We start from the raw sequence: 144179 nt of genomic DNA on the forward strand, positions 1-144179 counted from the left end.
ATCAATTTATGCATACTATGAGAGGTTGCTAAAAGTATTGTGAACATTATAGTGGAACAGAAACAATTGAACTGAAAGACAGGATTCACTTTGTGTTCAGGTTTGTTGTAGGACTCAGAGCAGAAATTAGTCAGATGATTAAGAGCCATTTGATTTGTTGGCAAGCCAAACAGATTGATGAGGTGCTGCAGTATGCAAAATACTGTAGTGATGAGATTGAATTGAAACAGAAAAAGCTGAAAGAGAAAGCGATGGTGATACAGATCAAGGCTGCACAGACAGGGATTCAGGGAAGTTTTCAGCCTCAGCAGCAGCAGGGAAATGGCATGTTTCAGAATCAAGGTATGTTTCAGAATGGAGGCAGAGGAAGAGGTTGTGGTGGAATGGGAAGTGTAAATTGTGGTTTGGATTTGAATACAGTAATAATACAAGGAGAGCAGCAAGGAAAGAGAATGTTACCTTGTCACATGTGTAGGGGAATCAGGCATTGGAAGAGGCAGTGTCCAATGATAAATCAGGGAGGTACGGTTCAGCAAGTGAATGATGTCAATTCATTTCAAAATGTGAGAGAACCGAAAATGAGAGGTCAAAATCAAAATTTCCAGAATAATGTGAATCCAATGCAAGGTTTCCAACCTATGCAGCCCATGCAAAATGTACAGCCATTACAAATGCGAATGCCACAGTTACAGCAGATGCAGCCACAGGTGCAGATGGTGCCTGCACAACAAATTCAAATGCCTAGACAACAAATTATGATACCTCAAGCTCCTATTGATCAGCAGCAGGTGATGCTTTCTCAGGTGGTCACAGGTCAGAGACTAAGGCCCTCATTACAACCCTGGCAGTCAGTGATAAAGCAGCAGTAATACGGCCAACAGGCCGGTGGTAACAAAAATGGAATTATGACCACAGCGGAAACCGCTCAGACAGACAGCCACTTTAACACACCGACCGCCATGGCGGTAGCAACAAGCACCACACTGGTAAGCCGCAACAGCCAGGAGGAAGACAATGTACTGCCCACTGTATTAATACAGGCCTATCCGCCACCTTTTCAGGGGCGGTACCAACGACATCAAAATTATGGCGGAAACAGAACACAGAAGTCAAAGGGCTCACCTCTGGAGACTCAGGAAACAACCATGACGCCATGGAGCCCGAGTTGCACAGCTTCCCCAAGCTTGTATACCTTTTCCTGCATTACGAACATCAATGCCGGCAAAGGCGACCATGGTGAGTACCGCTGCCTAGCACATAAGGGAGGGAGGGGAAGAGAGTGACACACACACGCAACACTCAACACCTCCACCCCAACACCATACACACAACCAGATGCAATAACATTACATATACACCTGTACCCCTCAGGAATAATGCAAGGACACAATGATTTGAAGAAAGTGAGTGTAATAAGACAAAATAGTATAAATATGTGCTTCAAATTCAAAAAGTATACACACATTTACAAATGGAGGGACACTGCCCAGTCCTCAATGTCCGTGGGCCACAGGGCCAGAACACATTGGCCAAGGCCCCACCTCACTTCTGCAACAACATGGAGAGAACACTGCAGGGGCATCAGGTCAAAAATACACAGGCACCTCAGGAGGGCACCTCAGCCGGAAGATGGTACAACGCCACTGGTCCTGGAGGGGGCTACATGCCCATCACTCTGTCCTGGGGAGTGCAAGGCCACAGTCTCTCTAGTGGGTGGTTTGCCCACTGCTTGGTCCTGGAGGGTGCAAAGCCACAGTCTCTCAAGTGGGTGGTTTGCCCACTGCTTGGTTCTGGGGAGTGCAAGGCCACAGTATCTCTATTGGGTGGTTTGCCCACTGCTGGTCCTGGGGAGTGCAAGGCCACAGTCTCTCTAGTGGGTGGTTTGCCCACTGCTTGATCCTGGGGAGTGCAAGGCCACAGTCTCTCTAATGGATGGCTTCTCCACTGGTTCTTGAGGGGGCATTGTGCCCAGTGTGCTTCATCCTGGCAAGGATGGGGTGAGTGGATGGCTTCTTCCACTGGTTCTGGAGGGGGCCTTGTGCCCAGTGTGCTGTGGGTGGCTTCTCCACTGGTTTTGGAGGGGGCCTTTTGCCCAGTGTGCTTCATCCTGGAAAGGATGGGGTGAGTGGATGGCTTCTTCCACTGGTTCTGAAGGGGGCCTTGTGCCCAGTGTGCTTCATCCTGGCAAGGATGGGGTGAGTGGATGGCTTCTTCAACTGGTTCTGGAAGGGGCATTGTGCCCTGTTATGCAGATCTTGGGGAGTGCAAGGTCACAGTCTCTCACCTAGGTGTCACACCTACAGGATTTGCAGGGTCCAGGACGCAATACAGCCCATGGAGGCAGGACTACATACTGCCCACCGGCGGTGATGGCTGCTCACTGGTGGCAGTGGCGGGGCTGGTTTTGGGGCTGGCAGTGGTGGGGGAAGGCTCCAGCCCTTCCCCTGCAGCCTCGGACGGATGCCTAGTGGGGCTGCTGCTGCTGGCAGTGGTGCTGGTGGCAGTGCTGCTGGCGGTGCTGGCAGTGGTGGGGGGAGGCTCCAGCCCTTCCCCTGCTGCCTCAGACGGCTGCCCACTGGGGCTGCTGGCACTGCTGGCAGTGGTGGGGGAGGCTCCAGCCCATCCCTTGCAGCCTCGGAAGGCTGCCCACTGAGGCTGCTGATGCTAGCAGTGGTGCTGGTGGTGGTGCTGGCAGTGGTGGGGGGAGGCTGCAGCCCATCCCCTGTAGCCTTGGACGGTTAAACCGCCATGTTGGTGGTGGGGGCTCCAAATGAGTCCCAGCACCAGACCTCCTTCCCTTCCTGCCTGCTGGTGCAAACCCCTTGCCCTTCCCTTTGGCAGCTGGTGGTGCCTCCTTGCCATCCGGTTTGGCAGCTAGTGGTGCCTCCTTGCTCTTCCCTTTGGCAGCTGGTGGTGCCTCCTTGCTCTTCCCTGTGGCAGCTGGTGGTGCCTCCTTGCCCTTCCCTTTGGCAGCTGGTGGTGCCTCCTTGCCCTTCCTTGACGCACCTGGAGCAGGCACACTTTCAGTGCAGCTGCCTGGTTCCATGGAGCCTCTCCCACCTGCAGTAGCTGTCGACACTACCATGGCTGTGGACTGGGTGGCTGAGGTGCTCGACTGGGTTCTGACCACCCTGGCCTGACATGAAGGACAGGGGAGAGGGGTAGGGAAGATGTCAACAGTAGAGAGGAAAAGCTTCTGAGGGACATTGGGGCTGGAAGAGGGTGAAGGTTTGGGAGTGGAGGAAGAGGAAGTGGTTGTGGACGGTGTCTGTCTGCTGTATTTGGGTGCAGGTGCATGGGCTGGATGCTGTTGTGAGGTGGATGGCTGTTTGGTGTCTGAGTGCTTGCATTTGTGTACTTTGGGAAGAGGGGGCACAGACACAGTGGGACAGGACACAGGGGACGTGTGCACGGATGTGGGGGTGGTGACTGCCAGTGAGGGGTGTGTAGTGATAGGCGTGATGATGATGGAGGTAGTGGATGAGGATGTAGCGCATGCAAGTGTGATTGTAGATGCTACTGGGAGGGAGGTGGAAGACGAGGAGGAGGGGGCCACGGTGGAGGCAGTGGATGTTGGTATGTCTGCATCTGGATCGTGTTTGTGTGAGTGCCTGTGGGATGGTGTGTGGTGCTTGTGTTTGCCTGAGCCACTCCTGTGTGTTGTCTTGTGTGAATGCTGGTCTGCCTTTGTGCTTGGGATAGGTTGGGGTTGAGGGGAATGGGACTGGGTAGAGGAAGTTGGAGAGGGGAGGCTAGAAACAGGGACAATGGCTGCCATCAGAGAGGTGGTCAGTGCCTGGATTGATCTCTGCTGGGCCACCATGCCAGAGTGAATGCCCTCCAGGAATGCATTTGTTTGTTGCAAATGGGCTGCCAGCCCCTGGATGGCATTCACAATGGTTGACTGGCCAAAAAAAAGATGGATCGCAGGAGGTCAATAGCCTCCTCACTCAGGGCAGTAGGGCTAACTGGGGCAGGGCCTGAGGTGCCTGAGGCAAAGGAGATGCCCACCCTCCTGGATGAGCGGGCACGGGAAACATGCTGAGGGGCTGCTGAGAGGGTGGTGCTGGTACGGGTGTGGCGGCTGTACCTGTAGTTGGGGTGGCACAGAGGTGTCCTCCACCACCAGGGAGCTTCCATCGGAGGAGGTATCACTGTCCGAACTGTCCGCTCCTGTCTCCACCGTGGAGCTCCCCTCCGTCCCACTGGTGCCCTCACCATCAGTGGATTTGGCCTCATGGGCCTTGTGGGATGCAGCTCCCTCCGTCGCCGGTGCCTCTGCTCCTCTGCCAGATGATGCTAATGCACAGAAGGACAGGGTGACAAAACAAAAAGGGGGGGAAGAGACAAAGGATACACTTGGTCAATGGCTGCTCCAACACCACCGTTGGCGTTCACGACACACACACACACACACACACAGGGAACATCCCTACGCACTAGGCAATGCACTACCAGTCACAATGCTAGTCACCAGGCCATGGACAGAAACACCTAACGCCAATAGCAGCATACCCGAGACCCTTGCCCAGTAGTGGATGCCTACTAGCTTGGTAGCAGGTGGTGTACATCATACCCTGCCCAACATGGGACCTACCCTGCAATATCCGGCCTGGCCTAGGGGCACCAACAGGCCAACATCCCCCCCCCCAGAGACCACCCCTCCGTGCACAAGTAGTATATTGGGAAACTGTACTCACCCCCTTGTGGCTTCTGTGATGCCCTCAAGCGCCCATCCAGCTCCGGATAGGCCACCGCCAGTATGCAGGCCATCAGGGGGGACACGGTTCGATGGGCACCCCTTCCTCGTTGGGAGGCCATCCCCAGCTGGGCCTCCGCCGTCTTCCTTGCCCATCGTCTCAGGTCCTCCCACCGTTTGCGACAGTGGGTGTTCTGCCTGCCGTAGACCCTCAGGGTCCGCACGTCCTTGGTCATGGCACGCCATATACCCTTTTTCTGATCGGTGCTGACCTGCAGAAAAATGTACATAGAAAAAGGTATCAGTCAGACCGTCCGGCCTGTTACACTAATGTCCCACCATAGCCCTCAAATCCCCTTGCGCACAGACATTGCCCACCATACAAGCAACACGCTGCCCAGGACCCTTTCACCAACCCCCACCCCTACACGAGGCTCTCATACACAGCACTCCATGCATTCATGCCCCATGCAGCGTGCTCACAGTGTACTCACCTGTTGGTCTGGAGGTCCATACACCATTCGTTACTGGGGCAGGACCCCATCCACCAGTCTCTCCAACTCCACAACGGTGAAGGAAGGGGCCCTTTCCCCAGTGACACGAGCCATGGTCGGTTCCGGACATAGGTCACATCAGCACTTTCAGTGTAGGTCCTCTCCTGTTGAAGGTCAGGTAGCAAGTGAGTGAACAGATATAAAATGGCGGTCACGTCTGCGGCGGTGCGTACCGTCACCGCCGGCGTACATCACCATTGGCCACTGTAACCCATAGGGCCCAATGACAACCAATGAGGAGTTGCATGGGGGTACTCGACTTCCTTCCGTAACGGCGCACAGCGTCAGTGGAATTACTTCATTTCCACATGTCCATCCATACAGGACAGGTGGATGCCATTTCAGGGGGGGCAGGCCATGGCACCTAACTGCGTCACAGTACATATAGGCACCATTTGGGCCTACACAACTATATACTGTTACAGTCACAACATGCAAGGAAGTGTAGTGTTTGGAAATGTGTAATACTGACCACCTGCTCCCCGTTTTTCCCCCTAGATTACAAACGCTGTGGATGAATAGGAGATGGAGACATCCCCCTGTGTACAGACCCCTGGTGGACTTGGCAACTATGGAGGACAGGCACATTATCCTCACCTATAGACTGGACAGGGCCACAATCATAGAGCTGTGTGCCCAATTAGAGCCTGACCTGATATCTGCTATCCATCAGCCCACCGGGATCCCCCTTCTTGTGCAAGTCCTACCTGTGCTCCATTTCTTGGCAACTGGCTCCTTCCAAGTGACAGTGGGCTTGGCAGCAGGAATGTCACAGCCAATGTTCTCAATAGTGCTGACCAGAGTGTTGTCTGCCCTGATTAAACACATGCACAGCTACATCGTTTTCCCCCAGGTGGAGGATTTGGCCACAGTGAAAGCTGACTTCCATGCAATGGGACATATCCCCAACATAATTGGGGCTATTGATGGTACACATATTGCATTTGTCTCCCCCCCAGAGAAATGAACACGTGTTCAGAAATCAAAAGAGCTTTCACTCCATGAATGTGCAGATAGTGTGCCTGGGGGACCAGTGCATCCCCTATGTCAATGCAAATTATCCTGGGTCTGTGCATAATGCCTTTATCCTGCGGAATAGCAGCATCCGAAATGTGATGGCTCAACTCCAGAGGCACTGGGTGTGGCTAATAGGTGAGCCCTGGTTCCCACCCAGTGGATGTTGGTGTGTGGGTATGGTTTTGGCCATAAGGGTTAGATATTTGCTGGTGACTCTGGTTACCCCAACCTCTCATGGCTACTGACCCCAGTGAGGAATGCTAGGACAAGGGCAGGCGAACGTTACAATGAGGCACATGGGCGGACAAGAAGGATTATCCAGAGGACCTTTGGCCTCCTGAAGGCCAGGTTTCATTGCCTCCATCTAACTGGTGGATCCCTGTACTACTCACCCAAGAAGGTCTGCCAGATAATCATGGCATGCTGCATGTTGCATAACCTTGCCTTGAGACGCCAGGTGCCTTTTCTGCAGGAGGATGAGGCTGGAGATGGGTGTGTGGCAGCATTGAACCCTGTGGACAGTGAAGATGAGGAGGCAGAAGATGAGGAGATGAGGATGAGGACAACAGAACAGTAATAATACGACAGTACTTCCAGTGACACACAGGTAAGACATTGACAGTTTTTTGTTGTACATTGTACATGGCAGGCAGATTCTCCCAATTCTATGGCCGCTTACTGTACTCTTTGGCATCTCTATTTTTAGATGGTGGTATGCTCCCAGGATATTGGTGAGTGCTTCCTGGAGAGTCCGTTCCCTGGGCCTGTCCTCCCCCTGTCGCACAGCAGTCCTCCCAGCTTCCCTCTTGTCCTGTGCCTCTGTCCCCTGAACCGTGTGCCCACTGCCACTGATCTCAGGTCCCTGATTGTCCTGTGTTTGTGGGGTGTCCTGGGGTCCCTGTAGTGGTGGACACACTGCTGATTGACGTGTCCTGGGTACATAGGTATGGGCCCGCTGGGAAGGTGCTGTCGTTGTGTTTCCTGAGGGGGCAGGCTCTGTGGTGGTATGGGACTGTGCCTGGGTAACCAACTGTCCGGAGATCCCTGATGGGGCAGGTTGGTCATCCAGACAGCTGCTGTCATCACTGTGGGCCTCTTCTGTGTGGGGACTGGATGTTGCTGGCACCTCCTCTCCGGTGACGTTGGCTGGGGGAACTGTGGGGATGTAAATGCAGTGTTATTGTTTCTGTGTGTGACATCTTGTGCATGAGTGTGTTGCCCTCTATGGTTGTGATTGCCCTGTCAGCTTTGCCTTGTGTGAGTAGTGATTTTGTGGTCTAGGTGATTCTCTATAATGTGCATGCTTTAGTGGTGGGTATCCATGCAGGTCTGTGATGGGGGTCCGTGCATTGGTGTTACGTGCAGGGCTTGGTATTGGGATGAGTGGGTTGTGATGGTGGGGTGTATGTGAGGTGGTGGAGTGATAGGGGTGAAGGTAGGGGGTGGGGGTCTGTGATGGCATGCAGGTAGGGGGTGGTGAAAGTAGTAAAGAGTTGACTTACCAGAGTCCAGTCCTCCTGCTACTCCTGCCAGGCCCTCAGGATGCATGATTGCCAAGACTTGCTCCTCCCATGTCATTAGTTGTGGGGGGGGAGGTGGGGGTCCACGGCCAGTCCTCTGTACTGCTATCTGGTGTCTTGCTACCACAAAACGCACCTTCCCCGTAGGTCGTTCCACCTCTTCCTGATGTCATCCCTTGTTCTTGGGTGCTGTCCCACGGCGTTGACCCTGTCCACAATTCTCTGCCATATCTCCATCTTCCTAGCAATGGACGTCTGCTGCACCTGTGATCCGAATAGCTGTGGCTCTACCCGGATGATTTCCTCCACCATGACCCTTAGCTCCTCTTGTGAGAACCTGGTGTGTCTTTTTGGTGCCATGGGTGTAGTGTGAGTGGTGTGGGTGAGGGTATGTGGGGTGATGTGTTGGGGTGTGTGCTGTAAGGTGCGTGGATGGTGTTTGGGTGATGGTGTTATGTGGCTCTGGTTCTGTGGGTGCTCTTGGTGTCTCTCTCAGTTGTCAATTTCTTTAGTCGTAAAGTGTTGTGGGTAGTGTGTGTGTTTTATAGCGGTGTGGGTGTGATGTGTGTATGTGTGTCAGGTGTGTGTAGTTTGAATTGTCCAATGTAGTGTTGTTTTGTTTGAGTATGCGTATTTTGAGCACGGCAGTATGTACCGCCAATGGTTTACCGCCATTGAATGTCCGCCGTGGTGATTCGTGGGTCATAATGCTGTGGGCGTAGTTCTGTTGGCGTAACAGTGTGGGTTTTGCTACTGCCAGTTTATCACTGACCTTTGGGCTGGCAGACTTGTGTGTGTGGCTGTATAGTGACGGATTGCTATGTGTGGGTCTTAATATGGGTAGCGGTAATCCGCTGCACCGGCGATATGTTGGCGGCAGTCAGCATGACGGTAAGCGGGACTTACCGCCCATTTCATAATGAGGGCCTAAGTCAGAGTAACAATACAGTACATCAATTTCCACTACACAGTGAGGACTTAATAAACGATGAACGGATGTCTGAGAGTTCGGATGAAGAAGAATGTGTGATGGCAGCGTCTTTAGAAGCGGATCAGAAAGATCCTTATGTTAAAGGAAAGGTGAATGTTCACAAAGTCTCATTTGTGGTTGATACAGGAGCTACACGCTCAACAGCAAGATCTGCAGAAGTTCCAGACCTGCCCTTAACAGGGAAAACAGTTCAGATTGTGAGAGTTGCAAACCAATTTTTATTGAACCCAATTACAGAACCAGTTCATGTTGAAATTGGTAATTTTAAGGGTTTGCACAAGTTTGTGGTTTGTGATTGAAGTCCTGTACCTTTACTGGGCAGGGATTTATTGTGCAAAACAAGATGCTCAATTATTGTTCAGATGAGGGTATTGAAATTCAAAGAGACTGTGATGATGAAGAAGACTCAGTACTTACTATTAACAATGAGTCAGTGTCTGAAGAATTTCTTTTGATCAGTTTTGATGGGCCAGTGAATGAAGAAGCTCCTTTGATTAGTTTCTTTCCAGTTTTTGAAGTGAAAGATCTTCCTTCTGACTTACAGAAAAATGTTAAGACTGAAGTTTGGGATCTTTCAGGAAAGGACATTGGGGTGATAAAAGGAGCAGAACCAGTAAGAGTCGCAGTTAAGCCCAATGTAGTTTTTCCACAATACCCGATGGCAAAGGATGTAGTCACGGGAGTGAAACCATTGATAGCAGAGTTTGTTGAGAAAGGTATTTTAAAAGAAGTGTTGAGCAGCCTGTGCAATTCACTAATAATGGGTTTGCGTAAACCTTGTGGGAAAATTAGACTTGTGCAAGACTTGAGGAAAATAAATGACATAGTGGTTAAGTGTTGCACAGTTGTGCCAAATCCAGCTGTGATTATGTTTCTGATCCCATGCGATGCTGAATGGTTTACTGTGGTGGACCTAGGTCAAGCATTCTTTTCTGTGCCTCTTCATGAGGACAGCACATATCTCTTTTGTTTTAAGTTCTTAATCAGGGTCTACTGTTGGTGTAGAATTCCACCAGGATTTTCAGAGTCACTATCCATTTTCAACCATATCTTGAAAAAGAATTTGGAATCATGAGTTATGCCTTATCAGTCAACATTTGTGAAATTCATTGACGATCTGTTAATTGCGTCTAAAACAAAAGAAGAGTGTAAATACAATACAATTGAATTGACAGACAGAGAGATGTCACACACAAAAAAACTAGGAGAGGGAGGAGATGTACGGGTCAACACTACAAAAGAGGTGGAAGGGGTCAAAACGAGATCTCGAGACAGGAAAGTGTAAATTCTGAGGATCAATCATTAATTAATATAGTTAATCTATCAAGTCTGGTTCTGACAGAAGGGATCAGAAGTCTTTTATCTAAAGGTCTTAGTTACTGTCCTAGGAACTTTGGTGACCCATGTGGATCCAAAATTGATCTATACAAGTTTATACGTAAACTTAAACTTAAACAGTATTTTCATAGTAATTCAGGCAGGATGATGGGTCCTGAGGCTATTGACTCCTCCCCTAGCACTTTATCTATTGAGGATGTTCAGGATACAGCAGTCCTATTATCTTTAGCCGAACGAGATGAAGACCCTGATATTACTGTGAGAATTCTAAACGATCTAGATGTTGTCTCAAACAGAAGTGTGTCAAGTGGTTTAAAAATTAAATCCAGGTGGACTCCAAGATCTTTAGGTTTTAATTCCTTAGAAAAGTTTTTTGATGTGGTATGTCAAGATTTTGATAACTATCTAGCTAAGAATAAATCTCGACAATTACCTATGAATCTCAACACAGAGGAACTAGCTGCTTTACAACAATTGAAACTTAATAAAGACATTGGGGGTCATTCTGACCCAGGCGGGCGGCGGGAGCCGCCCGCCTGGAGGGAACCGCCAGAATACCGCTGCGCGGTCAAAAGACCGCCGCGGGTATTCTGGGTTTCCCACTGGGCTGGCGGGCGACCGCCAAAAGGCCGCCCGCCATCCCAGTGGGAAACACCCCTCCATGAGGATGCCGGCTCCGAATGGAGCCGGCGGAGTGGAGGATGTGCGACGGGTGCAGTGGCACCCGTCGCGTATTTCAGTGTCTGCAAAGCAGACACTGAAATACAAAGTGGGGCCCTCTTACGGGGGCCCCTGCAGTGCCCATGCCAATGGCATGGGCACTGCAGGGGCCCCCAGGGGCGCCACGACACCCCTCACCGCCATCCTGTTCCTGGCGGGCGGAACCGCCAGGAACAGGATGGCGGTGAGGGTGTCGGAATCCCCATGGCGGAGCAGCAAGCTGCGCCGCCATGGCGGATTCCCATGGGCAGAGGAAAGTCGGCGGTACACCGCCGGCTTTCCGCTTCTGGCCGCGGCGGTCAGAATGCCCGGCGGAGCACCGCCAGCCTGTTGCCGGTGCTACCGCCGACCCCGGACCGCCGGGGTCAGAATGACCCCCATTGTTATTAGACAAGCAGATAAAGGTGGAAACGTGGTTATTATGAATAAGGTGGATTATGATAAGGAGATTATGTCACAACTCAATGATTTATATTGTTATGAGAAGATTGTATACAATCCCATCCCACACCTTACACTCATGATTAACAAGAAGTTAATGGTATGGCAACAGCAGGGGTTATTAAACAAAGATGAATATCTATACCTGAAGGTGCACCATCCTCGGTATCCGTGTATATATACTTTACCTAAAATACATAAGGGGTTACCTTTCCCACCGGGAAGACCTATTGTATCGGGTATACTTGGTCCCACGGAAAAGCTGTCAGAATTTGTGGACTGTTTCCTGCAACCATTTGTGCACAATCTTCCTTCTTTTATTCGAGATACCACACATATTCTTAGTATTTTAAATGATGTTGAGTGGGGTAGTAACATGCTCTTGGTAACTTTAGATGTTGTATCACTTTATACTTGTATCAAACATGATCTTGGCTTAGAAGCCTTGAAATATTTCCTAAATAAGAGATCAGCTAGTTTGTGGGATCATACTAAAATGATATTGGATATGATCAACATGATTACTAAGAACAATTTCTTTCTGTTCAAAAATGAGTGGTTCCGACAGAAACAAGGTGTAGCTATGGGCTCCAAGTTCTCTCCATCCTACGCGAACTTATTCATGGGGTGGTTTGAACACATATGGATTTGGGGCCTTAGTGCTGTTGCTTGGCAAACATTTATTCTATTCTGGGGCCGCTACATAGACGATTGCTTAATGATTTGGACTGGTGGTAAAGAAAAACTTGTTGAATTTTGTAATTTTTTTAATTCCAACCACATGAATGTCAGATTTACATATCAATTTAGTGCTGTCAAGATTGAATTTTTAGATGTTGAACTCTTTATTATTGATGATAAAATTCATAGCAGACTATTTCGGAAAACAACTGCTTGTAATTCTATTTTACATGCCAAAAGTGCTCATCCCAGACATCAAGTGGCATCAATTCCTTTTGGTGAATTCCTGAGGGCACGACGTAACTGTAGCATAGATGATGAATTAGTTGCCCAAATGAATGACATGGAAAGGAGATTTGCAACCCGTGGCTATTCAAACAAGACTTTAAAGAAAGCTCGATACAAAGCTAGATATTTAGATAGAAATGAAACTTTGAAACTGAAAGCACGGATTGAGACTAAGGTGGCATCTAACGTGGTAAGGTTCAGAACTGATCATAATGATGCATCCCTGATTTTGAAAACATTTATCACCAAACACTGGAATTTACTTGTACAAGATACATCACTCAAGGAAGTGGTATCTGATACAGTAGTCACATCATTTCGTAGAGGTAAAACCCTTAGAACTTTATTAAGTCCTAGCTCTACTACCATCTCCCCCAAGAGAACATGGTTATCCCAAAGAGGTGTTTTTTTTTTAAAATGTGGTTCTTGTGGAGTGTGTCGCTGGGCTTGTCATAAGATAAAAGAATACTCCCATGAGGGCAAATCATATGCAATCTGTTCTACTATGGATTGCAATTCTAATTTTGTGGTATATATAATACGCTGCAAATGTTCTGGTATTTATGTTGGAAGTACTATACGACCACTCAAAATGAGAATAGGAGAACATATGAGGGCACTCAAGAATATGGATGTAAGACACCCCTTGGTAGCACACATGGTTTCTTGTGATGCACAACCAACTCACAAAAGTTTTGAATTCTTTGGACTTGAACATATCACCTGTGACCCTAGGGGTGGGAACAGGGAATTACGCTTACGCAGACAAGAAGCACTATGGATAATGAGATTAAGAGCAGTCGAATCAGGTTTAAATTCTGATAGAGAATTGGATTTTTTTCTGGGTGACTAATTTTAGACTTCATATATGTTAATATGTTTGCATTACTCACACTGATTGTGTCAATTCTATTTTTGTGCTTTAACATGTTTTGTTTGGGTGCATTGCTGTACAATTATTGGCAAAATTTCAAAAAAATTTATTTGTTTTGACGAGTGCAGTGTCAAGATTCTCAAACGTCAATAATGCAATGTACTGGGGAATGTCCCCCTTTTTGTTCAAATCTATTTACCTTTCATTATCTACAATTTCCTCTTCTTGTTCTGTACAGTCTGACAGCTTGGAGATAATTTGAGTGTGTCCAACGTAATTATAGCTATGGATGTTCCAGTAATTGACATTAGCGATTTTATTTACAACCAGTCTGACAATTTTAGCTGTTATGGCGCTCTCCTCGATCTATTATGTTTTTGATAACAGGCATGCCATTCAAGCATTTTATTTGTTCCATTATCTTCCAATCCTCTGGGTACAGCGGAGCACTTGTGATTTATACGATACTTTTGCCCACGATTGACACATTTCTATTTTTCTGTGCTGGGTGCGATGCGGGGCAATTATTGAACTAGCGGATTTCTATAGCATAGGTGTATTTACTTTTCGGGCTGATCGGCAGTCCGTCATTTAGTTTTATTGTCCCGAGACTCAAATGAACGAACCCGGAAGTGTATTTAACTTCCGAGTTCATGTACGCATGGCTAGCGTACTCGCTGGACGTCCTGTTACTTAGACGCCGAAATTAGGATTATGGAGTTAAGAGTTAGGTACATTATGGTGAGTGTGATTACTGATTCGATAAGGTGTGAATAATGATTTTGATTCAATAATTTAAACAATCGTTATTTTGTGGTATATGTAACCACAATGGCGAATTCTAGAATTTATTAAAGTCTTTGTTACGAGATTACCAGGCACTAATCTTGGATGACTTATTACTGATTTCCTGATGACATTTATTATCACTTGCTACTCTATGTTAGGGTAAACATGTGTTAACTTTATCTCTCTGAGACGGTTCTGTTTTTCTTTTGACAGTGTATTTAACTTTTATTCTGAGAATTGTTACATGGCAACATATCGTTTTTGGATTAACTGACACTTATGTCTAGTGCTTTAGTGATATTGGATTTTGAAGGTATTGTTTTATGGTAGTTTTACATTGTGGTGGTTGCTTAGCACCAGGGGTTGCATGGTTTTGGTTTTAATTAAGATTTGTCACATATATATAATATTTCTACTGATATAGTGGTTGTGGGTAGTTGTTTTCTTGATCTACGAGGGTGTTTGAATTTGCAATAAATTATCTTTTTACACTGTGTGGGTGCTTGACTATTTTTCACTATTCACCTCCCTTTGGGTTCTGATATATATTTGGAACTAAATTGACGGTTGAGCATAGTGGTCTTAACTCGTGTGTGCTTGTGATTTCTAGCCCTGAAGAAGTCGCAAGGGATATTAATTATTCCCAAAGACGAAACACGTGTTGGCTGGAAAGCTGGAAGTACAAATTTCTATGGATTGCTGAATATGAGATCAGATCTTCAATAAATTCTGGACTGATTAATTTACTCTAAGAGTCGACTTCAATGAACTATAAGATGCATCATGGACTGTTGTGTGTAACTATATATATGTGAACTATATATTTCATGATTTTTGTATAATTTAGGGGCACCTCATTGTGTTAAAAATACAATTGCATTGTTACATTTCCTGGGACACAGTGGACATAGGTTGTCCCCTGTTAAATTGCAGTACTGTCTGAAAGAAGTAAAATATTTGGGTCATTTGATTGTGAAAGGAACTAGGAGAATTTCCAGAGAGAGTTGCAACTATTTTGCAAATACCAGCACAAAAACACAGAAAGATGTTTTTAAGAATGGTGGGTTACTGCTGCCATTGGATCCCGAACTTTTCAGTTCTTTCAAAGCCTTTACAGAAACTGACTCATAAAGATGTTTCTGATCCTATAGTACTAGATGAAGCATGTATGAAAGGATTTACTGATTTGAAAGAGAGTTTGTGTCAAGCTCCAGCTTTAGGTATGTCTCACTACACTAACTCTTTTCTGTTGTTTTGTCATGAACGTGATGCATGTTCCTTGTCTATTTTGACTCAAACACGTGGTGGTGTGAATCGCCTGGTGGCATATGTTTCAGCTCCTCGCAGCATCTTTACCTGGTTGTTTGCGGTCCGTTTCAGCAGTTGAGCAGAGTCTCGCTCAGAACGAGAATATAGCAATGGGTTATCCCCTTATTATAATGGTACCTCATTCAATTGAGATTGTGCTTACCTGGTCTGAGACTCAGTATCTTGCCAGCTCAAGGCTGACCAGATATGAATCAGTAATCTTGTGGTCTCCAAATGTTACAATTACGAGATGTACAGTGCTTAACCCAGCAACTTTACTTCCAAATGAGGAAACAACATTGATAAATTGGATGATACTGAACATGATTGTCTGGAAATTACAAAGTTATGCACAAAACCCAAAACAGATATTAGAGATACTTGCTTGGAAGAAAATGCCTAAATTATCTTTGTTGATGGTTTCTGCTTAAGAGAAAATTTGGGAACATTAAGAGCAGGATATGCAGTATGTTCCATCACTGGCATACTGGATGCTTCATGGCTTCAAGGAGTGTTTTCTGCACAAGTGGCGGAACTAGTGGCTCTTACTAGAGCATGCCACATTTCAACTCAACTAAAAGTGTCTATTTACACAGATAGTCAATATGGATTTGGCATTGTGCGTGACTTTGGCCAATTGTGGTCACAGAGAGGTTTCCTGACCTCTTCTGGTTCACCAATAAGTAATGGCAAAAGAATATATGAGTTGTTAAAAGTGATTCAGATGCCTGAAAAGATTGCTGTGATGAAATGCAGTGCACATCAGAGATCACAAGATTACGTGTAATTGGGAAATGCATATGCAGATCAATTCACAAAGTTTTGTGCCTTGAACAGCATATCTGTTAAAGGAAAACGGGAATTGTTACCTGAAAATGATGAGATCTTTGCAAATTATATGATGCATGTTACTGATATTTCGGAGGAGTTAAAAACTCTTGAAGACAAGGTTCCAAGGGAAGACCACAGAGAATGGATTATGTTAAAATGTGTTCAAAGAGACGATGATATGTGGGTCACGGAAGAAGGGAAGGTAGTACTGCCCAACAGTTTACTGACTCAGATGGCTAGATACTATCATTGGCAAGCTCATGAGGGGAGAGATGCCATGGTCAGGTTACTTAAACAATTTTGGTTCAATCCAAAGTTTAGACAGGTTGCGGAAGCAGTTTGCCACAGATGCGTCATCTGCCAGCAGATGAACGTGGGCAAAGGAACAGTTATCAACATGGGACATATAGGCATGGCTGGAGGACCATTCAGAAGAATGCAAATGGATTTCATTGAGAATCCTGCGTGTGCTGGTTTGAAATATGTGTTGGTGATTGTGTGCATATTCAGTCATTGGATTGAGCCTTATCCTTCAAGGAGAAATGGCAATCTCACTGTACCAAAGTTACTGCTTAGGGAGTTAATTCCACGTTTTGGTTTTCTGGTCTCTTTAGAATCAGATAGAGGAAGCCACTTCAATAATGAGGTGATTAAGTTGCTATGTTCAGCTTTAAACATCGAGCAGAAACTTCATCGTAGCTACCATTTAGATGCCTCAGGACTTGTAGAACAGATGAATCTCTGAAGTCGAGATTGTCAAAAATGTGTGCATCAACGAATCTGAAATGGCCAGATGCTTTGCTGTTGGTTCTAATGTCAATGAGAAGTACTCCTGATCAGAAAACGGGACTGTCGCCACATGAGATCCTCATGGGAAGGGCCATGAGATTGCCAGCTGTACCTTCAAATGCTCTTGTGAACATTACAGATGATATGGTATTGGACTACTGCAAATACTTAGCTGATGTGGTTCACTACCACACTGCAACTGTCCCAAGAGCAAGGACACAACCTGAAGGCAGGTGACTGAGTTGTGATCTGAAAACATGTGAGAAAATTGTGCTTGGAGCCTCGGTGGAAGGGTCCTTTCCAGATGGTATTGATAACTACCACAACTGTGAAGTGTGCAGGACTTCGAACTGGATTCACGCAAGTCACACTCGGAAAGTGAATAATCCAACAGAACAAGAAGAAGAGTTGTTGAGATTACCTCCACCTAGATGCATTCCAGCTCATGATAGAAGAAAAAGTGAGCTGTAGTCAGAGCCTGCACATACTCCAGTTGATTTGCACACTCCTATAACAGACGAAGGGGATAGAATCCTGGAAGAGGAGGATGAAACATCCTCAACGTCCTCAAATGAAACAGTAACAGAACCGGTAGGGAAAGAACAAGAAAGAGAACCAGTCCAGAGAAAACCTGCTCACAGGAGGGTGTCCTCAGAAGCAGATGGTCTGACAAACCAGACTGAACAATTAACTGCCCCCAGCGGGAAAGGAGTTGAGACAGATCTGAGCCAAAAGGATTTGACTCCTCCTGAACCAGTTGTGGAAATGCCAGAGGAAAAGAATTTGTATCCAATACTGAAAAGAGCATTTACAAGAACATCTCTGAAAGGTGATAATTGGCCAGAAACAAGTTTAAAGACAAAGAAGACAAATGTGGTGCTATTAATTCAGGAAGAAGTTGATACTTCTGGAAATGAAGATCTAAGTAACGGTGAATACGGTGAAGATCAAAGATTAGAAAGGAAGAGAATTGCCAATCTAAGATACTCAGGTCCTGATTGGGCATATGTAGCTACCCAAGAATGGCAAGAAGAATTGTTGAATTTATGTTTTGATAGAGACATTTCAGGTGTATATTTTGGCACATGAAGAAAATCGATGAAAATTGAAAATATGAAAATTAAATGAAAGACTTTGTTGAAAAGAAAATATTTTTGAGAGACTTTGATCAACTGAATTTTGACAAGCTGCTAAACTGATTTTGAAATTTTTAGTGAGTTTTGACAAAAGGGTACTGTGTGAATGAAGCTGTGAATATCATTGCAAAAAATAAGGAGGGATTGAAATTGAAGACTGAAGATAGAAGATTTGAAAATGTTTTTTGTTTTTTTAGTTCTGATTTTTTTGTTGCATAGCTATATTTTTCATTTATTATTTTTCTTTTTGATTCTTTACAGACCATGGGTAGCCAAAATCAACAGAACTCTAAAAATAGATGCTATAACTACATGGGTATTGGTTTGGTGGTTGTTTGTGTGATTGTATGTTTGGTATTGATTGTGTGTGTGATTGTTTTTATAAGAATGGGACTAGCCATACCATAGCTGTAGAAACTACATCTTCAAAGTTAGAGCCTACTCTTTCAAATATACATAGATTTAAAATAGATCAGAAATATTTGCATACACAGGGAGAACTTTCTTCTAATGTCTTCTATCGCTTATTGCATGAGTATGTTGATATAATGGATGCACAAGATTGCTATGTTTGCACACACATTCCAGCATCTGTTGAGGAGGGAATTGCCTATCATAGTTTTCCTTTAACATATGGCATAAGTTGTAGTCTTTTACTAACACGATTCTATAACCAAGAGTATATACAATATTTCTACTCTAATGTTGATGTAGTGTTTTCTTTTGTACCTTTCATCTTATCTCAATAAGATAGCTAAGGAAAATAACATAGAAATTATGGAGGGTTTCTTTGAACCTACACTAACATTGGGAACTGTTTTTGCTCACTGAAAAAACCTAACCTGTATACTCACCCTTAGAAAAGACTTTTTTAGATTACACAGAGAATAGGAAAAGGACGATAAAGGCTAAGGTAGATAAGGGATTAGTTTCACATAGTCCTGAGATTGACTATGCATACACTGACATTAATAATCAAGGGAGACTAAATAACATCTGTGGGAAAAATTCATATTACCGTCTTACTAGAGGATGGTATGTCACATGTTATTTGGGAATAGTCTTCCCAAAAATGTTCCAACTTGATGACTTGAGTAAATTTCCTAAAATGACTAAATTACAGTCAAGGAGACAAAAGCGAGAATCAGTTTCTAGCATTGTTGGAGACATTTTTGGAGCAATAATTCCTTTAGTGGGAGTTATTCTGAATTTCATTAAAATTCAACATTTGTGGATAACATGCTGGCAAGATATTCAGGAGCCATTATCCTTTTGGGTACAGAGATGGCTGCGGTAAGAGGTATGACTCTTCAGAACCGCCTTGCGTTAGACATTCTTTTAGCAAAGGAGGACAGAGTTTGTAAATTGCTAGGTCTGCGTTATTGTTGTTCCTTTACACCGGACAAGAGTAAAGCAGTTAGAGGCTTGATTAACAATTTAACAAGACAGGGCTAAATTAAGATAACTAAAAGAGCCCAGTGTTTGGGAAAATGTTGAGAAAGGAATGACTGCTGTGGGAAGCTAGATTGGCAACCTGGGAAAAGGAATGTTAATGAAAGTAATACAAGAGGTTTCAATTGTTGTGATTTGTCTAATTGGAATTTGGGGAATATGCAAATTGTACAAAGTGATCAAAAGGAGAAGATTTGAAAAGAATCAGAAGAGGGTAGAATTAAAATTGGAAAGATTATGTGGGAAAAATTCAAAGAGAAAAAGATTCAATAAAAATGTGAGGAAACAAGATTTTAGAAAATCTGTGCAATTAAATAAATACATTTATTTGAGATGTAAGTTTGACAACATAAATAGTTATCAGAGGAGGGATTGAGAGAGCTGAAATTTAGCATTAATCTTTTACGTAATTATGTTTATGTACTAATGTGTGAAATGTTTTAAATGAATAATCAATGTTAACATGAAAATTGTGCTTTATTTCGTGGTCACCATCGAATACACGGCCTGCACATGTTTTATATTAGAACATTGGAATATTGGCAGCTCCATTGAAAACAATGGAGTGCTCCGGCTTTTACTGGCCGGTAAAAGCCCGCAGCGCCAACATTCCAATCTTATTTGTTCACAGCAGCAGCTGTGAACAAAGCCTCACGGAGCCTGAGGGGATTGTAATCTCCTCCGGTTCTGTGAAGCCTTTGTTTCATTTAGGACAACATTCTGCCCTCTAATGGCAGAATGTTCTAATAGCCTTAGAAACCGCCGTAGCGGGCTCTACCGGCTATTAATGTCCTCTCCCTTGTTAAAGGCACTCGCCTTCCGCTCGGGCCTTTAACGCGGGAGCGGGCCTTAAATAGCTGGTAGAGCCTGCTACAGCGGGTTCTAAGGCTATAATATTGAACTAACGTTGTAATGAGAACATATTTCTGTCTCTTTAAGAGCATACTCTCTGCTAAAATAAATGCTGAAATAATATGAGTATTTCTTGTTTTCTGCTGTGCCTCAAGCAGACAAGGCCACAGTGAAAGTTTTCTAACTCCCGGTGTTCTTTCTGTTGGCACATGTTTATGTGCTCATGTCCGATATACAACAAACTTCTTTTGTTTTAGTCACCAATTTGTTATGTGCATATACTAATGGAATGTATTTCTCTCAAGGAAACTTATGCAACAAGAATGTTTCCACATCTTTGTAATCACTGTCTAGTAGAAATAAATCCGGAAGATACCAAACAAAGGGCCTTCAGGTGCAGCCGGAGAAGGAAGTGTGCAAGATACATTTAGTATAAGTCTGAATTACGCAGCAGGAGCAGAAGCAAATGAGTGCTCTGAAAGCTAACATTTTATGTAATTGTGATATCTGTTGGCTTTGTAATTGGATGTTCTTTCTTCGCCTGATATTTTGTCCAATGGGAAATGTTTAGTAAGTTTAATTTAATTTTTGAGAGCCATTCGTCAGGGGTTCTTTCTTTTCTGGTTTCCAGAGACCTCACTTCATATTCTTAATGTGATCTGTCACTTTGACACTTCATGCTTTGCCAGTCAGTCTACTGATATTCCGGGGCTTTATTATTTTCTGAGTTGCTATGCCTGTTCAATACTGAACTAATGCTCTGATGATTTAGTAATCTTATAGTCCAAATTCTAAACCGTCCCCCTACCCTGTCCCTGTTCTGATGCTGACGCTGATGTCCCCCTGATGAAGTAGAAGTTGTTGCTGATTATCTTAGGATAGGTAACTATGAGTGATCTGTGCATTGTTATCTGTCTTTTGTTTTTCACGTACCAGCTGCTACTGTTTTAGTACTGCTGCTACTTTTGCTAGCGCCATAGCTGGATGTTTTCTAAATGAATGTTACTAAAACTTTTGCATTAAATTCTGAAACTAATGAGGTGTTTTTCTCTATACCTGTGACATGACACTGTTTTTATTTCTGAATCAAATACATCTTATCTCTCTTGCTCAATTATTGATGTTATAGATTAGTGTCCTAACTATTGAGTTTATCCTTTTATTTGCTTTGTTTAAACTACGATTCTTCAGGCCAATTCGACAGCCTGTGATGCTTCTTTACTTGTACCATTTGGTGTTGAGACTAATTTTCGTGACCTTACCATTATTAATATAGGTAAATAAACATTTTAATTGATACTAAAAGGTATGGTTATTCGTGGCCAAAAGGGTCCTGGTGCATTGTTATTTAATACTGTAGTGTTACATGACATCTAGTTATATAATTTACATGAGTCAAAAGATTCATCGACCTTAAAGCAGCGTCCGACCACTTACTATGATGAAATAGATAAGCCAAGGGCGTTTCTCTACCCAAGCACAATCTTCATCTTTACATTATTTTTGTGCCAGCTTCCATCATTTGTGTGGAGAGAAACTTTTACTGCTAATGCCTTTTTGTGTACCTGTTCTGTGTGTGCATAACGAAAGCTTGTGCTGCTGTTGCCTGTGTTGTGTGTACTTGTTCTGCAGGGACATGTGTGCGCTTTTTTGTGTGTAAGCTGCCAGAAAAATGAAGATTTCGTTTTAGAAGAATCACTACTTGGAGTAGTAGTACAACATTTATTCTTTAGTTTAACATTATATGATCAATAGTACAGTAAATTCTATTTATGGCATTAATTACTTTATAGTTTGAGAGCAGTTTTTTTTACACATTTTCCAATACAACAGTGATTAATATACAATCATTTAGGCTGACAAACACAAGTTAACTGAACCATTGCTTAATAAATGTTAGCTATATTCATCTCGAAAAATACCTCCAAATTAGCTCAAACTCAAACTACAGTACATTCATATATATTATTTTGTATGTCCTCCCATATACTGTTTGATGGGCTACCATTAGCCTACCTTGAGACAAGGTATGAAAGCCTCACACAATTTTAAATGGATTAGCTTCTTTATAAAATTTAACAACACACACTACTTAAACCTAGGTTTCCATCTGGGTAACACTGATTGATTCCCCTGCTGCACGGGTGAGTGAATGTCCTTTTTCAGATAAGATTAAGAGGGTCATTCAGACCCTGGCGGGCGGCGGGAGCTGCCCCCCTGGCGGGAACCGCCAAATGGCCGCTCCACGGTCAGTAGACCGCGGATGCCATTCTGGCTTTCCCGCTGGGCCGGCGGGCGACCGCCAAAAGAGCGCCCGCCGGCCCAGCAGGAAAGGCCCTGCAACAAGGAAGCCGGCTCCGAATGGAGCCGGTGGAGTTGCAGGGGTGCGACGGGTGCAGTTGCACCCGTCGCGATTTTCACTGTCTGCTAAGCAGACAGTGAAAATCCTTATGGGGCCCTGTTAGGGGGCCCCTGCACTGCCCATGCCAGTGGCATGGGCAGTGCAGGGGCCCCCAGGGGCCCCACGACACCCGTTCCACCCATCCTGTTTCTGGCGGTGAAAACCGCCAGAAACAGGCTGGCAGGAAGGGGGTCGGAATCCCCATGGCGGCGCTGCAAGCAGCGCCGCCATGGAGGATTCCCCCAGCCGGAGGAAATCCGGCGGAAAAACGCCGGACCCGGCTGGGCGACCGCGGCTGTGTACAAAATGAAGCACCGCCAGCCTGTTGGCGGTGCTTCAGCCGGCCTCCACCCTGGTGGTCATTGACCGCCAGGGTCAGAATGAGGCTCTAAGTAATTGAGTAATGTAATGTCATCATATGCACGTGCTTTCCACAGTGAATTTAGGCCAACAAATGCATGCTGATCACTGCGGTTTTTTAAACTGAATACATTTCACTGAAAAGGAAATGAGACACTCGTTCTGTGTATATAACTATGATTTGGTGCATGCATGTAGTACAATGTACAATTTGCAATGTCGTTTATGCGCATGATATTTCTTTGTTTTTAAAATATGTATTTGTATATATTATGTGTCTTGCAGCCCTGAAGAAGTCCTTTTGGATGAAATGGGTTGGCTACAGCAAAATGAAAGAAAAAACTGTTTTAAATGGAAAAATCATGACTAAAGAATCTGTTTTATCAAGAAAGAGGTTCTGGGAGTTTGTGCAAATTATAGCATAAATTAGAATGTGTATTATCTTTACTACTAAAGACATCAATTCTGTGTGGGTGCTGAGTCATAGTTCTTTTAGCTCTAAGTAATTTCTTCCTGGTTATGAAGACTAAGGCGGTCATTCTGACCGCGGCAGGCGGCGGTCGCCGCCCGCCATGCGGTTACCGCCGAATGACCGCACCGCGGTCAAAAGACCGCGGCGGTCATTCCAACTTTTCCGCTGGGCCGGCGGGCGACCGCCAAAAGGCCGTCCGCCGGCCCAGCGGGAAAGCCCCTGCAACGAGGAAGCCGGCTCCGAATGGAGCCGGCGGAGTTGCAGGGGTGCGACGGGTGCAGTGGCACCCGTCGCGATTTTCACTGTCTGCAAAGCAGACAGTGAAAATCTTTGTGGGGCCCTGTTAGGGGGCCCCTGCACTGCCCATGCCAGTGGCATGGGCAGTGCAGGGGCCCCCAGGGGCCCAACGGCACCCGTTCCCGCCATCCTGGTTCTGGCGGTGGACACCGCCAGAAACAGGCTGGCGGGAAGGGGGTCGGAATCCCCATGGCGGATTCCCTGGGCCAGGGGAAAACCGGCGGGAAACCGCTGGTTCCCCTTTTCTGACCGCGGCGGTAATAGCCCAGGAAGCACCGCCAGCCGGTTGGCGGTGCTTCCGCCGCCCTCCGCCATGGCGGTCATGGACCGCCAGGGTCAGAATGACCCCCTAAGTTGACAAAGACTTTTGAGTAATAATTTACCCACTACTGTGTTGAAGTGCAATATCCGCTTGCCTCAGCCTTCTTTTTATGAACATCACTTATTTACAGATGCAATGACATGAACATTTCACAGACACAAATAGCAATGCATATGAAGTGTCACAACCTGGAAGAAAGTGCAATCGTTAGTTCAAACGTCATGAAATTTGGCATCAACTAGCAAACTTTACTTTGGCATTAAATAGAGATTGTGAGAAATAGCAATGCCTTTGTATAGCACAAGTTTTCGACAAACACAACAATCACAACAAAATGCAGTTGCATTCATTTACGGGCACCACAATGACAAAGGCATATCAATTTTCATCACTTTTCAAAAACAGAAAAAACTGACAAAGAAAAAATGTCGTAGCCCGCTCCTAGTGCATGCTATCCGTGACCAGCGGAGGCTCTGTGTGGTACATGGGACTAAGCGAGCCTGATAGTCTATCAATATCAGCTCTGGAACAAAGATAATAACAATTTATGTGGAGAAAAAGGAATAACTCGACAACCACAGGCCCTTCGTGGCCAACCACAAGCTACACCTAATCTCCCAGATCCAAAATGTTTTTCCATAATGTCCGAATCACATCCTATATCACACTCAGGGAACATCTGTGTCATGCCCACCGATCCGAGCTAACAAGACTTCTCACTTCTTTCACATACCAACAGTGTTAAAAAACCAGTAGACTGAGAAAACCCTTTTAGACTACAAAATAAGATTGAGGTGGTGCCCAGTGGTCCAAGCGGTAAAGTCCGAACCCTGTATCACACCCAGGGGACAAGCGTACCACCTGCGTCACGACCAGTGGTCCAAGTGACTAACCTCAACCCTGTGTCACACTCAGGGGACAAGCATACCATCTGTGTCACACCCAGGGGTCCAATCGACGGAGCCTCAACCCTGTATCACACCCAGGGGACAAGTGTACCATCTGTGTCATGCCCAGCAGTCCAAACCGACAAAAATAAACAACATTCACCTTTCCTAGCATGCTGACTATTAAAAAAAGGTGACTTCTGTGGGAATGCCTCCAAAGCCACCTTGCGTCTACTCAGTTTGGATGCATAAAATAAGTAACACGCCATATTTCAGTGTCAGGACGCTCAAGTTAAATGTTTACGCTTCCTTCCTAGTTTGCAATATGCCAAATGCTGAGACTAAGGCTGTGATCTAGTCTTTTACCCTCTGATTGCAGCTTCAGGATGGACCTCTTCCCTCAGAGTCAGCAAAACGTCCAATCAATTACGGCCTCTGCTAATCTTCCCTTGTTGATCAAATGTGAATCTATCCAGAGGGGGTCCCTTTCCAATGTCTACACTACACAGAAAAAAATGTGTTGTTACCTTAGGGCAGATCTAAGAACAAAAAAATGTTCTATTATAAAACAACATGCTGCCCCCACCAACTTAGAGGGGACATTCCAGCCAGCCTGCCATCTCATGCTGAACATTGTTGCAGTTTCTGCTAAAACTCTGCACTTCCTCTTCTTTTATGTGGGAGGACTCTCAGCAGACTAAGAGATCTTTGCCTCGGACCACAGGTATGGGGTTGGGATTCCTTCCTGGGACTAGATGGGCAGATTAGGGATACAACTGCTGTTTGTTCTCATTTAGAAACTTAGTAGTGTAGGTAGGGGTATTAGATACACTATTGTGACAATATGGCGGGACTCTTCCTGTGTTTCACTTTCCTGGTCACTGCTGTGATAGTGTTGTGTTTCAGTATCCTAATAATAGCAACTCATGATTTTTACATCGAACACAGTTGCTTCAACAAGAACCAAATCCTACTTCTGTTGTCTTTGCACGTATGAGACTTGAATAACTGAGAGATAGGGCTAAGATCTGTTCCACTACGATGTCCCTAAGAAGTCTTAGAGTGTCATGCAATAGGCTGCCACTTATCACTTTTACCTCCGGTACTGGTAAGGTGCTGCTAGCTAGCCGAAAGGGTTAGGCCGACAGCTGTCACATGGTGTGGGATCCGACTCAGTCCCCCATGCTCGGTGCTGCTGCCACCTGAAATCCAGATGTCTTGCTATTACAACGAGAGCCCTATTACATGGTTCCACCGACGTTGGTTACACAATGACTAACCGGATCTCCCAAGTATCTGTCTCATTGTGTGTGAAGGACACCCTAATTACCTTATACGGAGACATCCGTGGTAATAGGAAATATCCCACTCAGCTAGATAAGTAACACCTATTTGACACTGTAGGTTGTTCAAGCTTGAAGCTGGAAAAGGAACTCCCCAATTGGTGTTTCACTTCCATTTCGATTCCATTTTAAAAAATTGCAGACCAAAACAGGGTTGTAATTGCAGCAAAATTGATACTGACAACACATTTAAGAAATAATAGCCTCACAGAAGAGGGGGGAGAGGTTACATTTGTTATTGAGACTCATGATGCATAGAGAACAGACTATGGGGTGATTCTAACCCTGGCGGTCGGTGATAAAGCGGCGGCCAACCCGCCAACAGGCCGGCGGTCCAAAAAATGGAATTCTGACCCTGGCGGCAACCGCCAACACAGCCCGCCACATTAACACTCCGACCGCCACGGCGGTACAGACAAACAGCGCGGCGGTCACCGCCAACAGGCAGGCGGCAGACAATGTACCGCCCACAGTATTACAACTCACCAATCCGCCACCTTTTCCGGGGCGGGAGCCCCGCCGATAAAAACACGGCGGAAACAGACTACGGACGGGAAAACGCTCACCAAAACACACTACACGAGTACGGAGGACAGCATGGAACCCGAATTAAACATCCTACCTGCTCTCGTCTACCTTCTCATCTACCACGAGTACGAACGCCGGCGCAGACGACAACGGTGAGTACTGCACCTACGACACACGGGAGGGGGGAGGAGGAAAGGTTACGGGCACACACATATGCGACCCCCACCCCCCCAAACTATGTACACACCAATGCAGAGCAACAATGCACAGTGACACCACCCAAACCCCCCTGAAAAATGCAAAGACATAATTAAATGGTGATGAAAAATTTATATAAAAAATAGACTCTGATATGTATCGGTCAACTATGCAAAATATCCATAACAAAATAATACTATACACACTGCCATGGAGAACCGAGGCAATTAGTCCTCTACATCAAAGTTAAATCGAACAGTCCGTGGGCTACAGTGTAGCGACACAAGGGCAAAGCCCACACAGGAGACCTGAGTCCTTTGGAGAGAACACTGCAGGGGCATCTGATGAAAAAACTACAGGCACCTAGGGGGAAGGGAAGGGGGGGGCACCACAGCCACATGAGTCCACGACGCCAGATCCACGAAGGGGCCACCATGCCCACTGTGCCATCCTGGGGAGTGCAAAGCCACAGTCTCTCAAGTCTCTACAGTGGGTGGGTTGCCCACTCTGCCATCCTGGGGAGTGCAAAGCCACAGTCTCTCAAGTCTCTACAGTGGGTGGGTTGCCCACTGTGCCATCCTGGGGAGTGCAAAGCCACAGTCTCTCAAGTCTCTACAGTGGGTGGGTTGCCCACTGTGCCATCCTGGGGAGTGCAAAGCCACAGTCTCTCAAGTCTCTACAGTGGGTGGGTTGCCCACTGTGCCATCCTGGGGAGTGCAAAGCCACAGTCTCTCAAGTCTCTACAGTGGGTGGGTTGCCCACTCTGCCATCCTGGGGAGTGCAAAGCCACAGTCCATCAGGTGGATGACAGTCTCCACTGGTCAAGGAGGTGGCATGGTGGGCACAGTGAACCATAAACGGTGCTTGACAGGAAGGGCCCAGCGGAGCTGTGCTTGACAGGAAGGGCCCAGCGGAGCGGTGCTTGAGATGGCGGGGCCCAGCGGAGCGGTGCTTGACAGGAAGGGCCCAGCGGAGCGGTGCTTGAGACGGCGGGGCCCAGCGGAGCGGTGCTTGAGATGAAGGGCCCAGCGGAGTGGTGCTTGAGATGAAGGGCCCAGCGGAGCGGTGCTTGACAGGAAGGGCCCAGAGGAGCGGTGCTTGAGATGAAGGGCCCAGCGGAGCGGTGCTTGACAGGAAGGGCCCAGCGGAGCGGTGCTTGAGACGGCGGGGCCCAGCGGAGCGGTGCTTGAGACGGCGAGGCCCAGCGGAGCGGTGCTTGACAGGAAGGGCCCAGCGGAGCGGTGCTTGACAGGAAGGGCCCAGCGGAGCGGTGCTTGAGACGGCGGGGCCCAGCGGAGCGGTGCTTGAGATGAAGGGCCCAGCGGAGCGGTGCTTGAGACGGCGGGGCCCAGCGGAGCGGTGCTTGAGATGAAGGGCCCAGCGGAGCGGTGCTTGAGACGGCGGGGCCCAGCGGAGCGGTGCTTGACAGGAAGTGCCCAGCGGAGCGGTGCTTGAGACGGCGGGGCCCAGCGGAGCGGTGCTTGACAGGAAGGGCCCAGCGGAGCGGTGCTTGAGACGGCGGGGCCCAGCAGAGCGGTGCTTGAGATGAAGGGCCCAGCGGAGCGGTGCTTGACAGGAAGGGCCCAGCGGAGCGGTGCTTGAGATGAAGGGCCCAGCGGAGCGGTGCTTGAGACGGCGGGGCCCAGCGGAGCGGTGCTTGAGATGAAGGGCCCAGCGGAGCGGTGCTTGACAGGAAGGGCCCAGCGGAGCGGTGCTTGAGATGAAGGGCCCAGCGGAGCGGTGCTTGACAGGAAGGGCCCAGCGGAGCGGTGCTTGAGATGAAGGGCCCAGTGGAGCGGAGCTTGAGATGAAGGGCCCAGCGGAGCGGTGCTTGAGACGGCGGGGCCCAGCGGAGCGGTGCTTGAGACGGCGGGGCCCAGCGGAGCGGTGCTCTTCTGCACGGCGGGCCCTGTTCAGCGGTGCTCTTCTGCACGGCGGGCCCTGTTCAGCGGTGCTCTTCTGCACGGCGGGGCCCTGTTCAGCGGTGCTCTTCTGCACGGCGGGCCCTGTTCAGCGGTGCTCTTCTGCACGGCGGGGCCCTGTTCAGCGGTGCCTATCTTCCCGGCGGGACCCTGTTCAGCGGTGCTCTTCTGCACGGCGGGGCCCTGTTCAGCGGTGCTCTTCTGCACGGCGGGGCCCTGTTCAGCGGTGCCTATCTTCCCGGCGGGGCCCTGTTCAGCGGTGCTCTTCTGCACGCCGGGGCCCTGTTCAGCGGTGCTCTTCTGCACGGCGGGGCCCTGTTCAGCGGTGCCTATCTTCACGGCGGGGCCCTGTTCAGCGGTGCCTATCTTCACGGCGGGCCCTGTTCAGCGGTGCTCTTCTGCACGGCGGGCCCTGTTCAGCGGTGCTCTTCTGCACGGCGGGGCCCTGTTCAGCGGTGCCTATCTTCACGGCGGGGCCCTGTTCAGCGGTGCCTATCTTCACGGCGGGCCCTGTTCAGCGGTGCTCTTCTGCACGGCGGGCCCTGTTCAGCGGTGCTCTTCTGCACGGCGGGCCCTGTTCAGCGGTGCACATCCAGTAGGTTCAAGGGAGCCAGACCTGGGTTGGACTCCCTGCTCAGTCGCCCTCCGACCGTGATGTTTCTGGACCCTTCGGTGACGGAGTCCTGGGCCCTTTGGTGTCCTCCTTTACAGCTGGGATGTGGCATGTGGGGCCCACCTGCTCCGCGCTCCTGCTGGCTGACTTCTCCGCCCTGCTGCCCTTACGCTCCTTAGATGGGGCTCTCGGGCCCTTGCCTCCCCTAGATGTTGTGGCTGGTGAAGTGGGCGAACTCTGCTCCTTGGGGGCAGCCGTGTCAGTCCTCGCACGGCGGCCCTTGTGTTTCCTGGTCCTCTTGCCGGGGGGGGGGCTGGATGTGTCCTTGCTGCTGATGGAGGTGTCACTGCTGGCAAAGTGTGGACTCCAGAACCCATGCACAACAGTGACACCCGAAGCTGGGCTGGTGGTGGCTGTGGTGCTCTTGGGACTCTTTGCAGATGGAGGGGGTAGGTCATCGGAGGGAAAGAGGTCAAGATTAGCCAGGAAAAGTTTTTTAGGGCCAAGGTAAAGGGTAGGAGAAGTGGTGATGGGAGTGGAGGAAGAGGATGTGGTTGTAGGAGAGTCAGGTGTGCTGTCATTGGGTGAAGGTGCTGGTGCTGTAGGCTGTCGTGAGGTGGATGTCTGTTGGGTGGGTGGCTGCCTGCGTTTGTGTGTCTTGGAAGAGGGGGTGACAGACACAGTGGGAGAGGACACAGGGGACGTGTAAATGGCAGTGGGGGTGGTGACTGCACGCGTGCGGACTGTACAGGAGGGTGTGGTGGTGATGGAAGCACTGGCTGATGTTGGTGTGCATGCAGGTGTGAGTGTAGACGTCACAGGGAGGGAGGAGGGAGATGAGGAGGAGGGGGACACAGGGGTGGTAGTGACTGTTGGAATGTCTGCATCTGGGTGTTGCTTGGGTGAGTGTTTGTGGGATCTGTGGTGCTTGTGTCTGGATGAGCTGCCCTTGGGTGTTGAGGTGTGTGCAGGCTGGTCAGATGGTGTGGATGGGATAGGCTGAGGAACAGGAGACAGAGACAGGGTGGAGGCAGTCAGAAGAGGGAGGCTGGAAACAGGGACAATGGCTGCCGTCAGTGCTGAGGCCAGAGCAGTGAACGATCGTTGATGGGCAGCCTGACCCGAATGAATGCCCTCCAGGTAGGCATTGCTCCGATGCACCTCCCTTTCTACCCCCTGGATGGCATTCAAAAGGGTAGTCTGCCCAATGAGCGTCCTCACAAGGTCAATGAGCTCCGCACTGAGGGCAGCAGGGGTGACAGGGGCAGGGGCTGAGGTGCCTGGGGCGAAGGAGACGCCCGCCTTCCTGGGCGAGCGGGCACGGAGCGTAGGCTGAGGGGCTGCAGGGAGGGCGGGGCTGGTGCGCTGGGTGGCGGCTGTACCTGTAGAGGCTGGGGGCACGGATGTTGCCGCCACCGCTAGGGAGCTCCCATCCGAGGACGTGTCGCTATCGCTGGTGTCACCACCGGTCCCCGTTGTGGTGCTCCCCTCGCCCTCCGGCTCACTGGTGCCCTCGGTGTCTGTTCCTGGGCCCACCGGGGCCTTGTGGCTTGCAGCTCCCTCGTGCTCCGATGCCAAATCTCCTCCGCCTGATGATGCTAATGCACACATGCACAAGAAGATGAAGAAGAAGGGTGGGGGGAGAAAAAGAAGACCTGGTTGAGTGCATGCAATGTCAACACCGTTGGCGGAGAGGACAGACACAGGAGCCGCATGCACTAAGCCGCGCATTCGGGGTACACTACTCAGTACTTCTGACTAGGACAACAGGTCAAGAGACGACAGACGCGCACATGTGTGAGGCTGGACCATCAATAGCTGTACTTGTCACCCTACAGAGGTGGGGGCCGGGAGCACAGGGCAATGCCTAAGGGAGAGGACTACACTACAGAAAGCGCCCTGGCCTAATGTCACCCACAACCCTCCTCCCCCACCCAGACGCCTCCACTGCGCAGAAAGATAGCAGAATGTGCTGATTCTCACCCCTTGTGTCTGCTGTGATGCTCTCAAGCGCCCATCCAAATCAGGGTAGGCCACCGCCGGGATCCGGGACATCAGGGGGGTCAGGGTACGACTGGCACCCCTCCTAGGTTGGGAGGCCATCCCCAGCAGTGACTCGGCGGTCTTCCTGGTTCCGCGGCGGATGTCCTCCCACCTCTTGTGGCAGTGGGTGCCCCGTCTGACGTGGACCCCCAGGGCCCGGACTTCCTTGGCGATGGCACGCCAAATCTTGACTTTCTGATGGGCGCTGACCTATGTGACATGTACAGGGTGGGAAGGAAACATTAATCAACTTACTGCATGTTAGATGTGATTGGCCCCCCCTCCCCAACCTTGCAATATAGCACATGCTCTCATCTGTCGTGCGTTGCACCCCTCATTCGCCCCCCACCCCACCAACTTACATCCACCCCACTCCACACAGGCATCGCCCATTCCATGTGCACCCGGTGTACTCACCTGTTGGTCTGGAGGACCGTAGAGTAACGCATACTGGGGGAGGACCCCATCCACGAGCTTCTCCAACTCTTCAGACGTGAAGGCAGGGGCCCTTTCCCCAGTCGCAGCAGCCATTGTCTCTTCCAGACCGAGTTCACAGCAGCACTTGCAGTATAGGTCCTCTCCTGTGGATGATCAGGTCTCGAGTGATTAAGCAGATATAAAATGGCGGTCACGCCCGCGGCGGTGCGTATCGCGACCGCCGGCGCACATCGTCATTGGCTCCTGAAACCCATAGGCTTCAATGTTATCCAATGCGGCTCCGTATAGCGGTCTTCGACCGCCTACCGCCACGGTGTGCTCCGCCAGCGCAGTGACCTCACATCCCATTGTCCCACTTCACAGGTCAGGCAGCCGCCATTTCAAGGGCACACATGGCATCATTTCTACTGCGACACACAGGCCTAGGCCTTGCATTGCCACACATACACGCCTTTCAATACATAGATAACCGTGTGCTATGCAAGCTGTGGTGAACGTACCAGTGATTAGCTTGACTCTGTGCTCCATGTTGTCATTCCTAGGCACCGTCCGCTGGGACTTGCGAGGAGAAGGATGAATCCTCGCGTGTACCGACCGCTGGTGGACCTGTCGACAATGGAAGAACGCCACATCATACTACGATACCGACTTGACCGTGCCACTATACATGAACTGTGTGCCCAGCTGGAGCCAGCCCTGATGTCCCCCATCCGCCAACCCACAGGAATTCCCCCTCTGGTGCAGGTGTTGTCAGTCCTCCATTTTCTTGCAAGTGGCTCATTTCAGACAACAGTGGCCATGTCATCTGGAATGTCTCAGCCAATGTTTTCAAAAGTTCTGTCTAGAGTGTTGTCTGCCCTGACGAAACACATGCGGAGTTACATTATATTCCATGAGGAGGTTGATTTGCCCACTGTGAAGGGTGATTTTTATGCCCTTGGACATATTCCCAACATAATTGGTGCCATTGATGGGACCCATGTGGCTTTAGTACCCCCAAAAGACGATGAGCAGGTGTACAGAAATAGGAAAAGTTACCATTCTATGAACGTCCAGGTGGTCTGTTTGGCTGACCAGTACATCTCCCATGTGAATGCCATGTTCCCTGGTTCAGTGCATGACGCGTATGTGATGCGTAATAGCAGCATCCCTTATGTGATGGAACAGCTACAGAGACAACGTGTGTGGCTAATAGGTGACTCTGGTTACCCCAACCTGCCTTGGCTATTGACCCCAGTGAGGAATCCCCGGACCAGGGCTGAGGAACGGTACAATGAGGCCCATGGGCGAACTAGGAGGATCATAGAAAGGACATTTGGCCTCCTGAAGGCCAGGTTTAGGTGCCTGCATATGACAGGGGGATCCCTGATGTACTCACCAAAGAAGGTGTGCCAGATCATCGTGGCCTGCTGTATGCTTCACAATCTGGCATTGCGACGTCAGGTGCCTTTCCTGCAGGAGGATGGTCCAGATGGTGGTGTTGAAGCAGCTGTGGAGCCTGTGGAGAGTGAAGAGGAGGAAGACTCAGAGGACGACACAGACAACAGGGACAGAGTTATCCAACAGTATTTTCAGTAGCACACAGGTAAGAATCACACACGCCATTTTAATTTTCCTGAAAGCCTCCAGCTTCTCAACTTTGTCTATGACCCCCCAGTTCTTTAAAACTGATGTTTGATTTTCCCTTCCCTTTTCAGTGCTGTATGACCCACTGCGTGACTTCTGCTTGGTTAGCCCATGGACTAATGCTTATTGATCTCGGTATGTGTTCAGCACAAAGTTAACAGAACATAATTGATCGGTAATGTGTTATACATTTGTAAATAATACAGCCTGACTCCTGATTGATTTCAGTGCATTGAGTGATTTATTTTTGGTGCTAGATAATGGTACATGATATTAACACGGTGATGGGTGGGGGTGGAGTAATGTCCATGGCAGAGTCCAGTTCTCAGTCTCACAGGTGCATTGTCCATATGCCTGTGGAAGGATGGAGCAGGGGCAGTTCAAGGTTGGATAGGGTGGCAATGTGGGACAGTGGGATGACTTCAGGGGGTATCTCATGCTGGCGGGGGTCTTGACATCCTACTCTGTCTTTTTTTTGGATCTCAGGCTCCTCTTGCGGGGTGGTTGTTCTTCAGCAGGAGGTGGGGTTCTGGTGGCCTGTCGTTGTGGTGGGGCCTCCTGTCCACTAGCGCCGGCGGAGGTGGTAGGCTGTTCCTGGTCCGGGCTAGTGACAGGGGCCCTGTGTGGTGCCATATGGTCCCGCAACGTGTCTTCTATCCGGTTGAGGGCCTGGACTATGCTCCCCATAGCGGTAGAGATGTTGGTGAGATGATTGGTGAACCCCATGTAGCGTTCCTCCTGCTGTGCCTGGATCTCCTGGAACCTGGCCAGTACCGTCGCCATCGTCTCTTGGGAGTGGTGGTAGGCTGCCATGATGGTGGTGAGGGCCTCTTGGAGAGTCGGTTCCCTGGGCCTCTCCTCCCCCCCCTGTCGCACAGCAGCCCTCCGAGTTGCCCTGTTTCCCCCGGCCTCTGTCCCCTGGACGGTGTGCCCACTACCACTGCCCCCAGGTCCCTGTTGTTGTTGGGGTGGTGGGTTAGCCTGGGTGCCCTGTAGTGGCAGACACACCGCTGATTGACCTGTCCTAGAGACAGAGGCATGGGCCCGCTGGGTGGGAGCTGTGCTGTTGTTCCCAGAGGGGGTTGGGTCTGCTGTGGCCTGTGTGTGGGGAACCGACTGTCCAGAGGTCCCCGATGGTCCGGGCTGGTCATCAGGTTCCAGGTAGACAGAGCTGATGTCATCACTGGGGGCCTCTTCCGGGGGGGGGATGGACATTTCTGGACGGTGTGTTGGCGTTCGGGTCCTGCATGGGGTAAGAGAGTATGGTTATTGTTTCTGTGTGTGTTATTGTGTGCGATTTATGGGTGCCCTTGTCCCCCAGTGCTGTCATTCCCTTGGGGGAGGTGTTGTGGGGGTGTTTGGGGGGGGGTATGTGCAGTGGTCATGCTTAGGAGATGGGTGTCCATAGTTTGTGGTGGCATGCAGGGGTTGGTGTTGGGTGGGTTGTGCTGGAGAGACATTCTCAGGGAGGATGTGTGATGGGGGGTTGGGGGTGAGGGTGGTGGTGGGGGTTAGGGGGGGTGAAGTAGTTGAGATTGTACTTACCAGAGTCCATTCCTCCGTGTACTCCAGCGAGGCCATCAGGATGCAGGATGTTTAGTACCTCTTGCTCCCATGCTGTGAATTCGGGTGGAGTGGGTGGGGGTCCCCCGCCAGTCTTCTGCACTGCGATGTTGTGTCGCGAGACCATCGAGCACACCTTTCCCCGTAAGTCGTTCCAGCATTTGCGGATGTCGTCTCGATTTCTGGGATGCTGTCCCACCGCGTTTACCCTGTCCACGATCCGCTGCCATAGCTCCGCCTTCCTGGCTATAGTGGTGTGCTGCACCTGTGAGCTGAAGAGCTGGGGTTCGACTCTTATGATTTCCTCCACCATGACCCGGCGTTCTTCGGCCGAAAAGTGTGGGCGCCTTTGGGGTGCCATGGGGTGGTGTGGATGAGGTGTGGGGTGGTGTATATGGTGAAGAGTGTGTTGATGTGTGCTGCTTTGTGCTTCTATGTGGTGTGTGTGATGGTGTAGTGTGCCTCTGTGTGATGTAGCTCTCTATTCTGTGATGTGTCTCTCTCTCCTTCGTCTCTGATCTTCGGTCGTAGGGGTTTGTGGGTGATGTGGGTGTGTGTTTTATAGTTGATTGGATGTGTGGGAGTGTTGTTTGTATGTGTGTCAGGTGTGTGTATTTCAAATTGTCCAATGTGGCTGTGTTTTGGAGCTGTGTGTGTATTTTGAGCGCGGCGGTGTGTACCGCCAATGGAATACCGCGGTTGAAAGACCGCCGCGTGGATTCGTGGGTCAGAATGGCATGGGCGTGTTTGTGTTGGCGTGGCGGTTTGGTCATCTCCAGTTTTCCGCGGCCCGCTGATGAGACGGCCTTCCTTGGATGTCGGGTTTTTGGCGGATTCACAGTTGGTGGTCAGAATGACCGTGGCGGTTTACCGCGGCCGCGGCGGTAGTATGGCGGAGTTCTGACCGGCAGTAAGGGCCTTTTACCGCCGAGGTCAGAATGACCCCCTATGTTTACTCTTGGGTCACCTTTCCAGCAGCAGATGGGAACGCACATACATTTCATCATTACACTGCAGCAAATACAGCTGCACAATGTAGACCTTATGCGTATTTAGAAATAGCACTATCTTATCAAGAACACCAAAATTGGCTTGATGGCTCCCTACCACACGTTCCATTGAACGTTAGACTAGGTCCCTTATGTAATGACAGACCTACATAGCCTGAACTGTCTAACTATACACCGCACCCTAATATGGGTATAATGGGGGTAGTATATTACGTTGCCTATACACTAATTTAGCAGAAATATATAGACGATTAATATAATTTGTAATGTTGACTTTGAACACCACTCCAGCAACGGCTGCTCCAGCACAACCACATGTGGCCACAGCGGGCATTAATTCTGCTACTGTGCATTTAATTATGGGTAAAGTACCCATCAAACGTGAAGAGATTCCACTTTGGTCAGCATAAAAAATAAGCACATTGGAAGCAATGTTTCCCCATATGGAACCCCAAAATAAGCATAGAATTCTCACAATGTGCTTGCTATTCAGGATGGTTCCCTCAATGGACACTACGTCACTTGAGGTGCAGTGTTTGCTGCACTCTACACTACCGCACATGGTACACCAACACTTGCAAATCTTCCAGGAATGTTAAAACAAATGCAGAATGAATATGGGGCTGCCCCGGTCCTAGATCTGAGGATGCAATTATTGGGCAACTTTGCCAGAGTATCCTTGATAATATTGAGTAACCTTAAAGGGAAAGCAGTAGCACTGGCAGTACACCAGCAGCTTTCAGATGCTCCTGTGCAGGGTCAAGAACGTGAGCTGCCAAAGGCTATCTCAGAGACCTATTCTAGTACAGGTTATGATAGTCTGGGAGCCAGACCAGGTAAACCACAATTACAAGGTAAATCAAATAATGATTCTACGAAGCAAGCAGCCGAGGGTTCTGAAAAACACTAGGATAAGCCAAAACAAAAACAAAATAAAGATATTATAAAACAAAGAGGAGAATCTCCGCACTTGGAGACCTTTGAGAAACGCTATGATTTGAGAAATAGGGATAGTTCAAAAGTTCCAATAGATGCCAATATATTTTTACATGGCAATCTTCTTCCTTTTAGGGCTACATGGATAAACGCAGTGAGAGAGGTGGATGTTTTGAAGAACAAAACAAGTACATAAAAACCAAGAAAAGATTCACAACGCTCATCTGAACCTTCCATAAAAAGGGAAGAGAAAACGCCTCAAAAGAAACCACAATTTAAAAAGAAACAAGTGGCAGCAATTTCATATAGAAATGGCACACATAATGAGAACTTTACTGAAGAACAGGATGTGGGCACTGACTCTGCTAGACAGCACATCAGAAGCACACAATAGTTCACTGGAATTTTCACAAGCTTCTAGATGTGGCAGCAACTGACAACTTTTCAGAAGTCGAAACTGCAACATGTACATCTACCCCCCAGTAGGGTTTATAAAGTGAAAATACAAATTGAGGGAGACATAAAGTGCACAAATAAAGTCCTAATCTTAGAAAAATTTATATTGTGTTATGACATCCAATTGGCTGAACAATTTGTCTGTAATCTCCCACCAGGGAAAAATGTCATTGGGGGTCATTACAACATTGGCGGTAAAAGCCGCTTACCGCCGTGCAGAAGACCGCCAATACACCGCAGCGGCCGCGGGATTCCGCCACAGCTATTATGACCCACAGCTCGGAATCCGCCAAAATTCAGACACACACACAAGTCCGCCACACCAAAGGTCAGTGATAAACTGGCGAAAACAAAACCTCCACCGTCACGCCAACAGAAACACGCCCATGCTATCACGACCCACGAATCCACGCGGCGGTCTTTCAACCGCGGTATTCCATTTGCAGTACGCACCGCAGCGCTCAAAATACACACACATCTCCAAAACACCGCCACATTGGACAATTCAATATACACACACCTGAGACACATACACACACCACTCCCACACAATCAATACTATATAAAACACACACCCACATCACCCACAAACCCCTACGACCCAAAAATTTAGACGAAGGCCAGAGAGACAGCACAGCATAGACAACCCCACCACACAGAGGCACACAACACCATCACCCACACTACATCCACGCGCAAAACACCACACACCACTATATACCACCACACTCATCACCACGTACACCACCCCACACATCACCTACACCACCCCATGGCACGGCGAAGACACCCCAGGTTCTCGGAGGAGGAGCTCAGGGTCATGGTGGAGGAAATCGTACGGGCAGAGCCACAGCTATTTGGATCACAGGTGCAGCACACCTCCATAGCTAGGAAGATGGAGCTATGGCGAAGAATAGTCGACAGGGTCAACGCAGTGGGACAGCATCCAAGAAATCGGGAGGACATCAGGAAGAGGTGGAACGACCTACGGGGGAAGGTGCGTTCCGTGGTCTCCAGGCACAACATCGCGGTACAGCGGACTGGCGGCGGACCCCCATCTCCTCCCCCACAACTAACAACATGGGAGGAGCAGGTCTTGGCCATTATGCATCCTGAGGGCCTCGGAGGAGTCGGTGGAGGAATGGACTCTGGTAAGTCAATTCTTAACTCTTAATTCATATCCCCCACCCTACCTGCATGCTATCACAGACCCCCACTCTCACCCCCTCCCCTATCACTCCAACTCCTCACATATGTACTACTAACACAAACCACCCATCCCAACACCAAGCCCTGCATGACACAACAAAGCATGGACACCCCTCACCAAAGCATGCCCACTGCACATACCCATAACACCCCACCAACCATCATCACACAAGCCCCCACACAGGAAAGCTAGCACTGGGGTACATGCTCACCCACCCATTGCACACCATGACACACACAGATGCAATAATCATGCTTTTACACCCCTGCAGGACCACTACCCAACATCACCAGACAGGAGGGTCCAGACATCTCTACCCCACCCACAGAAGAGGCCCACAGTGATGACAGCAGCTCTGTCCAACTGGATCCAGATGACCAGCCCGGACCATTGTGGGCCTCGGGACAGTCGGTTCCCCACACCCAGTCACAGGCCACCACAGACCTTCCACCCTCTGGTAACACCAGCAGAGCACCCACCCAGCGGGCCCATATCTCCGTACCCAGGACACGTCAATCAGCTGTGTGTCCACCACTACAGGGAACCCAGGATAACCAACTACCCCAACAACAACAGGGACCTGGGGGCAGTGGTAGTGGGCACACGGTCCAGGGGACGGAGGAACAGGAACACAGGGGAACAGGGAGGGCTGCTGTGCGACAGGGGGCGGACAGGCCTAGGGAACCCACTCTCCACGAGGCCCTCTCCTCCATCATGGGAGCCTACCACCACTCCCAGGAGACGATGGCAACGGTACTGGCTAAGTTTCAGGAGACCCAGCGCCTGGAGGAGGAACAATATTTGGGCTTCAGGGAGGAACTCAGAACCATCAGCACCGCCCTGGGCACCATCGTAGGGGTGCTGAAGGAGATACTTAACACCAGGAGGGACACCGTGGCACTCCAAGGGGCCCCTGACACTAGCATGGACGATGAACTGCCCACCATCTCCGCTGGCGCTAGTGGACAGGTGGCACCGCCACAGGACCACCACACCAGCACGCCACCCCCTGCAGACGGAGAACCACCCCGCAAGCGGTCCCTGAGATCCAGGAACAGGACAGAGCACGATGCCAAGACCCCCGCCAAGAAATGAAACCACTGTGATTGTCATCCCACTGTCCCACTTTGTAACCCTGTCCATATTGGAACTGCCCCAGCTCCACTTCCTATGCCCATATGGGCAATGCACCTGTGAGACTAATAGACTGGACTCTGCCATGGACATTCCTCCACAATCACCCCTCACCATTTTACCACCCCCTCCAATATTTAGCACTTCAATAAACACCCTTGAAGCACAAAACAATCTGGAGTCAGTCTGTGATTTTGAAAATGTGTATTAGAAATGACAGTGACAAAATCCGTTCTCAAATGTAATGTCAACATACCTATGTCACACATCTCAAGTCCATGAGGAATGTAAGCAGATGACACACGTTGGTAACCACACCTGTGAAACCGTAATGGAAATGTACAACTCAGTTACCATATACTGGTTGAAATCGACAGACAGGATAGAGGTAGAAGTGTGAAAGTACTTGTAGTAGGCAGGAATGTGTTCTCACCTGTGTGTCTGAAATATTGCTGGATAACTGAGTCCCTGTTGTCCATGTCTTCTTCCTCTGCTTCCTCCTCATCACTGTCCACAGGCTCCACAGCTGCCACAACACCGTCATCTGGACCATCCTCCTGCAGAAAAGGCACCTGTCATCGCAAAGCCAGATTGTGAAGCACAGAGCAGGCCACGATGATCTGGCACACATTCCTTGGTAAGTAGGATAGGGAACCACCTGTCAGATGGAGGCACCTGAACCTGGCCTTCAGGAGGCCAAAGGTGCGTTCGATCACCCTCCTAGTCCGCCCATGGGTCTCACTGTAGCGTTCCTCTGCCCTGGTCCTGGGATTCCTCACTGGGGTCAGTAGCCATGACAGGTTGGTGTAACCAGAGTCCCCTAATAGCCACACCCGGTGCCTCTGGAGTTGACCCATCACATAAGGGATGCTGCTATTCCGCAGGATGTAGGCGTCATGCACCGAGCCAGGGAACATAGCATTTACCTGGGAGATGTACTGGTCTGCCAAACATACCATCTGTACATTCATCGAATGATAACTCTTCCGGTTCCTGTACACCTGTTCACTCCTGTGGGGGGGGAGCAAAGCTACATGGGTCCCATCAATGGCACCTATGATGTTAGGGATATGTCCAAGGGCATAGAAGTCATCTTTAACTGTAGCCAAATCCTCCACCTGAGGGAAAACGATGTAGCTCCGCATGTGTTTCAGAAGGGCAGACAACACTCTGGACAACACGTTGGAAAACATAGGCTGGGACATCCCTGATGCCATGGCCACTGTTGTTTAAAAGGACCCACTTGCAAGGAAATGGAGCACTGATAGCACCTGCACTTGAGGGGGGATCCCTGTGGGATGGCGGATTGCTGACATCAGGTCAGGCTCCAACTGGGTACACAGTTCCTGGATTGTGGCACGGTCAAACCTGTAGGTGATGAGTAAATGTCGCTCCTCCATTGTCAACAGGTCCACCAGCGGTCGGTACACCAGAGGATTCCGCCATCTCCTCACATGTCCCAGCAGACAGTGATTATGAAGGACAACAGCAAGCACAGAGTCAAACAACTCAGAGGTACGTACCCACAGTTTACACAGAACACCATTCATACACAAAAGGTGGTCTGTATGTGTGTTGAGTCTAGGCCTAGGCATGTGTGACGCAGTTGAAAATGAAGCCACGTGGGCCCCTGAAATGGCGGCTGCCTGACCTCTAAAGTGGGACAATGGGATGTGAGGTAACTGCGCTTGCATTGTAAACTGTCGCGGTAGGCGGTCGAAGACCGCGGCGCAATGCTGCATTGGTTAACATTGGACCCTATGGGTCCCAAGAGCCAATGACGAAGTGTGCCGGCGGTGATGATACGCACCGCCGCGGACGTCACCGCCACGGACGTGACCGCCATTTTCTATCTGTTCAATCACTCGATACCTGATCTTCGACAGGAGAGGACCTACACTGCTAGTGCTGCTGTGACCTTGGTCTGGAAGAGACAATGGCTCGTGCGTCTGGGGAAAGGACCCCTGCCTTCACTGCACAGGAGTTGGAGAAGCTCGTGGACGGGGTCCTCCCCCAGTACACGCTACTCTACGGTCCTCCAGACCAACAGGTAAGTACACAGGGAGCACGTTGTATGGGCTATGCCTGTGTGGAGAGGGCTGTTTGTAAGAAGGAAGGGGCCACAGTTCTGCGTGCATGAAGGACTGTGAATGCATGTGCCACATGGCAAGGATAGGGATGTGGGCCACTCACTTTGACGGTGCAGTTGGTAATGACTTCTCTTCTTCCCCTGTACATGTCATGTAGGTCAGCGCCCACCAGAAGAAGGATATTTGGCGTGCCATTGCCAAGGACGTCCGGACCCTGGGGGTCCACCACAGACGGAGCACCCACTGCCGTAAAAGATGGGAGGACATTCGCCGCTGGAGCAAGAAGACGGCGGAGGCTCAGCTGGGGATGGCCTCCCAACGGGGAGGGGTGCCCGTCGCACCATGACCCCCCTGATGTTCCGGATCCTGGTGGTGGCCTACCCTGAGTTGGATGGGCGCTTAAGGGTATCACAGCAGACACAAGGGGGTGAGTACACTATCATTCAGCTGACTTTGCGCGCAGTGAAGGTGTCTGGGTGGGGGAGGAGGGCTGTGGGTTCCCCTAGGCCAGGGCGAGTTCCGTAGGCTGGGCCCCTCCATATTGCAGGCCATGTGGCACTCCACCCCACCTCTGTAGAGTGCCAAGTACAGGTATACATGCCCCTGTGTCATCTATGTGTGCAGATGTCCACCATAGCCATGTAGGCCATATCCCAGGAACTGCATCTGTAGAGCCCAACAGCCCGGCGTAGTGCAGGGGGCTGCTGTGTCTGTATTGTCCGCCAACAGTAGCGGTAAGCCATGCACTCAACCTGTCTTTTTTCTGTGATCCCCCCCCTTTTTGTGGTCTCCTTGTTCTTGTGTGCATCAGCATCATTAGGCAGAGATACAGTGGCACCGGAGCACAAGGGAGCTGCATCCCACATGGCCATGGAGGGCCACACCACGGACTCTGAATACACCAGTGGGACGGAGGGCGAGGGGAGCTTCACGGCGGTCGCAGTATCAGCAACCAGCGACACGGACTCATCCTCCGATGGGAGCTCCCTTGTGGTGGCGGCAAAATCTGTGCCCCCCACTTCTACAGGTACAGCCGCCACCCCCCCTACCAGCACCGCCCTCCCAGCAGCCCCTCAGCCTTCGCCCCGTGCCCACTCACCCAGGAGGGTGGGCATCACCTTTGCCCCAGGCACCTCAGCCCCTGCCCCTGTCACCTCTGCTGCCCTCAGTGAGGAGGCCATTGACCTCCTCAGGCCACTCACTATTGGGCTGTCTACCATTTTGAATGCCATCCAGGGTGTAGAAAGGGAATTGCAACACACAAATGCATTCCTGGAGGGTATTCATTCTGGTCAGGCTGCCCTTCATCGAACCCTGCAAACTCTGGCCTCAGCACTGATGGCAGCCATTGTCCCTGTGTCTAGCTTCCCCCCTCCAACTTCCTCCACCCAGACCCAATCCCCTGTACCCCAGCCTATCCCAAGCACACCATCAGACCAGCCTGCACACACCTCAACACACATGGGAAGCTCAGGCACACATAAGCACCACACATCCCACAGGCACTCACGCAAGCATCACACACATACAGAAACACCAACATCCACTGCCTCCACTGTGTCCCCCTCCTCGTCGTCTCCCTCCTCCCTCCCAGTCTCGTCTACACTCTTACCTGCATGCACTACCACTACAGCCACTAGGTCCCGCACCAGCACACCAACCACCACACACCGCTCACCTGCACTCACCACCCCCACTACCATTTACACGTCCCCTGTGTCCTCTCCCAGTGTGTCTGTGACGCCCCCTCCCAAAGTACACAAACGCAGGCACACACCCACCCAACATACATCCACCTCACGACAGCCTCCAGCGCATGCACCTGCACCCAAAGCCACAAAAGTTACACCTCCTACAACCACCTTACCTTCCTCCATTCCCAGACCCCCTCCAGCTACCCGTCCCAGTGTTCCTAAGAAACTTTTCCTGACCAAGCTTGACCTCTTTCCCACCCCCCCCCCTCCAATTCATAGGTCCCGTACTAGCACCTCAGCCAAAAAATCTCCGGTACCAGTGGTGCCTGTTAGAGGTATGTGGAGTGCACTGGGCACCAGGGCAGCCAGTGTGACACGGAGCCACAGCACAGCCAGTCCCCCCCCTGTGAAGCACCAGAAGTTGGACAGTGCCCGGGGGGAGTGGGGGAAGACTCCAGCCAGCAAAGCCGCTCACAAGGGTCCCGGGGGGAGTGTCCACTCAGCTGTGACTCCTCCCAAGGTGGGGAAGGGGCAGAAGAAATTGCCAAAGTCTGGGAAGAGCAGCACGGCGGAGAAGACCGCCATCATCCCCGCTGCCCAGGAGGCCAGCCCCATCGTCACTGGCCAGAAGGCCACCGCCAGAGTCAGTGCCCAGGAGGGCAGCCCCATCATCACTGGCCAGGAGGCCACCGCCAGAGTCAGTGCCCAGGAGGGCAGCCCCATCGTCACTGGCCACTGGCCAGGAGGCCACTGCCAGAGTCAGTGCCCAGGAGGGGAGTCAGTGCCCAGGAGGGCAGCCCCATCGTCACTGGCCACTGGTCAGGAAGCCACCGCCAGAGTCAGTGCCCAGGAGGGCAGCCCCATCGTCACTGGCCAGGAGGCCACCACTAGAGTCAGTGGCCAGGAGGCCACCGCCAGCCACAGCCCAGCTGCCCAGGAGGGCCCCGGCATCCACAGCCCAGCTGCCCAATTGAGGACCGCCAGCCCCAGCCCAGCTGGCCAATGAAGGACCGCCATGGCAAGCACCGCTGAACAGGGCAAGCACCGCTGAACAGGGCAAAGACCGCCATGGCAAGCACCGCTGAACAGGGCAAGCACCGCTTAACAGGGTAAAGACTGCTGAACAGGGCAAGGACCACCAACTCAAGCACCGCTAGCCCATGAGTGGCAGGGGCAGTGACGGAACTGGGACCGTCATGGGGAGAGTGATGCACTCTGGGCACCAGTCCCCCTCCAGAACCAGTGGAGACATGCATCCACTCCGTCTGTCCTTAACAGGATGAAGCACTCTGTGCACCAGTCCCCCTCCAGAACCAGTGGAGACATGCATCCACTCCGTCTGTCCTTAACAGGATGAAGCACTCTGGGCACCAGTCCCCATCCAGAACCAGCGGAGACTGTTATCCACTTGAGAGACTGTGGCTTTGCACTCCCCAGGATGGTACAGTGGGCAACCCACCCACTGTAGAGACTTGAGAGACTGTGGCTTTGCACTCCCTAAGATGGTACAGTGGGAAACCCACCCACTGTAGAGACTTGAGAGACTGTGGCTTTGCACTCCCCAGGATGGTACAGCGGCAACCCACCCACTGTAGAGACTTGAGAGACTGTGGCTTTGCACTCAACCCACCCACTGTAGAGACTTGAGAGACTGTGGCTTTGCACTCCCCAGGATACATCAATGGGCATGGAGCCCCTTGTGGATCTGGTGTGGTGCACTCATCCGGCTGAGGTGCCCCCCCTTCCATTCCCCTGAGGTGCCTGTTGTATTTCTATCTGATGCCCCGGCAGTGTTCTCTCCGTTTTGATCAGGTATCTGATGTGGGCCTCGCCCCTGCATTTCGGGCCCAGTGGTCCACGGACAATGAATGGTGCATTACCTGCACTACTAATCGTGATGTATATTTTGTTTATTGTGTATATATATATGTATATATTTGGTTACTGTATTTTGATATATTACAATGGTTGAACTCATTTCCTTGTGTCTTTGCATTCTTCCGGGAGGCTTGGGGGTTGTTACTGTAATGTTTGGTTATGCATTGGTGTGTGTGTTGTAGTGGGTGAGGGTCGGGGTGGGGGTATTGCGTGTGTGTGTCCCTGTCTTTTGCCTCCCCCTCCCCTGGAGACCACAAAAAGGGGGGGGACGACAGTAGAAAGACAGGTTGAGTGCATGGCTTACCGCTACCGTTGGCGGACAATACAGACACAGAAGCCCCCTGCACTACGCCGCGCTGTTGGGCTCTACAGATGCAATTCCTGAGATATTTCCTACATGGCTATAGTCGACATCTGCACACATAGATGACACAGGGGCATGTATACCTGTACTTGGCACTCTACAGAGGTGGGGTGCCACATGGCCTGCATTACGGAGGGGCCTAGCCTACGTAACTCGCCCTGGCCTAGGGAAACCCACAGCCCTCTTCCCCCACCCAGACACCTTCACTGCGCGCAAAGTCCGCTGAGTGTTGTTGTACTCACCCCCTGTGTCTGCTGTGATGCCCTCAAGCACCCATCCAACTCCGGATAGGCCACCGCCAGGATCCGGAACATCAGGGGGGTCATGGTTCGACGGGCCCCCCTCCCACGTTGGGAGGCCATCCCCAGCTGAGCCTCCGCCGTCTTTTTGCTCCAGCGGCGAATGTCCTCCCATCTTTTCCGGCAGTGGGTGCTCCGTCTGTGGTGGACCCCCAGGGTCCGGACGTCCTTGGTGATGGCACGCCAAATATCCTTCTTCTGGTGGGCGCTGACCTACATGAAATGTACAGGAAAAGAAGAGAAGTCATTACCAACTGCACTGTCGAAGTGAGTGGCCCACATCCCTACCCTTGCCATGTGGCACATGCATTCACAGTCCTTCATGCACGCAGAACTGTGCCCCCTTCCTTCTTACAACCAGCCCTCTCCACACAGGCATAGCCCATACAACGTGCTCCCTGTGTACTTACCTGTTGGTCTGGAGGATCGTAGAGTAGCGTGTACTGGGGCAGGACCCCATCCACGAGTTTCTCCAACTCCTCTGCAGTGAAGGCAGGGGCCCTTTCCCCAGATGCACAAGCCATTGTCTCTTCCAGACCGAGGTCACAGCAGCACTTGCAGTGTAGGTCCTCTCCTGTTGAAGATCAGGTATCGAGTGATTGAACAGTTATAAAATGGCGGTCACGTCTGCGGCGGTGCGTACCATCACCGCCGGCGTACATCGTCATTGGCTCCTGGGACCCATAGGGTCCAACTTTAACCAATGTAGCATTGTGCCGCGGTCTCCGACCGCCTACCGCGACGGTGTACAACGCCAGCACTGTTACCTCACATCCCATTGTCCTACTTTAGACGTCAGGAAGCCGCCATTTCAGGGGCCCACATGGCCTGATTCACAACTGCATCACACAGACCTAGGCCTTGTCGCACAACACAAATACAGGCCAGATTCTGTGTATGAATGGTGTTCTATGTAGACTGTGGGTACATACCTCTGAGTTGTTTGACTCTGTGGTCGCTGTTGTCCTTCCTAGGCACCGTCCGCTGGGACATGTGAGGAGATGGCGGAATCCTCCGGTGTACCGACCGCTGGTGGACCTGTTGACAATGGAGGAGCGACATTTGATCATCACCTACAGGTTTGACCGTGCCACAATCCAGGAACTGTGTACCCAGTTGGAGCCAAACCTGATGTCAGCAATCCACCATCCCACAGGGATCCCCCCTCAAGTGCAGGTGCTATCAGTGCTCCATGTCCTTGCAAGTGGGTCATTTTAAACAACAGTGTCCATGGCATCAGGGATGTCCCAGCCCATGTTTTCCAACGTGTTGTCCAGAGTGTTGTCTGCCCTTCTGAAACACATGCGGAACTACATCGTTTTCCCTCAGGTAGAGGATTTGGCTACAGGTAAAGGTGACTTCTATGTCCTTGGACATATCCCCAACATCATAGGTGCCATTGATGGGACCCATGTAGCTCTGGTCCCCCCCACAGGAGTGAACAGGTGTACAGGAAACAGAAGAGTTATCATTCCATGAATGTCCAGATGGTATGTTTGGCAGACCAGTACATCTCCCAGGTAAATGCAATGTTCCCTGGCTCTGTGCATGACGCCTACATCCTGCGGAATAGCAGCATCCCTTATGTGATGGGTCAACTCCAGAGGCACCGGGTGTGGCTATTAGGGGACTCTGGTTACCCCAACCTGTCATGGCTACTGACCCCAGTGAGGAATCCAAGGACCAGGGCAGAGGAACGCTACAATGAGGCCCATGGGCGGACTAGGAGGGTGATAGAACGCACCTTCGGCCTCCTGAAGGCCAGGTTCAGGTGCCTCCATATGACAGGTGGTTCCCTATTCTATTCACCAAGGAAGGTGTGCCAGATCATCGTGGCCTGCTGTATGCTTCACAATCTGGCTTTGCGACGACAGGTGCCTTTTCTGCAGGAGGATGGTCCAGATGATGGTGTTGTGGCAGCTGTGGAGCCTGTGGACAGTGATGAGGAGGAAGCCTAGGAAGAAGACGTTGACAACAGGGACTCAGTTATCCAGCAATATTTCCAGTGACACACAGGTGAGAACACATTCCTGCCTACTACAAGTACTTTCACACTTCTACCTCTATCCTGTCTGTCGATTTCAACCAGTATATGGTAACTGAGTTGTACATTTCCATTACGGTTTCACAGGTGTGGTTACCAACGTGTGTCATCTGCTTACATTCCTCATGCACTTGAGATGTGTGACATAGGTATGTTGACATTCCATTTGAAACAGCATCTTGTCACTGTCACTGCTAATACAAATTTTCTAAATCACAGACTGACTCCAGATTGTTTTGTGCTTCAAGGGTGTTTATTGAAGTGCTAAATATTGGAGGGGAGTGCTAAAATGGTGAGGGGTGATGGTGGAGGAATGTCCATGGCAGAGTCCAGTCTATTAGTCTCACAGGTGCACTACCCATATGGGCATAGGAAGTGGAGCTGGGGCAGTTCCAATATGGACAGGGTTACAAAGTGGGACAGTGGGATGACAATCAGGGTGGTCTCATTTCTTGGCGGGGGTCTTGGCATTGTGCTCTGTCCTGTTCCTGGATCTCAGGGACCGCTTGCGGGGTGGTTCTCCGTCTGCAGGGGGTCGGGTGCTGGTGTGGTGGTCCTGTGGCGGTTCCTCCTGTCCACTAGCGCCGGCAGAGGTGGTGGGCAGTTCTTCGTCCATGCTAGTGTCAGGGGCTACCTTGGAGTGCCACAGTGTCCCTCCTGGTGTGAAGTATCTCCTTCAGCACCCCTACGATGGTGCCCAGGGCAGTGCTGATGGTTCTGAGTTCCTCCCTGAACCCCAAATACTGTTCCTCCTGCAGCCGCTGGGTCTCCTGAAACTTGGCCAGGACCGTTGCCTTCGTCTCCTGGGAGTGGTGGTATGCTCCCGTGATGGAGGAGAGGGGGTTCCCTAGGCCTGTCTGCCCCCTGTCGCACAGCAGCCCTCCCAGTTGCCCTGTGTTCCTGGGCCTCCGTCCCCTGGACCGTGTGCCCACTGCCACTGCCCCCAGGTCCCTGTTGTTGTTGGGGTGGTGGGTTATCCTGGGTTCTCTGTAGTGGTGGACACACAGCTGATTGACGTGTCCTGGGTACGGCGGTATGGGCCCACTGGGTGGGTGCTGTGCTGGTGTTACCAGAGGGTGGAAGGTCTGTGGTGGCCTGTGACTGGGTGTGGGGAACCGACTGTCCCGAGGCCCACAATGGTCCGGTCTGGTCATCTGGATCCAGTTGGACAGAGCTGCTGTCATCACTGTGGGCCTCTTCTGTGGGTGGGGTGGAGATGTCTGGACCCTCCTGTCTGGTGACGTTGGGTAGTGGTCCTGCAGGGGTGTAAAAGCATGATTATTGCATCTGTGTGTGTCATGGTGTACAATGGGTGGGTGACCGTGTACCCTAGTGCTAGCATTCCTGTGTGGGGGCTTGTGTGATGATGGGTCAAGGGGGTGTTATGGGTATGTGCAGTGGGCATGCTTTAGTGATGGGTGTCCATGCTTTGTTGTGTCATGCAGGGCTTGGTGTTGGGATGGGTGGTTTGTGTTAGTAGTACATATGTGAGGAGTTGGAGTGATAGGGGAGGGGGTGAGGGTGGGGGTCTGTGATAGCATGCAGGTAGGGTGGGGGAGATGATAGTTAAGATTTGACTTACCAGAGTCCATTCCTCCACTGACTCCTGCGAGGCCCTCAGGATGCATAATGGTCAAGACCTGCTCCTCCCATGTTGTTAGTTGTGGGGGAGGAGGTGGGGGTCAGCCGCCAGTCCGCTGTACCGCGATGTTGTGTCTGGAGACGACGGAACACACCTTCCCCCGTAGGTTGTTCCACCTCTTCCTGATGTCCTCCCAATTTCTTGGGTGCTGTCCCACTGCGTTGACCCTGTCGACTGTTCTTTGCCATAGCTCCATCTTCCTAGCTATGCAGGTGTGCTGCACCTGTGATCCAAATAGCTGTGGCTCTACCCGTACGATTTCCTCCACCATGACCCTGAGCTCCTCCTCCGAGAACCTGCGGTGTCTTTGCCGTGCCACGGGGTGGTGTAGGTGATGTGTGGGGTGGTGTATGTGGTGATAAGTGTGATGATATGTAGTGGTGTGTGGTGTTTTGTGCGTGGAAGTAGTGTGGGTGATGGTGTTGTGTGCCTCTGTATGGTGGGGTTGTCTATGCTGTGCTGTCTCTCTGGCCTTCGTCTAAATTTTTGGTCGTAGGGGTTTGTGGGTGATGTGGGTGTGTGTTTTATATAGTATTGATTGTGTGGGAGTGGTGTGTGTATGTGTATCAGGTGTGTGTATTTAGAATTGTCCAATGTGGCGGTGTTTTGGAGATGTGTGTGTATTTTGAGCGCGGCGGTGTGTACCGCCAATGGAATACCGCGGTTGAAAGACCGCCGCGTGGATTCGTGGGTCGTGATAGCATGGGCGTATTTCTGTTGGCGTGACGGTGGAGGTTTTTTTTTTGTCAGTTTATCACTGACCTTTGGTGTGGCGGACTTGTGTGGGTGTCATAATAGCTGTGGCGGAATTTACGCGGCCTCAGCGGTGTGTTGGCGGTCTTCTGCACGGCGGTAAGCGGCTTTTACCGCCAATGTTGTAATGACCCCCTATGTGTGTAAAAAAATACAAAACAACATTCAATATTTCCATTGCTTTTTTCGGCCAAATTATAGTGCCTGAAAGCAGGGACCTGAATGCCTTCAGCGCGCTAGGCTTGCAAAGAAAATATTGCCAACTCCCACAAGGTTATAAGAACAGTCCTAGAGTGTTCTCAGTGCATGTAACATCTATACTACATGACATTGGCCCTGAGGTGTTTTCTATGTAGATGATATCTACCTAACAGATGACAACCTCGTCACACGGGTGGGCCGCATTGTGGTGGGTTTTGTCAAAATACGCTACAAAGAAAACAAAAATTGCCTCTCTCATTGCCCTGTTTTTGGGATATGAGTTATCAGATGGAGGAAAGAGGCTGGCATCCCGCTTTCTAGAAAAGTGCACACAATTACAACCATGGAGTACTATCAAAAAGTTACAGTCATTGTTGGGCTTTTTTAATTTTGGCAGAACGTACATCCCAGATTATGCACAATTTATAAAACCACTTTATGACTTGATACGTCCAGGCTTTTCAAGTAAATATTAGACAGAGTAATTGCTGGTGCCACTAGATTCACCTATGTCACATTCAAGGAAGGTGATACAGTTCCAATAGCATAGAAATCACATTTATATTCCATGGCTGAACAATACTTTGCTCCCACTGAGAAAAGTCTGAGTGCTGTTTAAATAGCTGTCATAAAAGAGAAACCTCAGGCCCGGGGGAAACGCACTGTTGTCATGACCCCAATACCACTCTTAGAGGCTGTTACAAAAGCCAGTGTTCCAAACACAAAAGCATTACATTGACGTTGGATCCAATGGGCAACGTCTCTGATGGCCACTGATGTTGATTATGTTTTTGATCCAAAACTTCAGACCCAAGAATTCCTTCAATATGAACTTGAGTACCCAACACCTACAAACATTTTGCCTCTTGATCAATACTAAATTATCATGTACACTGTTGGTTCAGCACTCCCAGCAGTAGGCCCCAAACAACAATACTCTGCTGCTTGCGCAGCTGTGAGCAAATGCATGAGGGATGGCAAGTTCTACCCTCAAAACACATAAACACAGACCCTAGGGGACTGCACTTCACAACTGGCAGAGCTTAAGGCTCTAATATTGGCACTGGAACATACAGATCCTGAACTTCCAACACTCATTGTGTGCGATCAGTATTATTGTGTTGAGTCCTTCAATTAATATCTGCATTACTGCCACCAGAATGGGTTCAGAGATTCAAAAGGGAACACCATCAAACACAGACCTCTGTGGGGGAAGGTAGCTGATCTAAAGGAGATGTTACCACATACCCATGTGGTACATACAATTGGCCATCAACATGTACAATACGCATTGCAGGAAACACCTTGGCTGATGAAGCAGCCAAAATCAGCAGTAGCCACAGCTGCTGTTGCTGGCATTACTCATACCAGGATGAGGTTGGATGATGGAACACTAGCTTCTTTGAAAGCTTCGGCTGACAGCAAGCCCTTGCCAAAGGCGTATCCCGCCAAATATTCCTACCATCTAAGTGCCCAAAATGTTGCATTCATAACAATATCAGGGGTGGGTGATCGTGTGATACCCAACCAAGACCGATGATTAGATCTCATAAAAGAGGCACATGAAGGGGTTGCTTTTGCCTACTCAGGTGTGGCGGCTACAATTTAATTATTTCAAAAAGGCTACTACTGGTGGCCAGGTCTATACAAATAAACCAGATAGTATGGCCTTTGTTGTGACATCTGCCAACAAATCAGAGAGTCCACTGTTAAAAACACCCACCGTTGACACCCTTCCTAATTTCCAATAAACCACTACAATGTGTGAAATTGGACCACTGTGGTCCCCTAACACCTGATGATGTATACAAAAACATCTTAGTTCCTGTTAATTCTTGCACCAGATTTCTATGGTTATAGCCACAACGATCAGCTGACGCGCAAACTGTTATTAAGAATTTGCAATTCTTCATCAGGACATATGCAGTTGCGACATTCCATTCGGACCAGCGCCCTGCCTTTGCCTCCAGGGAATTAAGGGATACCATGGCGATAATGGGATCCAACTCCATTTCTCGTCTCCCTATCATCCAGAGGGAAATACAGGGGTGGAGCAGAAACTTAAAGCAATCCTTAACAGCAAGGGTAATAGGTTCAGATCATAGTTGGCTTTATCACCTATATGGAGTCCAGAGTGCACTAAATAATCTGCCCAGAAGGTCCTTGAGAGGGTGCACCCTGTGTGAGGTTCTGTTTGGCATACGTATGTATTTCCCAGTTCTTGACGGCCTTGGTGCAGTGGCGGCAGACATAACTTTTGACATAAATGAACGTGTCACTGTCTTGCAGGAATCACAACAGTTCCATGATGAAAACTCATCTGCATGTGCTGCCACCTTGGGAACAAGGGATTCACCAACAACATCCATCAGCTGGGTTCCAAAAGTTGGGAATCTAGTGCATGAAAAGATTGCTGTAAAAGAGGAATTTGGCCCTGCATATCGAGCACCGGTTCCAGTCCTGGGAATATACTGTACCAGAACTGTCATTCTACCACCACTGCCTGGTTCCAAAGAAAACCTCTTTCTATCAATTGACAAAGTCAAGTTATACCATGTGGCCAGTCCTACACAGTAGACCACAAGGACTCCTGGGCTTCCTGAGCCCCTTTCACTGCCAGACAGAATGTGCCTCTTCTAAATTTAACATACAGTGATCAGACTTCCCCAAACTTGGGGAGGGTGGAAAATGAACCTTCATTAGTACTGTCTCTACATCCTCGACAGGAGATGTCCAGAGTTTTTAAATATTATTTTTCTCTAATTCTAAACAAGCAAATGGAATTATTTATTATAAATGACCAAGGGATACATCTGCCAGTACTCCCTCTCTGACACCAGCTCCAGTGTTTGCACAGACTGCTTCTGGATATTTTGCTGACATCAACAATTATTTTTCAAATTCTTCAGCATCTTCAACTGCACCTGTATCAAGAGCACGTAAGCTATTCAATTGGCTTAAAGTAACTATCTGATTCATCCATGGAACTATGTATGGGTCCTGTTAACTGTGCTTGCCTTCCTTTTTTGGATTGGGTTTGTCATCATTTTCTTTCTGCTGATACAGGGGCACTATGGGATTGTTTGGGATAAAGTATCATTCAATATATTCAGGATGATAGAAATTAATCAAATTGCATATGTATTTAAAGTTTTAGTGAATTATACACCTGATGTGGTTTCTGATGATTGGGATGTGAAAACAGTTGATTCTATGTTTTCTGAGCTTGAATACTATACAATGTTTGAAAGTGAAGATGTTTACCAAACAACTGCAAATTATGGGGATATATTCTGTTACCATCATTTTGGGCATCATTTTATACCTAAAAGCAGCACCCCGAGAACTGTTTACAATTACACCCAATGGGAACATTGCCCAACTCCACCAGTGGGGAGTTCTAAAACACATGTAGGAAAGTTTGCATATTTTACTGGGCGTGATGTTAACAATTATGAGTCTTAATTATTTTTAAAACTGCCTTCTGTGAAATTGAAAAATGTCCTGTTAACAGACACCAAATTGATTTAATCTGATTCTTTTGTTTCCTAGTTGAATATTAAAAGCAATGGATTTTGGTTGAAGTCGATTGACTTATAGAGTGAGTGGGAAACTAGAAATTGTCAAATATAAGGATAGGAAGCTTTGTTTAGAGCATGTCTTACTCTTTGCAAATTATATTTGTAAATGAAACTGTAACAAAAACAAGTTGTTTAGATTTAGCAAAGATTAAGGAACTAAGGCCCTCATCATGACATTGGCGGTAAGTGATAAAGTGGCGGAAATACCGCCAACAGGCCGGTGGTAATAACCACCAAATTATGACCATGGCGGTGAGAACTCCCATAGACAGCCAATGTACCACACCATCCGCCAGGGCGTTAACACCACACACGCCGGCGGTCGCCGTCAACAGCCAGAGGGAAGACAAAGGGGGTCATTCCGACCCTGGCGGTCCATGACCGCCATAGCGGAGGGCGGCGGAAGCACCGCCAACAGGCTGGCGGTGCTTCCTGGGCTATTCTGACCGCGGCGGTAAAGCTGCGGTCAGAAAAGGGGAACCGGTGGTTTCCCGCCGGTTTTCCCCTTGCCCAGGGAATCCTCCATGGCGGCGCTGCTTGCAGCACCGCCATGGGGATTCCGACCCCCTTCCCGCCAGCCTGTTTCTGGCGGTGTCCACCGCCAGAACCAGGATGGCGGGAACGGGTGTCGTGGGGCCCCTGGGGGCCCCTGCACTGCCCATGCCACTGGCATGGGCAGTGCAGGGGCCCCCTAACAGGGCCCCACAAAGATTTTCCTGCACCCGTCGCACACCTGCAACTCCGCCGGCTCCATTCGGAGCCGGCTTCCTCGTTGCAGGGGCTTTCCCGCTGGGCCGGCGGACGGCCTTTTGGCGGTCGCCCGGCGGCCCAGCGGGAAAGTTGGAATGACCGCCACGGTCTTTTGACCGCGGTGCGGTCATTCGGCGGTAACCGCATGGCGGGCGGCGACCGCCGCCCGCCGCGGTCAGAATGACCGCCAAAGTACCAACCACCATATTATAACACAGCAAACCACCAGGATTTCTGGGGCCGTACCAATGCCACCAAAAGCCTGGCAGAAACAGAACAGAACACAGAAAACTAAAGACTCACCAACAAATACACAGAGGACTCCGCCGCCGCCATGGAACCGGAACTTCAAGTCTTCCCAATGCTCTTCTATGCCATGCTCTACCTGGAACACCAACGCCGATGAAGACGACGTTGGTGAGTACAGCCGCCTAGCACACAAGGGAGGGAGTGAGGAAAAGGAGAGTTACACACACGCACACCATTCACACACACACCATACACACAACCAGCTGCAGACGTAAACCAACGGCACACGACACACAGCACAATAAAACAAGAACCAGATTTCGGAAGTACTGAAAATGTATTAACAAGGGAAAAGCCACCACATGAACCAGATATGTACAATTGGCCACAAAGAGCCAATGCCCAGTCCAAAGTACAAAGGGCCCACATGGCCACAGGGCACAGTCCAAGGCCCAACTTGTCTCCTGACATCAACTGCACAGAACTTTGCAGAGGCATCATTTTGCAAGTGGGAAGGCATATCAGGGGGATGGGGGTGGGAAGAACTTCAGCTGAAGTCGGGAACTTTTCCAATGGTTCTGGAGGGGGCTCCATGCCTATTTCTCTGTGCTGGGGAGTGCAAGGTCACAGTCTCTCAGGTGGGTGACTTTCCCATTTGTTCTGGAGGGGGCTACTTGCCCATTTCTCTGTGCTGGGGAGTGCAAGGCCACAGTTTCTCAGGTGGGTGACTTGCCCACTGCTTTTGGAGCAGGTTCCTTGTACAGCAGTCCCAGGAGGGTAGCCTACATGCCCTCTGCTGGAGGTGAGAGCTGCACTCTCTCACCTGGGGGTGAAGGCTGCATTGTGTCAGCAGGTGAGGGTGCACCCGCTGCAGGAGGAGTGGGCTGCACTGCTTCAGCTGGAGGTGAAGGCTCCGTGACCCCCTCGGTGGTGGTGTCACCCTGCCAGCCTCTGCTGGAGGTGAGGGCTGCACTGTGTCAGCAGGTGAAGGTGCCTCCTGGTCAGCCTCTGCTGGAGGTGAGGGCTGCATTGTGTCAGCAGGTGAAGGTGAGGCCTCTGCAGGAGGAGTGGGCTGCACTGCCTCAGCTGGAGGTGAGGGCTCTGTGACCACTGGTGGTTGTGTCACCATGCCAGCCTCTGCTGGAGTTGAGTGACTGCACTGTTTCAGCAGGTGAAGGTGCCTCCTGGGCAGCCTGTGCTGGAGGTGAGTGCTGCACTGTCTCAGCAGGTGAAGGTGCAGCCTCTGCAGGAGGAGTGGGCTGCACTGCCTAAGCTGGAGGTGAGGGCTCCGTGACCATTGGTGGTGGTGTCATCCTGCCGCCTCTGCTGGAGTTGAGGGCTTCTCCCCCTTTACGGCAGGAGTCGAGGGCTTCTTCACCTTGATGGCAGTGGCTGTGGGAACCTTACCCCTCCTGGCTGGTGGAGTGGGATCCATCACTGTCTTGCCTCCACTACTAGGAGGTACCTCCATTGTCCACGTGGACTGTTTGGCTGAGTTTCTGGGCTGGGTCATTGGGACCCTGCTCTTACGGGCAGGACGTGAGGGGAGAGAGCGGGAACAGGTCAAGTTGGGCAAGGAAAAGCTTTTTAGGGATGGTGGGGTGGGAAGAGGGAGGAGTGGAGTGAAGGTTGAGGGAGTGGTGTTGGAGGAGTACATCTGCTGGACTTTGGTGCAGGTGCATGGGGAGTGTGCTGATATGAGGTGGATGGCTGTTGGGTGTCTGAGTGCTTGAGTTTGTGACGTTTAGGAGGGGTGACGGACAGGGTTGGACAGGACACAGTGCAGGGATGTTTTGGAGGTGTCTGCTAGTGAGGTGTGTGTGCTGCTTGATGTGGTGATGCTGGTGGTGGATGTTGAAGCAGTGCATACAGGTGTGGGTGTGGACATGACTGTGTGGGAGGTGGAGGAGGAGGAGGGGGAGAGAGTGGAGGCAGTGGATGTGGTTGTGGCTGCAACTGTCTGGTGTTTGCATGAGTGCTTGTGTGTTGAAGTGTGGTGCCTTGTACGACTGTTCCACTCTTGTGTCTTGTCTTGTGTGCATGCTCATTTGTATGGGGTTGGGGCTGAGGAGACTGGGACTGGGAGGTGGTAGTTGGAGGGGGGACGGTAGGGACAGGGACAATGGCTGCCATCAGAGAGGAGGACAGAGTCTGAATCGATCTCTGTTGGTGTGCCAGTCCACCGTGGATGACCTCCAGGAATACTTTGCTTTGCTGCATCTGGGATGCCAGCCACTGGATGGCATTCACAATGGTTGACTGCCCTACAGAGATGGATCCCAGTAGGGCAATAGACTCCTCACTCAGGGCAGCAGGGCTCACTAGGGCAGGGCCTGAGGTGCCTGGGGCAAAGGAGATGCCCACCCTCCTGGGTGAGCGGGCACGGTCAACTCGTTGAGGGGCAACTGGGAAGGCAGTGCTGGTAGGGGCTGTACCTGCAGCTTGGGTGGTCACAGAGGTGCCCGCCACCACCAGGGAGCTTCCATCGGAGGAGGTATCTGAGTCTGTGTTTTCACCTCCTGTCTCTGCCGTGGTGCTGCCCTCGCCCTCTGTCCTACTGGTTCCCTCGGCATCGGTGGACTCTGCCTCCTGGGTCCTGTGGTATGCAGCTCCCTCTGTCGCCGGTGCCCCTGCTCTCCACCAGAAACCCTGCCTGACATGGAATGCAACCTTGCTGGGTTACCTTGTTTTCCCTTTCAGCCATTACCCTGGAGCTGGATCACGCTGCAATGTCTGGTCTGGCATTAAGTGGCACCCACTAACTGACACACACCACCCGGATCCCATGCCACCTACAAATTATTGTTGTAATGGCCACTCTACTCACCCCCTTGTGGCTGCTGTGATGCCCTCAAGTGCCCATCCAGCTTTGGGTAGGCCACCGCCAGTATGCAGGCCATCAGGGAGGTCAGGTTCTGACGGACACCCCTTCCTCGTTGAGAGGCCATCCCCAGCTGGGCTCCACGGTCTTCCGTGCCCAGCGTCTCAGGTCCTCCCACCGTTTCCGACAGTGGGTGCTCCGTCTGCCATAGACCCCCCAGAGTCCGCACGTCCTTGGTGATTGCACACCATAATCCCTTCTTTTGATGGGTGCTGACCTGCGGAGGTGGTACGGACGGGAGGACACCGTTACACATATAATCCAGCCTGTCACACATATGGCCCACCAATCTTGTTTCCTTCACCATTGGCACACACATCGCCCGGCACACACCATGTACACCACCACATGACATCACCCCTGATGGCATGATGCTTGCACACACATCTCCATGCATCCTTCCCACATGCATCATGCCCAAGGTGTACTCACCTGTTAGTCTGGAGGTCCATACAGCAGTCCGTACTGGGGTAGGACCCCATCCACCAATCGCTCCAACTCCTCCGAAGTGAATGCAGGGGCCCTTTCCCCGGTCACACGGGCCATGGTAGGTTCCAGACACAGCTCACAGCAGCACAGGCATTGGCCACTGTCCTCCATAGTGCCCCATATTATCCAATGAGGAATTGCACGGCGGTGCAAGACCACCACGATGCCCAACATCGGCGGAGTTACCTCACTTCCACCTGTCCCTACATACACGACAGGCAGTCGCCATGTCATGGTGATAGACAAGCATCAGATTAACCCTTTACTGCATCACTGCCTAGATTTGAACATACCTTGCCATTCCCACTGTCCCATCACATAAATGCAACATGTACACTGAAGTTGTGGTTCCATTGTTCAAATTGTGACAGCCTACTCACTCTTGTGACCCTTAGATACCTGCCGCTGTGGATGAATGGGAGGAAAAGATGAACCTCCATGTACAGACCCCTTGTTGACTTGGCTACACTGGAGGACAGGCACAATATACTGACTTATAGACTGGACAGGGCCACAATCACAGAGCTGTGTGCCCAATTGGAGCCTGACCTGATATCAGCTATCCATCATCCCACTGGGATCCCCCCTCTTGTGCAAGTGCTATCAGTACTCCATTTCCTGGCAACTGGTTCTTTCCAAGTGACAGTGAGCTTGGCAGTTGGAATGTCACAGCCAATGTTTTCTGTTGTGCTGGCAAGCGTCTTGTCTGCGCTGGTGAAAAACATGTGCAGCTACATTGCTTTTCCCCAGGTGGAAGATTTGGCCACTGTGAAGGCAGGATTCTATGCAATGGGCCATATCCCCATTATAATTGGGGCGACTGACAGTACACAAATTGCGTTAGTCCCCCCCGCCAGAATGAACAGGTGCTCAGGAATCATGACTTTCCACTCACTGAATGTGCAAATGGTGTGCCTGGCAGACCAGTACATCTCCCATGTCACTGCCAAGTATTCTGGGTCAGTGTATGACACCTTCATCCTGAGGAATAGCAGCATTCCAAATGTGATGGCCCAACTACAGAGGCACTGGGTGTGGCTACTAGGTGAGCCAGATCCCCCACCCACTGTATGTCAGTGTATGCCTTCAGGTGTTCTCCCCATAGGATTGTGTAAGGCTAAATGTTGTCCCTCAATACTTGCAGGTGACTCTGGCTACCCAAACCTACCGTGGCTGCTGACCCCTGTGAAGAATGCCAGGACAAGGGCTGAGGACCGATATAATGAGGCACATGGGCAAACCAGAAGAATAATCGAGCTGACTCTCGGCCTCTTGAAGGCCAGGTCCAGGTGCCTCCATCTGACAGGTGGATCCCTGTGCTACTCACCCAGAAAGGTCTGCCAGATAGTAGTGGCTTGCTGCATGTTGCACAACCTGGCCCTCAAATGACATGTGCCTTTTCTGCAGGAGGAAGGGACGGGAGATGACCCTGTGGCAGCAGTGGACCCTGAGGACAGTGAGTATGAGGAGGCAGAGGATGTGGACAACAGAACATCAGTTATATGACACTACTTCCAATGACACACAGGTGACACAGTGGTGAGACAGTGGAACTGATCATTAGTCTGACTATTGATTCATCTGTGTGCCTGTAGCATGATGGCATTCACTTCCTTTGCATCTCAACTTACTGTCACCTATGGCTTCTCATTTTCCAGATGTTGGTGATATGACAACATTGTCCTGATGTGATCACTACAGACAGTTACAGGTCATTATTTGTTAACTATCACAGTGTTCAGATAATTTACACTCTATGTGACTGTTCCCACAAATGCAAATTTAAGACACGTAAAACAGTGTTCCTCAAATTGTGTTCAAGAATGTTTATTATAGTGCTATAAAATTGAGGTTAAAGTGCAATGGAATCGGGTGATGGTGGAGGAAAGTCCAGAGTATTGTTCCCGTCTGTTTGTAGCACAAGTCCGATGTCCAAGGGGCCATAGGAAGGGGCGCAAAGGCAGTTCAAAGTGGACAAGGTGACAGGGTGGGACACAAGGGGACAATCAGGAGAGTCTCATTTCCTGGTGGGGGTTTTGGTCTTGGCAAGTGTCTCTGGGTTTTGTCTGGTTCTCAGGGAACGTTTGCGGGGTGGTTCGCCTCCTGCAGGGGGAAGGGTGCTGGTGGCCTGTGGGTCCTGTGGCGGGCCCTCCTGTCCACTAGCTGCAGTGGATGTGGTGGGCTGGTCAATAGACTGGCTAGTGGTAGGGGCCCGCTGCTGTGCAGTCCATTCCCTCATGATGTTGGCCATGTCTGCCAGCACCCATGCTATGGAGATCATGGTGGTGTTGAGGGCCTGCAAGTCCTTCCCGATCTCATGATGGTGTTCCTCCTGCACCCGCTTGTTCTCCTGCATGTTGTTCTGCGTCTGGCCCATCGTGCCCTGGGATTGTTGGTAGGCACCCAGGACATTACTGAGTGCCACCTGGAGAGTTGGTTCCCTAGGCCTGTCCTCCCCCTGGTGCACGGGGATCTTCCCAGTGTCCCTGTTTCCCTATTCCCCTGTCCCCTGAACAGTGTGCCCACTGACACTGACCCTAGGTCCCTGATTGTCTTGGGTATGAGGTGTGGACTGGGGTCCCTTTACAGGTAGGCACACTGCTGATTGATGTGTCCTGGGGACAGAGGTGTGGGAATGCTGGGTGGGGGCTGTGGTTTTGGTAACTGATGGGGGAGGCTCTGTGGTGGACTGGGAGTGGTCTGGGATGTCCGACTGACCAGTGGTCCCTGATGGGCCAGGTTGTTGATCCAGATCCTGGAGTCCAGAGTTACTGTCATCACTGGGGGCATCTTCTGTTGGGGGACTGGATTGTCGTGACACCTCCTCTCCACTGAGATTGGTTAGGGCACCTGTGGGGATGTAAGTGATGTATTATGCTTCATCCCTGTGACATGTTGCATATCCCTATCTTCCCCTCTATCATTGCTGTTGCCCTGCCACCTTTGTTTGTGTATGGTGGTGTATTGTGTGCTTGTTAGTTCTCCATGCTATGTATGTTTTGGTGATGGGTATCCATGCAGGGCTGGGAGGGCTGTACATGCATTGGTATGGCATGCAGGGCTTGGCATTGGGGTTAGTCATATGTGTAGGTGCAGTGTGTGGGATGGAGTGGAATGATGGGAGTAAGTGTGAGGGTGTGAGATGGCATGCAGGTATGGAGGTGATAAGTGGTAAATGTTGACTTAACAGTGTCCAGTTCTCCAGCTACTCCAGCGAGTCCCTCAAGATGCAGTAATACGAATACTTGCTCCTCCCATGCTGTGAGCTGTGGGGGAGTAGGTGGGGATCCACAACCAGTCCTCTGTATGGCGATCTAGTGCCTTGCTGCCATGGAATGTACCTTCCCCCGTAGGTCATTCCACCTCTTCCTGATGTCGTCCCTTGTTCTTGGATGCTGTCCCATGGCGTTCACCCTGTCCACGATTCTCTGCCATAGCTCCATCTTCCTTGCAATGGATATCTGCTGTACCTGTGCTCCAAACAGCTGTGGCTCTACCCTGACTATTTCCTCCATAATGACCCACAACTCCTCATCTGTGAAACGGGGGTGCCTTTGTGGGCCATGGGTGTTGTGTGGTGTGTGTAAGTGTGTGGGTGTTGGGTAGTATGATTGGGTGTGCATAGTGGAGTGCGTGAGGGATGGATGGGTGTGTGTGTAGTTGTCGCAGTGGTCTTGATGTCTGTCTGGTTGCAATGATTTGTATTTGTAAAGGGTTGTGGGTAATGTGGGTGTGTATTTTATAGTGGTGTGAGTGGGTGTGTGTGGTGTGGTATGGGTGTCAGGTGTGTGTTTTTGTAATTGGTCAATGTTGTGTAGTTTAGTATTTGGGTGTCCATTCTGAGCGCGGCGGTGTGTACTGCCAACGGTTTACCGCCGTTGAATATCCGCCATGGTCATTCGTGGGTCATGATATGGTAGGAGTTATTCTGTTGGCATAACGGTATGGGTGTTGGTACCAACAGTTTACCACTGACCTTTGGGCTGGTGGATTTGTGTATGTGGCTGTATTCTGCCGGTTTGGTGTGTGTCATAATATGCCGAATGGATATTCACCGCGTGGCAGTATGTTGGCAGCCGTCAGCGTGGCGGTAAGCGGGTTTTACCACCAATGTCATAATAAGGGCCAGTATTCTGTCACCAGCTAAATTTGACAAATGGCAAAAGATTTTAAATGTCACTGAAGAACAACTTGTCGGGTGGGTCCAAAATGGAACATATAACTCAACCCAACGGTTGGTTATGGTGGCCAGTTGACACAAATGGTTGTCTTTCATGTTTTGCAAACTCCACAGGGAGTTTTAGAGCGAGTAGACCTGTACCCTCATTAAATATCGTCACTACACTCTGATATCGTCACCACATATAGCATGGGCAAATTATGTCAACAATGGTTGAAATTTTCCGCACACTATCAGCTGTTAAAGAACACCTTAGTCTCCTGTCGGACAACACAGATTTACAAGTCCTAAAAAACCACACACAAAGCACTTCTTGTATGCAATATATAACAAAATTTGGAAACTTTTAGAAAAAGGAGCTGACGACTGGTTGAAGCCAATAGATCAGGAAAACCTCCAGCAAGCTCTAGCTATTGTGGATAATGGGATGAACACTTTGTCCAACTGCATTTACACCCTAAAAATTTTGTTTTGTCCTCAATTGACATCATGCAAAATGATACGTTATTTTTACACCATGGACAGAGTTAACTTAGGTCCATTATGCAGTTAGGTTGGACATTGCAAGTTCTGAAAACGTGGTTCTATACCCTAGCAACATGGCAGCTCCAGGGACCTGTTTTCTTTGTTTAATTTGATGTGGAAGCAACAAATAGTGGCTAAGTAAGAAGCAACTTATGTTAAACATAGAAAAGTTCAAAAAGTGGCTGTTCACTGTGGTGGAAATACCATCTGCAGTTTGTTTAATACAAAGGGTTATTCATTTGCCCATTTCAACACTTCAGTTCACCTCATATTTAATGCACATTCCTGTAGGTAGGTTTGGAAAACTAGGAGATAGTTACATCCATAAGGTGTGGGAGAGTCTCTTAACATACAAATGTTTCTGTGGCATGAAAGAGGTCTTTCTCAGTGGAAGTGAATGGGAGACTTTGTACGACATTCAATGATTCATAAGCAGCTGTCCTTGCACAGAGCTTGTAATGTTTCAGCTGCAACTTTGGCTTGTTATCTGAGGGGTGTTCCTGTCCCTTTTATTTGTCCATTGTTCCAAGTGCTCTCGAATGGGAGATATTTGATGCTGAATGGAGACAGCTGTTGTGGAATCCAAGCTTGACTTGCCTATGCAGTTTCGGTCTCCCAAAGTGTAACTTGTTAGGGAAGTGTACTTTTCCTCCCCAGGACAGAGAAAAAAGTAGCAGAAGTATGGCCTCCTATAGCTACTTCAAATGTAAATGTTGACAAGCTGAGCAGACTGAAAGCTCTTTTGTTTCAAAAACACGAGGGAAACTTACATTTGCCCGCGAGACCTATGCTCCTCAAGTGGCGAGTTCATCTGTAGAGATACAGTCTCTTTTAAACACTAAGGCCCATATTTCTGAAAAGATTGCGCCATCTTTGGGTAATTTTTTTTACGCAAAAGCAGTGCAAGCCTACCGTCATGTTAATATTTTGATGCTGTCTCGTGTCAAAATATCAAAGTTAGCACCATTTTTTGGGAGCGCCAATCCACCTTGCGTTGTACTGCGACAATGATATGCAAGGTAGGCATTCCTTTCCAAAAAATGGCGCGAGCCCTCCAGCGCCATATTTACCCCGACGCTAAAATGACACACAGAAAGGAACCGGTCCTAAAAAATGGTGCCAAGAACGACTTGCGTCAAATGGTAACGCCTGGTCAGACCAGACATTAAAATGAGGCCCACACACCACCACCTAAGGAAAACACACAGAAGGAGCATGGGCAACCTCCTGGACAACACTGAACTGTTATTGCTCCAGCCTGGCACACACTGTATACGTCGGCGACGACAACAGGCCCCTCCACCACCACCACAGCAGCAACCCCAAACACCACCATAGCAGCCACAAAGGCAGCGCAGAAGGTGGGAGAGGATCTTTCAACAGCGTACAACCATCCTTGGGCTCAGCGAACAAGAAGTCATCAGGAATTACTGTCTGAACATGGCGTCAATTGTACGCCTGCAGCACCACATTGTGCCAGACATCACTGCAAGGGTGGAAACTCCAACAAATATACCACCTATGACCAAACTCCTCGCTGTCCTTCATATGCTGGCGTCAGGATCTTTTCAGATGACAGGTGCACAAGTGGCTGGTATCTCCCAGCCATCCTTCTCGGTCTTCCTTCCAAAGGTTCTGGACGCAATCATACACCTCACACCCCACCACATCTGCTGCCCCAACACCCAGCAACTGCAGCAGGAGACCAAGCAAGGTTTCTATCTAATTGATGGGTTCCCGCAGGTGCTGGGTCAATGGACTGCACCCATGTCCAACTGGTGGCACCTGCAGCAACGGAGCACCTATAGAGGAACCTCAAGCACACCCATTACATAAATGTGCAGGCCACTGTGAACCACCATGGGCTCTTCTCAAACATCCTTGCCAAATGTCCCAGCAGCGTACATGATGCCTATATATTCTGGCTTTCCATCATCAACAAGCGGTTCCAGGATGGGCAATATGGCAATGGCCTACTCGTATGTAAGCCACCATACCAATCAGTATACAGACAACACACCAGCTTTGTAGGACAAACAATCCATGCACCACACTAAACACACATGAGCAGAGGAACACAGATGTACAGATAACAGCAACATATGCCACATTCCACACTATATTGCAATCATTGCACATCACACACACATACCCACATGTACATAAAACAGTCACAACTTGACTGGCACACCACATGAGGACATGGGGAGCTATGCCCTCTTTGCATACAGAAGCCGGGCCCAAACCACTACTAGTGTCCACTGGCTGACACTTAAATACAGATCCCACACACATCACACCAAATAGTGTACAGCTCAGCACTGTGAGTGGCATAGGCCATGTCAATGTAAAGAAAGTCACACATGGGCACAACCAGACATTAATCATGGGGTTCAAACCTCTGGCAGCACCAATATCAAATGCCACCCAAGTGCTGCCATTACAAACGACATATCACCTATACATACCTGACGTACCTGTAGTGTGCACATTCACCTGTCTGCTGCATTGTGTCACTCATATAGGACTACAACATTACCTGCCATGAAAGACCATAAGGATAGAATGAAGAGAAGTTGTGCAACACCTAGTCCAGTGCTACTTCACATGCGCCCCTTAGCACCCCCCTAGTGCTACCATGTGTGTGCCGTATACAAGAAATGGCCAACCATGGCGCAGAGTTTGTGCATTACTGTAAAGATCATGGATGCCATAGTGTGACTCTATCAGAGTATAGAGGACATACCTGACCTTTCATGCACCGTACATAGGGACCTATGTAGAAGAATGGTGTGCCCCCTCCCAACGCCTGCACTGTACATGTGTTGAAAGTGTCTGTGATAAATCATGTATAGGAACGTAGGAGATTCCACTGCACCCACATTTGCTCATCCACAATGGTGGAAGAGTGTGCATATTATGAAGGGCACAAAAGGACACGAATTCTGTGATACCGTGCTTTACCGCAGTGTCCCATTTGCAAACCGCAGTCGGGCTGCCACTCTGAGTATTGGAGCACCAGCAATACCACGGCCCACATTTTTGTATTTATTTTTTGGCAGCGCGTTCCAGAAAGCACATTTTGTGCTTACGGTCGCACCACCATTCTAGCCTGTTTCCCTGAAATTTTTCTTTCCTTACCTGGTGGGGGGGACTCCTCTTCTTTTCTTTTCTTCTCTTTTATTTTTTTTTCTCTTTTCACTTCGCCTTTTCTTTCTTCTGGTCTCCATATTGTCTTCTTGGTGTTCTTTTTTCTAGCATGCCCTTTTCTTTTATACTACTACTTTTTTCCTATTCTTTTCTATTAGACCTTCCCCAATCCAAGATGGTGTCGCTCTTTTTTCCTGTTTTGTCACTTCCTGTCTCCTGGTATATGAGTCCTTCAGTCCTGATCTTCTTTGCTTTGCAAACACTTCTGCTTGGTGGTGATCCTTGCTCCTGTTTCTTTGTGTTTTTCTCCAGTTCCAGTTGCTCTTAATTAAGATATTCCATTTGTTTCCCTTTTTCATCAATTGTTTTTTCCTTTTTTTTAGTTCCTGAGTAGAGGTTTTCCCCACATTTTTGTTTTTTTTTCTCTGGGACTCCTTCTGGGAGGTACAGTCTGTTTAGGCGTTTTCCTGTCAAGCAGCACCGTGGCTACTAGAAAGGGTTGCCCTTATCTTGGTCAGTCAAGAACCAGCAGAAGACCGGCTGCTCTTTGAAGTTCTCCAGCCAAAGGTGAGAAGCGACGTGCAGACCGTGATAGATTGCTACGCCAAAAGAATCTGCATTGTCCTATAACCATGGAAGGACCCCAGGAAGATGTAATAGAAAATGCACAAGCCATGCTTCTGACAGTTCTACAACAAGCTCAAGAATTACAGCAATTGCAGGCTGAAAATACCGCACTACGACAAGTCTTGTCTTCCCGATCAATGGATGTACCACCTGTGTCCACTCGAAACCTCTAAATTCTGGGGATCCGCATAAGATAAAATAATATCTGGACGCTTTAACAGTTTTTTTTTGCCTTTTGTCTGATAGAATTTTCATCTGATAAGGCCAAGGTGGGTTATCTAATCACTGCCTTATCTGGCCCTGCACTAGCTTGGGCAACTCCCTTGGTCTCTGCGGAAGATCCTGTCCTGAATAATTATCCTGCTTTTTTAAATCTCTTCAAGCACTTGACACTTAAATACAGATCCCACACACATTACACCAAATAATGTATAGCTCAGCACTGTGAGTGGCATAGGCCATGTTGCGCCGCGTGGTGCGGCGCGAGCCGAGCATTCGGCTCGCGCCGCGCAGCGCGTTCTCAGGACGCGGCGCGCCCGAGTCTTCTTTGTACAGCGCGAGGCCCCAGATATTATTTTGGGCCTCGCTCTGCCTTCTGTGGTGTCCCTGTTCTCCCCTGACCCCTCCTTACCTGTTTCTTTTTCTTTCTTCTTCTACTTTTTCTTCTTTACCTTTTCGAGGCATTTTTTGTCCTTTCTTTATGTCTTTCCCCCTTCCCATGTTACCTTTTTCTTCCCAGCATTCCTTGGTCCCTATTTTCTATGGTTCCTGTTCTATTCTATCCTATGTACTTTTTCCCTATCTAAAATGGTGTCTTTTACTTCCTGTTGGTCACTTCCTGTTTCTTGGTATATAAGGGCTCTGTTTTCTCCCTTTCCTTGCGCTGCATCACTTTCTGCTCAGATTGTGTCTTCGCTCCTGATTCTTAGCCTTCGGTTCTGAATCTTTTAAATTTTGCATTTACCTGCATTTTGTTCCTGTTTGATTCCTGGTTTTGTTTTCGTTTCAGGAATCCATTTTTTGGAGGTTTTTTCCCCTTTATTGGGGTTTTTTCCCTCTGGCACTAATTCTAAAGGGCACGGTCTGTTCTTGGCGTTTCCACTGCCTGCAGCACCGTGGCTACTAGAAAGAGTCGCCCCTTTCTGGGCCAAAGCCGAACCCTCAAGACCTACGCCACTAGATCTGCGGTTTCCAGGCGCCAGCAGCACGTGAGTCGTGACAGAATGCAGCGCCAAACCATTCCGACATCTTCTGATACTATGGATGACACAGTGGCGGCGGCTGCAGATCCTGATTCATATTTTTTGACTAATATTCAACAACAAGCTCAGGAATTGCAACAATTGCGCAACGAGAATGCGGTCTTACGACAGGCTTTGGCCCTCCGCAGTGGCGATGTTCCGACTATCTCCGCCTCAACGCCTCGCTTCTCTGGTGAACCAACTAAACTGCATGAATTCCTGGATGCATTAACGGTTTACTTCGCCTTCAGACCTAGCCAATTCTCTCATGACAGGACAAAGGTGGGATATCTTATTAGTGCATTATCCGGTCCTGCCTTGGCCTGGGCAACCCCGATGGTGTCATCCAACGATCCAGTATTGTCGGACTATTCTGCCTTCGTGACCCGCTTCAAACAAATGTTTAGTCGCCCAGGATTGGAAGCCTCGGCAGAGGAAGCATTATGTGATATCCAGCAAGGTTCCCAGGATGTCCTCCGATATATTACACGTTTCCGTCAATTAGCGGCAGAGACCACTTGGGTGGAGCGTACCCTGGTAACTTTGTTTCGCAGAGGACTTAAGGAAGAAATTAAGGATGAATTAGTACATTCCACCAGAGTTGAAGATCTTCGTGGCCTCATGGATCAAGCACTTTCCATCGAGTATCGTCTTCAAGAACGACGAATGGAGAAGAGAAGGAGTAGAGGAGCGTCTCAGCCAAGCTCTTCACGGATGTATCCACCTCATCATGAGGAATCTCGTCCTCCTGCTAAAGATATAGAAGGGGAACCCATGCAAGTGGATACTGCTCGAGGGCCACTCTCTGCTAGTGAGAAGGAAGACAGACGGAAGAAGGGATTGTGCCTCTACTGTGGTTCTGCTGGTCACCTGCTTCGTACATGTCCTGTACGTCCACCTAGACCCTTGGGAAACGCCACCTCCCGTCCTCTGTAAGAAGGGAGGGGACGGGATCATCGGCTATACCTTCTATCAGCTCATTCAACGACAATACAACTTACTTGTTCGTGTTACCAGTCATATTACAACTACCTGATGGCCGCCAAGAAAGAACTATGGCATTATTGGATTGTGGTGCTAGTGGTATATACATGGATAAGACATGGGCCACTCATCTGCAAATTCCCACTCAACCCAAAGACATTCCTGAACAAGTACACACTGTGGATGGATCTTTAATATCCTCAGGTCCAGTCGATACTACGACCTTGATGTTAAATTTACAGTTTGGTAATCATCAAGAACACCTCTCTTTTGATATCATTTCATCTCCCAACCATACCATTATTCTCGGAATTCCATGGTTTACTAGACATAACCCATATGTGAACTGGGTAACCCGGACAATTTCTTTATCCTCACAGTTTTGTCAAGAAAATTGCTTTGCTTCCGATAAATATTGGTCACCAAACAGATTAACACCTATGAAGAGTACTACGGAGTATTCCATCAACACTGTCCAAGGGGTTCCTGAACATTATTTAGAGTTCCAAGACGTGTTTCAAAAACCATCCAGACCTGTATTACCTCCACATCGAGAGTACGATTGTGCTATTCCTTTGGAACCTGGAACAGTCGTTCCCTTTGGGAGGATGTATTCTCTCACGGAACCTGAAAAGGAAGTTCTTAAGGAGTATCTGGAGGAAAATGTACAGGGTGGTCTCATTGTTCCATCATCTTCTCCAGCAGGGGCTCCTCTCTTTTTTGTACCTAAGAAGACCAAAGATCTTCGTCCTTGCATAGACTTTCGAGGCCTAAACAAGATAACTATAAAGGATCGTTATCCTTTGCCCCTCATTAAGGATATTTTAGAGGCAGTCAGAGGGGCTCAACGTTTTACCAAGTTGGATCTTCGGGGAGCTTACCACCTTTTACGTATAAAAGAAGGAGACGAGTGGAAAACAGCATTCAGGACACCGTTCGGTCATTTTGAATATAAAGTCATGCCCTTTGGTCTTACGAACGCTCCTGCTATATTTCAAAGGTTTATGGACTCAATATTTTCCGATCTCTTGAACCAGACACTCGTAATCTACTTGGACGACATCCTTATTTTTTCCAGACACCCCGAACTCCATTCTTCTCATGTGAAACAAGTCCTTCACAGACTCCGAGCACATCAACTATTCTGTAAACCCGAAAAGTGTGAGTTCGATAAGACGGAAGTCAAATATCTGGGTTATCATTTAAGTTCCACCGGCATAGCTATGGACCTAGAAAAGGTACAAGCAATTCTAGAGTGGCCTTCTCCCTCTTCTATCAAAGAAACACAATGTTTCCTAGGATTAGCAAATTTTTACCGACAGTTCATTCAAGACTTTGCTAAACAGACCAGCCATATAACCCATACCTTAAAGAAGGAAAATCTAAAACAGGGGTTTGTCTGGACCAAGGCGGCTGAAACAGCTTTTCAAGAATTAAAGAAGGCATTCACTCAAGCTCCCATCTTGAGACATCCAGATACCAATAAACAGTTTATCGTAGTTACCGATGCTTCCGAAAAAGCTATTGGAGCAGTCTTGCTTCAACTTCAAGAAGATGATGGTCTTGAACATCCTGGTTTCTATTTGTCCCATATTCTCTCTTCAGCTGAACAACACTACTCTGTACTAGAAAGAGAGTTGTTAGCTCTGAAGACAGCCTGCATCGAATGGAGACAGTTTCTGATGGGATCCAAGGAGCCTTTCGAGGCGAGAACAGATCACCGTAATCTGCAATGTCTACGTAATTTTGTATGCCAAAATAGTCGCCAGGCGCGTTGGGCCTTTTTCTTTAGTCAGTATGACTTTTACATCACCTATATTCCTGGATCTCAAAACATTCTGGCTGATGCTCTGTCTCGACGCTATCCAGATTGTACTCCTTCCCCATCTCAGTTTCTACTGGAGCCTAGTAAGATCATTGGAGTTGCTCAATCTTTTCTGGATGAGGTACAACTGGAGTATTCCAGCCTGTCTAATAGCGAAATAGAGAAATTAAGAACCTTTTTATGCAAGAAAGAAGGATTCTTTTTTCATCAGAAGCTGTTATTCCTCCCTACTAACAGAGTGCGAGACAAAGCATTACAGATGTGCCATGATTCACCGGTTGCTGGACATAGTGGTATTAAGGCCACACAAGAACTTCTTTCGCGATCTTTCTGGTGGCCTACCTGGAAATCAGATGTCGAAAGATATGTTCAGGCTTGTCCCATATGTGCCCAAGTCAAGATTCCCCGTAGCAGACCTGCAGGATTACTACAGCCTTTGCCAGTTCCACCAACGCCATGGCATACTATTTCCACTGACTTTATGTGTTCACTTCCGCCATCAGCTGGAAACCAGGTTATCATGGTCACTGTTGATTCTTTCACTAAGATGGCCCACTTTACTGCTCTAAAGAAATTACCAACATCCCAAGAATTGAGCCAGATATTTATCGACCATATTTTCCGTCTCCATGGACTTCCACATACCATTGTGTCTGACAGGGGTCCCCAGTATATTTCCCGGTTTTGGAAACATTTTTGCAAGACACTGAATATCAATATAGCACTATCATCCGGTTTCCATCCTCAGACCAATGGACAAACTGAGCGTTTGAATCAAGGACTAGAACAATACCTTCGTTGTTTTTGTAATTCCACCCAAAGCAACTGGAACACTTATCTTCCTATTGCTGAATATTCCTACAACAATTCTGTCCATAGTGCCTCCAAGGTCACTCCCTTTTTCTGTTCCTATGGCTATCATCCGACCTCTTTTCCTACTGCTCCTCAATCTACCTCTCCTCTGCCTGCCATTACATCTTTTTCCAAACGTCTCCTGCAACTCCATAAGCTCATTAGATCTAATTTATTGCACACTAAGAGGTATATGAAGAAGATCGCTGATAAGAAACGTGGACCCACTCCCGATTATCACCCTCAGGATAAAGTCTGGCTTTCTTCCAAATTCTTGCCCTCTCGTCTTTCTCTGAATAAGTTCACGCCTCGCTATTATGGGCCTTTTCGTATTCTTCAGTTGCTCAATCCTGTCACTGTTCGTCTTCGCTTGCCTCATACTTGGAAAATTCATCCGGTCTTTCATGTATCCCAACTCAAACCTTATGTCCCTGATCCTTTCTCTCGTCAGTTTCCTTGTCCTCCTCCTGTGTTGGTGAATGATGTCCCTGAATATGAGGTTCAAGAAATTTGTGACTCTCGCCTTTTTCACCGGCGTCTTCAGTATTTGATTCACTGGAAGGGTTATCCTCTTAGTGAATGCTCTTGGGAAGATGCTTCTTCTGTTCACGCCCCTCTTTTGATTTCTTGTTTTCATCGTTTGTTTCCCTTCAAACCTGGACCTTCGGGGGGGGGACCTACTGTTGCGCTGCGTGGTGCGGCGCGAGCCGAGCATTCGGCTCGCGCCGCGCAGCGCGTTCTCAGGACGCGGCGCGCCCCGAGTCTTCTTTGTACAGCGCGAGGCCCCAGATATTATTTTGGGCCTCGCTCTGCCTTCTGTGGTGTCCCTGTTCTCCCCTGACCCCTCCTTACCTGTTTCTTTTTCTTTCTTCTTCTACTTTTTCTTCTTTACCTTTTCGAGGCATTTTTTGTCCTTTCTTTATGTCTTTCCCCCTTCCCATGTTACCTTTTTCTTCCCAGCATTCCTTGGTCCCTATTTTCTATGGTTCCTGTTCTATTCTATCCTATGTACTTTTTCCCTATCTAAAATGGTGTCTTTTTACTTCCTGTTGGTCACTTCCTGTTTCTTGGTATATAAGGGCTCTGTTTTCTCCCTTTCCTTGCGCTGCATCACTTTCTGCTCAGATTGTGTCTTTGCTCCTGATTCTTAGCCTTCGGTTCTGAATCTTTTCAATTTTGCATTTACCTGCATTTTGTTCCTGTTTGATTCCTGGTTTTGTTTTCGTTTCAGGAATCCATTTTTTGGAGGTTTTTTCCCCTTTATTGGGGTTTTTTCCCTCTGGCACTAATTCTAAAGGGCACAGTCTGTTCTTGGCGTTTCCACTGCCTGCAGCACCGTGGCTACTAGAAAGAGTCGCCCCTTTCTGGGCCAAAGCCGAACCCTCAAGACCTACGCCACTAGATCTGCGGTTTCCAGGCGCCAGCAGCACGTGAGTCGTGACAGAATGCAGCGCCAAACCATTCCGACATCTTCTGATACTATGGATGACACAGTGGCGGCGGCTGCAGATCCTGATTCATATTTTTTGACTAATATTCAACAACAAGCTCAGGAATTGCAACAATTGCGCAACGAGAATGCGGTCTTACGACAGGCTTTGGCCCTCCGCAGTGGCGATGTTCCGACTATCTCCGCCTCAACGCCTCGCTTCTCTGGTGAACCAACTAAACTGCATGAATTCCTGGATGCATTAACGGTTTACTTCGCCTTCAGACCTAGCCAATTCTCTCATGACAGGACAAAGGTGGGATATCTTATTAGTGCATTATCCGGTCCTGCCTTGGCCTGGGCAACCCCGATGGTGTCATCCAACGATCCAGTATTGTCGGACTATTCTGCCTTCGTGACCCGCTTCAAACAAATGTTTAGTCGCCCAGGATTGGAAGCCTCGGCAGAGGAAGCATTATGTGATATCCAGCAAGGTTCCCAGGATGTCCTCCGATATATTACACGTTTCCGTCAATTAGCGGCAGAGACCACTTGGGTGGAGCGTACCCTGGTAACTTTGTTTCGCAGAGGACTTAAGGAAGAAATTAAGGATGAATTAGTACATTCCACCAGAGTTGAAGATCTTCGTGGCCTCATGGATCAAGCACTTTCCATCGAGTATCGTCTTCAAGAACGACGAATGGAGAAGAGAAGGAGTAGAGGAGCGTCTCAGCCAAGCTCTTCACGGATGTATCCACCTCATCATGAGGAATCTCGTCCTCCTGCTAAAGATATAGAAGGGGAACCCATGCAAGTGGATACTGCTCGAGGGCCACTCTCTGCTAGTGAGAAGGAAGACAGACGGAAGAAGGGATTGTGCCTCTACTGTGGTTCTGCTGGTCACCTGCTTCGTACATGTCCTGTACGTCCACCTAGACCCTTGGGAAACGCCACCTCCCGTCCTCTGTAAGAAGGGAGGGGACGGGATCATCGGCTATACCTTCTATCAGCTCATTCAACGACAATACAACTTACTTGTTCGTGTTACCAGTCATATTACAACTACCTGATGGCCGCCAAGAAAGAACTATGGCATTATTGGATTGTGGTGCTAGTGGTATATACATGGATAAGACATGGGCCACTCATCTGCAAATTCCCACTCAACCCAAAGACATTCCTGAACAAGTACACACTGTGGATGGATCTTTAATATCCTCAGGTCCAGTCGATACTACGACCTTGATGTTAAATTTACAGTTTGGTAATCATCAAGAACACCTCTCTTTTGATATCATTTCATCTCCCAACCATACCATTATTCTCGGAATTCCATGGTTTACTAGACATAACCCATATGTGAACTGGGTAACCCGGACAATTTCTTTATCCTCACAGTTTTGTCAAGAAAATTGCTTTGCTTCCGATAAATATTGGTCACCAAACAGATTAACACCTATGAAGAGTACTACGGAGTATTCCATCAACACTGTCCAAGGGGTTCCTGAACATTATTTAGAGTTCCAAGACGTGTTTCAAAAACCATCCAGACCTGTATTACCTCCACATCGAGAGTACGATTGTGCTATTCCTTTGGAACCTGGAACAGTCGTTCCCTTTGGGAGGATGTATTCTCTCACGGAACCTGAAAAGGAAGTTCTTAAGGAGTATCTGGAGGAAAATGTACAGGGTGGTCTCATTGTTCCATCATCTTCTCCAGCAGGGGCTCCTCTCTTTTTTGTACCTAAGAAGACCAAAGATCTTCGTCCTTGCATAGACTTTCGAGGCCTAAACAAGATAACTATAAAGGATCGTTATCCTTTGCCCCTCATTAAGGATATTTTAGAGGCAGTCAGAGGGGCTCAACGTTTTACCAAGTTGGATCTTCGGGGAGCTTACCACCTTTTACGTATAAAAGAAGGAGACTAATGGAAAACAGCATTCAGGACACCGTTCGGTCATTTTGAATATAAAGTCATGCCCTTTGGTCTTACGAACGCTCCTGCTATATTTCAAAGGTTTATGGACTCAATATTTTCCGATCTCTTGAACCAGACACTCGTAATCTACTTGGACGACATCCTTATTTTTTCCAGACACCCCGAACTCCATTCTTCTCATGTGAAACAAGTCCTTCACAGACTCCGAGCACATCAACTATTCTGTAAACCCGAAAAGTGTGAGTTCGATAAGACGGAAGTCAAATATCTGGGTTATCATTTAAGTTCCACCGGCATAGCTATGGACCTAGAAAAGGTACAAGCAATTCTAGAGTGGCCTTCTCCCTCTTCTATCAAAGAAACACAATGTTTCCTAGGATTAGCAAATTTTTACCGACAGTTCATTCAAGACTTTGCTAAACAGACCAGCCATATAACCCATACCTTAAAGAAGGAAAATCTAAAACAGGGGTTTGTCTGGACCAAGGCGGCTGAAACAGCTTTTCAAGAATTAAAGAAGGCATTCACTCAAGCTCCCATCTTGAGACATCCAGATACCAATAAACAGTTTATCGTAGTTACCGATGCTTCCGAAAAAGCTATTGGAGCAGTCTTGCTTCAACTTCAAGAAGATGATGGTCTTGAACATCCTGGTTTCTATTTGTCCCATATTCTCTCTTCAGCTGAACAACACTACTCTGTACTAGAAAGAGAGTTGTTAGCTCTGAAGACAGCCTGCATCGAATGGAGACAGTTTCTGATGGGATCCAAGGAGCCTTTCGAGGCGAGAACAGATCACCGTAATCTGCAATGTCTACGTAATTTTGTATGCCAAAATAGTCGCCAGGCGCGTTGGGCCTTTTTCTTTAGTCAGTATGACTTTTACATCACCTATATTCCTGGATCTCAAAACATTCTGGCTGATGCTCTGTCTCGACGCTATCCAGATTGTACTCCTTCCCCATCTCAGTTTCTACTGGAGCCTAGTAAGATCATTGGAGTTGCTCAATCTTTTCTGGATGAGGTACAACTGGAGTATTCCAGCCTGTCTAATAGCGAAATAGAGAAATTAAGAACCTTTTTATGCAAGAAAGAAGGATTCTTTTTTCATCAGAAGCTGTTATTCCTCCCTACTAACAGAGTGCGAGACAAAGCATTACAGATGTGCCATGATTCACCGGTTGCTGGACATAGAGGTATTAAGGCCACACAAGAACTTCTTTCGCGATCTTTCTGGTGGCCTACCTGGAAATCAGATGTCGAAAGATATGTTCAGGCTTGTCCCATATGTGCCCAAGTCAAGATTCCCCGTAGCAGACCTGCAGGATTACTACAGCCTTTGCCAGTTCCACCAACGCCATGGCATACTATTTCCACTGACTTTATGTGTTCACTTCCGCCATCAGCTGGAAACCAGGTTATCATGGTCACTGTTGATTCTTTCACTAAGATGGCCCACTTTACTGCTCTAAAGAAATTACCAACATCCCAAGAATTGAGCCAGATATTTATCGACCATATTTTCCGTCTCCATGGACTTCCACATACCATTGTGTCTGACAGGGGTCCCCAGTATATTTCCCGGTTTTGGAAACATTTTTGCAAGACACTGAATATCAATATAGCACTATCATCCGGTTTCCATCCTCAGACCAATGGACAAACTGAGCGTTTGAATCAAGGACTAGAACAATACCTTCGTTGTTTTTGTAATTCCACCCAAAGCAACTGGAACACTTATCTTCCTATTGCTGAATATTCCTACAACAATTCTGTCCATAGTGCCTCCAAGGTCACTCCCTTTTTCTGTTCCTATGGCTATCATCCGACCTCTTTTCCTACTGCTCCTCAATCTACCTCTCCTCTGCCTGCCATTACATCTTTTTCCAAACGTCTCCTGCAACTCCATAAGCTCATTAGATCTAATTTATTGCACACTAAGAGGTATATGAAGAAGATCGCTGATAAGAAACGTGGACCCACTCCCGATTATCACCCTCAGGATAAAGTCTGGCTTTCTTCCAAATTCTTGCCCTCTCGTCTTTCTCTGAATAAGTTCACGCCTCGCTATTATGGGCCTTTTCGTATTCTTCAGTTGCTCAATCCTGTCACTGTTCGTCTTCGCTTGCCTCATACTTGGAAAATTCATCCGGTCTTTCATGTATCCCAACTCAAACCTTATGTCCCTGATCCTTTCTCTCGTCAGTTTCCTTGTCCTCCTCCTGTGTTGGTGAATGATGTCTCTGAATATGAGGTTCAAGAAATTTGTGACTCTCGCCTTTTTCACCGGCGTCTTCAGTATTTGATTCACTGGAAGGGTTATCCTCTTAGTGAATGCTCTTGGGAAGATGCTTCTTCTGTTCACGCCCCTCTTTTGATTTCTCGTTTTCATCGTTTGTTTCCCTTCAAACCTGGACCTTCGGGGGGGGGACCTACTGTTGCGCTGCGTGGTGCGGCGCGAGCCGAGCATTCGGCTCGCGCCGCGCAGCGCGTTCTCAGGACGCGGCGCGCCCCGAGTCTTCTTTGTACAGCGCGAGGCCCCAGATATTATTTTGGGCCTCGCTCTGCCTTCTGTGGTGTCCCTGTTCTCCCCTGACCCCTCCTTACCTGTTTCTTTTTCTTTCTTCTTCTACTTTTTCTTCTTTACCTTTTCGAGGCATTTTTTGTCCTTTCTTTATGTCTTTCCCCCTTCCCATGTTACCTTTTTCTTCCCAGCATTCCTTGGTCCCTATTTTCTATGGTTCCTGTTCTATTCTATCCTATGTACTTTTTCCCTATCTAAAATGGTGTCTTTTTACTTCCTGTTGGTCACTTCCTGTTTCTTGGTATATAAGGGCTCTGTTTTCTCCCTTTCCTTGCGCTGCATCACTTTCTGCTCAGATTGTGTCTTTGCTCCTGATTCTTAGCCTTCGGTTCTGAATCTTTTCAATTTTGCATTTACCTGCATTTTGTTCCTGTTTGATTCCTGGTTTTGTTTTCGTTTCAGGAATCCATTTTTTGGAGGTTTTTTCCCCTTTATTGGGGTTTTTTCCCTCTGGCACTAATTCTAAAGGGCACGGTCTGTTCTTGGCGTTTCCACTGCCTGCAGCACCGTGGCTACTAGAAAGAGTCGCCCCTTTCTGGGCCAAAGCCGAACCCTCAAGACCTACGCCACTAGATCTGCGGTTTCCAGGCGCCAGCAGCATGTGAGTCGTGACAGGCCATGTCAATGTAAAGAAAGTCACACATGGGCACAGCCCGATATTAGTCATGGGGTTCAAACCTCTGGCAGCACCAATATCAAATGCCACCCAAGTGCTGCCATTACAAACGACATATCACCTATACGTACCTGACATACCTGTAGTGTGCACATTCACCTGTCTGCTGCATTGTGTCACTCATATAGGACTACAACATTACCTGCTATGAAAGACCATAAGGATAGAATGAAGAGAAGTTGTGCAGCACCTAGTCTAGTGCTACTTCACAAGCGCCCCTTAGCGCCCCCTAGTGCTACCATGTGTGTGCCGTATACAAGAAATGGCCATCCATGGTGCAGAGTGTGTGCAATACTGTAAAGATCATAGATGCCTTAGTAGAACTCTATCAGAGTATAGAGGACATACCTGACCTTTCATGCACCGTACATAGGGACCCATGTAAAAGAATGGTGTGCCCCCTCCCAACGCCTGCACTGTACATGTGTTGAAAGTGTCTGTGATAAATCATGTATAGGAACGTAGGAGATTCCACTGCACCCACATTTGCTCATCCTCCAATTGTGTGATTAACACCCTAGTACACTTGGTAGCTGGCACAGCCATCATCTACCACAAAGGCTCACTATGTGTCACATTGCATGCATAGTGCCACATGTTAACATGGAGGCTAGAGTTTGGCTTTTTAGGGCTACCTTAGTGTCTCTACATATTACACCACTGTGGTGCAAGGAGGTGCCCAAATATGGACAACACAACACTTATTTGTATTGGGTGAGCCATCAGTTTGGATTGAATATTACAATCCCCAGGTCCCTGAGCCACAACCCAAGATTATAATGTCGATCAACACAGCCCTATGAAACCATTTTACAGAACAGGAACATACGATATAACAGAAGCAAGTCTGAATCACCACTGAACCTAAAACTAACAACTTCCAAGGTACATACCAAACCACTTTCAGGAATTACCAATACATCTTCTCTCATTCCTTGGCAGCTGACCAAGGTTGCTGCATACAGCCATCGGTGATGACTCCATTTGGCAATCCCACAATGGTGGAATAGCATGCATATAATGAAGGGCACAAAAGGACACGAAATCTGTGATGCCGTGCTTTACCGCAGCGTCCCTTTTGCAAACCACGTCGGGCTGCCACTCTGAGTACTGGAGCACCAGCAATACCACAGCCCACATTTTTGTATTTCTTTTTTGGCAGCGCGTTCCAGAAAGCACATTTTGTGCTCCCGGTCGCACCACCATTCTAGCCTGTTTCCCTGAAATGTTTCTTTCCTTACCTGGTGGGGGGGACTTCTCTTCTTTTCTTTTCTTCTCTTCTATTTTTTTCTCTTTTCACTTCGCCTTTTCTTTCTTCTGGTCTCCATATTGTCTTCTTGGTGTTCTTTTTTCTAGCATGCCCTTTTCTTTTATACTACTACTTTTTTCCTATTCTTTTCTATTAGACCTTCCCCAATCCAAGATGGTGTCGCTCTTTTTTCCTGTTTTGTCACTTCCTGTCTCCTGGTATATGAGTCCTTCAGTCCTGATCTTCTTTGCGTTGCAAACACTTCTGCTTGGTGGTGATCCTTGCTCCTGTTTCTTTGTGTTTTTCTCCAGTTCCAGTTGCTCTTAATTAAGATATTCCATTTGTTTCCCTTTTTCATCAATTGTTTTTTCCTTTTTTTTAGTTCCTGAGTAGAGGTTTTCCCCACATTTTTGTTTTTTTTTCTCTGGGACTCCTTCTGGGAGGTACAGTCTGTTTAGGCGTTTTCCTGTCAAGCAGCACCGTGGCTACTAGAAAGGGTTGCCCTTATCTTGGTCAGTCAAGAACCAGCAGAAGACCGGCTGCTCTTTGAAGTTCTCCAGCCAAAGGTGAGAAGCGAGGTGCAGACCATGAAAGATTGCTATGCCAAAAGAATCTGCATTGTCCTATAACCATGGAAGGACCCCAGGAAGATGTAGTAGAAAATGCACAGACAGTTCAACAACAAGCTCAAGAATTACAGCAATTGCAGGCTGAAAATACCGCACTACAAGTCTTGTCTTCCCGATCAATGGATGTACCACCTGTGTCCACCTCGAAACCTCTATATTCTGGGGATCCGCATAAGATAAAATAATTTGTGGACGCTTTAACAGTTTTTTTGCCTTTGTCTGATACAATTTTCATCTGATAAGGCCAAGGTGGGTTATCTAATCAGTGCCTTATCTGGCCCTGCACTAGCTTGGGTGACTCCCTTGGTCTCTGCGGAAGATCCTGTCCTGAATAATTATCCTGCTTTTTTAAATCTCTTCAAGCAGATGTTCGAGTGACCTGGGTTGGAGGCAGCTGCGGAGGAGGCTTTATGTGATATATAGCAAGGCAATCAGGATGTCTTACAATATTGAATCCGCTTCAAACAATTAGCAGCCGAAACCACTTGGGTGGAACCCACTTTTGTAACTCTGTTCCACCGAGGACTTCATGAAGAAATAAAGGATGAATTGGTACACTCCACTCAAACTCAGGCTCTGAAAGAACTGAATGACCAAGCAATGAACAGAGAAAATAGACTACAAGAACGTAAGATGGAAAGATAAAGAACACGATTACCGTATCAATCCGGAGTACACCGTACCACAAGCCAACGATCTGACGAAGTCCATTCTGAGGCATCTCAATCTACCGAGGAAGAACACATGGAGATTGATCTTGTCCGTGGTCCGCTATCCGATTCAGAAAAGGAGGACAGAAGGCAAAAGGGTCTTTGTCTATATTGTGGCAAGGCTGGTCATCTGATCCGTAGTTATCCTGTCTGTCCCTCCAGGCCTTCGGGAAACTCCAACTCCCGCCCCTGGGGAGGAGGAAGGGATGGGGGAGCCGAAGTACCGTCAATATGTGTCTCCAGAGAAAATCTTTCCATCTTGTTTATATTATCTGTTACATTACAATGCTCACAAGGTCAAGAAGAGCAGCTCTTTGCTCTTTTGGACTGTGGAGCCAGTGGTATCTACTTGGACGAGACCTGGGCCAAGGACAGAGGTATTCCATGTGTTCCTAAAGAACACCGGAACAAGTACACACTGAAGATTGTTCCCCCCTAACCTCAGGGCAGTGGTGGAGTCTACACCTACTCTCTGTCTGCATTTTGGTAGACACCAGGAACATATTGCTTTTGATCTCATATCCTCGCCAAATCACACAATGGTTCTAGGAATACCCTGGTTGACTCGGCATAACCCATATATCAATTGGGAAATGAGAACCATATCCTTGACATCTCAGTTTTGTCAACAAAACTGCTATTCTACAATCTCGTATTGGTCTCCCAAAGGGTTCAGTTATTCTCCCAAGAGTAATAATAACTCTATTGATGCAATACAGGGAGTACCTAGTTGTTATCAGGAATGCTCTGATGTTTTCCAGAGGCCTTGCAAACCCGTCTTACCTCCTCATCGTATCTATGACTGTGCTATTCCATTGGTTCCACTTGGTCAGATGTACTCCTTGGCTGATCAAGAAAAGAAGGTACTCAAAGACTACTTAGATGACAATCTACAGAATGGTTTAATTGCTCCTTCTTCATCTCCTGCTGGGGCTCCTCTTTTCTTCGTTCCTAAGAAGATGAAAGATTTGCGTCCCTGTGTAGACTTTCACAGACTTAATAAGATAATAATCAAGGATCTTTATCCCTTACCCTTAATTAGGGATATACTGAACGCTATCCAAGGAGCCAAGATGTTCACTAACTTAGATCTAAGAGGTGCCTATCATCTCTTGCGTATCAAGGAAGGAGATGAATGGAAAACAGCCTTCCTTACTCCACTTGGTCACTATGAATATCGAGTCATGCCATTTGGCTTAACCAATGCACCTTCTATTTTATAACGATTCATGGATTCCATGTTTTCTGATTTATTAAATCAAAGTGTAGTGATGTATCTGGATGATATCCTAATATATTCCCGTAACCCTGAACAACATACTGAACATGTACTGCAGGTTCTGGAAAGACTCAAACAGAATCAATTATATTGTAAACCAGAGAAGTGTGAATTTCACAAGACTGAAGTACAGTATCTAGGGTTCTTCATCAATCAGACAGGAATAGCCATGGATCAAGACACGGTAAGAGCCATCATGGACTGGCCCTCTCCCTCTTCTGTAAAAGAAACTCAGTGTTTCCTTGCTCTTTCGAACTTTTATCGACAATTTATTCAGGACTTTGCCCATCAACAAAGTTTTATCACCCAGACTATTAAAAAAGAAAATCTGAAGAAGGGATTTGTCTGGACCGATAGTGCAGAAAGGGTCTATCAAAATCTAAAAAGATCCTTTTACTCAAGCACCTATCTTGCGACACCGTGAAACTACGAAAAAAAGTATAGTAGTAACCGAGCTTTGGAGAGAGCTAAAGGTGGAGTTCTACTTTAAAGACAGGACGGCGATAGATTGGAACATCCTATCTTCTACCTCTCACACATACTGACAGAAACAGAATGCAATTATTCAGTATTAGAACAAGAGATACTTGCTCTCAAGGTAGCCTGTAAAGAATGGAGACACTTCTTAATGGGTACTAGAGAACCTTTGAAGCAAGAACTGACCACTGCAATTTACAATGTCTCAGAATTTTTCAATGCCGTAACAGTCGTCAAGCAAGATGGGCTTTCTTTTTCAGCCAATATGAATTTGTGATAACCTACATATCCGGATGCCAGAACTTAGTGGCTGATGCGTTATCTCATCGGTATCCTGAAAGCGGCAATACCTCCTCTCCAAACATCATCAAATCCAGTTGAATAATCGGTCCTTTCTTGATCGTGTTAAATCTGAGTACCAGTTTCTTCCATTTGAAGAGTGGAATAAATTGACTTCTCAACTACAAAAGGATCAAGATTGCTTCTATAATCAAGACACTCTTTTCCTACCTACTAATAAGGTACAAACCGAGGCATTACAGATGTGTCATGATTCTCCTGTAGCTGGGCATCGAGGAGTTAAAACGACCCAGGACCTGCTTTTTGGTGGCCTACTCTTAAGAACGATGCTGAACCTTATGTATATGCATGTCCTGTATGCGCTCAAACTAAAATACCCTGAACCAAACCAGCAGGATTATTGATGCCATTACCTGTTCCTTCAGCCCCATGGTGTACTCCATCTACAGATTTCATATGTTCTCTACCATCCTCTTCAGGTCCTCATGTCATCGTGGTGACTGTGGATTCCTTTACCAAAATAGCGCATTTTACAGCCTTAAAGAAATTGCCCACAGCCCCTGAAATGAGTTGTATATTCGTGTTTGATATTTTTTGCCTCCATGGCCTTCCACAAGAGTTTATTTCTGATAGAGAACCACAATATGTGCCACGTTTTGGAGAGCTTTTTGTGCCTTATTGAACATTGATGTATCACTGTCATCAGGATTTCATCCACAAACCAATGGTCAAACTGAATGTTAGAATCAAGAACTTCAACAATATCTATGATGTTTCTGTAATGCCACTCAAAGTAACTGGTCAGACTTTCTTTCTCTTGCTGAATTTTCCTACAATAATAGGTGGATAGCGCAACTGGAGCAACACCTTTTTATTGCACCTATGGTTTCCATCTTAAGGTTTTTTCCACTATTCCACGTAAATCTTTCATCCAGATTTCTGCCCTCATGTTACTGCAAGTGTTGATTCCTGTTGCTGTTAGACTAAAGTTGCCTCATACTTGGAGGGTTCATTCAGTTTTTCATGTGTCCCAGTTAAAGCCTTTGATTCCTGATCCGTACCACTGACATTTTCAATGTCCTCTGCCCTTCTCTGTGGATGGCCAGCCTGAGTATGAAGTGCAAGAGATCTGTGATTCACGATTTGTGCAGAACAAACTGCAGTTTTTGATCCACTGTAAGGGTTATCCTCTCAGTGACTGCTCTTGGGAGGATGCATCTTCAGTCTATGCACCCCGTTTGGTTAATCTTTTTTATTCTCGCTTTCCTGACAAACCTGGGGCCCCGTGTTGTATGCTCCACCACTGGTATGTAAGATGATACTGCTATGTGCAGTCTTGCATAATATATGTATATGGACCAATGTTCCCTGGTATGAACAGGTAGATATCCCCAAAGAGGGGGAGGATGACAATGGTGCAGCACATTTGGAGGGGGAACTACAAAACACTGCTGCAGGAGTTCGCAGGAGACTACAAATTGTACATAACTTCTACACATAGTCCCTGTACAAATATTGTCACTTTAGAAATATCACCAATTAATTACGTACCACGAGAATATCCATGGTCTACTCACTCTCCACTACAGATATCATTGGAATGTAACTCATATCTCTGAAAGCAGGAAAGAAACACAGCAGTTACAAGTATGGTTGCAACACAGTTTGTGACGTAAGAGGGTTCAGTGCCTCCATGTCACACATCAGTGTCACAAAACACACAGGCATGTGGCTCTCGCTGGCCTACATCCATGCACCACAAAATATAATGTGGTGTTAAGTGGGCAATAGACAAAATCCTAGCCCTTTCCCCACATCATCCCCACACCTGGCAGGATGTACGCAATGGGGGGCATACATAAGGTAGGGGCTGTCATCAAATAGTTTATAAGTAATGTAGGAACTGAACTGTGTCACATCTTAGGCAGATCGCTGCCACACCAGTAGTGTGCACGTGTGACAAGGGGGGACACCATTGGTAACTATGGAACGTCTTTTACTGTTCAGGGTTAGTAACCAGCGTTAGAGCCAGAGCCTGCACAGTATATCAATGATCCTATGTCCTGGCACTGCCATTGGGCCCAACCCTGACACATGGTGCAATGTACCTCAAATATGGCACTCACACTTTGGCTGTGGAGTACGATACGGGTTCTCAGACAAATGAAGCAGCAATGGGTACTGAACCACTCTCCAAACATATAGCCCATTGTCAGGATTTAAGAATAAAATGGGACAATGCACCACCAAATTAATGTCTGGGTGGAATGTAGGCAGAGTGTGTTACACTCCCTATGAATATTCTATATCACACAAATCTGCTGTCTTGACACATGCCTACAGCTTATCCGGATGTACATGTGGAAACTGATATACGGGTGTATGGCCGAGGTAGAAAAGGGTTTGCAATTACAAACAATGGTAGACATATGTCAGCATGGTAACCAAGTATTGTTTGTATTATACCATCACACAGCACATATCAATACACACCACTCATTGACACTTACATGCCAGACCAAGAGATAGTTACCAACAGTGACAACATTCCCTAATATGTCTAGGTCTCCAACATGCCAATCAGGTGTGGGATGTGCAAGTATGTCCAGCAATGTCCAAACATGTCACAGACCCATCCAAAAATGTATGGGAGAAGAAGTAGACAGATGTGTTTCATGTGGCTAATAAAAAAAGCAGCACTGAGATGATTTCACACACTAACATCATACACGCATGGTAAAAGTAACATATGTTGTGGAACGCAGGAATTAATTCACACCTATGTACAACAAAGGATGTGGATGGACAGCTGAGAGATACCTACAGATACTTGGATATACAACATGGGACGTCACTTGGAGATGACACAAGTGCTGTGGCAGGTGTAACGTTATGTGTGTGTGGAAGTCATGTAATCTTGCAAAGCCAGGCAATGGGACAGTAACTACCATGTAGCCAGTAGTAGAAGATGGGTACATTTTCAATTTACACAAGTTACATGTTGCATCCTGTCCATGTATGACAGGAAAATGTTGCTGTAGATTATGTGTACAAAGTGTAAGCAGCCTAAAGATTGGTAGCAATGTAGGACACAATCTATTCCTAACAAGATATGCGAGTAAAAGATGGAGAAGGCACACACACCGACCAGTACTGACTGTTCAACACACCAATATCGATATGTGATCACCCAACCTATATACAGAGAGGATGATTAGGTCAGTACATAACCCACTCATGTTTGCCACCACAATAACCTGTTAGTTGCCCATCACATACCATTATGACAGGAGGCAGTGACAGATGACACCATCTGTCCCCTGCCGCGATCCTAAATTACACGTTACAACAGAGATACAAGCCCTAAACAAGCTGCCCATGGAAATTACTAAGGACCTAAAATCATGTCTGTCAGACCATGCCAAATGATGAGACATGTTATACATGTACAAGTAGCCAGTCCTCAGTACATGATACGGCAAGGCTGACATCAGGTACCCAAGAGGAAAAAATAAAATTCAGTCCTTTTAATCATAATTGTGCATGTGTCTGTCTGCAGGGGACTGTGCATTGCTCTGCTGAAAAGCAATGATGAAGAGGCTAGATGCCCGCCCAAAACTCCCTAACACCACTGCTCAGGCTACATTGACTATTGACTTTGTCAGGACCAGATGAATGTGCACAGTGGACTGAGTAGTGTGGAACACTGTACACCTGCTCCTAAACATGCAACCTTGGGTCTGTGTGGGCATAAAAACTTCCACAGTAGTGATGATGAGTAGGCTGCCATCTTTGCCAGACTGCAACACTGCTACACAGTGGTATGCCATTGTATGTGACAATCATAACAAACATGATGTGGTCGATTGTGAGTATCTAATTGGTGGCATGCACACATATACCAGATATCTCAGTACACATGTACCACTTAAATGGCACAGGCCTGGAAATGTGTATTGGAGTCTGCACAAAAGGCAACTTTCCACAAATGTAAATGCATATGTATCACAAGATCATTGACAGAATAAAATGACCTTCAGATGTGTTCCGACATTTGGAAACATAGGTGGCACTGATATGACTAAGCAGGTATTTGACAAAGTCCAACATGTGTCCATGCAGGAAGAGAGATATCTGAGGTTTCATATCCCATGAACACACCTCTGTGGTCATATTTTACTGATATGGCACTACACATGTCTTTCCACACATCCAGCACATACCAACCTTCATTGACACGTGTGTACGCCATCTCCTGCATCTAAGATGCATGCGGAACTATATGTCACATGTGTAGCAGAGCATCATGAAGGCTGAACCTAACTACACACCACAATGTGGACATACACGCACACACATTGCCAGGGGTAACATGATTTCAACCCAGCCATAGTCCACTGCATCCTCCGAGTACAATTTGTCAGGGGTATCACATGCATTACCATGTATTGGACATAGTCCATCATATCTATTGTGTTATTGGTATAAGTACATTTGTATACCAGATATTACAATGTGATAGACCCACAAATATGTGTTATAACACATATGTACAGTCATAGTACACATGTGCTAACATGTATGAGGTCACAGTTTAGCTACACATGCACATATGCACACGCCATCAGTCATTGAATGCATCATACACATATACAAACATAGTGGTAACACATACTGATATTACCATAAAGATATGAATGTACATGCACACACAGCTAGCCTTACCATACTGACTACATACATGCAGAGCCCCTGCCATAGCTTCCTGGAGAATAAATGGTATACCATGGTATATGTATCTGGGTGCACAGTAAGCCTGTCCAAAACAATTCCACACAGTCCCGTCAAGTGTCAAAATATTTTGACACAAATAGCAATATTCCATTCTCCGCAAGGCCAGAAAAATTGTGCTTGGCCCCTGGGGTTCAATCGCAGGGCCAAAGGCCTTGTCAGGCTGTATGGGAAGGAATACCATGCATGACCGCCATGCATCAAAAATTTACATGCACACACCAAAACTTAATATTTTCCTATGCAGAAAAAGGACGCCTGGTCCCTGCAAGTCAATCGCAATTCCACCGGCCTTGTCAGGCACAATTGGATAAAATTGACGCATGACCGTCATGCATCAAGCACGACGCATACCTGAAACTGTGAAGGACAGGCCCAGGAAGTGATGAAACAGGACATCCTGCTGGCAAACATGGTACAGTGAGTTCACTTTCACTTCACAGTCTTATTATCTGTGACTGTGAGAGGGTGTGTGGATCTGGTGTTGTTGGAGGATCTGAGTTGTAGGAGAGTTTTGTGCTGTATCCTGTTGTGTTATATTTGTCTTTTCATAAGTGTTTTGTACTGTATCTGTCACTGTATTGTGGGGTGTTTGTTTAGGGGTAGTATAGTTTGTTGGGTATTTGGGGTAGGAGGGGTTGTTTTATATTTACTTTATTTTTGGTCACTTACATTTGCAGTTTCCCAAAACTGCATTATGTCTGGGAAAGGGAGGATGACAAAGATGATGGCTTAGGAACTGGGAGGATTTACATGGCTTGTGCAGCATTACCTTCCAATGATGCTGGTTTTGGGTGGCCGCAAGATCCAGGGCTACCCCACAGAGGCCCGGAAGCTGTGGTAGGCCAAAGTTCTCCACAACCTAATCTGAATTTTTAGAGGACCTAATGACCACCAGCTGAAACACTGTTGGGCTGACCTGATCTCAAGAGACCAAGACCTACTGGATCACCTGGGGATTCAGATTGGTGGAGCAGTTGGTAAGTATGCCATTTGCATAACAACACCATTATTTGCATTATTTAAGTGCAGCATGTTTTGTCAAGGGATCTGGACTGGTTGTTTTGAGCCTGTAGTAAGAGCCCCAGCGCCACCTTAGGGCTGCCATTGTGATTTTCATTAATGAAACAGAGTCAAGTCAGAAGAGCCATCTTCACTGCGCCATAATAACAAAGTGGTGTGATGCATCCATAGCACCACTCAGTTTAGACCAGCACAACATGAGGGCTGCATCGGGCATCATGTATGGGAGTGGGGCCCTACCCCTGTATGCGGGGCCAAAGTACATGGGTCTGGTAAAAATGATATACTTCCTATCATCATATTTCCCACACTTTGAACGGCTGCTCAGAGCAGGTGTTAAAAGGGGCATACCATTGTATATGAGGGGGCGCTATTTACTCAGCAGAAGTCATGCTGATTTTTTGGTGCTACTCCTGCTGAGTCTGCATTTGCGTCCATATAAATTGACACAATTCCCCTCTGCCTGCCCCATAGTGCACAATATGTATTATATGAAACACACATGGTGGGGTAAAGGGGTGCACTAAGGGCCACAAGGACAGTAGTGATGCACTAGGTGCAGCACCACTTTCCTTAAATCTGCCCCTTTGTTTTATTGACCAACAGCATTTAAGGAAGCTTGTCTATGCACTGGGTCCAGACTACCAGCACTTTCCGCTTCCTGTACATTGTGTATCACATACACCCCAAAATGTGTCTGTTACCCCATACACATGTGCTGAATTTGTACAACAGGCCTACCACATCTTACAGACAGTATGGGGCAGGTCTGCATCTACGCCAGCACTAGCACATTACTCAGAAACCTGCACCAACACACGCATCCTTGGACCACAAAGCAAGTGTGTCTGTGTTGAGAGCAATGTATATGTGCATGTTGGTTTCCCGTCCTGGAGAATAAATGGTATACCATGGCAACAATGGCTGGCCACACATTAGTGGAAAGACATCCGTAATGTTATTCAGTTAAGGTACAGATAGGGACAACTAAATGAACATAAGTAAACTGCCATGGCATAATAGCTCAAGTGTGTGTGCCTTGTAATGGCACACACATATTAGAAACAAGAAACAAGGATGTATCAATGCATTCCTCAACACTTTGTAATACTCACACAATCCCAGGGCAGTTGTCAGTCTTTTAGCGGTGATAATGAGTTAGATGTCTTCAACATCTGAGGCAGGGTCAAAAGCTATGGGTGTCACAATGGAATGGCCACTGCAACAACAATTCCATGCCCCTCAGATGAAGAATACTGTGTCATGCAGCCCCATATGTCCATGGAGGCGTAAAGCAACAAAACAGCTGCATGACAATTCCATGAACATACGGTGTAGTTAAATACACCACAGCAGTGTCAGGGAAAGTGATGCTTTGTAGGTGCCAGGGTTTCCATTATCTGGCCCTATGTCTGACTGACAGAATATAGATGTTTGACAGTTGTTCTGATCTACCACTAGGTTGGCTTGATTTTGAAACGGTCATCCAGGAACAGAAATGTCCAAATATCACAAAGCTATGTTTTCCATTCATGTATTGAAAGCGGGCCTCCATCGTACACCAGTGGAGAGGTGTCCAGTTTCGAAGACTCAAATGCTGCCAGACAGTGTCACCTTGTGCATCACGTGTGGCATTCCAGGGTGTGCAACAGTCTGATGTGTACAGTGCAATGATTAAAAGTGTTGTCTGACCAATGCTATGCAATCATCTGAGTTAGGATGTTGACGTCATATCTGATGCGATGTAGAGGATTGAGAATGGCTTGATTGTTGCACAAGTGGCAACGTGTGCTGGTATGGAATTGTGGGTGGTAGAAAATGGAAAGTAAGCCCACATGTACATTGATGTCAATCATGATAGATGTCAGAGCTGCTGTTTATGTGATTAGCATGCCTTTTGTCAACAACTTTATCACAGCAATTTTGACAGCACTGTGTGCCACACGTAGCTTTCAGTTACTGATGCAATGGTACATATGAATTAAATGTATTGAGGTCTAGGGGGCTTATGTAGGAGACACTTGCACCACTGGTGCCTCACTACTCTTCAGATTTAAATTGAGGCAGCAATCGTGCAAGGAGCCTTAGGGGGTCATTCTGACCTCGGCGGTAAAAGGCCCTTACCGCCGGTCAGAAGTCCGCCATTCTACCGCCGCGGCCGCGGTAGACCGCCACGGTCATTCTGACCACCAACTGTGAAACTGCCAAAAATCCGACATCCAAGGAAGGCCGCCACATCAGCGGGCCGCGGAAAACTGGAGATGACCAAACCTCCACCGTCACGCCAACACAAACACGCCCATGCCATTCTGACCCACGAATCCACGCGGCGGTCTTTCAACCGCGGTATTCCATTGGCGGTACACACCGCCGCGGTCAAAATACACACACAGCTCCAAAACACTGCCACATTGGACATTTTGAAATACGCACACCTGAGACACATACAAACAACGCTCCCACACATCCAATCAACTATAAAACACACACCCACATCACCCACAAACCCCCACTAGTTGGAAATCGGAGCGAAGGCGAGAGCGAGAGAGATAGAGATAGCGAGCACAGCAATAGAAAACCCCAACACACACAGGAACACAACTTCATCACCCACACCACATCTACGCACACATCACCACATATCACCACGCACATCACCACAAACACCACCCCACACCTCATCCACACCACCCCATGGCACCCCAAAGACACCCAAGGTTTTCGGACCAAGAACTCCGGGTCATGGTGGAGGAAATCATGAGGGTTGAGCCCCAGCTCTTCGGCACACAGGTGCAGCACACCACCATAGCAAGGAAGGCTGAGCTATGGCAAAGGATCGTAGACAGGGTCAACGCTGTGGGACAGCATCCCAGAAATCGGGAAGATATCAGAAAGCGATGGAACGACCTACGGGGGAAGGTGCGCTCGATGATCTCCAGGCACAACATCACTGTGCAGAAGACTGGCGGCGGACCCCCACCCACCCCACCCCAATTCACAGCACGGGAGCAAGAGGTGGTAAACATCCTGCATCCTGATGGCCTCGCTGGAGTACACGGAGGAATGGACTCTGGTAAGTCGAATCTCAACTACTTCACCCCCCCTAACCACCAGCATGCCAACCCCCCCCCCTCCCTCACCCCCAATATCACCCCCCCAGCACATAACCTCCCTGCCAATGTCTCACCAGCACAACCCACCCTAAACAACACCAACCCCTGAATGCCAACACAAACCATAGACAGCCACCACCAAAGCATGACCATTGCACATACCCATACACCCCCCCCAAACCCTCACAACACCTCCCACAAGGGAATGCCAGCACTGGGGGACAAGGGCACTCAAAATGTACGCCATGGCACACACAGAAACAATAACCATAATCCTTCACCCCTGCAGGGCCCGAACGCCAACACACCGCCACGGAGGGTCCAGAGATGTCCATCCCACCCCCAGAACAGGCCCCCAGCGAGGACAGCAGCTCTGTCGACCTAGAACCTGACGACCAGCCCGGACCATCGGGGACCTCTGGACAGTCGGTTCCCCACACACAGACACAGGCCACAGCAGACCCAAACCCCTCTGGGAACACCAGCACAGCTCCCACCCAGCGGGCCCATGCCTCTGTCTCGCGGACGCGTCAATCAGCGGTGTGTCCGCCACTACAGGGCACCCAGGCTGACCCAACACCCCAACAACAACAGGGACCTGGGGGCAGTGGTAGTGGGCACACCGTCCAGGGGACAGACGCCCGGGGAAACAGGGCAACTGGGAGGGCTGCTGTGCGACAGGGGGGGAGGACAGGCCCAGGGAACCGACTCTCCAAGAGGCCCTCACCACCATCATGGGAGCATACCATCACTCCCAGGAGACGATGGCGACGGTACTGGCCAGGTTCACCGAGATCCAGGCACAGCAGGAGGAACGGTACATGGGGTTCAGCAATGAACTCCGGGACATCGCTACCGCAATGGGGACCATAGTCCAGGCCCTCAACCGGATAGAAACCACATTGCGGGACCATGTGGCACCGCAAAGGGCCCCTGTCACTAGCCAGGAACAGCCTACCACCTCCGCCGGTGCTAGTGGTCAGGAGGCCCCCACAGAACGACGGGCCACCAGAACCCCACCTCCTGCTGAAGAACAACCACCCCGCAAGAGAAACCTGAGATCTCAAAGGAAGACAGAGTAGGATGCCAAGACCCCCGCCAGTCTAATTTCCCCCCGGATGTCATTCCACTGTCCCACAGTGTCACCCTGTCCAACCTTGAACTGCCCCTGCTCCATCCTTCCACAGCCATATGAACAATGCACCTGTGCGACCGAGAACTGGACTCTGCCATGGACATAACTCCACCCTCACCCTTCACCGTTTTAATATCATGTACCAAAATATAGCACTAAAAATAAATCACTCATTGCACATAAATCATTCTGGAGTCAGCCTGTATTAATTACAAATGTATAACACATTACTTATCAATAATGTTCTGTTATTTATGTGTGGACAACATACCGATGTCAATAAGCATTAGTCCATGGGCTAACCAAGCAGAAGTCACGCAGTGGGTCATACAGCACTGAAAAGGGAAGGGAAAAGTAAACTTCAGTTTAAAAGAACTTGGGGGAAATACACAAAGTAAAGATGCAGGGGGCATTCAGTAAATGTTCAATGGCGTGGGTGATTCCTACCTGTGTGCTACTGAAAATACTGTTGGATAACTCTGTCCCTGTTGTCTGGGTCGTCCTCTTCGTCTTCCTCCTCTTCACTCTCCGCAGGCTCCACAGCTGCTTCAACCCCACCATCTGGACCATCCTCCTGCAGGAAGGGCACCTGACGTCGCAATGCCAGATTGTGAAGCATACAGCAGGCCACGATGATCTGGCACACCTTCTTTGGTGAGTACATCAGGGATCCCCCTGTCATATGTAGGCACCTAAACCTGGCCTTCAGGAGGCCAAAGGTTCTTTCAATGACCCTCCTAGTTCGCCCATGGGCCTCATTGTACCGTTCCTCTGCCCTGGTCCGGGGATTCCTCACTGGGGTCAATAGCCAAGGCAGGTTGGGGTAACCAGAGTCACCAATTAGCCACACACGTTGTCTCTGTAGCTGTTCCATCACATAAGGGATGCTGCTATTTCGCATCACATACGCGTCATGCACTGACCCAGGGAACATGGTATTCACATGGGAGATGTACTGGTCAGCCAAACAGACCACCTGAACGTTCATCGACTGGTAACTTTTCCTGTTTCTGTACACCTGCTCATCGTCTTTTGGGGGTACTAAAGCCACATGGGTCCCATCAATGGCACCAATTATGTTGGGTATATGTCCAAGGGCATAAAAATCACCCTTCACAGTGGCCAAATCTACCTCCTCAGGGAATACAATGTAGCGCCGCATGTGTTTCGTCAGGGCAGACAACACTCTAGACAAGATTTTTGAAAACATAGGCTGAGACATTCCAGATGACATGGCCACTGTTGTCTGGAATGAGCCACTTGCCAGAAAATGGAGGACTGACAGAACCTGCACTAGAGGGGGAATTCCTGTGGGTTGGCGGATGGGGGACATCAGGGCTGGCTCCAGCTGGGCACACAGTTCATGTATAGTGGCTCGGTCAAGTCGGTATCGTAGTATGATGTGGCGTTCTTCCATTGTCGACAGGTCCACCAGCGGTCGGTACACGCGAGGATTCATCCTTCTCCCCGCAAGTCCCAGCGGACGGTGCCTAGGAAGGACAACATGGAGCACAGAGTCAAGCAAGTCACAGGTACGTTCACCACTGCATGCATAGCACACGATTATCTATGTCTTGAAAGGCGTGTATGTGTGGCAATGCAAGGCCTAGGCCTGTGTGTCGCAGTACAAATAATGCCATGTGGGCCCTTGAAATGGCGGCTGCCTGACCTGTGAAGTGGGACAATGGGATGTGAGGTCAATGCGCTGGCGTGGCACACTGTGGCGGTAGGCGGTCGAAGACCGCTATACGAAGCCGCATTGGCTAACATTGAAGCCTATGGGTTTCAGGAGCCAATAATGAGGTGCGCCGGCGGTCGCGGTACGCACCGCCGCGGTACGCACCGCCGTGGGCGTGACCGCCATTTTCTATCTGCTTAATCACTCGAGACCTGATCTTCCACAGGAGAGGACCTATACTGCAAGTGCTGCTGTGACCTCGGTCTGGAAGTGACAATGGCTGCTGCGACTGGGGAAAGGGCCCCCGCCTTCAGTTCCGAAGAGTTGGAGAAGCTCGTGGACGGGGTCCTCCCCCAGTATGCGTTACTCTACGGTCCTCCAGACCAACAGGTAAGTACACTGGGTGCACATTGAATGGGCTATGCCTGTGTGGAGTGGGGTGGATGCTAAGTTGGTGGGGTGGGGGGCGAATGAGGAGTGCAACGCACGACAGATGAGAGCATGTGCCATATGGCAAGGTTGGGGAGGGGGGCCAATCGCATCTAACATGCAGGAATATGATGATTTCTCCTTCCCACCCTGTACATGTCAAATAGGTCAGCGCCCATCAGAAAGTGGACATATGGCGTGCCATCGCCAAGGAAGTCCGGGCCCTGGGGGTCCACGTCAGACGGGGCACCCACTGCCGCAAGAGGTGGGAGGACATCTGCCGCGGGACCAGGAAGACCGCCGAGTCACTGCTGGGGATGGCCTCCCAACCTAGGAGGGGTGCCAGTCGTACCCTGACCCCCCTGATGTCCCTGATCCTGGCGGTGGCCTACCCTGATTTGGATGGGCGCTTGAGGACATCACAGCAGACACAAGGGGGTGAGTATCAGCACATTCTGCTATCTCTCTGCGCAGTGGAGGCGTCTGGGTGGGGGAGGAGGGTTGGGGGTGACATTAGGCCAGGGCGCTTTCTGTAGTGTAGTCCTCTCCTTTAGGCATGGCCCTGTGCTCCCGGCCCCCACCTCTGTAGGGTGACAAGTGCAGCTATCGATGGTCCAGCATCACACATGTGCGCCTTTCTCGTCTCTAGACCTGTAGTCCTAGTCAGAAGTACTGAGTAGTGTACCCCGAATGCGCGGCTTAGTGCATGAGGCTCCTGTGTCTGTCCTCTCCGCCAACGGTGTTGACATTGCATGCACTCAACCTGGTCTTCGTTTTTCTCCCCCCACCCTTCTTCTTCGTCTTCTTGTGCATCTGTGCATTAGCATCATCAGGCGGAGGAGAATTGGCATCGGAGCACGAGGGAGCTGCAAGTCACAAGGCCCCGGTGGGACCAGGAACAGACACCGAGGGCACCAGTGATCCGGAGGGCGAGGGGAGCACCACAACGGGGACCGGTGGTGACACCAGCGACAACGACACGTCCTCGGATGGGAGCTCCCTAGCGGTGGCGGCAACATCCGGGCCCCCCGCCTCTACAGGTACAGCCGCCACCCAGCGCACCAGTCCCGCCCTCCCAGCAGCCCCTCAGCCTACGCTCCGTGCCCGCTCGCCCAGGAAGGCGGGCGTCTCCTTCGCCCCAGGCACCTCAGCCCCTGCCCCTGTTACCCCTGCTGCCCTCAGTGAGGAGGTCATTGATCTCCTCAGGACACTCATTGTTGGGCAGACTACCCTTTTGAATGCCATCCAGGGGGTAGAAAGGGAGGTGCATCGGAGCAATGCCTACCTGGAGGGCATTCATTCGGGTCAGGCTGCCCATCAACGATCGTTCAATGCTCTGGCCTCAGCACTGACGGCAGCCATTGTCCCTGTTTCCAGCCTCCCTCTTCTGACTGCCTCCAGCCTGTCTCTGTCTCCTGTTCCTCAGCCTATCCCATCCACACCATCAGACCAGCCTGCACACACCTCAACACCCAAGGGCAGCTCATCCAGACACAAGCACCACAGAACCCACAAGCATTCATGCAAGCAACACCCAGATGCAGACATTCCAACAGTCACTACCACCTCTGTGTCCCCCTCCTCCTCGTCTCCCTCCTCCCTCCCTGTGACGTCTACACTCACACCTGCATGCACACCACCATCAGCCAGTGCTTCCATCACCAGCACACCCTCCAGTCCAGTCCGCACACGTGCAGTCACCACCCCCACTACCATTTACACGTCCCCTGTGTCCTCTCCCACTGTGTCTGTCACCCCCTCTTCCAAGACACACAAACGCAGGCAGACACCCACCCAACAGCCATCCACCTCACGACAGCCTCCAGCACATGCACCTGCACCCAAAGACAGCACACCTGACTCTCCTACAACCACATCCTCTTCCTCCACTTCCATCTCCACTTCTCCTACCTTTTACCTTGGTCCTAAGAAAGTTTTCCTTGCTAATCTTGACCTCTTTCCCTCCACTGACCCACCCCCTCCATCTGCAAAGAGTCCCAAGAGCACCTCAGCCACCACCAGCCCAGCTTCGAATGTCACTGTGGTGCATGGGTTCTGGAGCCCACCCTTTGCCAGCAGTGACACCTCAATCAGCAGCAAGGGGACAGCCAGCCCCCCACCAGGCAAGAAGACCAGGAAGCTAAAGGGCCGCCGTGAGAGGACTGACACGGCTGCCCCCAAGGAGCCAAGTTCTCCCACCTCACCAGCCACAACAGCTAGGGGAGGCAAGGGCCCGAGAGCCCCATCTAAGGAGCGAAAGGGCAGCAGGGCGGAAAAGTCAGCCAGCAGGAGCGCGGAGCAGGAGGGGCCCACAAGCCCCATCCCGGGTGTTAGGAAGGACACCAAAGGGCCCAGGACTTCGTCACCGAAGGGTCCAGCAACAGCACGGTCGGAGGGCGAGTGAGCAGGGAGTCCAGGCCAGGTCTGGCTCCCTTGACCTACTGGAAGAGCACCGCTGAACAGGGCCCCGCCGTGCAGAAGAGCACCGCTGAACAGGGCCCCGCCGTGCAGAGGAGCACCGCTGAAGAGGGCCCCGCCGTGCAGAAGAGCACCGCTGAAGAGGGCCCCGCCGTGCAGAGGAGCACCGCTGAAGAGGGCCCCGCCGTGCAGAAGAGCACCGCTGAAGAGGGCCCCGCCGTGCAGAGGAGCACCGCTGAAGAGGGCCCCGCCGTGCAGAAGAGCACCGCTGAACAGGGCCCCGCCGTGCAGAGGAGCACCGCTGAACAGGGCCCCGCCGTGCAGAAGAGCACCGCTGAACAGGGCCCCGCCGTGCAGAAGAGCACCGCTGAACAGGGCCCCGCCGTGCAGAAGAGCACCGCTGAACAGGGCCCCGCCGTGCAGAAGAGCACCGCTGAACAGGGCCCCGCCATCTCAAGCCCCGCTCCGCTGGGCCCTTCATCCCAAGCACCGCTCCGCTGGGCACCGCCGTCTCAAGCACCGCTCCGCTGGGCACCGCCGTCTCAAGCACCGCTCCGCTGGGCCCTTCATCTCAAGCACCGCTCCGCTGGGCCCCGCCGTCTCAAGCACCGCTCCGCTGGGCCCTTCCTGTCAAGCACCGCTCCGCTGGGCCCCGCCGTCTCAAGCACTGCTCCGCTGGGCCCCGCCGTCTCAAGCACCACTCCGCTGGGCCCTTCATCCCAAGCACCGCTCCGCTGGGCCCCGCCGTCATAAGCACCGCTCCGCTGGGCCCTTCATCTCAAGCACCGCTCCGCTGGGCCCCGCCGTCTCAAGCACCGCTCCGCTGGGCCCCGCCGTCTCAAGCACCGCTCCGCTGGGCCCTTCCTGTCAAGCACCGCTCCGCTGGGCACCGCCGTCTCAAGCACCGCTCCGCTGGGCCCCGCCGTCTCAAGCACTGCTCCGCTGGGCCCTTCATCCCAAGCACCGCTCCGCTGGGCCCCGCCGTCTCAAGCACCGCTCCGCTGGGCCCTTCATCTCAAGCACCGCTCCGCTGGGCCCCGCCGTCTCAAGCACCGCTCCGCTGGGCCCCGACGTCTCAAGCACCGCTCCACTGGGCCCCGCCGTCTCAAGCACTGCTCCGCTGGGCCCCGCCGTCTCAAGCACCGCTCCGCTGGGCCCTTCCTGTCAAGCACCGCTCCGCTGGGCACCGCCGTCTCAAGCACCGCTCCGCTGGGCCCCGCCATCTCAAGCACCGCTCCTCTGGGCCCTTCATCCCAAGCACCGCTCCGCTGGGCACCGCCGGGCACCGCCGTCTCAAGCACCGCTCCGCTGGGCCCTTCCTGTCAAGCACCGCTCCGCTGGGCCCCGCCGTCTCAAGCACCGCTCCGCTGGGCCCCGCCGTCTCAAGCACCGCTCCGCTGGGCCCTTCATCCCAAGCACCGCTCCGCTGGGCACCGCCGTCTCAAGCACCGCTCCGCTGGGCACCGCCGTCTCAAGCACCGCTCCGCTGGGCCCTTCATCTCAAGCACCGCTCCGCTGGGCCCCGCCATCTCAAGCACCGCTCCGCTGGGCCCTTCCTGTCATGCACTGTTAACGGTTCACTGTGCCCACCATGCCTCATCCTTGACCAGTGGAGACTGTAATCCACCTGATGGACTGTGGCTTTGCACTCCCCAGGATTGATCAGTGGGCAACCCACCCACTGTAGAGACTTGAGAGACTGTGGCTTTGCACTCCCCAGGATTGATCAGTGGGCAAGCCACCCACTGTAGAGACTTGAGAGACTGTGGCTTTGCACTCCCCAGGATGGCCGAGTGGGCAACCCACCCACTGTAGAGACTTGAGAGACTGTGGCTTTGCACTCCCCAGGATGGCCGAGTGGCCAAGCCACCCACTGTAGAGACTTGAGAGACTGTGGCTTTGCACTCCCCAGGATGGCCGAGTGGGCATGGTGGCCCCTTCGTGGATCTGGCGTCGTGGACTCATGTGGCTGTGGTGCCCCCCCCCTTCCATTCCCCCTGAGGTGCCTGTAGTTTTTTCATCAGATGCCCCTGCAGTGTTCTCTCCAAAGGACTCAGGTCTCCTGTGTGGGCTTTGCCCTTGTGTTGCTACACTTTGGCCCACGGACACTTCGAATCTCGTCAGTTGTGCAGGACTTATTGCCTCGGTTTTTCGTATGCACTGGATATTGAATTTGGATTTTTGAGTTGTTATTGCTATTTGACCGTGACTTATCAGTGGTTTTTATTTCCCATAAATTTCGAGTCACTATTTAATTATGTCCTTGTTTTCTTTACGGGGGTTTGGGTGGTTTCACTGTGACTTGTTGCTCTGCATTGGTGTGTACATGGGTTGGGGGGGTGGGTGTATCGCGTATGTGTGTGCACGTGACCTTTCGTCATCCCCCCTCCCCTGTGTCGTAGGTGCAGTACTCACCGTTGTCGTCTGCGCCGGCGTTCGTACTCGTGGTAGATGAGCAGGTAGACGAGAGCAGGTAGGATGTTTAATTTGGGTTCCATGCTGTCCTCCTTCCTCGTGGAGTGCGTAGAGGTGCGCATTTTCCCGTTCGTAGTCTGTTTCCGCCGTGTTTTTATCGGCGGTGCTCCCGCCCCGGAAAAGGTGGCGGATTGGCCGGTCATGATAGTGTGGGCGGAACATTGTCTGCCGCCTGGCTGTTGGCGGTGACCGCCGCGCTGTTTGTCGGTCCCGCCGTGGCGGTCGGAGTGTTAATGTGGCGGGCTGTGTTGGCGGTTCCTGCCAGGGTCAGAATTCCATTTTTTGGACCGCCGGCCTGTTGGCGGGTTGGCCGTCGCTTTATCACCGACCGCCAGGGTTGGAATCACCCCGTTAGTGTGCTTAGTGTGCTGGCCAGCAGTCAGTAGAGTACACAATTAGAATACAACTCAGCTCTAGGTGGTTGTGGGACATGTCTACGGATTGTAGCAAGCTGGATCTCGGCATATTTACCAACATGGTCTAACCATCATGATATTTGTGAGTGATCTTGGTCACATCACGTGCATATAATGTGAATGCTGAGTGTGTACCTGATACTTAGGCGATGTCTGACATGCATGTGCACATGTTGTTCAATAGGAATACTATAGCTGCACCCAGTTCAGTACCAATCTTACTGTCCCCTAAGGGCACCCATACAGCTGCAGGGTATGCCGGATTACACATTTTGGACAGCATAGCACAAGGTAGGGGCATTAGTTACAAAATCTGCAGACAACTTTAATGTACTGTTCAGGCTTTGCGCAAACTATATGGGAACTTTGCATTATTTGTAATTGTGAGCACATCATGAGCAATTGTGTGTCCCCTTGTACTGTGTGCTCAGAGCAGGTGTTAACCCAGGACACCTGAATAAAGCTTTACCTAATCTTAGAATTGCCGGTGGGAAGTTTCCTGTCCCCCTACCAGATGACGCCCACCTTGCATCTATGATGCCTGGGCAAGGTTTGATATAGCACCAGGGATGTCAAAGTGGTGGATTGCTTACAAAGTGCCGCGTATTGACAATGGCACAGGGAATCTGGACTTGTTGGGCCTCTTGATCCTCACTAGTTTATTCATATAAATGGTGAGCAAGGATGCAGTATCCCACTCACCTCTGGGCCCTGATGGGCAACAATAGATAGCCGTTATCCCAGTGACATGTACATGATACCGTATATGGCTGTTAGGAATTAGGTGCAGATTTGGAGTGGTCAGTGTTGTGGAATATATGGTGGACTGCATGTGTCATCTGAGGATGCTGTGTGCATTGCATGTCTGTTCTACCTTCACCCAATGCAGTACTTAATGCTTTATTCTCTTTATATTTCAGCTGCCAATATGACCCCAGCAGAACAACGTGCTTTTCACAAGCAGGCTGATAGGTACAGGCACATATTGGAGGTGAACGCTGGGTACTAACGGATGAAGAGGAGATTTATGAAGGAAAAAGCCACTGGGGCATGGCGTGCATTCCCGCAAGGGGGAACTCCGCAACAGCCAAAAACAAAGCAGACCACATTGGGAAAGAAATCTGTGGTCCAGGGGGCCTCAACGGGTTCAACCCCCTCCACATCTGCTGTACCTGCCTCAAGCCAGGCACCCCTACAGCCACCTGCTCCAGCCACAAAATCAAGCTTTGAATCAGACACGAGATGGGACATGGCCGCCATGATGGCCAGATTGGAAAGGTTGGAGAAAGAGAGTGCCACAAATCATAAGTTGATCGAGTATTGCAAAAGAAGTTTAAAAAGTGTGAAATGTTTGTGCCACAACCTCCCAGTTCCTTCGCTCACCTTTTACTGATATTAGATATTTATAGTGGGTTTTAGATGGGTAGTGTTAGGTTAATTAAATAGTGTAGGTTAGAGTAAGTAAAGTTGGGGGGGTTAGTACATTTTTTGTTGGATGGGGGGGTTATGTTAAGGTGTATAAGTAAAAGAAATACTTTAAAAAAAAAACTAAAAAATACTTAAAAAATATATATTTGTTTAGGATGTAGGTTAAGTTAGTACATACATAGTCTTAGTTTATGGTGTCCTCCTTGTATCTTGTCTCTTAAGAGGGGTGGGGGGACAATGTTTTGAGTGTGGCATTACATGTGCAAGATTAGTTTAGAATAGGTTAAATAGATGTAAGTGTAAGTTAAGTTAGTTTAGGTTAGTTCAGTGTAGGGTAGTTTTTAGGAGAGTTTAGATATGATGTTTTTAATATGTTGTAATAAATCCTGTTAGTATTAGACTATTTTCTCTCCATGTTGATTGAATGTCTGGGTGTTCTCATGTGTGCACTGGCCAAGAAGGAGGAATGGCTTAGGGTATGCTTCCTATCTTTATTTCCCTGGATTACCCTTGCACCCCCTATGACCAAGGAGCTGTCACATTGGCTGCTAAATGACATCAGCTAGTCAATACATTTGTCATCCACTGTTCCAGCCATACACATTGTGTATGTACATGTTATCTTTGACAGGTAAGTATGGAACTTCAACTGCCATTGGTGGGATCTAGCAGTATCATTGTTAGAAAGTGTGGCACATATGACAATAGCCAATTTTGGGACTATATCCTGCAACACTGACAGCTGCCCGTCACTGATTAGATTTGCCTCTTCTGAACCACACATATTATTTATACTAGAGCTCCCATCTGGGTAAATTACCGTAGCCTTGGTTCAGACCCATACAAGCCATTTGTCAACTTCCATGGATATCTGTTCAGTACATCTATTGAAGACTCTGTGAGTTGGCAGTAGCCCACAACACCATCATTCACCTTTCATGTTAGGATCCTAGTGTGTGGCTTTGTGTCTGACAGTAATGCACCCATGTAATTATGGGCCACATGTACAAAACTCAGAGCGACTCGCAATTTGTGAGTCGCAAAACCTGATGTACAACAGTGTCAATGACACTGTTTGCGATTCCCAATGGGGTCGCAAATGACCTACTTCATGAATATTCATGAGGTAGGTCGCAATTTGCGACCCCATTGGGAATGGCTGCACTCACATGGATGGTGGCCTGCTGGAGACAGCAGACCATTATGTCTGTGACTGCTCTTAAATAAAGCAGTTTTTTTTTAAATGAGGCCCGTTTTCCTTAAAGTAAAATGAGATGCATTTCAAAAACAAAAAATGAAAAGTTTTCTTTTCATTTTTTCGCTGCCATTCACAAAGGGGAAGGGGTCCCATGAGGACCCCTTCCTGTTTGCGAATGGGTTAACACCAGTTTGAAACTGGTGGTAACTGTGATTGTTTTGTGACCCCATTTGCAGTCACAAAACAATCATACATGGGACTGCGATTCTCAATTAGGAAGGGAACACCCCTTCCTAAATGCGACTCGCAAACCCTTTTTACGATTCGGTAAATAGATTACCGAATCTCAAAAATTGGTCTTTACATCCCAAATAGCATTTTCCACTTCGCAAACGGCCCGATTCGCCATTTGCGACGTGGAAAATGCTCTGTACATCTGGCCCTATGTTCTGTACTCATTGACATGGCTTCACACAATGCATTCATTTAGCTGAGTTGATGGATCACAGTAAACATAGAAATGTTACATGTGAACGTGGTGCTTTATTTACAGGTGCAAGTGTATTTTCTAATGCTATACAATGTCCGGTTCACAGACCCCATGAGAAATCCTGAGCCATTTGTTGTAGAATCAAAGTGCGGGGTGAGGGACATGTCATGAGACATGTTTAGGAGAAGTGTGGATTAGTGAGGATGTGTCCAAATTGCCAATAGGTAAGATTTGAGACAATGACAGTACATAGCAGACAAGTCAACAGTGGTTGAGTGAAGAGGGCACATTGCCGGCTGTCACAAGACAATCATGATCCTAAGCACAGATCTAAGGAGATACTGTCCATGTGGCACAGACTGGTGCTACCGGTGGTTTTCCTTGTGAATGTTGTTCCTTCCACATCTTCATCCCCTGATGTGTATGGTGCTTCCAGTGCCATGGGTGGTGCTGTTGTTGAGATTGAGGGGCTACACACATCAGGGGATAGAGATGTGGAGTCGAAGGTCCTGCAGGCTGCCATTTGTGGGAACACATAAGGTATCACTGCAGCACGGAGGAACTGCTGATTTCGCAACAAGGCAGGATGTGGGCAGCCTTGTTTTCCCTGGTGCTTCCACTTGGGAGGGCAATTTACAAGGTGGCATAAAGCGACTTTTTGTGGCTTAACGCCACCTTGTAAATACGGCCCCTTCACGCGCAGCACTTTGTGTGGTAGGGGCGTGCAATTGGTGTTGCTGTGGACGAGCCACAGCAACACCCATTGCATTTTGACGCTGCCTCAGATTGATGAGTTTTCATAAACCAGAGGCAGCTCCAAAAAATAACCACCCTCGGGGTGGCATTAGCATAGCGCAACAAAGTGAAATGCCATCTTTTCTCCTCATTTTTCAATTTTTCTACGTGTGCTACATTTTGCAATACACATAGAAAAAGCTAATGGCATTTTAAGATTGTTTTTGTGCAGGAAGGTGTTCCTTCCTGCACAAAAAACAATCTCCCCCTCAACGCAGCCATCCTTGCACTATGGTGCAAGGGTTGCTGTGTTGGGGCACAGCAGATAATTTAGCGCCGGCGCAGGGAGTAACACAGGGGTGCCCCGTATTCTAATAAATAAAGCGCATCCCTGTGCTTTGAAAATGACGGTGCGCAATGCTGCCAAATTTGGGGAAGCGTCGCGCACCATCATTTACTATTACCTCTGGCTCTTTGTGCTTTGATCCCACACCACCTACTTCCTTGCAGGCTCCTTGTCCCTGCCACTGACACAATGGTGGCATGTAATTTGCCTTCTTGTTCACCATGGTGGACATTGCCACAGTAGAGTAATGTGTGCTGTCAAAGCCCAGGTAGGTCCCTTGCATACAATGCTTGTGTTACATTCTCATCTGCCTGTAGCAGACCCACACATGTGCTAATTGGAAGGGACAATGCAACCATTATGGATTGTCTGCCCCATTAGATTGTCCCTCCTTAAATTTGGGACATTTCCTTGCACAGAACATATCTGCAACAGGCATATGTTGGTGTAAGGATGTTGAATGTGGATCAATGCATGCTAGTGACATTGTGCCAGTATGGCAATTTTGATGTCACTTGTACCAGTTCTTACGCATGTTGATTGTACCATTAAGCAGTACACCCACCATTCACACAACACACTCAGGTCCTCATTATAAACATGGTGGTGTTTACCGCCGTGTTCAGGCTGGCGGTCATTTAACTGACCACCAGCCCCCCGTGGCCCCCGCCGGCCGCATAATGAACATTTTGCTGGGCCAGCGGGCTGAAACATTGTTTCATTCCACCGGCCCAGCAGAATGCCTGGCCGGGACATTGCCGGCGGCTCCACATTAGGCTGCTGTCAATGCCTCTGTGCGGCAGGTGCAGCTGCACCTGTCACGCAGATCACTGACCGTAAATCGGGCAGTGACCTGAGCGATAAGGAACTGCACAGGGGCCCCTGCACTGCCCATGCTAAGTGCATGGGCAGTGCAGGGGCCCCCAGGGGGGCCCCAGAGCACCCCTTCCGCATGCCTTTCCCTGGCAGGGGAAACCACCAGGGAAAGGCTGGTGGCTGTAGGGATCATTATCTGAGGGGCAGCAGTGCTGCCCCATCGGATGATGATTTCTTCCACCGTCAGGCTGACTGTCGGAGGCAGCCTGGGGGTGCAAGAGGGTCACCTGTGGCGGCCCTCCTTGTGTACATTATATGGCGCTCTTTTTACCTGCTGCCGGCATGGCAGGCTGAACCGCCGGGGATCATAATGACCCCTCAATCTTGTCAGATGGTGAGATTGCAGCTACTTGTACAGCTGCACAAAGGATGTTCACAGACATGCCCCATGAGTTGACTTTTGTGGCCATTCCTAAATGGTGCATGGAGTTGTGTGCGTCTGTTGGTTTATCCTGTGCGGTTTGCGTTCCACAGGTTGCACACCTAGGCCTGATTTTTTCTCCAGTGGCACAGCTCGGTACAGCAGCAATATGTGTTACATGACGCTGCACAAGTTTTGAAAACTTAGGGATGTGTCATGTTCACTGGAATACGGTATACTCCTGCGATTCCCCCTGCACCTGCGCAGATGCAGGCATTGTTGCAGCATGATGAAGTGGGGCCTGCTTTGAGGGGATAGATTGTTTATGTGCAGGGAGCTGTCCCTTCTTGCACATGCACACGCTGTTTTTGCAAGGTGGCATTTCAATGTGTGATTCAGGATGCAGCACACATGAGAAGGGCAATGACACAAGGAGGAAGGGAAGCTGTTAGACCTGACAGCCTAAGGGTGGTCACCCTTAACTTTTCGCCTGCCTCCCTCCACTTTGTAGATACTGTTTTTGCTGTTTTTTAGACTCTGCGCACTTTACCACTGCTAACCAGTGCTAAAGTGCATATGCTCTCTCCCTTTTAAAATGTTAACATTGAATCATACCCAATTGGACCATTTAATTTACTTATAAGTCCCTAGTAGAGTGCACTATATGTACTCAGAGCTTGTAGATTAAATGCTACTAGTGGGCCTGCAGCACTGGTCGTGCCACCCACTTAAGTAGCCCCTTAACCTTATCTCAGGCCTTCCATTGCAAGGACTGTGTGTGCAGTTTCACTGCACATTCGACTTGGCATTTAAAAGTACTTGCCAAGCCGACAACACCCCTTTTCCTACATATAAGTCACCCCTAAGTGGGCCCTGGGTAACCCCTAGGACAGGGTGCTGTGTAGGCAAAAGGCAGGACATGTACCTATGTAGTTTACATGTCCTGGTAGTGTAAAACCCCTAAATTCATTTTTATGCTGCAGTGGGGACTGCTCCCTTCATAGACTAACATTTGGGGGCTGCCCTCATACATTGTTTGAGCGGTAGCTGCTGATCTGAAAGGAGTAGGAAGGTCATATTTAGGATGGCCAGAATGGTGATACAAAATCATGCTGACTGGTGAAGTTGGATTTAATATTTCTATTTTAGAAATGCCACTTTTAGAAAGTGAGAATTTCTCTGCACTTAAATCCTTCTGTGCCTTACAAACTACATCTGGCTGGGTTTAGTTGACAGCTCCCTTGTAGATTCACTCAGACACACCCCAAACACAGGATACTCAGCCTCACTTGCATACATCTGCAGTTTTGAATGGGTCTTCTTGGGCTGGGATGGTGGAGGGCCTGACACTTACATGTTAAAGGACTGTAGCCTGGCCTCACACAAAGGACTGCCACACACCCTATTGGGACCCTGGCAGACAGGATTGAACTGAAAGGGAACCTTGTGCACTTCTAAGCCTCGCTTTGAAGTCTCCCTCACTTCAAAGGCACATTTGTGTATTTAAACAGGGCCCCTGCCCCTACCAACTCAGACACTTCCTGCAGAAGAAACTTGAACCAGAACCTGCATCCTGCCCAGAACTGCGTGGATGCGCAAAGGACTCACCTGTCTCGTTTCTGTGAAGGACTTCTGCCTTGCGGTTGCTCTGCTAGCTTGCTGCTCTCTTGCCGAGGTGAAGAAGTGCTCTCCAAGGGCTTGGTTAGAGCTTGCCTCCTGTTCCCTGAAGTCTCAGGACCAAACAGACTTCCTCTCTACAAGAAGAACTTCTTGTGCGGCAAAATTCGATGCACGGCCTTCCAGAAATGACGCACAGCCTGCACTGCGCTGAAAAATTCACTGCACGCCGAACCGGACTAACACGCCCAACTTCACACCGAGAAGATCGACATAGCGCCAGCGTAGTGACTGGAAATTTGACGCACGGGCCACCGGATCGACGCACAGCTGAGCTGGAATGATGCAGCTTGACTTCCAGAGAGGAATCGAAGCAGTGCCTGCCGTGCGGTAGAAAATTCAACACAACGCCCATTGAAGCAGCGCAGCTCCTGTGACTTCATCCTGCCAGCGCAGGAAATCCATGCATCGTCCCCGGGGCGTCTGAAAACCACGCAACCCAAAGAGGATCCACGACCGAGTGCCGGAAATCGACGCACAGCCATCCCTGCGTGAAAACTAAATGACGCATCGCTGTGTGCTGCCCGAGAAATCGACGCACACTCCTTTGTTTCCACGGATATCCTCCTCTGCGGTTCTTTGTGGAGATTTTGCACGCAAACCAGATACTTTGTGCGTGAAAGAGACATTTATTGCTTTTAAAAAACTTAAGACACTTTGGCCCTCATTACAACCCTGGTGGTCGGTGATAAACAGGCCAGCGGTAAAAAAAATGGAATTATGACTACGGCGGAAACCGCCAGCACAGACAGCCACTTTAACACTACGACCACCACGGCGTTAGCAACAACCACCCACTGTATTATGAGAGGCCAATCTGCCACCTTTTCCGGGAAGGTACCAACGCCATCACAAACACTGCGGAAACAGTACACAGAAGGGAAACGACTCACCTCTCGACACTCAAGGAAGAACCACGACACCATGGAGCCTGAACTGCACATATTTCCAATGCTGGTCTACCTCCTCCTACACCAGGAACATGAACAGCGGCGAAGATGACCACAGTGAGTACCACACCTAGCACAGAAGGGAGGGAGGAGGAAAAGGAGAGTGACACACGCATGCAACACGCAACACCCCCACCCCCAACACCATATACACAAACAGATGCAACAACATTACATATCCACCCCGTAACCCTCAGGAATAACGCAAGGACAAAAGGAAGTGAGTAAAGTGAGTGTAATATTCAAAATTTAGATAAATATGTCCTTAAAGCACAAAACAGTATCTACAATATATGCAAATGGAGGGACAATGCCCTCTCCAAAATGTCCGTGGCCCACAGGGCCATAACACATAGGCCAAGGCCACATTTGACCCCTGCCTCAATATGGAGAGAACACTGCAGGGGCATCAGGTCGAAACAAACACATGCACCTCAGGGGGACAGGGAATGTGGGGGCACCTCAGCCGGAAGATGGAACAACGCCACTGATCCTGGAGGGGGCTACATGCCCTGTGCGATGTCCTGGGGAGTGCAAGGCCACAGTCTCTCAAGTGGGTGTTTTGCCCACTGCTTGGTCCTGAAGAGTGCAAAGCCACAGTCTCTCAAGTGGATGGTTTGCCCACTGCTTGGTCCTGGGGAGTGCAAGGCCATAGTCCTCAAGTGGGTGGTTTGCCCACTGCTTGGTCCTGGGGAGTGCAAAGCCACAGTCTCTCAAGTGAATGCCTTCTTCCACTGGTCCTGGAGGGGCCCTGGTTACCAGTGTGCTTCATCCTGGCAAGGAGGGGGTGAGTTGATGCCATCTTCCACTGGTTCCGGAGGGGGCCTGCTGCCCTGTGATGCAGATCCTGGATGGTGCAAGGTCACAGTCTTGCACCTGGTTGTCACACCTACAGTTGTTGCAGGGGCCAGGATGCACCATAGCCCATGTAGTCATGATTACACACTGCTCGCCGGCGGTGATGCCTGCTCAGTGAATGGCAGTTGCAGGGCTGGCGGCGGTGCTGTCAGTGGTGGGGGGAGGCTCTAGCCCTTCCCTTGCAGCCTTGGATGGCTGCCCACTGGGGCTGCTGCTGCTGGCAGTTCAGGTGGCGGTGCAGGTGGCGGTGCCGGCGGCGGTGCAGGTGGAGGTGCTGTCGGTGGTGGGGGGAGGCTCCAGCCCTTCCCCTGCAGCCTCAGACAGCTTCCCACTGGGGCTGCTGCTGCTGGGAGTGGTGCTGCTGGCGGTGCAGGTGGCGGTGCAGGTGTGGTGCTAGCGACGGTGCTGGTGGCGATGCAGGTGGCTGTGCTGTCAGTGGTAGGGGGAGGCTCCAGCCCTTCCCCTGCAGTCTCGGACGGCTGCCCACTGGGGCTAGTGCTGCTGGCAGTGCATGTGGCGGTGCAGGTGACAGTGCAGGTGGTGGTGCAGGTGGCAGTGCAGGTGGTGGTGCTGGCGGTGTTGCAGGTGGCGGTGCTGTCAGTGGTGGGGGAGGCTCCAGCCCTTCCCCTGCAGCCTCAGACGGCTGCCCACTGGGGCTGCTGCTGCTGGCAGTGGTGCTGCTGGCGGTGCAGGTGTGGTGCTAGCGACGGTGCTGGTGGCGATGCAGGTCGCTGTGCTGTCAGTGGTAGGGGGAGGCTCCAGCCCTTCCCCTGCAGCCTCGGACGGCTGCCCACTGGGGCTAGTGCTGCTGGCGGTGCATGTGGCGGTGCAGGTTTCAGTGCAGGTGGCGGTGCTGGCGGCGTTGCAGGTAGCGGTGCTGTCAGTGGTGGGGGAGGCTCCAGCGCTTCCCCTGCAGCTTCGGACGGCTGAAGTGCCATGGCTGGTGTTGTTTGCCCAGATGCTGCTCGAGCCCCAGGCACCAGATCCATCCTGCCTGCAGTGACTGTTCCTTTTACATTGGCCTTGGCAGCTGTTGTTCCCTTCCTGCCCATGGCAGCTGGTGGTGCCTCCTTGCTTCTGCCAGCTGGTGCTCCCTTCTTGCCCTTGCTAGCTGGTGGTGCCTCCTTGCTGCTGCCAGCTGGTGGTGCCTCCTTCCCCTTGCTAGCTGATGGTGCCTCCTTGCTGCTGCCAGCTGGTGGTGCCTCCTTGCCCTTGCTAGCTGGTGGTGCCTCCTTGCTCTTGCTGGCTGGTGGTGCCTCCTTCCCTTTGCTGGCTGGTGTTCCCTTCCTGCCCTTGCTAGCTGTCGGCCCCTTCTTGCCCTTGGTGACGGGTGCCTCCTGGGAACCTCTCACACATGCAGTAGCTGCAGAAACTACAGTGGCCGTGGACTGGGTGGCTGAGGTGCTGCCCTGGGTTCTGCCCACCCTGGCCCAAAGTGAAGGACAGTGGGGGGAGGGGCAGGGAATAGGTGGAGAGGAAAAGCCTTTTAGGGACACTGGGGCTGGAAGAGGGTGAGGGTTTGGGAGTGGAGGAAGAGGGAGTGGTTGTAGGAGGTGTCTGTTTGCTGTGTTTGGGTACAGGTGCATGGGCTGGATGCTGTTGTGAGGTGGATGCCTGTTGGGTATCTGCGTGCTTGTGTACTTTGGGAGGAGGGGGCACAGACACATTGGGAGAGAACACAGGGAATGTGTGCATGGATGTGGGGGTGGTGACTGCCAGTGAGGGGCGTGTAGTGATAGGCGTGCTGGTGATGGAGGTAGTGGATGAGGATGTAGTGCATGCAGGTGTGAGTGGAGACGCTACTGGGAAGGAGGTGGATGAGGAGGGGGACACAGTGGAGGCAGTGGATGGTGGTGTGTCTGCATCTGGAAGGTGCTTGTGTGAGTGCCTGTGGGATGATGTGTGGTGATTGTGTTTGCCTGAGCCACTTCTGTGTGTTGATTTGGGTGCATGCAGGTCTGAAGGTGTGCTTGGGATAGGCTGGGGTTGAGTGGAATGGGACTGGGTAGAGGGATTTGGAGATGGGAGGCTAGAGACAGGGACAATGGCTGTCATCAGTGAGTTGGCCAGAGCCCGGAATGCTCTCTACTGGGCTGCCACTCCAGAGTGAATGCCTTCCAGGAATACATTTGTTTGTTGCAAATGCCCTGCTAGACATTCAGTATGGTTGACTGCCCAACAGATAGGGATCTCAGGAGGTCAATAGCCTCCTCACTGAGGGCAGCAGGGCTGACTGGGGCAGGGCCTGAGGTGCCTGGGGCGCAGGAGATGCCCACCCTCCTGGGTGAGCGGACATGGGAAACTCGTTGAAGAGCTGCTGGGTGGGCGGTGCTGGTACGGGGGTGGCGGCTGTACCTGTAGTTGGGGTGGACACAGAGGTGTCCTCCATCCACCAGGGAGCTTCCATTGGAGGAGGTGTCGCTGTCAGAACTGTCCCCTCCTGTCTCCGTCATGGTGCTCCCCTCGCCCTCCATCCCACTGGTCTCCTCACCGTCAGTGGATTCGGCCTCCAGGCCCATGTGGGATGCAGCTCCCTCCGTCGCCGGTGCCTCTACTCCTCCGCCAGATGATGCTAATGCACACAAGGACAGGGCGACAAAACATAAAGGGTGGGGAAGAGACAGAGGACACACTTGGTCAATGCCAGCAACAAGAACGCCATTGACGTACACAACTCACAGGGAACAGCCCTATGCACTAGGCCATGCAATACCAGTTACAATGTTAGTCACCAGGCCATGGGCTACAATGCCTAATGCCATTAGCTGCACACCTGAAACCCACAGGACCCTGCCCAGTAGTAGATGCCCACTAGCATAAATTAGATTGGAGTGCATCTGAGCCTGCCCATCATTGAACCTACCCTGCCATGTTCGTCCTGGCCTAGGGGCACCCACAGACCCTCATCCCCTACCCAGATTACACCTCAACACGTGCAACTTCATGGTTCTGAATCTGTACTCACACCCTTGTGGCTGCTGTAATGCCTTCAAGCGCTGATCCATCTCCGGATAGGCCACCACCAGGATGCGGAACATCAGGGGGTCAGGGTACGACAGGCACCCCTTCCTCGTTGGGAGGCCATACCCAGCTGGGCCTCTGCCGTCTTCCTTGCCCAGCGGCGCAGGTCCTCCCACCGTTTTCGACAGTGGGTGCTCTGCCTGTCAAAGACCCCCAGGGTCTGCACCTTCTTGGCGATGGCACGCCAAATACCCTTTTTCTGATGGGCGCTGACCTGCAGAAAAAGATACATAAGATAAGGTATTAGTCATACCGTCCGGACTGTTACACTCATGGCCCACCATATCCCTCCCATACCCTTACAAACAGATATTGGCCACCAAACATGCAGCACTCTGACCAGGGCCCCTCAGCCCCCCTACACAAGGCTTACACACACAGCACTCCATACATTCATGCCCCATGCATCGTGCTTACAGTGTACTCACCTGTTTGACTGGAGGACAATAAAGTAAAGGGCACTGTGGTAGGACCTCATCCACTAGTCTCTCCAACTCCTGGGAAGTGAAGGCAGGGGCCCTTTCCCCAGAGAATCGAGCCATGGTCGCTTCCAGACACAGGTCACAGCAGCACTTGCAGTGGAGGTCCTGTCCTGTTGAAGGTCTGGTAGCAAGTGAGTGAACAGATAGAAAATTACGGTCACATCCGAGGCGGTGCGTACAGTCACCGCTGGCGTATATCACCATTGGCTCCTGGAACCCTTAGGCCCCAATGATAACCAATGATGTGTTGCACGGCTGTCGTCGACCGCATCCTGCAACGGTGCAAAACGTCAGCGGAATTACCTAATTTCCACTTGTCCTTCCTCACAGGTCAGACGGCTGCCATTTCAGGGGGGAACAGGCCATGGCACCTAACTGTGTCACAGCAGACATAGGCACATCAACAGACCTATACATTCACATACTGTTTCTGTGAAAAAAATTTCAAGACATATTAATCTGAGGATATGTTTGAATATGACCATCTGCTCACCGTTTTTCACCTTAGAGTTCAACCGGTGAGGATGAATAGGAGATTGAGACATATCCCCGTGTACAGACCCCTGGTGGACCTGGCGACAATGGAGGACAGACACATTATCCTAACCTACAGACTTGATAGGGCCACAATCCATGAGCTGTGTGACCAGTTGGAGCCAGGCCTGATCTCAGCTATCCGACACCCAACTGGGATCCCCCCCTCTAGTGCAGGTCCTGTCAGTGCTCCATTTCTTGACAAGTGGGTCCTTTCAAGCGACAGTGGCGATGGCAGCAGGGATATCACAGCCCATGTTCTCAAGCGTGATGATCAGGGTGTTATCTGCCCTGATGAAACACATGCGCATGGTCTCCACCCAGTGTCTGTTGGTATATGGGTGTGGGTTTGGCCCTAAGGGTGAGTGTGTGGCTAACAAGTATCCCTCGATATTTACAGGTGGCTCTGGTTACCCCAACCTCTCATGGCTACTGACCCCAGTGAGGAATGCCAGGACAAGGGCAGAGGAACATTACAATGAGGCACATGGGCGAACAAGGAGGATCATTGAGCGCACCTTTGGCCTCCTGAAGGACAGATTTCGGTGCCTCCATCTGACAGGTGGATCCCTGTGCTACTCACCCAAGAAGGTCTGCCAGATCATGGTTGCAAGTTGCATGTTGCACAACCTGGCCTTGAGACACCAGGTGCCTTTTCTGCAGGAGGATGAGGCTGGAGATGGTCGTGTGGCAGCGGTGGAGCCTGTGGACAGTGACAAAGAGGAGGCAGAGGAAGAAGATGTGGACAACAGAACAACTATAATTCAACAGTACTTCCAGTGACACACAGCTAAGACACTGTAATCTCACCTTCCATTGCTGTTTTGTGTTGGGCATTGTACATGGCAGCCTGATTTTCCAATTTCCATGGCCACTTACTGTACCCTTTGGCATCTCTATTTCCAAATATCTGTGCCCCACTCTGGCTCCTGGTGTGTTTACTGCTGCCCACTACAGGTCATACCTATGTATATATAACTGTACATTTGAATTGCAATGTTTACAGCTTGCTGAACTAATGCATATTTCAATCAATTGACAGACTCCATACTTGTATTAGTTCCAAGGGTATTTATTTAGGTGATAATAGGTGTAGGGGGTATTGCAATGGGCTGGGTTGATGATGGAGGAATGTCCAGGATAGAATCCAGTCTATTGGTACCACAGGTGCATTGTACAAGAGGGCATAGGGAGTGGGGCAATGGCAGTTCAAGGTGTACAGGGTGACAGAGTGGGACACAAGGGTGACATTCAGGGGAGTCTTATTTCCTGGCGGGGTCTAGGCAGTCTTATTTCCTGGCGGGGTCTAGGCAATGTTCTCTGGCTTCTGCCTGGATCGCAGGGACCTTTTGCGTGGTGGTTCTCCATCTGCAGGGGAAGGGGTGCTGGTGGCCTGTTGTTCCTGTGGCGGGGCCTCCTGTCCACTAGCGTCAGCGGAGGTGGAGGGCTGTTCATCGGTATGGCTAGTGTCAGGGGCCCGTTGGTGTGCCACTGCCTCCCTCATGGTGTTGGCCATGTCTGCCAGCACCCCTGCAATGGTGACCAGGGTGGTGAGGATGTCCCTCAGGTCCTCCCTGATCCCCAGGTACTGTCCCTCCTGCAGCTGCTGGGTCTCCTGCAACTTGGCCAGTATCTGGCCCATGGTCTCCTGGGAATGGTGGTATGCTCCCAGGATGTTGGTGAGTGCATCCTGGAGAGTCCTTTCCCTGGGCATGTCCTCCCCCAGTCCCACAGCAGTCCTCCCAGCTTCCCTGTTGTCCTGTGGCTCTGTCCCCTGAACCATGTGCCCAATGCCACTGACCCCAGGTCCCTGATCGTCCTGTGTTTGTGGGGTTGCCTTGGGTCCCTGTAGTGGTGGACACACTGCTGATTGACGTGTCCTGGAAACAGAGGGTTGGGCCCGCTGGGTGGGTGCTGTGGTGGTGTTTCCTGAGGGGGAGGCTCTGTGGTGGTATGGGACTGTGCCTGGGTCACAGACTGTCCAGAGATCCCTGATAGACCAGGTTGGTCATCCTGATCCAGGCATGCAGAGCTGCTGTCATCACTGTGGGCCTCTTCTGGGGGGGGCTGGATGTTGCTGGCACCTCCTCTCCGGTGATGTTGTGTGGGGGTCCTGTGGGGATGTAAATGCTGTTTTATTGTTACTGCATGTGACATCTTGTGCATGGATATGTTCCCCTTTATGGCTCTTATTGCCAAGGCAGCTTTGGCTTGTGTGAGTTGTGATTTGGTTGGCTAAGTGATTGTCACTAGTGTGCATGCTGTGGTGATGGGGGTCCATGCAGGTCTGTGAGTGGTGTCCATGCATTGGTGTTGCATGCAGGGCTTGGTATTGGGATGGTGGGCTATATGTGAGGTGGTGGAGTGATGGGGGTGAGGGTAGGGGTGGGAGTTTGTGATGGCATCTAGGTAGGGGGGTGGTGAAAGCAGTAAAGATTTGACTTACCAGAGACCAGTCCTCCTGCTACACTTGCCAGGCCCTCAGGATGCTTGATCACCAAGACTTGCTCCTCCCTTGTTGTTAGTTGTGGGGGAGGAGGTGGGAGTCCCCTGCCAGTCCTCTATATTGCTATCTGGTGTCTTGCAACCACGGAACACACCTTCCCCTCTAGGTCGTTCCACTTCTTCCTGATGTCATCCCTTGTTCTGGGGTGCTGTCCCATGGCGTTGATCCAGTCCACGACTCTCCGCCATAGCTCCATCTTCCTAGCAATGGACGTCTGCTGCACCTGTGCTCTGAATAGCTGTGGCTCTACCCGGATGATTTCCTCCACTATGAGCCTTAGCTCCTCCTCTGAGAAGCTGGGGTGTGCCTTTGTGGTGCAATGGGTGTAGTGTGAGTGGTGTGTGTGAGTGTGTATGGGGTGATGTGTTGGGGTGTGTGCTGTGAGGTGCGTGGATGGTGTATGGGTGGTGGTGTTCTGTGGCTCTGATTCTGTGGGTGCTCCTGGTGCATCTCTCTCTCTGTTGTAACTTGTTTGTAGTGGTAAAGGGTTGTGGGTAGTGTGGGTGTGTGTTTTATAGTTGTGTGGGTGTGGTGTGTGTATGTGTGTGAGGTGTGTGTACTTTGAATTGTCCAATGTGGTGTTATTTTGTTAGGTTTTGTGTATTTTGAGCGCAGTGGTATGTACCACCAATGGTTTACTTCGGTTGAATTTCCGCTGCGGTGATTCGTGGATCATAATGCTGTAGGCGTATTTCTGTTGGCGTAACGGTGTGGGTTTTGGTACCGCCATTTTATCACTGACCTTTGGGCTGGCGGACTTATGTGTGTGTCTATATAGTGGCGGATATCTATGTGTGGGTCATAATACGCTGCAGTCGCGGTATGTTGGCGGCAGTCAGCATGGCAGTAAGCAGCACTTACCGCCATTGTCATAATGAGGTCCTTTATATCACTTTTATAGTGATATCTCAACATATACTTATTGCATTTTAATCGTTTTGACCTGCATTTATCCAGATAAATATTATATATTTTTCTAAACACGGTGTGGTGTATTCTTGTGGTGTTGTACTGTGTTGTTGTATGATTTATTGCACAAATACTTTACACACTGCCTTTTAAGTTAAGACTGACTGCTCAGTGCCATGCTACCAGAGGGTGGGCACAGGATAATTTGGACTGTGTGTGACTTACCCTGACTAGAGTGAGGGTCCTTGCTTGGACGGGGGTAACCTGACTGCCAACCAAAGACCCCATTTCTAACAGAAGCATTGTTCCTTGTTACGCCATCTTGACACCACCGCTAGGGAGGTATTGACTTCAGTCCCTGTCTCTGATGTACAAGTTGTGTTGGATCAGGGGTTATGACATTATGCAATGGGTGTTGTCATGGCACAGCCACAGCCACACTATTTGCACGTCCCTTCCAGGCAATGTGCTGCATATTTACAAGGTGGAGTAAAGCCATAGTGAGTGGCTTACGTCCACGTTGTGCATATGTCGGAGTGCATTGTGCAACCCGAGCGACAGTACAAGGGTGGCTTGGGTGATGATGGGGAGTTTTGATTCAGGGCCTATGTGTCTCGATGTAACCCTTTAGCATGCACTGAGGGTGTCCTATATGCCTCCCCCTTCTGCCATTTGTGAGATTCCAGATAGTCCCCCACCTTCAACCTACCCTGTATTTGAGGTAGTTCTTGATAGTCTGCGCTGTGCTGCGATTCCAGTGACAAGCTCCTCCGGGATGACTGTTGCGACCATCTCCTCCAGCTTATCCAGGTCCTCCTGTTTTGCGAGACTTCCACCTCCAGTCTACAGTTCTGCCTTTAGGTTCCTGGCCAGTTTCTCCTTAGTCCTGGGCTTGCAATCATGCCCGCACTTCTTGCAATTGGTGACAATCCTCCTCACCTCTGCCACGCTGTTGACTTTGTCTACTATTGCCTGCCATATGGCATCTCTCCTACCGACCGGCAGTTTGGAGGTGACGAAGAGCTGGTTTTGGTGCTTCTTCACCTTTCAGACCAGGATGTCTGCTCCTCCTCACTAAAGCAACACTTCTGCTTCCTCTTCTCCTGGGACTTTGCTAGACTCACCTCGCTGGTACTTAGGTGATTGGGGTCTCTCCTGGCCTGCATTCTCCATCTTGTCTTTCCAATTGTATTTTTCTTGCTTGGATGTTTTTTTGGATGCTAATGAGTTTAAGTATGGCACAAACCGGTTTTATGTCAAAAATACATGCCACAAAACAGTCTAGCGCTACTTTTGCAGCATTAGTGCATGTCGCGATTGTTAGTGTAATTTTTTTTTTTACACTAACCATTCCTTAGCACCATCATGCATCATTTTTTAAATATGGTGCATTGGTGGCGCTAGGGAATGACGGTAGCTCGCGTTAAATATTTTGAAGCACAACTGCGCTATTGCAGTTGTGCATAATTTTTTATAAATCTGCCCCTAACTTTCCAAAACATTTTGGTGAACTTCTAACTCGCATTCCAAATTTGTCTAACACTAGTGGGACTGTACATTTTTTTAAGGCTGTCGGTTCTGTTTTTTTCAGCACCTTTTTCTCTGTATATGACATAATACCTTCAGCCATACACTCAATATTTTTTAATGTTTTTGGGGGCTTCCCCTTTACTTTGGGATTAATTGGCAGCATTTTGCTGTTGCTGTTACTGTCTTTCAGTCCCAATGGCTGCCCCATGTCAACAAGGAGAGCTCATGTCGCTTCCACCTGCCCAAAAGTGTTGTGAATGCATGATGCAGTATTTCAGAGCACCACTTCTGGAAGAACTGAAGTCCAACTTGTCTTTGTCATTCACACCAGTTTTGAATTGCACGCAGCCCGTCTTTCAATGTTTGTTTTGCCCATTTGAACATGCACCGAACATCTATGCAGCGCGTACCTTCTTTGGATGCACATCTGTTGATGTTCTTGATAAGGGATCATCACCAGACATGCACATTGAGATTGTGGTTGCTATAAGAAGCTTCCTATGAGCTGCCCTTGTAGATCAAGTAGCTCCTGGCACTGCAACACCTGGCACTGCATGGGTTGCTGCTGCCTAAGCTGGAGTTATGGCTGAGGCAATGGAACATGAGTGCTTCCTCACTTTTTTGTGTCAACAACCTAATTAATTTGTCACCTGTCGAAGTGGAATCCTTCCTGGATTCAATTACTATTGATGACATTGGCGATTTAGGATCATGATTATTGTTGACATTTGGCCTTAATTTGATGGAATGTTTTTTGTCAAACTTCTAAATTGACCTTTTAAATTTGGTGTGATTTTTGTCTGTCCTGCTTGTCAACATAGACATTTTTATGTTCTTTAAGGTACATTTTTAGCTTGCTTTTAAAAGAATTTTTGTAGACATAGTGATTTTAGCAGTAAGTTATATTTGTATACATCTTGGCACTATTAAACCAACAATTGGGAGGGTGTTGTGAGGTTATTTAAGCATTTACATGGGCACATTTATTTTAGTTTGGGTCTAAGGCATGTGCCCTCTCACCTAGCCAATTGTCATTTGATTCCTCTTATTATTTTATCAAGGCTTTGTTTTAGTGGCGATGTTTTATTATTTTTATCAGTTGCCCTTCCATGCAGAATTTGTTATTCATGTGTTTGCAGAACATTTTAATCCTGTGCTCACTCCAAGGCTGCACACATTACTTTACTGGATATTGCCGGTCCAGAGGGTACAATGTCTATCCTACACAGAAGAATATGTGTTGCTATGTCAGGGCATTTCTCAGAACAACAAGATGTTTTAATATAAAACAACATGCTGCCCCCACCAACTTAGAGGAGACATTCTAGCCAGCCTGCAATCTCATGCTGCACGTCATCGCAGTTTCTGTTGACACTCCACGCTTCCTCTTTGTCTACGTGGGAGGACTCTCAGCAGACTAACAGACCTCTTCTTTACCTCTTAACACAGGTTCCCTTCCCGGGACTAGATGGGTGGATTAGGGCTACCACTACTATTTGCTCCCATATAGAAACTTAGTAGTGTAGGTAGGGGTATTGTATACACTATTGTGACAATATGGTGTGACTCTTTCTGTGTTCTACTTTCCTGGTCACTGCTGTGATAGTGTGTTTCATTATACTCATAATAGCAATTCATGCCTTTTTACAAAGAGCGCAGTTGCTTCAATTAACCAATTGAACCAAATCCTGCTACTGTTTATCTTTGCATGTATGAGACTTCTATAACAGAGGGAAAGGGATATGATCTGTTCCAACTCAACTTCCCTGAGGGGTCTTAGAGTGTCATGCCATAGACTGCCACAAATTACTCTTACCTCTGGTACTGGTGAGGTGCTGTTAGCTAGCCTCACTGACATCTGTCACAGGGTGTGGGATCAGACTCAGTCCCCCATGCTTGGTGGTGCTGCTGCTTCCTGAAATCCAGCAGTCTTGTTACTACAACAGGAGTCCTACAACATCAGCACTGAACGGCAGTGAAGAGTGAAGACAACAGCTGTGATTGAAGTGAGGTGAGAGAAGAGGAAAAAGACATAGCAATGGGGAAGATGAAAGAGTAAGTGTTAGGGAAGAGGCATTGGGTGGCATAGTAGCAAAGATGGGAGACAACAGGACTGCAGAAGCACAGTTCAACAGCAGAGGTAGATAGAGATAGAAAGAGGCAGTTCTGCAGTAGTTCTGCAGTAGTCAGTGTGTGCCCTCGGAAGACGGAAATTATTTTATATATATCCAATGTGCTCTAAATGATAGGTGGTATTGCGCTGCCCTGATATTCAGGTGAAATTGAGTTCCGTGGCTTAGACGCCAAGTGGTGAAAGCATTCACCATCAAATATTGGCTTCTTCTCTTGTAGAACGGAAAACAAGAAGAGATGGGATGAGTGTAAAGCTGTTAATGCTAAATTGTACTAATGAATATTCATGGATTTTGAGGGTTGGATTTGCATGGAAAATTAATAATGCACGCATTTGAAGTTGTGCCCACCTGAGTGACCCCCAATGTTTACAAAGTGTACTTATTATTAGCTGTTAATATGAAATGTTGAGCTTTTGTTTTATTAATGTAGTAATATGTCATATTGAAGGTTACTTATTATGTATTAGCTTTATTAACAGTAGACCTTAACTTAGCAAGGTCTTGGGCCTAGTTGCACGGCCTCATGTCCAGTTGCATTTCTTAGACGATTTATAAAATGGCTGCTTAGAAAATTGAATTGCGATTTTCCACTGTACTGACCAAGTGTTCGTAACTGAAGTTTGTTCTCATGGGAACTGCTTGCTAGAAAATGTTGTACTAGCTAGGGATAAATTGTATATCGTAGTACGTGTAAGAATGACCTTCCCAGGAGAAGACAAGGGACTGACTGGAGTATAAGCTACAACAATATTGATACCTGACAAGCCGAACAATGGGAACAAGAGAAGAGGAGCCAATCATCGACATGTGAACAGTATAGTAGTAAATTTTAGGATTTGTGGGTTTATTTTCATGGGACTAAATGAAAACGTGATTTTTTTACCAGTAAGGACGTGGAAAGTAGTTTTAGGAAATCTTAGTTGGACGGCATCCAGGGGAGATGCGCCATTCTCCCCATTTTTTTTTAGCGTTTAGTTATTCTTTTCCGAATTGCATGAAGAGACTTTGCTTTTCCTGAACATTAATGCTGAATCCCGATGTCTTGCTGACCGAACTGATGTCCAATTGACAAAGACTGTCACAGCTTGCTGAACCATACCGAGGTAAGGTATAAGATGATGTTCTGATTGTTATTTCTTTTGTTCCTAGGTACCAACTGCTACCTTTGATTGAGCCATAGTTAGATGTTTTCCAAATTTGTGTTGATTAAATTGTTTTGCATGAAGTCCAAATATGCTATTCTGATCTGATGATAGTTAGGGTTCTCACTGATGAAGTTCGCTACATGGAATAACAGCTGATGTCTTTTCTTTGCTGAATCTAAATGTATGCTATTTCGTTTGCGCAGTTATTCGTGTTATTAATTTGTACTGTAACTTTAAAATGTGATGTGGCTCAAGCTTTGATTAGATTGCGATTTTTTCAGCGCTTTGGGCAGCTGTGTTGTTTTTGTATGTTTATCATTTGATTTTGAGACTAAGTTACGTGACATAAGCATTGTTAATATAGGGAAATAAACATTTTAACTTTTACCTAAAGGTGTGGTTATTCATGGTTGATAGGTCATGGTGTGTGATTACTGACTCCTATTGGTTAATGATGTCATTGATTGCGACTTGTTACCGATTTGTATTGGTACGGGGTTATATGCTGGGAACTACTCAAAGCGCAGTCAAAAGATCCATCGGCCTACACCCATCTCCTTGTAAGTTTACTTAATAAAGTCCAACATGCTAACAGAGCTCAAATGGTGTGTAAGGTGCCAGGATGTTCTTTAATTAAAAGTTCTCATGACATTAAAGATCCTATGGGCAATGCAGAGAGTCTTAAACTGTATGTGTGGCTTATCTGAGATCCAATGCAGGAGTGCTGAGCTTCAATGATATGGTCATATTTATGGAGCTTAAAAACCATGTTCACAGCTAGGTTCTTAATAAGCTGAAGTTTGGCAAAAAGGTTTCCTTGGAGGATCATGAAAAGACAACTGCAGTAGTCTAAACATGATCAGGGCTGATATTATTGTGGAGTGCTTGTTTTCTGGTATAAATGGTAAGATTTTCCTACATGTCCATAGTATCAAAAAGCATGTGGCAGTTACTTTATTATTGTAACCTTCGAAGGATGTGTCAGATGGATGGTGACACTAAGACATTTGGCTTCCTTCTGTTTGGTAGATGGAGTGTTCTCCAGCCCGAAGGCTGGGTGATAGTATCCCAACATGTAGGATTGTTATCGAAAAGCAAGAATTCCATGTTGTTTGAATATTTTTAGGCAATTGTCCTTCATCCACTGCTGTATGGCTTCCAAACCATCCTTCAATGGCAGATCTGAGATAGGGCTAGTTAGTCCAGCCTGATGATAACTTGTGTGTCATCAGCATATGATAATGCCTTAATCCCCTAAACTCTTATCAGCTGTGACAAGGGGTGTACATAGATGTTGAAAAGTAATGGTGACTAGGAATCTTGTGGCACTCCACATCTCTGTCCGAGAAGAAAGTGGCAAAAGATACCCTCTATATACTATTTCAAAAATGACTTAAACCATGCTAGCACAGTCCCTTGTTTTCCTGTGATGAACAGGCATCATATTAAGATGGTGTGATTAACTGTATTGAAAGTCACGGATAGACTCAACAGACTCAAGGCAGCAGTATCACCTTAATACTGCGTCTGATGTATTTCTTCCACGTTAACCAGGAGGGCAGTTTCAGTTCTATAATCAAGACAAAAGTCCACCTGCTACTGATCTAATTCCTCAGATTCTTAAAGGAATTTAAATAGTTGTGAAATCATATGTTTTCCAAAACTTTTGTGAGGGCAGGAAGGAGCGCCAGGGGTCAATAATTTGTGGGGTCATCAGGGTTGGGTTTTTCAAGATAGGTATACCATCCCTGCTTTACATTTCTTAGGCACCATGCCTTTTAATGGGGACTCCTCAGGCCTATGGTAAGAGTCAAGAGGGGAGACCAAATTTGCATATGAAAACAGGGGTGTATGATAACTGTAAGCTTTTAAAGTCTAATCACGGGATATCTGCCTCACTTTTCAGAGCTGGGCTTTCGGACAAGGAGTGTAAGGATTGATTTAACTTGATGCTATTGTCATCATCATCATCATCATCATCCTTTATTTCAATTCCTTTGAATCATAAAAAGTACAATCACAAGAAGGCTAAAACCATCATAAACTAAAATGTGATAGCATACATACTCCCCAATTCCTTTGGGATTAAAACCTAGATAAAAGTAAAGATATATACAATACATTAAAATATGCAATAAAAACACACGTGCTCCATAATTCATATCGGGCCCTTTGGTTTTAGAATATTTCCTTAGTACTTAGTGACTTTCACCTAATGTGCCAAATCGCTGTTAAAAACTTTGCTACAGCCCACTAAACAGCACAATGTGTGCTAGTTCTGCAAATCCCAAGGGCTGAATGATGATTGCTAAGCCCCAGCAATTTGCAGAGGGATCTAGTCCAACAAGCCATCTGTTTCTTATAAGCGGGCAGAAGAATAAAACATGGCTAGTGTTCTCTTGGGTCATACATCCCATAGGGCAAAAGTCTGTTAATCTGTGCTTCTGTTTCTATCTGGTAGTAAAATAACACAAAGGTAAGGATCCAATTCTAAATCTAATGTAAAGTGCAAGTACTAAAGGCTGTAAAAGAGTATCAAAGTGGTGTTCTAATTCATAGAGCCACTTGATTGACAGAAAACTGTCCGTCAAACTGTCCGATGACCCAGATGTTAATTCATCCATCTGAACACTAGCCCAATATGCATCCTTTAGGCTCTGCAAAGCATTGTTGGGAAAATATAAAGGATCTGACCAATAGGAGCCTAAGCCTAATTTAGTAAAACTGTCCTTTACATAGTAGCACCACCCAAGTTTCTCGACATATGGACCTTCCAACCGCCATCTAAGCCATACCCAGTAGAGTTCTAATTATTCTGTGGACCAAACCCTGATCCAATACTGCAGCGGCCGGAGATCAGCAATATCTGCAATAGATAACAGACTCAAATCCAGACGAATAGGGATAGCCGGTGAGCTCTTTAATAATGCTTTTAGGAAGCTATTTTCTACTTTTTCCATATAATCCAATTTGCGGAACCCCACAACTCAACGCTATACAGAGCTCCCCCTCTGGTTTGACTTTTGTATATCTCTAACGCTGATGTGATTTTTTTTTTTTAACTCTCAATTAATTTTGAAAACCTACATGCATGAAAGGAAGTCATCCCACTACTCAAGATTTCACAAACAAATTGGCAACTCATTACACAACCAAGGCAGACACATTGGACTCCTATTTAAAACAGAAGAAAACCATCAGCACCAACCCCTTTCCTTAAATACCCTCTAAGAATAAACCAACCCAGCCTCTACAGTCCTTCCAACAAATATCCCAAGGTGAATTTATGGATTTGGTCAAAGCAAGCAGGCCTTCCAGTTGCCCTTCTGACCCTTGTCCACCACAAATCTTCAAGAACATTCTTTTATCTACTTCTGCTGCCACACCTGTAAGAAGAATCATCAACAACTCTTTAACTACAGGAAGTTTTCTTGTAGACCTGAAAAAGGCATACATACAACCGTTATTAAAGAAAACAAACCTAGACCTGCAGGACCCCAACAACTATAGATCAATCATGGACCTTTCCTGGACAAATTGATAGAAAGAGCAGTATTCGCCCAGATGTCACAATTCATTAAAGACAATTCTATACTTTCAGACTTCCAAACTGGATTCCGCCCAGGAAGAGGCACTGAATCGGCACTAATAGCAATCTGGGATGATCTTAAAAACACAGTCTACCGCAATGGAGTTGCTGAACTACTTCTCTTGGACCTCTCGGCTGCCTTTGATATGGTTGACCATCACACCCTAATTCAAAGACTCCACGAAAATATAATCTACTCACCCCCATTCTCGTCCAAACCCCACCTAACAAAAGCAGGGGTCCCCCAAGGATCAATCATCTCACCTTTGTTTTACAACATCTACATGATATCATTACCAGAACTGATCAATGATTTTCATCTCACATGCTACAGCTATGCAGATGACACACAAATACTACTTAAATTAGAATGGCCCAAAAACATCGAAAACTCAGAAATCTTCAGTTGCCTCAGAGCCGTTGATCAGTGGATGACCTGGAGCCATCTCAAACTAAATACCTCCAAAACAGAAATACTCATATGTGGTGACTGGAAAAGCTATGACCCTCTGTGCGTCTGGCCTGACGATCTCGGACCACCTCCTCTATTATCCACAGAAGTTAAAAACCTTGGAATCACCATGAACTCCAAGTTAACTATGAATGCCCAAGTGGACAAATTAGCATGATCAAGCTTCATCACCTTGAAGACTCTACGATGCATCTTCCCCCACCTCGGATTTCCACACAAGGTGCAAGCTACTATCTCGTTTGTACTATCCAAACTGGATTATGCCAATGGCCTCTACCATGGATCATCTCTATCTAGTATGAAAAAACTACAACGTATTCAGAACTCCGCAGCCAGGCTACTATTACATGTAAAGCCACAAGCCCACATCTCCCCTGCCTTGAGAGCACTACACTGGTTACCCGTTGCCAGAAGAGTCACTTTCAAGCTGCTTTGTATCACCCACAAAGCTATACATGGAACAGAACCGCTTTTTATCAGAAACAAAATAACCAAATACATCCAACAAAGAAACCTCCGCTCAAGATTGTCACCCTGCCTTAGAACACCACCATACAAGAAAAAGACTATAGGTGGTACATCCTTCTCTGTTCAAGCAGCCAAACTATGGAATTCATTACCCCCTACTATAAGAGCCACAGATAACTTTCTTATCTTCAGAAAACTACTCAAGAGTTGCCTCTTTCCTTCATAACCACCATATTCAAACAACTATGAACTGCATATGCCTATGTTGATAAATATTTTTTCTGCTTATGGGTATATTTCTAGTTATGTATAGTTCTTTAGAAAATATGTATTGCTACTATGTCATAACAATAAAATACACACACACTCTTTAAACCTGTTCAACTAAGTATATTTACCCATGGTTCTAAATATGTATTGTATGTACATATATGTGTGCATATGTGGGTGTATTCATGTGTGTATGTATGTGTGTGTGTATATATATATATATATATATATATGTATGTATGTGTGTATGTTGTTCTGTGCTTGGCATGTTCGTGGGTCATTGCAAGGCACCTGGATGGGTTGTTATACTAGATATCTATGAATTCCCTGCTCTCATCTTATATCACACTTATCTACCCATCATCGTATGTCATGTCTCTATCAATCTATCCTCTATTCCCACTCTGACTCATCCCAAATCCATTCTACTACTTTCATCTCCTAAATAACTCTGCCTAAGCTCTTCCCTCCGCTTCCACGTCTAACTCACGAAACCTCACTTCATTAACATGACCTCCCAACCAACCCTACTAAATTTGCCCTCATTTATCTCACCCTGCTACTATGATCTCCCTAACCCCTTCCGCAGACTCTTCCCTCCTCCATCCCCCTTTACTCATCCCAAACCTAAATCCTATTACCATATACTCTCAATTAACACTTCTGGATTATTTCCTCCTCCACCCCTCCATTACTCCAGTCAATTTCACAAACAAACTCCCATATCTGCGGCTCAAATTAACTCATAATAATACTAAAACTGTACTCATATTTCCTGATACTAATCCATCACTCATTCTTGTTGGGTTCCAGAGTACCCTGCTACTCGCTGAAAAGAGCTGCGACGCCTCGTCAGGGGTAGTAAAAGCTATATAAATACTATTACAATACAATACAATGAGAAGGTTACATGTTCTTCCCGCAAACCTTAAGATTCCCCCTACCTTTTGTCTTAAGGACATGGTGCACCTTAACAATTGGCCTGACCATTTTTGTGAATTATCTAATCTAATTCCCAGATAATCAAATTCCAGGGCTCTTTCAAGAGCCTCGCCATCTAAAGATTTGGCTTTCTTCACCCTATACTTACTATTTCCAAAGACCATGTATTTAGATTACGTACCATTTACTTGCAAACCATGGTCTCTGCAGAACCCAAAAAATATCTCCAAGAGCTAAGACAATCCGGATGCTGTTTGTGATAATAATAGGGTGTCATCAGCAAATAACAAACAAGGTGTCTTGGACCCACCTATTTTTGGAGGATCATTATCCAAGTTGTTCATATAAGGAATACAGGCATTAATGCATAGGAGAAAAAGTATGGGAGCCAACACACAAACTTGCCTGATGCTTTTCTGGATAGGTAGCTCATCTGATAGTTCCCTAGCCATGCCCATCTTATTCTGGCAAAATTCCCAGAGTACAGTTCCTGGATCAGTCTTAACAAGAGCCCAGGGACACCAATTCTAGAGAGAATCTCCTGTAATTTGTATCGGGGGACTAAATCGAAGGCAGACTTGAGAGCTACGAAGGCTACAAACAGTCTCCCGGCATCCAGGTCAAATGTTTTCCACTTTATTGTGAGGAACCGGAAGATCTAGTCCGCCATACTTGTCTTCTGCCTGAAGCCTGCTTGTAATGACTTAGAGCGTCTTCCTCCACAATCCAGTCCCAGAGCCTGCCCAATATTTGATAAGAAAATATTTTCTGGAGATTATCTATCGAACTAATGGGTCTATAGTTACCCGGGACTGACTTGTCACCCATTTTATAAATAGGTACAATAATGGCACCTTTTCAAGGAGCGGTGGAAGTAACTTTTTTATCCATGTTATAAGGCCCCCTACGTCCCTCCCCGCAGGTGATGGAATTGCCTCCTTACAAAAGTAATTATAACCTTGCCTGTGCACATTTGTTGTAGCCGATTTCTCCTGAAATAAACAAACACTGAAATTGTCAATGAACAAGCTCCACTCTACATCGTCAACCTTATTCCGTATGTGAGCTACATTCCATACAATTGAGGTACTGGGTTTTTCAGAACCGGTACTGATCCGGTAACCCAGTGGTGCCAGGGTACAGCCAAAGACCTCGGGTACTTTCCTGATTCAGACCACAGATACTCAGAGTCTTCTAGGTGAAGTCAAAGATCGAATTTATTGGCTGCAACCAAGTAACAAGCGTCCTAGAAGTACAACAGCACGGTTTGTATGTTTTCAGGAGACTGTGTGTCAATGCAAAGTCAGGTTTGCTTATATACAGTTTTTTAAGCTTCAGGCAAACATTCTTGACATTTTGGTTGGTCATTCACATGTTTTCACTACAAAGGAAAAAACAGTGTCATGATGAAACCTCATATTTCATGTCATCCAACCCATAATAAATTACCAGGCAAGGCCTAGTATTTTACATCAGATAAGTGTGGACCCCCAATAAAAACGGGCACCTCCCCCTCGTAAAGTAAGAAGAAGAAAAGAGCAGGTGCAGGTGTGAGCAAGATTAGGCAGGGTGTGTGAGCGATAATAAGGGTTTTATGGCATGGTGTGCCTTGATGCTATCTGATTCGGCCACTGGGAGAGGGACTGACCAAACAGGTTTGGCCTGAGGCAATGGTTCCAGCTTGCCCAGGTCAGAGAAAAGTCAATCAAGGTGTACGTGTCCTTGGAATCAAATCTGACTGTATTATAAGCCTATGTGAGGGCAACTTTTAAAAATGGCTGCCGTGTATAAAATGGGAGCCACGAGTGCAGGACGAAAATGGCGATTTCGAGGTGAAAACGCTGCTGGAATTGAGCGAAAATGCTCATGCTTAGTGTACTAGTCATTATCGGTCTTTTGATACTAAAATCGTACTGCTGTGGCAAAGTAAATTACATGGGTCCAGAATTTTTAGAACCACAAACCCTCCTTTTGCCCTTACATAGGCAATAAACCTATTCTCATGCTAATCTGAGTCCAGGTCTATGTTTCTAAAGTCGTTGAGATGTTGCTGTAACATCATCCTAGTATTTAGCTCGTCTCTAGGTGCAGGTTTCCTTATGAATGATTTAACACAGAGGCCACATATCGCAGGAGCACACTGCACGCATAGACAGAACAGGAAAAGAATGGCCAAGATCATCCCAATGACCATCAGTATCTTCCATCCCCATGCTGATATCAGTTCCCAGAACCATCCCATTAATGACCAATCTCCTCTATCTAAATGAATAGATTCGGAAATTCTATGCAGTTTGGAGATGGCCTGGTATACTGTTGGAGCGTTATCTGGGACAAAAACACAGCAACTCGATTGGATCAATGTACATACTCCACCCCGGTCTGTTCTGAAGGGTCATAAGACGATCCGACTGGAGCTCAGCAGTCAAGTTACCAAGGGCACCAGCGGTTTCAGCCACTGTGGATTCAACCACTCTTATCAATTGCCTTATGCTCCTGCTGTTACCTATTTGTCCCCAGAACGGCAGAAAACCCTTTACGAAGTCCCCAAATTCTTGTCCTGCAGTGTCTTCTTCACTGAAGACGCCTCTAACTATCCTTGTCTTGTGGTAATCTGCCGCTGCTGTGTAGGTAGGGGGCAACAGGAACGAAACGAAGCATGTGCCCGAAAAGTCAGGGGGCAACCATGTAAAGGCTCTATCATGGCAGATGAAATAGGTACCCTTAGCTGCCAAGAACGGAGGGGAGGTCTGAGATGCGAAGACATATGTCTCAGTGCAGACGCTTTCCCCTAGCTGAGCTCTGGGATTCTTGCCAGTACCTTGCAGACACAGGTGACCCTGATGGGGTACAACCCAAATCAGGGAAGATATCTTAGCTTGCTGTTTCTCACTCATTGTGGCTTCATATCCGGTCATGTTCCATCCTATATATGCTATTGTCTCATCTCTGGGGATAGTCTCGTAGAAGATATTGTCCTTCATCATGTCTATGATACCTTTAACTAAAGCATTTTTCTTAGGGTTGTCTTCCGCAAAACGTAGGGGGTAGTGTGCATAGATGAATATCGTTCTGAATGCCCACACAGAACCATTGTGGCTGAAAGGCAGGATCAGATAAGGGATACCTTTATCTGCTGTGTGAGGCATAAGGCCACACACCCAACAGTTAGTTGTATTTATCACTAGTTGGTGTTGGTGCAAAAGCTGGATGAAGGAGTTATTAATGAACTCTAGTCTCCTAGCAGAATCATGTTTAGGGAGGAGTTGAAAAGAATGTGGGGAAACAGTGGAAGGAGGAGGTGTAGACGAGGTAGTGGGTGCCAATATCACGTTAAAACAGAATAAAACATATCCTATAAAAAACATAAGTATACTAAATAACATAAAAATGCACAGCAGCAAAAACCGTTTCCTGGTTATCGTTTCAGATATTCTCTTCTTGAAACTCAGTCTTTCAACATGTTCTCCATTTTGGAAAGATTCCATCCTCTAACCGTTGCCGTTCGTGGCGGTTGGTTTACTTCACTTAGGAGTGTTCTGAATGTTCCAGGCCGCCCTAGAACAAACCAGACCTGTAGACCTTGTGTCCACAGGCTACCCCCCTAAGTCTTTTCAGCCACGATCCTACAGCTGAACCCGGATGGAGGTTCGAAAAACACAAAAAAAACAAAAAGTCATTCAAAAATAATTTTCCATATTGGAGAACTTTGCTTAAAGGGAAGAAAAGTAAACTGTTTTATTTGTCCTTTATTCTTGGTCGTAGATTATAACGGTTAGTCCCAGGTATCGTGTGGTCCTGAAAAAGGAGTTCAGGTTCTGTAGTGTCCAATCGAACTGACGGTGATACTGCTGATTGTAAAATGTCATCACTTTCTTTCTCAGTGAGTGTTCCTTTTATTCGTGCATCGCTGAAAGGCAGAAAACGTGGCACGGTCTCAGTCTCTGAGTCGGCGACACCTTCCTGAACCCACCGGTCATATGGCAGAGGTAGGGGTACCCTTTTGCAATGGGTCCCATGGATCCAGTGTTTCTTCCCTTCTACTCGAGCAGCTGATCTTGTGGAGAGAAGAACGAGGTGCGGTCCGGTCCACCTGGGCTGCTCGTTTTTGGTTCGCTGAAAGTTCTTTATTAAAACCCAGGATCCAGGCTCAATGGGATGACCTGGAGATTCAGAGACCGGAGGCAGGGTGTCGTGGACCTGTTGATGTAAAACACGCAATTTAGCTGTCAATTCATACAGATAGTCAAGCAAAACAGGATGCTCTATCTCGCTAAACTTCTTGGGCCTGGGCACTCCCCATATATTGGCCGGGCGGCCAAAGACTATTTCATAAGGACTAAGTTTCACTTGTGAATGCATGTCATTCTGGTTGATAGGAGTGCTAAGGGTAGAGCGTCAGGCCATTTAAGACCAGAGCTCGCTTGTATCTTGGCCAATTTTAGCTTTAGAGTGCCATTATAGCACTCCACTAATCCAGCTGATTGGGGGTGATTTGCAGCGTGAAACTTTTGGTTTATGCCTAGCCCTTCGCATACTTTCTTCATCACTTGACCCACAAATTCACTTCCATTGTCACTCCAGATCATTCTCGGCATTCCGAATCTAGGGAAGAACTCTTTCACAAGGGCTTTGGCTGTGGATAGCGCAGTATTGTCTTTTAGGGGATAGGCTTCCACCCATCTTGAAAAGGCACAAACAACAACGAGTACGTATTTTAAGTTGTTGCACCTCTCCATGTGGATGAAATCTAGCTGCAAAACCTCAAACGGATACGTAGGAGGTGCAAAATGACCAGCTGGAGTTGGGGTTCCTCTAACAGGGTTGTGTTTCAGGCATACCATGCAATTTTTAACCACATTTTCTGCGCACTTGGGAATTCCTGCATTTTGCCATACTGGGGCCAACAACTTACAAATCCCTTTCACACTGATGTGAGCCATTCCATGAGCCATTGTAACTACTGCAAGCACATACGCATCGGGTAGCAACCATCTTTGATGTTCTGACAACTCGACCCAACAACCATTCGCATCCAATTTACCCGTACTTTCTCTCCACACACTCAATTCTCTCTCTGTGGCTTCAGCTTGAATCGGTTTCACGCTTTCTATCGTGTCTTCACACATTCCAACATCACTAATCCATCTTGCAGGGCCCGCGACATACATTCGGCTCATCACATTCCTTGCCGTTTCTTTTGCGACCTCGTCAGCAAATGCATTCCCACGACCAACATCATCAGTCACCTTTTTATGTGCGCTACACTTCACAATCGCAACTTGCAACGGTAAAGTAAGTGAATCAAGGAGCTCATTTACCAACTGACCATGCTGTATTTTAGTTCCATGTGAGGTCAGGAACCCACGTTCCTTCCACAAACGCCCAAAACTATGGGCCACACCAAACGCATATTGGCTATTCGGTATAGATAGTCACTTTCATTCCTTTTGATACTGTACATGCTCTTGTTAGGGCTATTAACTCAGCTGCTTGGGCTGAATTGTGTGGGATACGTGCAGCTTCAACAATCGTACACAAAGTTGTCACAGCATACGCCGCAGTCGTGTCACCATTCGTGAGCTTAAAGCATGAACCATCCACCCACAAAGTACCATCACTCTTTGCAAGGGGAGTGTCCAGAAGGTCTATTCTCCCTTTCGTTTCTTCTTCTGTTCTATGGAGACAATCATGTTGTTCAGAAGTATCTAACTCCGTCACAATTGGCAATAACGTAGCTGGGTTAAGTGTAGTGCATCTTTTTATATGTACATGGCTTGCTAACAATGTCAACTCGTAACCTGACAATCGAGCACTAGTTAAATGCTGTGTCTTGGTTCTGTTTAACAACGTGTCCACTGCATGTGGAACCATTACGATTAATGTGTTATTCATCACTAAACCAGCAGACTGTCGGATAGAAACAGCAGTTGCCGCTGCCGCTCTTAAGCAGCTTGTTAGTGCCTTAGCTACTGGGTCTAAGGTTGAAGAGAAATAGGCGCATGGACGCTCCCTGTCTCCAAACTGTTGTGTCAAAACTGCTAACGCACAACCTTCTTTCTCATGGACATACAATGTAAAAGGCTTGCTGTAGTTGGGGGTACCCAACACAGGAGCTGAACATAATGCATCACGTAATTTGACAAAACTTTTCTGACAATCTTCAGACCATGGGACGGGATTTGGTGTATCTTTACAAGTTAATGCCACCAAGGGTTTGGCTATTAACGAACAATTAGGTATTCATTGTCTGCAATATGATGTAATACCCAAGAAAGCACGCACTTCTCTCTGTGTTCTTGGCACACTCATTGCTGCAACAGCCCTGATTCTCTCTGGGGTCAGTTGCCTTCCCTCCTTCGAAAAAAGATGACCTAAATAGGTCACTTCTTTTTGACAATACTGTAACTTTGAAAGGGACACTTTGTGGTGTAAATCAGACAAATGACGCAATAATGAGAATGTTGCTTCTTTGCAGATCTCCTTAGTATCTGCAGCAACTAGCAAATCATCGACATATTGAATGAGAGTGGCGCCATCAGGTAACATAAGAGTGTCAAGTTGTGCTTTCAAAGCCTGACTATAGATAGATGGACTTTCACAATAGCCTTGAGGAGCTCTCTTAAATCTGAAGCTTTTTCCTCCCAAATTGAAGACAAAAATGTCCCTGCTCTCTTCTGCAATAGGGATGCTGAAGAAAGCATTTTTCAGGTCTATCACTGAAAACCAAGTGGCTGAAGCTGGAATCATTGTCAACAATGCAGTGATATCGGGGACGACTGGAAACTGTGGCACAACTGTTTTGTTCACCTCTCTAAGATCAATTACAAACCTATAAACATGTGGCTGAGTAGGGTCAGTATGCTTCAAGACAGGCAAAACAGGACTATTGCAAACGTTGCCTCTTGTCTCTTCAATTACATCCTTCTCAATCAGATCACAAATAATAGCTAACAACGCTTTTTCCCCTTCACTGGAGATCTTGTATTGGGGAATACGTGGCATTTTAACATTGGCTTTTAATGTTATCACATATGGCTGAATTTCCAAAAGACCTACATCATTAGGTCCAGTAGCCCAAAGAGTATTAGGAAGAGACGAAAATTCTGGTGGAAATCTGTCCTTTGACAAATACATTGGTGAAACCACTTTCTTACCCAATGTGAGTTGCACTCCAGAAGGAGAGCAATACAATGTTGCATACCATCTCTTTAACAGATCTAATCCTAACAAGTTCTCGCCACAACCTGTCGTCAAAATAAGGGGTGTTTCAAATTTACAAGGTCCAACAGAAAGAGATATAGGGTTAGAAATCGGATTTCTAACTGGGCCGCCAGAAAACCCTACTGATACATTTGTTTCGCCAGACAAAGGTGCGCCAGGGAGTTTTGAGTGCATAATAGAACTCTTGGTAGCACCAGTATCCAACAGAAAAGGTTCTGACACACCTGATGCAATCACCTTAACATAAGGCCCACTCTGATCTACTGGAACTGAAACAACTCCCTCTCTTTGTCTATGGCTGTCCTAGCAATCATTACTGTCCAAATGCTCATCCTCTGTATAGTAATCATCAGTATAGTACTGAGCCGTCCTACCAGATGCATTAACCTGTTGATCAAATCTGTTCATTGAGTTTTGAGGGAGGAATGGGCGCGTGCTCTGGGGAACATATCCACGTCCTCTTCCTCTAGGTGCTTGTGGAACACCTCGACCTCTTAAACCAGAAGTACCATTTGCGCGCTGTAGCAAAGCAGGGCAACTATACTTGAAATGACCCTCTTCCTTGCAATATGAACACTGATTGGGACCTACTGGGATACGTGGTTGAGCATACTCGGCTCTTTGCGAGTTTCTCTGAAACGGTTGGGGCTGATGGTTATTCTGATAGTTGTTCTGATAGTTACTCTGTGCACCACTATTTTGACCACCATGTGGCGGGTACGCTTGTTGTAACAGAACCTTCGTTTTCAATTCTTTAGTTTTCTTCTCTACTCTATCTCTTTCATCTTTATCTCTATTTTCGTAGTACTGTGCAGTAGCCAATATCTGCGCTGAAGAGGAAACTGCCCAAGAACTTTCTGAATCTTTTAACTTTTTACACAACTCAGGAAGCAGATTATGCACAAATTTATCGACGAACAAACGTTGACCACCTTCCGTGCTCATATCTTGACCACTGTGGTCCACAAACGTTTCTTCAAACCTGGTGAAGAAATCTGATACCGTTTCTTCTTTCTTTTGCTTACATGCAGACAATTTATCCCAGTTTACACGCATCGCAGGCATTATAGTTTTCATGTAATCAATAATCCTACCAGGAAGCTCTGTCACTAAAGGCTCAGGTTTAGCACTACCAATTTGTCGGGCATCTGCAGCAGCAATATTGGCCCATGTGTCACCTAACTCTTGAGCATGGTCTGTATTGCGAATCTTTCCCCATAAAGGCTGTGGAACAACATTCCCAAACAACATGTCTATGTCAGCTAAATTCATAATGCAAGACCCCGCAGTCTGTGACAATTCCTTGTAATACCCTGTGGGATTCTTACGGGGATCAGGCAATGTCTGCTTAAGGGCTAAAACTTCAGCTCGCTTCCATGGAACGTGTACCCATACACGCTGGAAATGAGGCAGGACAGGTGGATTAGCATTTGGGTCCCCTTCCCTCCATTGTGGGGGAACTTCTCTCATGGGGTACTGTTTCCCTTTCTTTTTAGCAGAAGAATCATATTTAAACAATAACCTGGAAACACCTTCAGTCCTAAACGACAATAACATCGCAACTGCTTTCTCGACATCTGAACCCACAATCAAACCTGTCGCAAAATCGAACCGTACACGACACAACTTAGGCGGATTGGGCTCCAAACCATTTTCCTCTAAATCCTCAGAAAGAAAAGTACACATTTTCTCAAAAACGTATCTCTGTTTCGGTTCTTCCCACTGATGGAAGGCATCCATAACAGACTCTAGCTCATATCTCGCTGGTTCAGTAACCCATTTATGCGCCAAATAATTCAGTGTCTCTTTCTCCCTAATTGGCTACGCAATTGTTTACGCTCTGAAACTGGGGTCGTAGCTAATGACCCAAAGAGAGGGGATAAAAGACTTGTCACAGTGTTTGTCATTCTCTGACGGATAGAGGGAGAGGTTGACAAATGAACAGGAGGAAAAACAGAATGAGACAAGGCAGAGACAGAAGCAGTGTCAGAAACAATACCAGGAGTGGTAGTCGCTATAGTAGTCAAAGTTGTAGGAAGTAAAGGCAGAGCAGATGTCAAAGCCGGTGGCCCTTGAGGAGGCTGCACCGGAGGAATAGGAACCAACTGAAGAATAGCTGGTGGGTGCTGTGGAGGAGCAGGAGGCAATGCAACCACTGGTTGTGCAACTAGATGTTGCGGAGGTGCCGTGGCATTCTGCGCATAGGGTGGTGGCGAACTTAGCAAATGCGACATTTGGGGATCTTTTTCAGAGTCTTTTGCTGCATCTTGCTGAAGAGGCGGCAAAACTGGATAGCATTTATCTACTGTCATTTTATGTCGCCTATGCAACTGCTCATTCAACTGTTCTACTTCGTTATCTTTAAACTGTATAGCAGCTTGCATAATCGAAATACCTTTTTCTCTCTTATTTTTCTTAGCTAATTTAATTTCCTTTTGCTTGGCTTCCTTACGCCATAAGCGGAAAGAATCAAACATTGCCGGCCGGGCTTTCTTCTTAAAAAGTCTAACTTCGAGGTTATCTAAGATTTCTGTGTCAAAGCTACCATTTTGGGGCCATTTTAAAACACCATCTTTTCTGGTGTAACGGATCCATACTTCATTATATGTGATGGGGCCTACTCCGTGCTTCACATATAGTTCATAGGTTGGAGTTCCAATCAGAGGAACCGGACATGAGTCCTCCAACCGGGAGTCCCTTTTACAACCAAGACAAAACAAATTTCCAAGTCTGCTAAGACCAGGCATCTTCGCTCACTAGTCTAGCTTCAAACTTCAAAGGATTATCGTTTACGATAGTCTCGTGAATACACGAGTCCTTCGGCTTTGGTACTTGCAAGTTCCAAATCAAAGTGATACCAAACCAAATGTCCAACTAAGGACCAAACCAAGTGTCCAACTAAGGACTGGGAGACGCTCCACTTATACTTAACTGAAAATATCGATGACGTCACCAGAAGACTCGTCTTATCGTTTCGCGCTACCAAACATCAAGGGTCCAAATCAGGGCGATAGCCAGGGCAGCAGTCCTTCGTAGCCGTCGGGAAGCGGGGAACCTCGCAGCAAAGACTTTCGGACCACGTCGACATGCAGGGGTCGATGAAGTGGCGGCCTTCCTCCAGAATTTTCACACGAAGCTCCTCACGGACCTCAGGCTTGGACCGGTACCGCTGGTCGAGCCCCACGTTGGGCGCCAACTGAGGTACTGGGTTTTTCAGAACCGGTACTGATCCGGTAACCCAGTGGTGCCAGGGTACACCCAAAGACCTCGGGTACTTTCCTGATTCAGACCACAGATACTCAGAGTCTTCTAGGTGAAGTCAAAGATCAAATTTATTGGCTGCAACCAAGTAACAAGCGTCCTAGAAGTACAACAGCACGGTTTGTATGTTCTCAGGAGACTGTGTGTCAATGCAAAGTCAGGTTTCCTTATATACAGTTTTTTAAGCTTCAGGCAAACATTCTTGACATTTTGGTTGGTCATTCACATGTTTTCACTACAAAGGAAAAAACAGTGTCATGATGAAACCTCATATTTCATGTCATCCAACCCATAATAAATTACCCGGCAAGGCCTAGTATTTTACATCAGATAAGTGTGGACCCCCAATAAAAACGGGCACCTTCCCCTCGTAAAGTAAGAAGAAGAAAAGAGCAGGTGCAGGTGTGAGCAAGATTAGGCAGGGTGTGTGAGCGATAATAAGGGTTTTATGGCATGGTGTGCCTTGATGCTATCTGATTCGGCCACTGGGAGAGGGACTGACCAAACAGGTTTGGCCTGAGGCAATGGTTCCACCTTGCCCAGGTCAGAGAAAAGTCAATCAAGGTGTACGTGTCCTTGGAATCAAATCTGACTGTATTATAAGCCTATGTGAGGGCAACTTTTAAAAATGGCTGCCGTGTATAAAATGGGAGCCACGAGTGCAGGACGAAAATGGCGATTTCGAGGTGAAAACACTGCTGGAATTGAGCGAAAATGCTCATGCTTAGTGTACTAGTCATTATCGGTCTTTTGATACTAAAATCGTACTGCTGTGGCAAAGTAAATTACATGGGTCCAGAATTTTTAGAACCACACAATTAAAGCAGGATAAATAAAACATTTATTGCGGGAGTGTTACATAAGTCCTTTACATTAGATATTGCATCCAAGCTCCTAGTGTTGCCATTCTTATTTGCAGCCCCAGTGAGCTGTAGCATCCTTAGGCTTTTCACCTTTGGGGACCCATTGATTGCTATTTGTGGATTTAGATCATGGGTCAATGTGTTTGTGTCCTGGGGGCAACTGCTTCCATTAGTCTTTCAATGTCTGATAGATCATCTTCGCACACCGTTTCAGGCAATCTCTAACTCCTGACCAAATCCTAGCACTACCCCCTAATATTTTCCATAGTATGGGCCCATGAAGATGGTGACATATTCGTGTTGCCTGTGGTGGGTGGGATATGTAGCTCAAGCCAAAGATTTTTAAAAAACATATGTGAGCGGTGGGTGTCGAACCTCCATAGATATCAGGCCCTCCACTAGAAAAAGACTGATCACTTTTATTTTGATGATTTCTCATTGCTCCGCCTCCCCTAAATGTTGATTAACAAGTATGATATCTGAATGTATAATGGAACAGCACTGTCTCATATGTCTTATCCAGTGGATAGCTTTGTTTTTTAATGACATGCTGTCTTCGTGGGCGTTCAATGGTAATTTGGGGACCTTACCGATGAATACTGAATGACCAGTGTCATGGTCCTTAATAAGAGACTACCCTTCCCTGGGATTTACCACTGCCACTTGGGGTGGATTTGAGTGATGGTACCACTCTGTCTGTTTTCCCTTATCCTCATTTTTCTTCTTTCCATGGGTACTCTTTTCGAATCAATTGCCTGAGAGGTACTTGCACTCAGTAAACTTGTTGACTTAACAGAGCTACACATAACTTGGTTTGAGACCATTTTTCGAGGTGCCCATTTGCATTCCCTTCCTATACTGTTGTTAGGAGTAAGGAGAGCACCTCTGTCAACATTGCTTTATGTTTATTAACCTAATTTTTCAGACCAATAATAAGATTTACTACCTCTTTCTGAGAGCTAAAATTTATGTGATGGGGACTAGATGTTTCCAAGTTTACATCAACATTGCTGATTGCTGTGGAGGGGGGTCCACATTTTCTAACAAAGAGAAGCAATTTGAGCAGGGTACCTCAAACACGACTATGTTTCTACTAGGTGCACTAGCACCAGTTTCCTGAAGAGGACTTGATCCCCTGGCCTCAGCGCAGACATCATCTTGTTCCCCTTGCTTGGGGGGGCTATAGTAGCATCCGTGCTGCTGACCATAGATCCCTTTTTGGACGGTTTCAGTTTGAAAAAGTATGGCAATGAACTGCACTCTCCTATCCTTCCCTTTCAGTATAGTTTCCATCTCTTATATTAACATATCAAGTTCAGTGGCAACACAGTTTGACGACTTAAAAATAGGTTTGTGTGATGGTTTCAGAATCTTTGTTTGGGCAGCTTCTCCCACAGGGCTACCTTGAGCGTTGCGCTTCCCCACCCCCTAGCGTATGTCTGTGGCAAGCCCACCCTCCAAATCAGGCATATGAGGTTGGCTAGGTGTAAACAAATGATACAGCACAATTGAATTGTTTGAAAGAAGTAAAAATAGTACCTTAAGACAAGAGGGGTAACCCAGCCCAGCTTCTAACGGCCACCAATTGGCACAGATGGGCCCGTCCTTGGCCTGGGCTTTCCAGGCATGGCCCGGGCATGTCTCGAATACAGGAGGCCCAATGCGCTAAAGACCACTCTTCCAGTGCGTATTGCCAGTGCTGGGGTCGCATAATGGCCTGCAGCCTCCTGGGACTTGGAGTCCCTGTGGTCTGGAGCGAGAGTAGGTAAAGGTGAGTCCCTGATGCTATTGTAAATGACATCAATCTTGATGATGAAAAAGTAGGCTAAATTATTATAGAACCTTTCATAACGAGCAGTTGCAGCTGGCGGTGGGGCAAAGTAGTGAGGAGGGGTGGTGAACAAAATAAATAAGTAATAATAAAAACAAACTTACCTTCACATTGTTGCATCGCCGAACTGCCGCTCTTCAGGTCTCTGCTGCACTGCAGGAAGGCACAGGATCCCAGCCTGCCCCGAGGCCAATCCTAATGCTGCTCTCATGGTGTCTTACTGCACTACATTGTTTGACAGTGACAGGACAGGAATGTACCATGTTTAACATTATATGGCACATTCATTCCTCTCTTTTGCTGGCGCACTACGTGCTGCCTAGCGCCAATGCAGGCACCCTTGCACCATAGCGCTTAGGTGAGTGCATTGCAGGCACAATTGTTTTTATGCAGGAAGCAACACCTTTCTGCACAAAAACAATAGCAAAACAAGAAAACTAGGAGAATTAAACATGTTTTTCCTCTTTGCGCCTCCCCTTGGAAGGCATAGCATTTTGATGCATCTACCAGGTCTACTACTCATGGTAAATCTGAGAATGCAGCAAAATCCATGGGCGGATGCATGGAAATAACCACTCTCCACCCACAGAATACCTCCCTAGGGTAGAGTAACACCAGACAACAATTTGCACTGACTTGCGTTATTCCAGATTTACTAATCCACACAGAGCCATACAAGGTGCCTTGGCTTGGTAAATCTCACTCTAGCATTTGCGTTTCCTGCGTCTGTTCGCAAGTTGCAAGGGAAACGCAAAACCTTTGATAAATCGGCCTCTAAGTTTCGCAGTATAGCCCAAACACTACTAACCTGAAGCTCCTAGCTTTGATGTGTTGCGATCCGAGGCTCGCAGTTTTAAGGGGCGGATCTTCTCTTTGAGCCTGGTGCTTTTAGGCTCAATCTGAATGTTGAAGAGAAATCACAAGCCATGTGGGACACAGGCTCTTGAAATGCAAAAATTTACACAAGGACAGGTAGACAAGCACAGGGCCGCAGGGGGTGTTCTAGCAGGCAAGGGAGAACGGGAGAGAATTATATTAGACTCCATCCTTCCCTGCACTGACTGCACGCAACAGTGCTCAAAGCACCACTTCGAACTAAACATGTTTTCTTCTGTGGGGTTATCTTAGGAAACAAATACAGTTGAAAGGTAGAAAGCAATTTACTTTCAAGGACTAATACATTTTGAAATGACGATTCGTCATCCATGCTTTGGAAGGCTAGGTGCATCATTGTTTTGAATTTATCTGAAAACTCCATCAGTTTCCGCCTCTTGGCACTTTTATACCAGGGTGCCGAAACGTAATGAAAAAGGTTCAGTGTGGAAAGTTTACATCAATATGCACTTTGCATTACAGCATTTTGTTCGGCAACAACCCACTTTTTTGCTGAGGCAGAAAATGGGAAGCCTAGAGTAACCAGTGCAGCTATTTTCTCCATAGTGGCGTTAAGTCGCCATTATTCCAAAGCCAAAAAAATGCATTTATTTACATCACTACACTGTCATCGAATGGGAATCAGAATAAATAGATGCCCTTTGTACGACTAGCTCGCTTGCTTGCTGCCACACATCCAGAACACCCTGGTTGAATCTGACCCCCGATCACAGCCCCCTCCCGACCCGACGACCCCCCCCCCCCCCACTACTCCGCTGTAATGGTCTGGTCTCCTGGAGGACGCAAGTGATCCTGAGCCGACTGCGTCACTGGTGGTAGATATGGTCCCTAGAGGTCGTAGCTACTTTTCAGGCTCGGCTCATTATCTGTCCAGCATTTGTCAGCTTCCATGTGTCAGTGAGCGCCACGTCACACTGATAGGCCTCCCAGGCAGCATCGCCGTTACCTCAGGAAGAGCTAAACAAACCGTCCAACCGGAACATATGAGCATCCTCGATAAACACGATTCTGTTTGGTGCGTTTTAATTGTAAATGAAAGGAACACAAAGACGTTCACTGGGTGGCCTGGGGGCAGATGTCTTTTTGGAAGCCTGGTCAGTCCTGAATTTGTGCAGGTGTTTGCTGCTGGTGGGACTGGCACTTAATATTTAGATTAAGGCCTTCCTTTTAACATGGCAGGTTAAACCGGAACTTGAGAGAGACAGGTAGAAAAGGAAGAAAGAGTGAAGAAAAAGATACCAAAAACAGTGACAGAAGGAGAAAGCAGGTATGAACAAGAATCTGCAAAAGTGTGAACAAGATGCAGGAAGTGTAGGATATGTGGAATCCAGACTAGGCAACCACGGTATCCAGAAAGCTTGGCATTTGGTTGCGCTGGCAAGCGGCTCATACGAAAAGCTTTGGGCCCCTCCACTTATTTATGTATTTATTCATTCATTTGTGATTGTATTTATTGCTTTGCAAATTAAGCACTTGCTTGGGAACAGGTGTGCATTTGAATAGGAAGTGATGTGTGTATTGTGACCTTTGGACATGTGTGTACCAGTTGTTTGTCGGAACAACGCATTCCGTTGCAACACATGCCTTTACCACACATGCATTACAGCGCGAATGCCGTTACCCCGCATACCCTTTAAAGGCTCCCTTGAGCTACTGGGCTGACGAGCTCTGGAGCAGGCACCAGCATGCCAGGAAAGAGGTACTGAAACCGGGGGATTTATGGCAGCATTCCCAGCACCCCGCAAATATGTTCTCTGCTGAAGAAGGGACTAACCCAGAAACACATGTGTCCAGAGATGCACAGTAAAGGCTGTACCTACTTAAAGGTGAAATATTTAAAAATTAATGGAGTTCGTTTTTTGAAGATACTACATCTACCATGATGCAATGGGGCAGATTAATTGCTGGGATGTCAGGCAGGTGCGCTCCTAACTGTTTGTGACTTTAAAGGCTCCCTTGAGCTACTGGGCTGACGAGCTCTGGAGCAGGCACCAGCATGCCAGGAAAGAGGTACTGAAACCGGGGGATTTATGGCAGCATTCCCAGCACCCCGCAAATATGTTCTCTGCTGAAGAAGGGACTAACCCAGAAACAC

The sequence above is a fragment of the Pleurodeles waltl genome, chromosome 3_1 (assembly GCF_031143425.1).
Source record: "Pleurodeles waltl isolate 20211129_DDA chromosome 3_1, aPleWal1.hap1.20221129, whole genome shotgun sequence".
In the NCBI taxonomy this organism is placed as follows: domain Eukaryota; kingdom Metazoa; phylum Chordata; class Amphibia; order Caudata; family Salamandridae; genus Pleurodeles; species Pleurodeles waltl.